This window comes from Manihot esculenta, chromosome 9 (assembly GCF_001659605.2).
Source record: "Manihot esculenta cultivar AM560-2 chromosome 9, M.esculenta_v8, whole genome shotgun sequence".
NCBI classification, from domain to species: Eukaryota; Viridiplantae; Streptophyta; class Magnoliopsida; order Malpighiales; family Euphorbiaceae; genus Manihot; species Manihot esculenta.
The window spans coordinates 34426134-34565494 of NC_035169.2; the positions used below are offsets into that span (position 1 = coordinate 34426134).

General features: G+C 32.9%; 18 protein-coding genes, 1 long non-coding RNA gene and 1 other non-coding gene across 32 annotated transcripts in view; 11 read left to right on the plus strand and 9 right to left on the minus strand.

Moving 5' to 3' along the window:
* The first annotated feature begins 2192 nt into the window (after positions 1 to 2192).
* LOC110622235 lies at positions 2193 to 8398 on the plus strand. Of its 2 annotated transcripts, XM_021766681.2 has the most exons (7): positions 2194 to 2895; positions 2969 to 3055; positions 3238 to 3510; positions 4025 to 4192; positions 4420 to 4473; positions 5229 to 5375; positions 5493 to 8398. In XM_021766681.2, exons 1-7 carry the CDS (start codon positions 2698 to 2700, stop codon positions 5868 to 5870), a joined length of 1305 nt encoding a protein of 434 aa, XP_021622373.1. In that variant the 5' UTR covers positions 2194 to 2697; the 3' UTR covers positions 5871 to 8398. The 2 variants fall into 2 exon arrangements, with proteins under 2 accessions (XP_043816296.1, XP_021622373.1); XM_043960361.1 differs by lacking the exon at positions 4420 to 4473 and having other exon boundaries at positions 2193 to 2895.
* Positions 7011 to 8240, plus strand: LOC110623324 (G-type lectin S-receptor-like serine/threonine-protein kinase CES101). Its single transcript, XM_021768240.1, has one exon. It carries the CDS (start codon positions 7011 to 7013, stop codon positions 8238 to 8240), a length of 1230 nt encoding a protein of 409 aa, XP_021623932.1.
* Positions 8399 to 8979: 581 nt separating the features above from the next.
* LOC110622111 (DNA-directed RNA polymerase II subunit 4) lies at positions 8980 to 12113 on the minus strand. Of its 2 annotated transcripts, none has more exons than XM_021766502.2 (7): positions 12041 to 12113; positions 11362 to 11411; positions 10688 to 10796; positions 9965 to 10042; positions 9717 to 9750; positions 9561 to 9629; positions 8980 to 9229 (listed from the first exon to the last, which is right to left on the minus strand). In XM_021766502.2, exons 2-7 carry the CDS (start codon positions 11408 to 11410, stop codon positions 9152 to 9154), a joined length of 417 nt encoding a protein of 138 aa, XP_021622194.1. In that variant the 5' UTR covers position 11411; positions 12041 to 12113; the 3' UTR covers positions 8980 to 9151. The 2 variants fall into 2 exon arrangements, with proteins under 2 accessions (XP_021622194.1, XP_021622195.1); XM_021766503.2 differs by having other exon boundaries at positions 11963 to 12070.
* Positions 12114 to 12279: 166 nt separating this feature from the next.
* LOC110622219 lies at positions 12280 to 15204 on the plus strand. The gene is made up of 9 exons (XM_021766653.2): positions 12280 to 12572; positions 12665 to 12724; positions 12802 to 12849; positions 13362 to 13494; positions 13578 to 13654; positions 14318 to 14416; positions 14497 to 14567; positions 14666 to 14756; positions 14837 to 15204. Exons 1-9 carry the CDS (start codon positions 12318 to 12320, stop codon positions 14945 to 14947), a joined length of 945 nt encoding a protein of 314 aa, XP_021622345.1. The 5' UTR covers positions 12280 to 12317; the 3' UTR covers positions 14948 to 15204.
* A 1169-nt stretch (positions 15205 to 16373) lies between these two features.
* On the plus strand, positions 16374 to 17950 carry LOC110622622 (protein CANDIDATE G-PROTEIN COUPLED RECEPTOR 7). The gene has a single exon (XM_021767198.2). The coding sequence runs from the start codon at positions 16601 to 16603 to the stop codon at positions 17948 to 17950; it is 1350 nt and encodes a 449-aa protein (XP_021622890.2). The 5' UTR covers positions 16374 to 16600.
* A 349-nt stretch (positions 17951 to 18299) lies between these two features.
* On the minus strand, positions 18300 to 19548 carry LOC110623722 (putative B3 domain-containing protein At2g27410). The gene has a single exon (XM_021768741.2). The coding sequence runs from the start codon at positions 19510 to 19512 to the stop codon at positions 18796 to 18798; it is 717 nt and encodes a 238-aa protein (XP_021624433.1). The 5' UTR covers positions 19513 to 19548; the 3' UTR covers positions 18300 to 18795.
* A 3859-nt stretch (positions 19549 to 23407) lies between these two features.
* Positions 23408 to 29586, plus strand: LOC110622599 (bifunctional TH2 protein, mitochondrial). 2 transcript variants are annotated; one of them, XR_002489131.2, is made up of 7 exons: positions 23408 to 23761; positions 24906 to 25014; positions 26802 to 27092; positions 27258 to 27672; positions 27831 to 28094; positions 28566 to 29176; positions 29273 to 29586. XR_002489131.2 is itself a non-coding variant. In XM_021767161.2 (6 exons), the coding sequence occupies exons 1-6, from the start codon at positions 23529 to 23531 to the stop codon at positions 28976 to 28978; spliced, it is 1725 nt and encodes a 574-aa protein (XP_021622853.1). In that variant the 5' UTR covers positions 23408 to 23528; the 3' UTR covers positions 28979 to 29586. The 2 variants fall into 2 exon arrangements, 1 of the variants encoding a protein (XP_021622853.1); XM_021767161.2 differs by having other exon boundaries at positions 28566 to 29586.
* A 3023-nt stretch (positions 29587 to 32609) lies between these two features.
* Positions 32610 to 48652, plus strand: LOC110623551 (protein CHROMATIN REMODELING 20). 3 transcript variants are annotated; one of them, XM_021768538.2, is made up of 27 exons: positions 32625 to 32746; positions 33733 to 33812; positions 34506 to 34659; positions 35107 to 35169; positions 35260 to 35355; positions 35438 to 35530; positions 36386 to 36576; positions 36644 to 36890; positions 37292 to 37405; positions 37804 to 37887; positions 38255 to 38770; positions 40187 to 40476; positions 40657 to 40765; positions 40834 to 41049; positions 41601 to 41720; positions 42398 to 42564; positions 42652 to 42793; positions 44205 to 44354; positions 44441 to 44496; positions 44578 to 44878; positions 45511 to 45643; positions 46160 to 46221; positions 46471 to 46697; positions 46824 to 47027; positions 47111 to 47189; positions 47269 to 47534; positions 47853 to 48652. In XM_021768538.2, the coding sequence occupies exons 3-27, from the start codon at positions 34540 to 34542 to the stop codon at positions 48289 to 48291; spliced, it is 4485 nt and encodes a 1494-aa protein (XP_021624230.1). In that variant the 5' UTR covers positions 32625 to 32746; positions 33733 to 33812; positions 34506 to 34539; the 3' UTR covers positions 48292 to 48652. The 3 variants fall into 3 exon arrangements, with proteins under 3 accessions (XP_021624231.1, XP_021624230.1, XP_021624232.1); XM_021768539.2 differs by lacking the exon at positions 33733 to 33812 and having other exon boundaries at positions 32610 to 32746; XM_021768540.2 differs by lacking the exons at positions 32625 to 32746; positions 33733 to 33812 and having other exon boundaries at positions 34592 to 34659; positions 35267 to 35355.
* A 914-nt stretch (positions 48653 to 49566) lies between these two features.
* On the minus strand, positions 49567 to 53068 carry LOC110623362. The gene is made up of 2 exons (XM_021768278.2): positions 52760 to 53068; positions 49567 to 51635 (listed from the first exon to the last, which is right to left on the minus strand). The coding sequence occupies exons 1-2, from the start codon at positions 52863 to 52865 to the stop codon at positions 50038 to 50040; spliced, it is 1704 nt and encodes a 567-aa protein (XP_021623970.1). The 5' UTR covers positions 52866 to 53068; the 3' UTR covers positions 49567 to 50037.
* A 2896-nt stretch (positions 53069 to 55964) lies between these two features.
* LOC110622381 (F-box/FBD/LRR-repeat protein At1g13570) lies at positions 55965 to 59342 on the plus strand. The gene is made up of 4 exons (XM_021766867.2): positions 55965 to 56438; positions 57550 to 58395; positions 58478 to 58636; positions 58736 to 59342. Exons 2-4 carry the CDS (start codon positions 57604 to 57606, stop codon positions 59099 to 59101), a joined length of 1317 nt encoding a protein of 438 aa, XP_021622559.1. The 5' UTR covers positions 55965 to 56438; positions 57550 to 57603; the 3' UTR covers positions 59102 to 59342.
* A 330-nt stretch (positions 59343 to 59672) lies between these two features.
* Positions 59673 to 61327, minus strand: LOC110623692. The gene has a single exon (XM_021768707.2). The coding sequence runs from the start codon at positions 60881 to 60883 to the stop codon at positions 59765 to 59767; it is 1119 nt and encodes a 372-aa protein (XP_021624399.1). The 5' UTR covers positions 60884 to 61327; the 3' UTR covers positions 59673 to 59764.
* Positions 61328 to 61754: 427 nt separating this feature from the next.
* Positions 61755 to 61827, plus strand: TRNAA-UGC. Its single transcript has one exon. It is a non-coding gene; the product is annotated as a tRNA-Ala (tRNA).
* Positions 61828 to 63717: 1890 nt separating this feature from the next.
* Positions 63718 to 71108, plus strand: LOC110622976 (protein PHR1-LIKE 1). 3 transcript variants are annotated; one of them, XM_021767756.2, is made up of 8 exons: positions 63718 to 63936; positions 65082 to 65726; positions 66055 to 66247; positions 66338 to 66414; positions 66531 to 66570; positions 66831 to 66888; positions 68091 to 68160; positions 70410 to 71108. In XM_021767756.2, exons 2-8 carry the CDS (start codon positions 65145 to 65147, stop codon positions 70779 to 70781), a joined length of 1392 nt encoding a protein of 463 aa, XP_021623448.1. In that variant the 5' UTR covers positions 63718 to 63936; positions 65082 to 65144; the 3' UTR covers positions 70782 to 71108. The 3 variants fall into 3 exon arrangements, with proteins under 3 accessions (XP_021623448.1, XP_021623450.1, XP_021623447.1); XM_021767758.2 differs by having other exon boundaries at positions 63719 to 63936; positions 65164 to 65726; XM_021767755.2 differs by having other exon boundaries at positions 63720 to 63936; positions 65117 to 65726.
* A 379-nt stretch (positions 71109 to 71487) lies between these two features.
* LOC110623720 (probable linoleate 9S-lipoxygenase 5) lies at positions 71488 to 75370 on the minus strand. The gene is made up of 9 exons (XM_021768739.2): positions 74944 to 75370; positions 74546 to 74841; positions 74155 to 74383; positions 73778 to 74080; positions 73407 to 73492; positions 73216 to 73323; positions 72823 to 73127; positions 72469 to 72732; positions 71488 to 72340 (listed from the first exon to the last, which is right to left on the minus strand). The coding sequence occupies exons 1-9, from the start codon at positions 75146 to 75148 to the stop codon at positions 71590 to 71592; spliced, it is 2547 nt and encodes an 848-aa protein (XP_021624431.1). The 5' UTR covers positions 75149 to 75370; the 3' UTR covers positions 71488 to 71589.
* Positions 75371 to 77977: 2607 nt separating this feature from the next.
* LOC110623326 lies at positions 77978 to 84441 on the minus strand. Its single transcript, XM_043959798.1, has 3 exons — positions 84060 to 84441; positions 81724 to 83686; positions 77978 to 78721 (listed from the first exon to the last, which is right to left on the minus strand). Exons 2-3 carry the CDS (start codon positions 83314 to 83316, stop codon positions 78335 to 78337), a joined length of 1980 nt encoding a protein of 659 aa, XP_043815733.1. The 5' UTR covers positions 83317 to 83686; positions 84060 to 84441; the 3' UTR covers positions 77978 to 78334.
* Positions 84442 to 90392: 5951 nt separating this feature from the next.
* LOC110622700 (serine/threonine protein phosphatase 2A regulatory subunit B''beta) lies at positions 90393 to 101556 on the minus strand. Of its 2 annotated transcripts, none has more exons than XR_006352009.1 (13): positions 101000 to 101556; positions 98515 to 98757; positions 98251 to 98356; positions 98071 to 98170; positions 97445 to 97550; positions 97196 to 97286; positions 96587 to 96728; positions 96230 to 96377; positions 95930 to 96039; positions 92895 to 93051; positions 91707 to 91832; positions 91371 to 91594; positions 90393 to 90968 (listed from the first exon to the last, which is right to left on the minus strand). XR_006352009.1 is itself a non-coding variant. In XM_021767299.2 (13 exons), exons 1-12 carry the CDS (start codon positions 101153 to 101155, stop codon positions 91454 to 91456), a joined length of 1626 nt encoding a protein of 541 aa, XP_021622991.1. In that variant the 5' UTR covers positions 101156 to 101555; the 3' UTR covers positions 90393 to 90968; positions 91444 to 91453. The 2 variants fall into 2 exon arrangements, 1 of the variants encoding a protein (XP_021622991.1); XM_021767299.2 differs by having other exon boundaries at positions 91444 to 91594; positions 101000 to 101555.
* Positions 101557 to 103830: 2274 nt separating this feature from the next.
* On the minus strand, positions 103831 to 110067 carry LOC110622946 (casein kinase 1-like protein 10). Of its 2 annotated transcripts, none has more exons than XM_021767708.2 (14): positions 109378 to 110067; positions 109232 to 109272; positions 108222 to 108291; positions 107955 to 108103; positions 107763 to 107858; positions 106847 to 106917; positions 106443 to 106504; positions 106269 to 106332; positions 106070 to 106154; positions 105757 to 105883; positions 105401 to 105474; positions 105225 to 105288; positions 104681 to 104817; positions 103831 to 104575 (listed from the first exon to the last, which is right to left on the minus strand). In XM_021767708.2, the coding sequence occupies exons 1-14, from the start codon at positions 109451 to 109453 to the stop codon at positions 104303 to 104305; spliced, it is 1389 nt and encodes a 462-aa protein (XP_021623400.1). In that variant the 5' UTR covers positions 109454 to 110067; the 3' UTR covers positions 103831 to 104302. The 2 variants fall into 2 exon arrangements, with proteins under 2 accessions (XP_021623400.1, XP_021623401.1); XM_021767709.2 differs by having other exon boundaries at positions 104681 to 104811; positions 109378 to 110062.
* A 22-nt stretch (positions 110068 to 110089) lies between these two features.
* On the plus strand, positions 110090 to 113192 carry LOC110622947. The gene is made up of 2 exons (XR_002489207.2): positions 110090 to 110877; positions 111272 to 113192. It is a non-coding gene; the product is annotated as an uncharacterized LOC110622947 (long non-coding RNA).
* Positions 113193 to 117223: 4031 nt separating this feature from the next.
* LOC110623680 (exportin-4) lies at positions 117224 to 135084 on the plus strand. The gene is given in 33 exon segments (XM_043960408.1): positions 117224 to 117566; positions 117697 to 117784; positions 117931 to 118039; positions 118205 to 118303; positions 119127 to 119152; positions 119155 to 119169; positions 120755 to 120840; positions 120937 to 121032; positions 121162 to 121398; positions 121723 to 121906; positions 122675 to 122786; positions 122869 to 122955; positions 123105 to 123243; positions 123576 to 123672; positions 123769 to 123831; positions 123964 to 124073; positions 124870 to 124974; positions 125605 to 125678; positions 126913 to 126988; positions 127525 to 127758; positions 128716 to 128787; positions 129109 to 129180; positions 129287 to 129351; positions 129445 to 129547; positions 129649 to 129780; positions 130231 to 130374; positions 132643 to 132750; positions 132859 to 132909; positions 133029 to 133106; positions 133182 to 133295; positions 133552 to 133748; positions 133929 to 133998; positions 134616 to 135084. Coding segments are annotated over 33 exon segments (3519 nt in total). The 5' UTR covers positions 117224 to 117479; the 3' UTR covers positions 134805 to 135084.
* A 30-nt stretch (positions 135085 to 135114) lies between these two features.
* LOC110623681 (RNA-binding protein 42) overlaps positions 135115 to 139361 on the minus strand; it is a 4529-nt gene continuing 282 nt past the window's right edge. The window contains exons 1-7 of one of the 4 annotated variants that reach the window (XR_006352125.1): positions 139268 to 139361; positions 138469 to 138646; positions 138235 to 138332; positions 138102 to 138151; positions 137750 to 137853; positions 136906 to 137002; positions 135624 to 135682 (exon numbers count right to left, since the gene is read on the minus strand). The exon at positions 139268 to 139361 is cut by the window's right edge and continues 282 nt beyond it. Coding sequence is in view for 2 of the 4 variants with exons in the window: in XM_021768694.2 (XP_021624386.1) it covers positions 135262 to 135516; positions 135597 to 135682; positions 136906 to 137002; positions 138235 to 138332; positions 138469 to 138646; positions 139268 to 139361 (808 nt within the window). In the remaining 2 variants the exon portion in view is untranslated. Of the gene's footprint in view, positions 135517 to 135596; positions 135683 to 136905; positions 137003 to 137749; positions 138152 to 138234; positions 138333 to 138468; positions 138647 to 139267 lie in introns of those variants that run through there. The other 3 variants (XM_021768695.2, XM_021768694.2, XR_006352124.1) reach the window with 3 other exon arrangements.

Sequence of the window (139361 nt, forward strand, 5' to 3'; positions counted from 1 at the left end):
ATGTTGTGAATAAGATCAATATGACATGAATGAATGAACATGGTATAAATTAATCGGCTCTGCAACTTATTAGCGGATTGCTCACAATTAATGAGCTGGCTAACACATTTATTAAAAGACGTTCCAGTTCAATTTAGTGGAAAGTGGCGCAGGAACTGTCAAGACAATCAGGTTGTATATACTGAAATCAAAACACACAGGTTGTATGTCAACATTCTTTAACTAACTTAGAGAACTTTACACTTTTTCTAGCTCTATAACTTTAACATATTGGAATCAAAACATTCAGATATATTAACTCTTTAACGACTAATCTTGATTCATTAATTTTCCCATTTAATAGAATCTTATTCAGATATGTCCATTTGTAAAGTATTCAAATCTATTAACTCTTCAACAACCAATTCATTAATTTTTCTATTTGATCGAACCTCATTGAAGCATATGCCTACCGTAAATCCTCATAATCTCAGTCATGGATACTTAATCTTTTGACAATAATATTATCCGTGAAGTTTTGTTTCTCACTGAATTCATCATTAAAAGTATATGTTTTTTATTTTCTTTTTATTTTTTTGTACTCCTTTCCCAACCATAAACCCAGATGAATTAAGAAGGCAAATGAGGATCAAGCGACCTCCACGGCAAGCTCTGCTTACGAAACATATCGTAACTCTAGATATGGATGTCGTTGATTTCACATGATCATTTAAAGAAAGAAACTCAGAAATAGACAGAAGAAAGACATTGAAAGATCCCCAAGCTTCCTTTTCAATACTGGCACCATCGTCTCTGGAAAAACAAGTTGATTTTTTTTTATATAATTAATTAATTATTTATTTATTTATATGGTTTATGACTTGATAGTTATAAAGAGATAAGAGTAGGGAGAGAGAGAAAGAGAAGCAAAATGAAATTAACAAAGAGATGGAAGGTAATTTTATAAATTTAGAATTATATTGATAAGTTTAATAATATTATTTTAAATGTTTTCAACGATTACTTTGAAAAAAATAAATTATTGAAGTTGAAAGTTATAATACGTGTTTCTTGTTCATCAAAGTTTATACTAAAATGAAAAAATTAAAAAATATTAATTTTATCCCTTACTTCTAAATTAAGAAAATATATTTTATATTTTATCCTAAATTAGGAATAAATTATATTATGACAAAGAATAATCTGAAAACTTGAATTTGGCATTAAAAAGTAGATATGCTTTTATAGAGAGATGAATTTATAAGAAAAAGTGAGTTACTCATTTTATGTGGTAGTTGATCATATGCTTTTATTTATTTTTTGCCTTTTTCTGGAGAAACCCATGACCTTTCTAATTAAGAAATCCTACAAACTAAAATTAAATAATATTAAAAAAATACATGCATCAAATTCAAATGAGTAAAATTTAGAAATGGAGAGTCAAATTGCAGAAATAAAGAAAGATTTGAGAATATACTATTATAGAAGCTTAAAGGCTCTTAATTTTTTTATTTATTAATTTTAGTCCTTTATTTTTTCTTAATTTATTATTTTCAACATATTATAAAAAAAAAAAAAAAAAAAACTAAGTGTCAACACACCAAAACACAGAAAAAACACCAATTGAGTGCTTCTTCAAGTTTACAAAAGGTGACACAAGGGAATGGAGAGTGTGAAGGAAAGAAAGCTATAGCTCTATAATAATAATAAGATTGGTAAAAAGATAATAAGATGAAAAATTTACAATTAATTAGTTTTTTTAATTTTAATAGATATATTAAAATATTTTAAAAAAATTTTAAAAATTTATTAATTAATTATGAATTATTTTAACTATTTGTGCTAAAAGCAATTTTGCTAAAATCAACTTGGTAATTTTTGTAATAAAAACAGTTTTATCATAATAAACAGGAGTGGTAATATGCATGAATTATTTTAGCTATTAGATATTTTACGTGTTATAAAAAAAAATATTATATAAACTCTTAATTTTGTAAAATGTTTTATTTTTAAATTTTTTTATAATATTTAACCGTTAAAATTAATATAAAAATTAATTATTTGATTTTTAAAATTTTTAATCACCTTTTAATATAATTTTTTAAGATAAATTAACGAGTTTTACTGTAACAAATAAATTAAATAATAATTTTTCTAATTATTATTATTAGTATTAATGGGAAAGCTGTAAGGTGGCAGATGCAACATTGAAGGAGTGCAATAAAAGGGGAGCTGTATAGTTGGGTAGGTTAAGTGCTTTCAAGTCTTTATTTTGTTTCTTTTCTCTAAAATTTGGCCTTGGGTGCAATTCCAAAGCAGCAAAATTCTCATCTTCACTGCAATAATATGAGACCCAAGTACAAGCAAAACAATCATGGCCTTGGCCTTGGGTGCTGAATCCATAAGAGAGGGGACCTTCTCTTTGCAGCAGTTTTAATTAACCACCTTCTTCAATCTTCACCCACCTTCCTTCCCACCATTAATACACACAGAAAGAGAGAGAGAAGAAGAAAGATAAGTCTCTTTCTTTTTACCTTTTCTTGTGTGTATGAGTGTTTGGAGCAAGTGATTTCAAGGGACAAAAAAAACTCAGATTTGCTCTTGTGCTCTTTTGTTTTCCTTCCTTTTGCCAGAAAATTTATCGTGTGTTGCTTTTCTGAGATTCTTTCTTCCCTTTTTTTTTTTTTTTTTTTCTTGAGAGTTGAGACTGAATGAGAAATGGGTTTTTTGGAAAGGAAGATAAATTTTCCTGGTCTTCCTCTTCTTCCTCTTGTTCTTGCCCTTGTCTTCCTGGAAAATTTTACTCTCATTTCTGCTCTAAATTACACAAACTATAGGCAAGTCAGTAGCTTAAGACTTAAAAGGATTCAGAGGCACTTGAACAACATTAACAAGCCTGCTGTGATGACCATTGAGGTATATATATATCTTTAATCATCATATATATTTTCAATATATATATATTTTCTTATATTTGATATTTGTACAGAGCCCAGATGGAGATATCATAGATTGTGTTCATAAAAGAAAACAACCAGCTTTGGATCACCCTCTTTTAAAAAATCACAAGATTCAGGTATCAACCCTTGAGGATGCAGGTTTTCTTTCTTTATTCTGATAATTTATAACACAATTATATATTATATTCCTTAAGCTTAAGAGTAAACAATACTATCTCCCTCTCTTTCCATCTTAATTAAGTTTGGTGTTAATGATTAATTAGTAATTATGATATATGGGTTGATGGTGTAATTACAGAGAATGCCATCAGAAATGCCAAAAGTGAAAAAGAAGAAGGAAGGAGAAATTGAGAGAGAGATGAAGAGTAATGAAACAGTGGAACAAGGTGCATGGCAAATGTGGCATACAAATGGAACCAGGTGCCCTAAAGGAACTGTTCCAATACGGCGGAGCTCAGTTTATGATGTTTTGAGAGCCAAGTCTTTGTTTGACTTTGGGAAAAAGCGCCGCTCTATCTATCTTTCTCGACGCACTGATGCACCCGATGTAATTAGTAGCAATGGACACGAGGTATGCTATCTTTTCTTTTTTTATTTTACACATTTTCCCGTTAATTGTTTAAGAAAATTGATAAGACCGATTATTAATAATTTATAATATTTTTACAATAACTCTCATTTTAAAAAATTTATTTTATTCTAAATTATATGACGCTTTAAAAATTATAAAATAATATTAATTTTTATTTCCATATATACTCTTACTAGTTTTAAGATATAAATATAAATATATAATTAATTCATGAGGAAAACCGCAAAGAAATGAATTCATTCACACGCATTAATTCTCATCATTTTCCTCTCTTTGCAAATTGCAACCGTAGGATTCCGTTTTATTAATTGCCTTTGCATTCAATTTCATTATAAAGTCAGATTCCCCCCACCTCAAACTAAATCCTAGCCACACGATCTTTAGTTTCCCAACAAGGGACCCACTTTTATTCTCGGAACTCGTGTTTCATTTATTTTCTACCTTGGACCGTTGATTGTATTTTTTTCTTAATAGTTGATCTTCATATTCACAGCATGCGATCGCCTACACCGGATCACAGGAGGTGTACGGAGCAAAGGCAACTATTAACGTGTGGGACCCATCGATACAAGTTGTCAACGAGTTCAGCCTATCACAGATTTGGGTTCTTTCGGGATCATTCGACGGCTCAGATCTCAACAGCATAGAAGCTGGATGGCAGGTACTCCTTCCATTTCCTGTCTTCGCATGCACGTAATCCAACAAAAATTACATCATACTTTATAAAAAAATAAAATTATGTATGCTAGCGTAACAGTAGAGCTTTGAAACTAATGGATTCTTCCAATTTACGAGATATTAATTGGATTGATATGAATAAATAAATATTTTTATGATTAATAAATTTAATTGGGATTTTTCTGAAGTTGTGATTATTCTACTAGTCAGGTCAGTCCGGAGCTTTATGGTGACAACAACCCCAGATTGTTTACATACTGGACAGTAAGATCTCTCTTAAACTAATTAATTACATGTAGTATTTGCTATTGAATTAGTGCAAATATAATTAATAGAGTTAAAATTTAATTTTATTTATACTTTTAATTTTTTTTTCTAAAAAAAAATCCTATTATTGAATTGTTCTTATAACTATTTACATAAAAATGAGTAGTCTTTATATTAAATATTTATATATAATGGAAGAAGACAGGCACCCACATTTCATCATGGTTGCTGATTCTTAACCCTTAGGGCTTAGGTTGACAGTTGAGAGGACAATCTCCTAACCACTTGCTTGCCCTACAATAATTCACTTAAAAATTTAAGATCTTTTCATATGATTAATTATTTAACCTTTGTGATTTTTAATTCGAATATGTAATTTTAAAATATAATTATTTAATCATTTTGTTTTAAGAATTTAGAGAGAATTAATTGTAATTTTACATATATATCCTTACTTGATTAACTTTTGTTATATTTGTGTTGCTTGGATAAAGATTTGGGATTCCCAAAAACAGTCCTTTTGAGAGTAATGTGAATTAATATGATGATTAATGTAGTGGGTGTTGTGGGGACAATCTCATAATTCCCTTGCTTGCTAATTGCTGCAGTTTTAATTTACCTTCATTCATAATATTCTCTTCGTTGCAGGCCCTTAAATGACAATTTATTCATTAATATGTTTTCTAATTCCTTCGAAATTATCATAAACCCTAAGGCTCCAAATTCAATTTTTTGTTGTTATAATTTTGCAGAGTGATTCATACCAGGCTACAGGATGCTACAATCTTCTCTGTGCAGGGTTTGTGCAAACCAATAGCAGAATAGCCATTGGAGCTGCCATTTCTCCTGTATCATCTTATGCAGGCAACCAGTATGACATTACAATCCTCATTTGGAAGGTAAAATTATTTTTTAAAAATGCTTTTTTTTTAAAATTAAAATACATAAAACCAATAACTTTATTTAATACCATCATGATTTTTTAAAAAAAATTCATTTTTCCCTTCATAAATTAGGATCCAAAAGTAGGTAACTGGTGGATGGGATTTGGTGACAATACCCTAGTAGGGTATTGGCCAGCAGAGCTATTTACACATCTAGCAGACCATGCCACTATGGTGGAGTGGGGTGGTGAAGTGGTCAACTCTAGAGCCAACGGTCAGCACACTTCAACCCACATGGGCTCCGGCCGCTTTGCAGAAGATGGGTTCGGAAAAGCTAGCTATTTTCGAAACTTACAGATTGTCGACTCCGACAACAGTCTCAACACACCACAAACTATCTCTGTATTATCTGAGAACATAAATTGCTACAACATCGAAAGCTCTTACAATAATGAATGGGGCACATATTTTTACTATGGAGGTCCTGGATACAACCCGCAGTGTGCATGATCACATTCGTCTTACAACTATTATCATCCGAATATTTGAGAAAAAGGGTAAAAAAAAAAAAAAAAATTCTTAGGAATGTAAGGTAAATTCTGTATTGTCAAATTCTTTGATCATGTAATTATATTTTTGCTTGTTTCTGTCAACTCTTCAAATATGAGAGGAAGGAATTAGCAATAGCCGTCTCTTATTTTGATTGCTAGTTGTTTGTAATTGTAGCTTCATTTGCCAAAGAAATAGCTGTCTCTTATGTTAATAACTCTTATGATTGAGTGTGAGTAGACAGAATTTTCTGTCCATGAAAAATGTAAATCACTAACATTTAAGCATAAAACAAACTATAAGATGAAAATTCTAGCTAACCAAATTAAGCAGATCAAAGACTTTTCTAACGAAAGCGAAAAGATAAAATCATCCATTAGTCAAACGTAGAAACCCCGCCCAAAAGACTCATTCCAACCTATTGGACACGGGTCCACGAAGAGCTGTCTAATCAACACGGCATGTGAGTGTAGACTCCGACTATAAACGCATCACATCTAACTCCACAGCAAAATAATTGATTGATGGTTACAAGGCCAAGACTGAGTAACTAAGTGGAAGCTTCAGATGATTATTTATTTCTGTCAAAACAGATTTCTCATGTAACTTTTAGCATTAGAATTTTAGCACCCAATTAGAGATTCTATCTGATAAGAGTTATTATTTGAAATTCAAATAATTAAGTTGATTTTATGAAGCAAAATTAAGTAAAATTCAGTGACCACATGTAAAATTACCTCTGAGTTCCGCTAAGTTCCTTCTCAAGAGTAAAACCTCTCAGTAAATGAACAGTAGAGAAGATTAATTAAGTTCAAGGTGCATGGTCCTTTCCAACTCTCCTTTTCAAACTTGTTTCAGCATCTGCAATACTTTACTTTTCAAAGAAAATGAATAGAATTTTCTGCTCTAAATAAATGATCAAGGAAAAATCGTCCAAGTTGTAGGACCACTATATCCAACATCAATGAATGTATACGTCAAGGTTGTCACCTTTGCATACGTTGGGAAACTTAAGGAGATCATTTTCTTGGGTATAAATACAATCCAAAAATACCCAAGTTCTCACATTACCAAGTAACCATTTTCTTACACATTGCACTCATGGCCTCTGCAAGTTTCATTCTGTTTATCACCGTTTCCTGTCTTTTTAGTCTAAACTGCATTTCCCATGCAGAAACTGATACACTCAAACAAGGGCAGATGCTGCGGGATTGGGAGCAGCTGGTTTCTGCTTCAGGAGTATTCAGGTTGGGATTCTTCAGTCCCAACCGAGCACAATTAGGTATGCTCGGCCCTTCAGGTCCACGCCATTTGGGAATATGGTTTAATTATCTACCATATTTTTCAGTTTGGGTGGCCAACCGAGTAGATCCTGTTCCTGATTCCTCCGGTGCTCTAACCATTGATGGTGATGGAAAACTGAAGATCTTATATCAAGGAGGCCTGCCAATAGTTATAAATCCCAATATGGCTGTAAAAGCTTCAGGTGCCAATAATATTACTGCCACTCTACTAGATTCAGGAAACCTTGTGATTCAACAAGTTGATTCCAGTGGAAATGCAGGACGTGTTTTATGGCAGAGTTTTGATTATCCCCACAACGTCTTGCTGCCTGGAATGAAAATAGGCATGAATCTCAAGACTGGCCAAAACTGGTCGCTCACTTCATGGTTAAGTGAGAAAGTTCCAGCTCCAGGGGCTTTCAGGCTTGACCTGGATCCAAGTGGAGTTAACCAGCTACTTGTTCGGCGGCGAGACGACGTTTACTGGTCAAGTGGGGTATGGAAGAATGGGAGCTTTGAATCAGCACCCGAGCTGACAAAAAGAAACGATATATATGAATTCAGCTTTGTGGCAAATGATGAGGAGAAGTACTTCTCATATTCTGTGAAAAACAAGTCTGTATTATCCAAGTGGGACTTGGACACACTTGGCCAAATTACAACGTTGACTCTGGAGATGAGTGTTAATTCTACTACATATACATTTGAATCTACAAGTCCATGCCAGTACAGTTCCAAGAATTCAACCGCAGTTTGCCTGAGCGAGCCCCCCATCAAATGCAGGAATGGTTCAGAGATTTTCGTGCCAAAGAGGGGCTACATCGATTACAATGATTATTATTGGTATTATGATTCTGATATGAACACTGGTCTTAGTGATTGTCACGCCAAATGCTGGAAAAATTGCACTTGTGTTGCCTACAAGTCTCTATCTAGTGATGAAACTGGATGCCGGTTTTGGAGCAAAGGAGCGAAGTTCAACCCAGATGATTACTCTGAATTTGTTTACCTTCTTACTCGTGAAAATAGCAAAGGTAATTTAGTGTAAGGAGGTGGCTGTGTGGACAGATTAAAGAAATAATAATAAAATGCACTTGAAATGAAGGCATAGTTAGCCTCTTGTGAACCCTGTAAGGTTGGCTTGATTGTGTGATTTTATTTTATCAACTATCATCAAGAGGTCGAAAGCACCTATATTATCAGAAATATCTCTCAATGGATAAAGAACAGCTCCAAGCCACTTGTTTTACAACAGTTTGATTATTGGTTGCAATTAAGATGAGCCAAGACCAAACACTCGAATGAAATCTTAAATCCGATTATGACACTGTCACCAGAATGCTTGATTTTGATAAGGATTTCTAGATCACAACATGTTTTAGAAATAAAATTATATAGATAACCAGATAACCCATATATACATATAGTATCACAAAAATATTGGCAAAATACATATTTACATACTTATACTTTAATATTTTTACCTATCAAACACCCCAACTTTAATGGTGATCTAATAAATACTTTAACTTTAAAAAAAAATTATTTTTAAACACTTATACTTTAAAAAAATATTATTTTAAATCCCTAAACTTTTAAAAAATTTACTTTTAAACACAACTTTAAAATCATGAATTTAAACATAAATTTGAAAATTTACTTTCAAATTTTAAAATCATGAATTTAACAAAATTAAGTTTAAAAGTAATATTTTTTTAAAATTTAGGTATTTATTAAGTCACAATTAAAATAAGCATATATTTGTAAGTATGCATTTAGCCCAAAAATGTTGGAAAAAGTCTAAATCTAGCATGTAATAATATTCTCATGTTGACATTTGTCAAAGCAGCACTACAAAATAAGAAGATTCCAAAGTCACACAAGTGAAATCTATTAATTGGTATGATCAGATCAAGAAATCCCATTTAAAACAGGTATCAACAGAAGAGGTGGCTTCCACTATTCAAATTTCTTGATCAACGACAAGTCGTTCAACATTTTCTCAATTGCCTCATCATCATGAGCTCTTCCTTTTGTCTGCACAACAAACGCATTCACTATTCAGACCAAAACAAAGATAGATACTGCCACATTAATAAGGATTCTAAAACTGGTTGCCTCATCATCAAAGAAGCTCCTACGGATCACCTAAAGTGATTATTTATTATTGTTATTTTTAAATCTCAAACACAGATGATCGCGGGTGATCTTTGCCTATTGTTCTAGCAACTGAAAAGGCTCAGATGCATCTTAGAGCTTATATTTTATTTGTTTCCATAAATGTCTTTTTTCTATAAAAACAATAGATCAATTTAAGCACCAGTAATCAAAAGCAAGAAGGCCAGGATTTTGAACAAATTAGTTATACCTTGATAGAAGGAACCATGGCAATAGCTTCCTCCACAGTTTCAGGGCAAAGGTTGCCAAGAACACACAGCTGGACAGAAAAGGTGGAAAAAGGTCAGCTGCTTCACTTTTAACATTCAAACCAAGCTTCTTAATTTCAGTTCAATGGGTTACCTACCTCGAATTCAGCCAACTGGTATCGACTAAGAATTCTGAGAATTGGTTAAGTGATTCAAGAGGCAAGAAAGTTTTATTTTTGACCCTCAATTAAGTGAAAAACTTTGACGACTGAAACTGATGCAAAATTCACTTTAAATTGTTAGATAAAAACATGTGATTTGGAGAAAAGGTCATGTATACCAAATGTTCAAAATATATAATATATTTTTAGGGCACTATTATCAATTCAACTATGTTCATGGATACTCTCGAACTTGTTTGACAGCATCAGGATTTTTATAACGGCTAAAGCGCTTCACATACTGTAATGATTTCTCAAATACCCTGCAAAATAAAAACAACAAAAATTTCACCTACTTTAGATATACAATTTTGAGGCATCCAAATTTTGTGAATCCCGAGTCTTTCTGCACCATCTATCTTCACTAACTTTCTTATTTTCATATTCTGAACATAATGTTAGGATATATCATATAGCTGAAAGAAAATAACGCCCAAAGTCCTTCCCTCGATAGACTCATCATGGTTCACAAAGTGGAACAAAATATAGCCAGTGGCAGATGACTACAAACCTCCAAAAATTGCACAGATCATAGATTCATAGTAACTGCAATAATGGAGTTTTGAAGGCACTTTGTTTTTTTTCCTGTTAGGCAACAGAAATAATAAAGTTTACAGGGTAACTTATTATTTTCCATTTTAAATCTTATAGCTAGGTCACTGAATTAGCCATCCAACTTTAACAGAGACTGAAAAGTCAGCCTGCCAAGTGCCAGTAAAGGTTAACCCAAAATCAGATGTACTATAAAACTTTGGCATCATAAACCAAAATACAACCCAACATCTGTTTACTAGCAAACCAAATCCAAATAGCTAAACTTCAGCCAATACTCTAAATGCACTGTATGTAATACAGAGAACAATGAAAACTTATACCAGCAAATAAGCAATGTATGTTCCATTACTTACTGAGAAACTTGATTCATTGGATCATCAGACATCTGCTGAAGCTGCTCATATTTATGTTCAAGAATTAATGCTACTTCACAATTCATTAAGCACTTCGCCTTCAAAAATTCTGGTATAAGGAGGAAAAAACCACAACTGTCATATGGCAACTCAACTAAGAACACTTTCACATACCAAGAAAAGCCAAGCTTCCACCATAAACTCAATACTCAAAGAGCAAACATGACTATTCCCCATATTGAAAAAAAATTGCCATAATTTGCACTGCTCCATTATGCAACATTATGATGATTAGTACAAAGTGAAAAAATAGCAATAAAAATAAAATTTGCTTTATTTAATTTAGCTTGAAGCAACATATTTAAACACTTCTGACAAATTTAATTTAACTACCTTTGAAAGTTTAATCAGTTCTCACACAAGCATAGTTGGTTCAATTGCAACCCTTGTGTGACTTTGTTATAGGATTAAGGAGGGTTATTATTACTTGTTAGAGATAAACGCACATCATTCAAAAACTTAAAAATGTAATCATTACTCCTTTGATCATTATCAACAAGTACTCCAGTAACTCATGGACCCCGGAGTGATAAATCCAAACTGCCCAATTCCTATCTCCCTTTCATATTGTTTCTTTGAAAATATAATTCATTATCATGTGGGTGTATCCTTACCATCTCCAATTTTGAGCTCAGCAGCATTTTCTTCCTCTTCTCCAGACATGCTGGAAAACAAAAGATAGATTAAAAATGAAGAAGAAAATCAGCATCTTACATTAGACAGCGGAGGATTCTAATAAAGTAAACTAACTTATATTTTGATTTGAAATATACGACTTTGAAATAGCAAAAAAAGTTCAGCTGACATTTTGCAAATGATGAAAATACATGCTTGCAGCCTAACTAGATTTCAAGGCACATAAATTACCAAAGAGGGAGAGAAACGAAGACGTGCAATTTGGTTTTTGTGTTTAGGTCAGAAATTGAAAACATGAAAGCGTATAAATACCTAGTAATTCGTCTTTAAACTTAGCACAAAACTAAACAAGACATACATAGAGCTGAAAAATCAGAATAACGAAGCAAACAAACACAGATTCTACCTGGCTAAAGATTACAGAAATAACAAAAATTGGAGTTAGAAAATCCGCAGAAAGCAACAAATTTCAATTCAGTAGTTCCCTTCCCTTCCCTTCCCATACAATTATAAAAAAGGATTGAAACGATAGAACATAAAACTGAAGATGAACAAAGCAAGAACTAATACAAAACCCACATCTGAATTGCCAAACCGTTCTTGAATAAGATGGAATTGCAGGAAAAATAAAGAGAGAGATTCGTTGCGCTATAGTACCTGTATTTTTATTCACAAATCAAAAGAGCTTCCAAAACCCTTTCCTTTTTTTTTCCGGGCTTTTTGCCAATCAAGTTGAAAAAAATAAATTTATACTCATAACAGAGTTTGACCTGTTGCAAATATTTTAAGCCCAAACAAAATTGGCCCAACCCATTCATTGTTCGAATCACAAAAAGTGTTCATAATTATAAAATATAAAAAATTAAAAGATATTTACATGAAAATTGTGATTAATAAAATATATTGAAAAATAAATTTAATTTCTTTGTAAACTATGAAATGCCTAGCAATTTACCATATCCGGTATCCAGATAATCGTCTCGCAGATATGAATTCTCTTCTTCTTCTTCAACCTCTTCCCGCGCTCTCTTCCTCTGTTTTCCTCCAAAATTCCGGCTATGTCCCTTCTCTGACCTCTGTAAAAACCAATAGAATTCTTCAATCAAAGCCCCTCACTGCTACATTACTTGCCCTTACTGAATCGCCCGATTCTACCCAATCCCCTCAACCCCTCCTTATCCAGCTCTCTGTAATTATTACTTGTCCATTTATTTGGATAACGTGGTCATACGTACATTTCATAGTTGCATTGTAACTTTAACTCCTTTTTTCTGGGTGCAGGATTGCTTTGATCTTCCGTCGGAGTATTTGGAACAATTGCCTCGTGATCTTCGATTGGACGTAAGGGAATCTGTAATTTTTTCAAAATTCTATGGAAATTGAGAGATTTTTTGATTTGGTTGTATTTTTGTGTGTAGTTAAATGATGCAGCTTTCGATCTTTCAAATGGGCCGGTTATTGATGAGGTTAATTCTTATTACTGTGCTGCTAGTTGTAATGTGGAAACGTTAACCAAGTGTTGTTAGATTTTAATGAATGATTCTTTTTATTTTGTGTTGAGAATTTAATAATTTGAATATTCCAACATTCTCAAGAAATGGGTCTGCTTGATTGAAGCTCATTTATTTTATTTTGAGCACTTCATCATTTGAGTGCATCTTTCGTAAGAAGCTTTGAAAACCCAATATATACTGATCGTCATAATCATATTCAGACTGGTTTGGGTGTTGACACCAGGATATCAACATTAAGAATATTAAGTGTGCTTTATATAATCTCAATTGACTTGCTCACTGCTTACCGTGCTTTTAGAATTGTTTGTCTAAGCCATAGTCAATTTATTGTTTGCTAAACAGGGTATAAACTTTCAGTTGAAAAACCTTTTTTTTTTCTTTTCCTTTGGTGGAGGGAACTGCTGATTGGTATTCTTTTTTTTATTTTTTTTATTTTTTTTATTTTTTTATTTTTTTACTTTCAGTGTGGCCAAGAGCTGGGAGAACTCCTGTTAAATCTCGCACGAGCATGGGAATTAGCCGATACATCAACTTCCCGTGCTTTAGCTAACAAGCTTCCTACTCTGGAGGGTACTCTAACAAATAATGCCAAAGCAGGCAAGACTTTTAAGCGTAAACAATTGATGTGGATGCATGTAAAGAGCTTGGTTTGAAGCTTTCTTCATGTTTTTGCTGTTTAGCATTTGGCAAGCGGTTGGTATCTGCTGGAAGGAGGTTCCAATCAATGGGACAGTATGGCCAGGGTGAGATGCAAAAGGTAACTTATATGACGTAAAAGCTGATTCAGTGCTTTGAGAGTTGTTTCTCTATTCCTATATTTAGCAATAAATATAATAAAACTTCAGACAAAAGAAAACTCTAATTCAAAAATAAGATGCACATGTTGATGCACGATAAGTTGATAACTAAAACTTATTTTAGTGTTGCTTTATTGCTTTATATGATTATTTTGGATTTTATTGTTTGCTGGAGTCTATTAGAAATGCAAACATTTATATTTTCTGTGTTCTCGGTAAATCTGTTATCGAGATGAAAATTTCATACCTCGTTATAAAGGGTCATTAGCTCAGTGATTCTTTTAATTAGATATTTTTTAATAAGGAACACTTATTTAAGTTTGACAATGTCTTACTTTGTGCAATTGAATCTGTACACAATTTGTTTTATCTCTTGCAAGTTGCAAGTTAATACTTAATAGTGTGATAAATCCCATTTGCTTCTCTACAGCTTTTCTGGTCAAAAGCAAAATAATTATCTTGCAGTTGCTGTTGGATGCTTTGTGCGAAGACTTAGGGATGAATTTGTACTTTCTGGCATGCTATGCTCAATTCATAATCCGTAGTGTTGGATTAGGAGTTAATAAATAATTGTTCTCTTATAAGCAGTCAATGTGTTCTTTACTTCTGTTAAACCTTTATAGATTGCACAAGCAATGATTACAACTGGGAAACTTCTGTCTGCAAGTTCAACACCAACAACTAGAGATGACGAACCAAAGAACGAAACCAGAGTCTTCAAGGTAGAGGGTAAACCATCGTTGAGGTGTTGTCTAAAAGACACTGAATAGTATATGCATAACAAAGTCAATCATATCTGCAGTTTGGAGAACTTCAGGTTGCAGTAACACCAGAGAAAGCCAACATTGGAGCTGTAATTGGAATTGCTTTCGGGTAAATATTCTATTTTAATTTTGAGTCCTTTTTTAATTTTATTTTATGACAAAAATGGACTGAAATATGTTCAAACATATTTTACCATTGAAATTTAGGATTCTTTCATGGGAACTAGCCCAGGGCATTCAGAGCATACCAGAGAGCTCATTGCAATATGCAAATGATAACGCTTTACTGCTGGCGAAGGTTCTTGGAAAATTTTGTCTTAGATTTTTATTTATTAACTCCTAACTAATTATTGCATGCTAAAAATTTTCTTGATGCAGTCTCTAAGAGGAGCTCTACTTGTGGTTTTTTACTCATCTGCCATTTTGTCTGCCTTTACATCCGTGGGACTTTTCTTACTTGGAAGACAACTCAAGTCAAAAGAAAAGTGAGCTTCTGTGATGACAACTTTCAGTTCATCAGATTCTCTAATATTGATGTGAGAAGCGTTGGGTATTATTGTCTGAAATGTTCATAACTGTTTAATCTCATTGGTTAGTTTTGATGCCTTAGAGAAATGTACTATAGACGGTAATCTGAGTTTAAATTTTATTGTGTATATGTAGCTTATTTTGTTGTATAAAGTGGACAAAACCATTTATGTATAATTTTGAATTATAATTGTATAGTCATTTAGTGTGCAAAGATACATTAACTGTCCATGATTTTAAACTAGTTAATGCAAATCAAACCAAGGAAATGTCAAAATCACAAATTAATGCAAATCAAATCAAGCAAATCAAAGTGGGGATCTAACTCATTTAGCACAATGGTTAACTGAAAAAACTAAAACAATTAATTAATTCAAGTGCAGTCCCATTTGAACAAGGATTTACCATCCACAACTGCCTTGTTAAACTACGTTGTATTTAGATTAACTAGACACTTATAGATATAAATCAATCAATAGATATCCTAAGGGACTTCAACTGTATCTCCTTAAATTGATTATTAATTTACATCTAGCCTTTAATAACATATAAAATATAATATTCTTTAATAACATATAAAATATAATATTCTTGATAATGTTCATATTTACGATTTTATTTACGATTTGATTAGCTCTGTCGATCAAAGAAAATTGATCTCAATAAAAATCTGTAGATTGAGATGGTCGACTTTACGGATCATTACTAAAATTATAAATGTACGTAATGTGAATTAGGACGATGCGAAGTGAATGATAAATAAAATATAAATTAACTGTTTTCGCATTTATTAGTCGACTGTTCATCATTAATGAGCCACTAGATATATATATTAAAAAATATTTATAGACTTTTATGTCTGATCTGATAGGACACGACGCAAAAACTATCACGACAACTATAATTTACAAACCTCTGAACCAATTTAAATTGAATATTTCTAACTCTCTCAGAAAATCGTACACCTTTTATACTTTAAGAATTTTAACCTACTCAAATCAAAACAGATAGATATATTAACTCTCAAACACCCGATCTCCGTCCATTAATTTTTTCACTTGATCAAATTCTTGTCCAAGTGTTTAGATTTAGCAAATCCACCAAATCTCGGTTCATCGGCCCCTATCAAAAATATTAGTTATTAGTTGTTTTAACACTGAATAATTATTCTAATAGATAGCCAAACGTATAAAAATGAGATGTTTACTAAGAAGTCTAGTTTTATAAAATTTCTATAGTTAAATATCTATATGATCTCATTGATATGCCGAACGTGTATATATGTTAGAAAATTATATTTTTAATTCTTAGAATATATGGATAAAATTGAGTTTTTTAATTTAATATTTTAATTAACATCCTTCTTTTATGATCAAACATCTAGTTGTATCAAACATGATGCAAAATCAACACATGTCCTAAGATTGTTCTTGCACTCTCCCAAATCTTTGGCACACAAATCGTTCCTCTTTTGCTTTTACCACCATTAATTATTAACCATCTAAATCCAGCAATTATTCTATAGACAAACTCACACCAAGCTCTTTCATTTCTTTATCAAAGATCTTCATTAACACTTGCATTTTGGTTCACCTTCAAGCCTAGCTGTCTCACATGATGAAGCTTTTCAATAATTTTTTCAAGATTCTTCACCATCACCCATTACACCAACTTCTGTATGCATTGTTCTTGATCTCAACCATTCCTTTCACTTTTTCTGAGATTAAGAAAACACACATTATCGACGATGCTCGCCCCATGATCTTGTTCGAGCGATTTGGTTTTTCAGAAGGTGGCCATGTAGCCATCTCCATAAGAAACGTCTCATGGAAAACAAAACATCGAAAAGCAGAATATAGCCCATCTTTAATGGGATTTTTCCTAGCTAGAGACCTTTCCTTTGCAAGAATCATAAACGAATCACAGTACACGCAACCCTTCTGTGTTTTATTAAGCCGGTATGTGAAACTCATCTTCAAATTTGATGAACTCACCACTAATTCCACGTACAATGGTTCAATAGTTATCACTGATCCTGACGAATATAGTCTTGTTTTTGGCAACTGCGAACCAGAATTTGAAGTGTCAATGTACGTGCATACTGAGATGTACAATTTGCAATATGGGGTTAAAGATTATCTTTCTGCAGGTCAAATATTATTGCCTAAACTCTACTTTATGTTTTTTCTCATATATACCTGGTTCTTCGGTGTCTGGTTTTATGTCTGTCTGAAACAAAGGCCAACAGTTGACAAGATTCATGTAATAATGGGAGCATTGCTTATTGTTAAGGCACTGAAGATGATATGTGCTTCTGAGGACAAAATGTACGTGGGAAAAACAGGAACTCCTCATGGCTGGGATGTGGCGTTCTACATATTTGGATTCTTCAAAGGAATAATGTTGTTCACAGTGATAGTTCTGATAGGCACTGGTTGGTCTTTCTTGAAACCATATCTTCAAGAAAGAGAAAAAAATGTTCTGATGATAGTGATCCCATTGCAGGTTCTTGAAAATATAGCATATGTTGTGATTAGTGAGACAGGTCCTGCAACTAAAGATTGGATGACATGGAATCAAATGTTCTTGCTGATAGATGTGATCTGCTGCTGTGCAGTGTTTTTTCCGATCATTTGGTCAATTCGAAGCCTGCGAGAGGCGTCAAAAACAGATGGAAAAGCAGCCAGGAACCTTCAGAAGCTGACACTTTTCAAGCAGTTCTATATATTTGTTGTGGGGTACTTGTATTTCACAAGAGTTGTGGTTTCATCTATAGGAGCTCTTCTTGATTACAAATATGAATGGATTATGAATGCTCTTGCTGAAGGTGCAAGCTTGATTTTCTATGTGTTTATATTCTACAATTTTCAGCCAATTGAAAGGAATCCATACTTGGTGATTGATGATGAAGAAGAAAGTGTTGCTAGCCAAATATTGCAAGAAGATGGCTCCTTTGAACTTTAGAAAAAAATTATTTTTGAGTGATAATTTTTTTCAGTATTTTTGTGAAAATTGATAATTGTTGTATCACTAGATATACCTAGAGCTTCACGGGCAATAAGGATTTCATGATTTTTTATATTGATTTCTTGCTAGATCCTCTAGTTTGTTGTGATGATTTGTCAACTTAATAAATTATTAGTTTTTTAATTATTATCATGTGATTATTCTCTGAGATATATTTATGTTTTATAAAATATCACACTTAAAATATTTATATTTTTATATAAATAAATAGGATTAAATGCCTAAAATAAAAGGGGCGTGAACTAGGTTTGTGTAAAGGTCAGCCAAAAAACTATGTCGTTTTAGTCCTTTCAAGGCACATACAAAACTGATTCTTTAAACTAACACCACCACCACCACCACCACCATCTCTGACGCTCACAATTCACAAACCCCTGAGAATTTCTGATCTACTTCATCATCAACTCGCCGAGCGTCAAAATTAATCAACAAGCTGGGCATTGCACCGACGCTGATGATGGTAATGATGACTTTGGGTTCACTGGAGGCGCGAAACACAGAGTATTGTGGACTAACGATGGCGATGAGGACGAGTTCTGGAATTTGTGGACTAACGAAACAGAAGTTTCCCTTACTTCTGGATTATTTCAATGGCTTGAACATGCAGAGTTTAGAAATGCTGGGTTCCTTAAAACTATACTTCTTAGTTCTTAGTAAACTAAACTTCTTTGTAGAAATTTTATAAAACTAGACTTCTTAGTGAACATACGCAATTTAAACACAGATAAAACCCTAAATTACACACTATATATTCCTTAAAATGCATCTGAAATTAAAAATCTCTAATTAACTAATTCGCTTGCGCTTGCACTTACATCGGTACTGGCACTGGCACTGGCACTGGCACTGGCATATGGGACCTTAATGAGCGCGAGCTGGAGTTCTCCTTGGACCCGAAACGACCAAAGCTGAATTATGTCGTTTTGCTTGAATTCCTTGATTACTTGTTTCCAACGAGTCGTCAACGCGTAGCAACTGGTATTTTTCAAATTCCACTGCCTTAGATACAACTCAGACTCAGAACCACAAGGTTCCATGAGTTTAACAGTTATGGACTTTTGCTCGATTAACTTTGTCTTCTCATCCTCTGTAAGAAACTCATTTCTTATCTGCCTGAAAGGGATTGAGAGACGATCATGGTGAGGGTTTAAATCAGTAGGAAACATCTGCTTCATTATCACCAATTTCACATCAACGCCTCCCTTTTTTTCTATTTTATTCATCCATTCGCTAGGCAACTCTGGTGGTGGGTCTAAACCCAATTCTTCAAAATTGAGTCTCTTCAGCAATTTCTTTTTCTTGTGTTGATGATCTTCAGCAGTATTATTGACACTTTCAAAACATTGCTCACTCTTCTTTTCCTCCACCATGCTCTCAGCGAACCTTCCACAGGAATGTAAAAAGTAAGGAAAAAGGGGAAGTTCCTTGATGACTCTGCACTCTTTATTTGAGCCCCTTCTTTTCTTGGGCACAGAAGCAGCAAGTAGGTCCTTTCTCATGGCTTCCAATTTCTTTCTCTCTTCTCAAGCAGAAAATTGTCAATACATTTCAACGAGTAAATGTAACACAAAACATAAATATTTATAGTTTAGGGAAGCTTTTCCTTGTTGGAGAAGGAGTTTGATTCAGAGTAGGGACCAATTAATCCTTATTGTAATATGTTTGATTTTACAGCTGTATTATTATTGAAAGTGGGTCACGATGTTTTAGTTAGTGAATGACTCCAACAGTAAATTATAATCAATTTAAGGAGATACAGTTGAAGTGGGATTAACAAGGACAGTTAGTTAATCCTTGTTCAAATGGGACTCCACTTACATTAATTTATTGTCTTAGCTGTTTTTCAGTTAACAGTTTTACTAAATGAGTCAATCCCACCTTGATTTGCTTTTTATTAATTTGTGATTTTATAGGAAATCAAAACTTGGTTGGGATCTGTGCCTCTGAGAATAAATTGTACGTGGGAAAAACTTTTGGATTCTTCAAACGACAGTTCTTGATTATAGATATGAGTGGATTATGAATGCTCTTGCTGAAGGTGCAAGCTATTTCGTGCTATTTCGTACTAAAATTGTTGAAGCACCCTAAAAGTTTGTAAATCTTTAGCTCCAAATTTATGGAAAGGCGGAAATTAAAATGGCGTCGATTGAACTGAAAAAAAAAAAAAAGCTGAAATCGAATTATTATTACAAGCCTGACAGAAAATCTTCAAAAGATCGAATAGTCATATGTACAACTATTTCAACTGAATTAAATTCCTTACGAAAAATAAAATTGTTCTCGTCCTTCCATATTTGCCATAGATTAAAAGACAAACAAGGAAACAAATCCATGAGCATTGAAAAGTGCCCAGTTTCCTTTTAACTTCTTTTAACTTGTTAATTGATATTGATATGATAAATAAAACGGTGCACTTTAGGAAGACAGTGATACGGTGCGCAAGGGTTATTAAAACGTTGCGTATTAAACCAAATCGCCCTTTAAAAAAATGTAATGAATGAAAATTTTCGCAAAATAATTTACATGTTAAAAAAAATATATCTTCTAAGGTTATAACTTTAAAAAAAAATTTATATTTATTCATTCTAATACTAAAATATAAAAAAAATTAATGGATTTTTTATATATAAATTTAATAATATTAATATAAATAATTTCTTTTAAAAAATACTATTTTTCTTAACATTTATTTTTCTTTAAAAAGTTTCATTTTACGAAAATTACTTAATTTTTTTAACAAAAACGTATTAATCGAATAATTTATTTTAGTGTTAAATATCAAAAAAATGTGAAAATATAATTTTATAATTTTACGATTAAATTATAAAGAGTAAAGAGACAGAAGATAAATTGTGATTTGTGTTGCTTAACTCAATTTGATTCTGCGGAATTCTAAATTCATTGAGATAAAACTTTAATGCAAAACTTTACTTACTAAAAAAAGGTATTATAAATGCTTTTTAAATTTAATATCTCACGTTTTAAATAAATTATTATAAAGAAATTTATATTCAATTATTATAAATTATCTAGTTATTTAACTAACAAAAACATTAATAAAATAATTAAGTAGTTAGGCTTTTTGCTAAATTAGAGGGGTTAAAGAAGAATTATTTGTGTATTTAGAATTTGAGAAAAAATATTTGTTAATTTAGAGTTGGACTGCCGATTCACGGTCGAAAAGAGAGTTTAGCGCCTATTTGATAAGCGCGCCATTTAGAAATTCTATTTTTTTAAGATTGGGCCGACAATAATTTGTAAAATTACAAAATAATATTATTATGTGATTAAAAAATTACTAATATTATTTAATAAGAGTATTATGTATTAATTTATTAAAATAATAAAAAAATTTATTATTAAATAAATATATAATATTATTAAATTATTTTTATATATCTAATTACAACCGAATTATTTTTATATATTTAATCGCACTGTAATATTAATTTTATAATTATAAAATTATATATTACAGTGATTTTTTATTTAAAAATTAATAATAAAATTTATTAAATATTAATATATTAAAATTATAAAAAACATTTATTATTATAAAAATATAATATAAATAATATTATTAAATTAATATAATATAAATATTTTATTATAATATATTAATAATCAAAAAAATAAAGACAAAGCTCAGCTCTAAACAATGTCCGCCATTATTTATTTTTTTATTATTTATTATTTATTTGTAAATGGTGAGATTATAATTTAATTTTTTTAATTATTAAAATATTATAATTATATTAATTAATTAATGTATTATTTTTATATAATATTAATTTAATAATTTTATTTATATTATATTTTTTATTATAGTAAATTTTTTATATTATATTTTAATTAATTAATATAATAATACTATAATTAAATACTACTATTAATCTTTTATATATTTAATTATGATATTTTAAAATTCAGAATAACGAGATTTATATTAGTTATGTAAATTTAGATGGAGAGAAACGTGATTCCTCTCTTTATTCTTTTTCTTTTATCGCTAATGACGTCTAACGGCCTCTTTGCTGTAGTGCCACTTATGGTTTGTATGCACGAAAGCGTACCCCTCTTCACGTCAGGCGATTATTTAATTCATCCACTGCGCATGCGGATAGAGCTGCGAATTGACTGGACTTGCTGTCCTTCTTCAAGTCACATCACCGAGCTAGACTCCTCGTGCTAGACCCGGACTCTCGGGCGGTCCGATCTGCTCTCGTGTCTGTCTGGATCAGGACCGAAGATACTGGACCGGCTAAATGAAGTGGATTTCTGAGACCTTAGGCCTATTTCACTTTTTCGAGTTTAGTATTCCCTGAGTGAAATCCGGCGGTTATCAAATCATATAATAATATATTTTATAACTCTTCAAAATATTAGGATATTAACATTATTCTGTGATTATGTACGACTGCATAATAAGTCGTGTAATAAAAATAAATTTAATTTTTATAATTTTAAATATTTATACATTTATATATTAATTAATTAATATAATTATAATATTTTAATAAATAAAAAATAAAAAAATAATAATCTGGGGCCGCTTAGAGCGGTGCCGGACCATTCTAAAAAAATAATAATAATAATGGCTGGCGCCTATCAAATAAGTGTCAGACTCTCTCTTCAGCCGCCACTGCAGTCCAATCCAAATCAACAAATAAATTTTTTACAACCCTAAATCCATAAATAATTATTCTCCCACCCCTAATTTAACAAAAAAATCTAAGTAGTTGCACTTTAAAATGAAAATAAACTTGTAATTAAAATTAAAAATTATAAAATTGAACCAGGTATACTTTATTTAATGTCTATAAGAAAATTTAATACACATTTATAACATTGAATTAATCAAAATAAAACCCTTTTAATATTAATCTTTATTTACATATAACAAATTTTATAATTTCTTAAAATATATTCTATATATATTTTTGTTTTAATTGTCTCAAATTTCCAATATAAGTTAATTGAAGGAGAATTATTAAAATTAAAATAATTACAAAAATAAAAAAGTTATTTTGAATTTGAAATTATTATTACAGATGTAAAACAAAAGAATTCAATTAACCCATCTACTTAAAAAAATAAGAAAAATCAATTAACACATAATGGGTGTGTGTGTTTGTGATTAATGAAAAATAAAATAATAAATATTAATTTTCGTTAAAAATATAATTTGAAAATATAAATAAATTATATTTTAATTTGATTTAAAAAAAAAAAAAATTCCTTCCCTCCCATTTTCACACTCATCTCCCAACCGGCTAAGCCAAAGCCCACAACTGCCAAATCACGCGCCCACATTTTCCTCGCACGCAGTCTCTCTCTTATTCTTTGAATCTTTGTATGCTTATAAATAAGCTCATTCTTCTTATTCTTCTTCATGTTTTCTGTTGATGCGCATATCCTCTCTTCTCATCACAATCAAAACCCCACTGTTACATCTCTTCTCTCTCCGATCCAACTAGCTCCACTCTTCTCAACTCAGAGATCGTTACTTCCTCCAATGGCGATCCCTCCTAAGCTTACTTCGTTTTCCTCTTCCTCCTCCACCATGGCCGCTGCTCGAAGCTTGGAGGAAGGTCTCGCTAGTAGATACTGGCTCAAGTTTCGACGAGAAACGATTTTCGTTATGTACACTCCTTTTGTTGTCTCTTTGGCTGCTGGAAACCTTAAGATTGAGTCTTTTAGGCACTTTTTGGCCCAAGATTCTTACTTCCTCAAAGCCTTTGCCCATGCGTGAGTGCTTCTTGTTTATTTCTCCGTTCATTTATTTGACTTGGATTTTGTTAGGCATAGTTTGGTAGTATCCATTGTGCAAGAAAAGAGTTCATTGAATTCTTGCAAATAATTACTAGTGGTTTCAAGATTTCAATTTCTTTTAAAACGAAATTTTCTTAAGTTAAAAAAGAATTGAATTCTTTCATTCTAAATAAGAGAATGGATAGAAAATACATTAAATGAGTTGAAATATCTTGAATATTCTTGATTTCAAGGTTTTAATTTCTTTTTAAATGATTTTTTTTTTTAAAGTTTAAGAAGAGTTGAACTCATTCATTCTTTCATTCTGAACAAGAGATTGATAGAAAAGAAATTAATAGAGTTGAATTCTTGTAAAATTCTTGATTTCAAATAGGACTTTGGGTTTACTTTTAATTGCGACATTAGCGTTCTTGAGTTTTTCTTTTCCGCATTATGTTCACGTGTGATCTTTGTTAGATTATGTTTATTAGATTGGCGCAGACGTCTTCTTTTTTTCTTTTTAGGTACAGAATCACTTCCACGTTTGACTTGTAACAATTTCTAGCATCTCTGTTCGAGATTTTGTATATGTTTATTAGTTTGCCTATTTGGTTTCTTATAACATGGAGGAGCAAACAAAATGAAAATTTTAAAGGATTTTTGTCCCGAATGGGGGTTCAGAATAGTTCTAAGCTTCTAGTCAAACAACATATAGTAGAAAGGTTAATCTTCTTTCGGTTGCTGAGAATGGTTTGGTTAAGAAACAAGGAACGTGAGACCTACGTTTCGCGTTCCCGATTAACCAAGCATGGATAGTTGGCGTTTTATTGAATTATTTACTTTTCCGATAGAGAAACCAATATAAAAGGTATGATTTTAAAATTTTACCTTCTTGTCTTTTTGTCAGAACTCAGTAACCTATTGGAGGATTAGATTATTATTATTTGGGAAAAAAGTAATTACATTACCTGAGGTGAGTCAAAATTTGGAACTTCCATGTATGATAAATCATGGATGCATATAAAAGCTTCTTTTTTCTGTCTCTTATATGGTCTTATCTACACTAGTATTATGATTTCGGTGTTTCTTTTTGGTGTTCAATGTGCTCTATTTTTGTTTTCGTTGTTTGTTGCAATTTTAGATGTGAATTGGCAGAAGAATGTGCTGATGATGATGATGCAAAGCTAGCCATCACTAAGTTGAGGAAGGGGGTCTTACAGGGGCTAAAGAGGCACAATTCATTTGTACAGGTTAGACACGTCGTCGTTTCTTATTTTTTCAACCCTTTAAGTTAGAAGGCCCCCTCTCCCTTTTCTTCTCCATTGCTTCTCTTAATCTTCCCCCTTGGCCCCATCTAGGACTTCAAGTACTGAAATCTGACATTTTTAAAGTTCAAAAATCTTTGCCATTTAGATCTTTTATTGGAAATCACATGAATTATTAGTTTGTTGTCTTGTATATTCTTGAAGAAAATAGCTTTCTAGAGCAGATTGCTTGCATATATTATGATGTTAGGAGTTCAATGTAGAAATATTATATAATATTCAAAATTATTTGCCAATGGAACCTGATTTTGTTTTAGGGATTCATTTCATATTGACCTTTATTTTTCTTTTGTGGTATTGGTTTGTTATAAGAATATTGCATGTCATTATCATATTGTTTAGGTGAAAGATAGTGGTTGCAGTGAATGTATTCTAATAGGCATGTTAATTTATTAGTTAATAGGAAAAATATTATGGTTGCAAGGGCTTTATTTATCAAGTTTGTACAGTAGCAACATGGTAAAACCTGCTTTGGCAAAACACGTCCGGTAATAATGATGAAGGCATGACATATTGTTGTGATATGTTGGTTGGCATCAGGGGTCTAACACTTTTTTCTAGAGCATACATTCTCTGGGCCTGAACAAAAAAAAAAGTGCAAATAGAAATCATAACTCGTAAGAAGGATGGGATTCTAAATTTATCTGAGATTATGAATTCAACACTCCTGATAATTGATTATTCACTGTTCATTACCATCCATCTGTTGTTGGAATCACAGGAAAGAAAATTTTGATATATAAGTAGTGAACATGATATTGATGTTGAAATATAATCTTATGGTGAGTGTTTCCATTGTGAGGCAATTAATAACTTTTGCCTCCATTTACACCGTCAAAGCAGTTTCTTTTTTTCTTAAATATAGTGGTTTTTCAACAGTGGGTCTCCAGGAACAGCGTTCTTCTATAACCTATGTTATGACATCTTTACATGTTAAATAGCTACTGATTGTTATTAGTTGCTATTGCTTTCACCTATTATATGCTTGTCTTCCCTAATTAATTTGGCTATAAAAGAACTTAACCAAGATGAGGGAGGAGCAAGCAGCAGCTTTATTTTCAGTTTTGTAAATTTTGTTTATTTGGTGGGGGTAGGATAAATGGGAAAGAGTAAGTAAATCAGGATCATAATGATAATCTTGATGTTGACATACTAGTTATATGTCTTATTGATATATAAAAGGAAGAAGAAAAACATTATGTCCAACTAATTATCAGGCAGTTGATATCTTTATAACTTTTTGCTGTGGCCTTTAGCAAAAAGGTCATTGAATGAAAATTAAATTCTGCCTTTAGGACAAGTAAAATAAAATGCAGTTGAATTGCATTTTCATCTATACCTTCTGCATGATGGCTCCAGAATTTTGTCCCATGCTTATAAGTTCATTTTGTTTGCACTGAATAGATGATTAAATAGTTTGTAAAATGGTAGTTAAGCGCTGAGAAGCAATTGGAAAACTTCTTTTTTTAGCAATTGCTATTTGCTCCCAATAGAATGACAATTTTTATTCAAGCATCAATTCACCTTCATCATTTCGTTTGTGTTGGAGATTCATTCCTCCACATTTCCTGAGCTTCTATTCTGATGTGTAAAAATGTCAGTTTGTAATGCAGTGGTAGAAAGTTGCATAATAATTTAACTTTCAGTTATTCACATGAACTTTTCCTTTTACATTTGGGGAATTTTTTCAGTCATCAATTCACTTCATGCAGGAATGGGGTATTGACCCTTCTAAAGATGGGACTATCAATTCTGCAACTGTGAAATACACGGATTTCTTGTTGGCTACAGCCTCTGGGAAGATTGAAGGAGTTACAGATCCTGGGAAGCTTGTAACTCCTTTTGAAAGAACAAAACTACCAGCTTATACTCTTGGTGCCCTGACACCTTGCGTGCGGCTGTATGCCTTTCTAGCTAAGGAGTTGCTAACGCATGCTAATTCAGGTGATGGTAGTCATCCTTACAAGAAGTGGTTTGCCAGTTACTCGTCTGAGGGTTTTCAGGTAAGCATATTTTGAGCAGCAGTAGCATTAAGTTTTTCCCCCTCTCCTAAGAGTCAATCATTATCAGAGTACCTTTTGATGGTAGCTGTCTGAGAGGAAAATACATTAAGTGGCCTTCTGTACCATTACCCAACATCTCAATAATTGTATTCCTATGAAATATAGGCAGCAGCTCTGCAAACCGAAGACTTGCTGGATAAACTTAGTGTCCCTTTGACAGGCGAGGAGCTTGACATCATTGAAAAGCTTTATCACCAAGCCATGAAACTTGAAATAGAATTCTTCAATTTGCAGCCACTTGCTCAGCCCACTGTGGTTCCTCTCATAAAAGAGCATAACCCTGTAGAAGATCGCCTTGTGATATTCTCTGATTTTGATTTGACATGCACCATTGTTGACTCCTCTGCCATTTTGGCAGAGATTGCAATTGTAACAGTACCAAAGGCTGATCAGGCTCAATCTGAGACTCAAATTGCTAGGATGTCATCAGCCGAGCTGAGGAACAGTTGGAATGGTATCTCTACACAGTATACGGAAGAGTATGAACAATGCATTGAAAGCATTCTGCCCTCTGCAAAAGGTATAATTATTAAGCAGTCACCTTGTATAATGCTCAGAAGCACTAGTCTTTCTTTCTTTTTTTCTTTTTCTTTTTCTTTTTTCTTTTCTGGAAACAGGTTATTAAGAATTTGGTTGATATTACTTCATCAGGTTGGTTTTGAATTTTATGTTTTTTAGGGGAATTCAACTATGAAGTTTTGTGTAAAGCAATTGAGCAGATTTCAGACTTCGAGCGAAGGGCAAATGCTAGAGTGATTGAATCTGGACTTCTTAAGGGTCTGAATCTTGAAGACATCAAAAGAGCTGGTGAACTATTGGTTCTTCAAAATGGATGCGCTAGTTTTTTCCAGAAAATTGTGAAGAATGAAAATTTAAATGCTAATATACACATTATCTCATATTGTTGGTGTGCTGATCTCATCAGATCTTCTTTCTCATCAGGTATGTTCCTTCTTTTACTGAATTTATAGTTTCTGCTTTCTGAGACGCAAATTCTTGTTTGCATTGTGATTAATATTTGTATTTTACACAATGAAGTTTACCTGTGGTATCTGACTTAGAATACATCTGTAAATATTCAGAAGAAAAAGCTTTGCTAAATCTTAAGTATGTACTAACTTATAGATTTTGACACACATGGTAAGATGCATTACCCTTGAGTGGAAACAATTACTTGTACCTTGCCTTTTTGAGAAAATTGAAGTACTATGGATTTGGCAATGCTCCCAAGAGGACTTGGATTATTTTAATAATTAGCAGTATAAATTGAATTAAAATAACTTTTTGGCATTATTGCATCTTGGTTTGCTGAAACATCACTCTCTCTCTTTGTCCCTCCTGATAATAAATAATGTTGTGCCTTTCTAAGCATATGAGATGTATCTAGTTATTAACTACTTTCTGATTCAGCAGGGGGTTTGGATGTTCTGAATATACATGCAAATGAGCTCTCTTTTGAAGGTTCAATTTGTACAGGCGAGATTATTAGGAAGGTGGAATCTCCTGTAGACAAAGTTGAAGCTTTCCACAATATTTTAAAGAGCTACAACACTGATAAAAAGAACTTGACCGTTTATATTGGAGACACAATTGGTGATCTGCTTTGTCTGCTTCAGGCAGATGTAGGCATTGTGATTGGGTCTAGCCCAAGCCTAAGGCGGGTGGGAGGTCATTTTGGTGTGTCATTTTTACCCTTGTTCCCTAGCTTGATTAAAAAACAGAAACAGTATACAGACGAAAGCTCTTCTAAATGGAAGGGGCAATCTGGCACCCTATACACAGTTACTACCTGGGCTGAAATTCAAGCCTTCATTTCGGGATGGTAGCCTTTAGAATCATTCTTTTTTCCTTCTTCTTCACGCTCTCTTCTGCAAGTAGGAACAAATGAAGGAATCATTCATATATGATGAACACATACAAATCAGTGGCAAATTTTATCAAGGGCCACAGAATTTCTTCCTTTTCGCTTTTGTTTCTCTTTACAGGGTCATCCATTTTGCTGGCTGGATAATTCTTTGAACTGGGTATTCACAATCCCTTTTATTTGAACTTGTGATTTTGTTGCCATCTCCTTTTCACTTGCAATATTTTTGTACATTTTCATGCGTGTTTTTTTGCAGGCTGTAGGAACCATGGCAGACATTATAAGAAGAGTTGCTATGAATTAGTCCATATGGTAGTGCTATATATACTTTTGATATTCAGATGCTATATAGCAATTTGGATATGATAATATGTGAATTTTTGTGAGGTCAGTACTAAAAGAATTCGGAATCTTCTGGCAAATTGCTTGTATCCTGCGGCTCTCTTTTGGGTATTAAGAAAAATAAGAAATTGATTCATTGATGAAGCTTTTTCCGTCTGTATAGAAAGATAGTTTCTGAAAAATTTTGCTGATATGATCTACATAAATACCATTTTTACACTGCTTGGATGTTGGCCTGTGTATGTACATTGTGATTTTACTTTTTCTTTTTAAATTTGACTCTTGAAATCTAAAACATTTGTGAAAAGTAATATATAATTGAAAAATGTTTTGGATATTGTGAATATGGATGTAAACGGAGTACCCAACAAAATTAAACCGGAACCCGAACTTGATTTATGGTAGTATATCGGAATCCATTCCGAACTCGATTCTTTTTACTTGAATAAATCTGAACCGTTTAGTTTTATATATTTTAATTAATAATTTATATAAAAAAATATTTGTTATTAATAATTTTATTTAAAAAAACTAATATTTTTAAAAAATATTTTAATTTTAATTTTTAAATAAAAATATATAAAAAAATTATAAATATTATTATAAAATATATATTTTTATATTAAATTAATTATTTATATAAACAAGTTCTAATAGTTAGTACTTATATATAAAATTCGAACTCGATTTAGACCCGCGATTTGTATTATTTTTTTAATAAAATAATTTATTTTTATTTATTAATTTTTATTAATAAATTTAAATGCAGTAGTATAAATGATATTTTAAAGTCTAGAAAATAACTTTTTATTTTAAAGTTATGATGCATTAATTACTGAACATTATTAAGGGATAATAACAGCTGAAATTCTTGGATGATCTGAATAAATAGATTAGTTTCATTGACAAACCCTTACTTCCTAATTTGAAATAAAAAAAAAAACAAAAGTTTAATTTAAATGATTTTTTTATCAATTCATTTTTAGTTTTTTTTTTTAAAGGATCATCTTGAAAGGAATTGAATATTGTGTGTAGTTTTATAAGAATTCTATTTATATTTTCTTGAAAAAACAATCAATCCAAAAGAAAGATTAAGAAGTTAGTACCTTTTGATGATCCTTTAAAAAAATAAAGTCATCCCAAATGAAGAACTTCATTTGGGATGACTTTATTTTCTAATATATTTTATTTTTTTAAAATAATATTTTCTAAAAAATTAAATTCTTTCATTGTGAAAAAAAAAAAATAAATTGAGTTGAAAAAACATTAAAAGCACATAAACCAAGCTTAGAGGAAATCCTCATTGCAAATCATCCAAATATACAATGGCTTAACAAGACAATAAATATCAGTAGTGTTTTTAAAATACATTATCTTTATAAAAATAGTAAAAATAAAAATAGAACCATTAAACATTGAAAAAAGATCTTAATGATGGTTGAGAATATATAAATAAGTAAATTTAAAGAGAAATTCTCACACTGAATGCTAATGACAACGAGAGAATTAATCCATACTCAATGGTTGAAAAAAGGTCTTAAAGATTTGTAATTGATATATCAATTAATAAAGCAAAATATTCAAATTTAAATTTTAAAATTAATCCATATTACTTTTTAAAAGTAATTCTTTATAGGTATTAATAAATCTTATGTGATTCTTTAGAGATGATCATTAAGTTGATCGAATACAAATTTTATTTAACCAAAATTTTATGGACTTTAAAATATTAATTCAACTGAATAAAAATTAAAATAAAATAAAATTTAATTGAAATTAAAATATTTAATAGGTATAATTATAATTGAATAATTAAAATAAATAAAAATTATTTTAAATTATTAATCCATACTCAATGGTTGAAAAAAGGTCTTAAAGATTTGTAATTGATATATCAATTAATAAAGCAAAATATTCAAATTTAAATTTTAAAATTAATCCATATTACTTTTTAAAAGTAATTCTTTATAGGTATTAATAAATCTTATGTGATTCTTTAGAGATGATCATTAAGTTGATCGAATACAAATTTTATTTAACCAAAATTTTATGGACTTTAAAATATTAATTCAACTGAATAAAAATTAAAATAAAATAAAATTTAATTGAAATTAAAATATTTAATAGGTATAATTATAATTGAATAATTAAAATAAATAAAAATTATTTTAAATTATTAATCCATACTCAATGGTTGAAAAAAGGTCTTAAAGATTTGTAATTGATATATCAATTAATAAAGCAAAATATTCAAATTTAAATTTTAAAATTAATCCATATTACTTTTTAAAAGTAATTCTTTATAGGTATTAATAAATCTTATGTGATTCTTTAGAGATGATCATTAAGTTGATCGAATACAAATTTTATTTAACCAAAATTTTATGGACTTTAAAATATTAATTCAACTGAATAAAAATTAAAATAAAATAAAATTTAATTGAAATTAAAATATTTAATAGGTATAATTATAATTGAATAATTAAAATAAATAAAAATTATTTTAAATTATTAATTAATTAAATATATAAATAAATATATAACAATAATTTTTTATTCATAAAAATAATAAATAATTTATTTAATAAAATTATGACAACCATTATAATTAATGTATTATTAATAAAATAATCATTAAATATATTATTTAATAAAAATTTAACTATTTTAGTTTATATTAAACCGATAATAGAATATCGATAATATTTGAATTAAATTAAATTTATATATATTAAAATAATCAAACTTCATTAGCTTGACTATTTGGCTATAATCGAATAACGCTTTATTTAGTTAAATTTATTGTTTTAGCAATTAATTTAATATTTTTTTCAGATTTAAATTTATATATATTAAAATATTTGAAAAATATTTTTTAGTTAAATTTATTGTTTTAACAATTAATTTAATATTTTTTTCAGATTTAAATTTATATATATTAAAATATTTGAAAAATATTTTTTTCAGATTTAAATCAAAATAATTTTCCAATGATAGAAATAATATTATATTTTTTGTGCAAAAAAAAATTTTAAATTGAATTTTGAATTTTAAACATATTTTACATTGCCCATACAGAGAAGGTATAATTTGCCGCGAAAACTGTTACTTGGGATGGAACATGACCCACTTTGCCACGTAGCGGGTCCCATCCAGAACATTTGGCACCCACTGCCTCATAAATATAGAATTTCAAAAAACCACACAGAAAAATTTAAATATTACCAAAAAACCCCCCATCTAATGAATAACCAAAAGCAGTGCCTTGCCCAATCAACGTCCATCCCTGAAATTTTTTATTTGATAAAAAAAATCCCAAAATATCAAAAAAATTTTACTTCTCCCCCTAAAACCCAAAGTCGATTCATTACTGCCCTAGCTTTCTCAGGTGAGTCATCAACTCCAACTCCCCCTCCATTGCTGTTTCATCATCGATTTTCATGTCATCTGAGATTTGAAGTGTTCGGTTGCTCCTTTATTTTTCCTTAATTTTTTGTTGGGCGCTGACCTGCCCGAGTCTTACCGAGTCCAAATTTAGGAACATTGAATCGCTTGATTTGTTCTGCTGGTTTCGACTTTGTGCTGTATGATAGATGACGTTAGATTGATTTTGTTGGTTTTGCTTGCTTTTTTTAGCTAGAGATGGAAAGTTAGGAAAGCTGGATTCGGTTTTTTGTGTTATTGCTTTCACAGTTTGCGAGTGTAGAAACAAAATGCTCTTGGAAATGTGAACTGTAATGTTCAATTTAATTTTGTTTACTTTTTGAATGGGTAATTAAATGTCTGATATACTGATTTGTGCTCTCCATATTTTTTTTGCATACATTAATCAAATAGTTTGTTTATAAACTTATAAGCAAGTTCGCAGATTGGTATTCAGTTTTTTTTTTTTTTCCTTCTCTATTTTTGCTTTGCTGAACTTAACTTTTACTGTGAGAAAGAATATGTAACAAGTGTTTTCCGTTGCATTTCAATTTGATTTCTGTTATCGTATCTCCGGCGCAGTCTTTATTCTCTTGTTTCAATATGGTGTATTTTTTTATGCTTATTGGGATGAGGAACATGATTAAATTTAGACAGTTTGCATGTGAACAAGATTAGAGGCCTTAGAATGAACTGTTTGATGATACGTGTTAAATCTACTTCCATATTTAAATTTTATTTATTTATTTATTTTGGTAAAGCTGTGGTTAATTGTATAGATTAATAAGAAATGAAAGTGATTTGGTCCTTTCAATTAACTAGAATCAGGGACAGTGAAGTAGCACCGATCTCTTATATAGCCACTTGTAGTTTCTAATATGCTAGTGAAAGTGATGGAATAAACACCCCCTTTTGTTTTTTAATTTTATCTTCCATTTTTATCAATAACAGATTGCCAATGCCAAATGCCAAAATCCCAGGGAGTGGAAATGAAGGCTTGATTAGTGGTTAATTTGTATCCTAGTCTCCAAGTAAGGCTTTAATTCTTTGTTGACTTCTACCCAAGGGTTCTAACCTCTAAGAATCGAGTCCATGAGAGGTCGTGATTGCAACTTTACTTTTATTTTATAAGTACTATGAGAAAGTGATGTCATTTTGAAAATCCAAATGGATCTCTCACACATTGGCATAATTTCTAGGGTGCTGTGGGAAAGCGGCAATGGCTGTGCATAAGTGTTTCTGGGGCATGACTAATGTGTTTTGGATTAACTATTAGTTGTGATCATAACTTTACTTGCATTATTGCTTTGATCTCTAAAATTTAATCTCTGATGGCATAGTTTTCCAGTTTCATTTGTCACGTGTTTGCTAAGTGATGCAGTATTTGTTCCGCCCCATAGGCACAGCCCTAGCCCTCCTAGTCATGTTCCCTATGCATCTTGGAAAAAAGGGCATAATAATGACTGTGCTCTCTTATGTAGTAAAAAATTTAATAAATAACGTCCGGAAGTTTTATATTTTAGGACTAATTTAGCTCATTATTTTTTTATTTATCTAGACAAGGTTGTAGCCTCTTAAGGAATAGTAGTTTTGGAATTAAACTAGTATTTTGGGTGTGAGAACTTTCTACTTTGATAAATGTTGGTTAAATATCTTAGTTAGTTGACACAAGATTATCTTTGTTTGAGAAACTAACTCGGTTAATTCTATCTTGTTTGATTTAGAGTTCTACTCTCCATCTAACGTGCCTTGGAGAAGATGGAAGAAAAACAAGAGCAGGTTGAAGATGTTGAGAGTGCTTCTAGTGATTCTTATATTGCTGATTCAGATGTTGATGAACCATCTACATCGGGACAAGATGATGGAATGCATCTTGATGTAAGACATTGGAGATGTTTTCCTATTCTTATTCTTTCTTTTCTACTTCCTCCTTCTCACATGGAATCAAACATTTTTTATCATCTCACTCATTTAATTCTCACTTGGAGAGCTTCCAATTCACATTCCGAAAGTTTAAACTGGTTGATGGAGGTGCCAACGACTATATTGGGACATAAACAGTATGGAATTGCTGAATGATCCTATTGTGCTGGTACAGTGGAATTGTAATTAACATAGAAAATGGGTTAGCCCAGCAGGTGGGCCTAGCCCATGGGAAAGATCAACAACAAGAACAATAATGACACTAGCGTAATCATAAGCTCAAGTTAGCTATATACATCGTATAAAGCCATTATCAATCAATACAAATTACCAAGTACCCATGCATGCCTAAAATTATGGACCTTCCAGGCAAGTTCATTTTGTTTTGCTTCCATTTTGCAGGAACCTTTGACTGAGCTGGAAATAGAAGATCTAGTTGCTGAGTTCTTGGAAGTTGAGAGCAAGGTATCGCCAAATGTTTTTTTCTTGAGTAATTAAGCTCCAACGTAACCATTTTGATTATATATTAGAAGGTTAGCTGATACTCATTTTTAGGCTGCAGAGGCTCAAGAAGCACTTGAAAAGGAGTCTCTTTTAAAAGTGGAGAGTGATGTGAGAGAGGAGTTGGCACAAACTCTTCATGGTGATGATGTTAGTTCTTTCTGCTGTTTTCTTTCTTTTATTCTATCAAATTTGCCCATCACTTATCCACTTTTATTATCCATAACATTAGCTGGAGACAGCTGTTGAAAATGAGATGTCTACTTTCAAGGAGGAGTGGGAAGCTGTGCTTGATGAACTAGAGACTGAAAGTGCCCACTTGTTGGTCTGCTTCTTCCTTCAATTTGAGTAAAATCTTTGGTTCTTATGATAAATTTCAATGCCTGCCTGTATCTTGATTCTTGAGGCTGCATTTCCTGTTAAATCAGTTGAAACATCTCCTTGTAATGTTAAGCAAGAATGCTTTTCCTTTGGAGACTGATATGGTCCCGGGTCATGGATCATGTCACGGGATGATTCATAGGAAAGGAGTTCATCAAAGGGAGCTCTTAACACCTTAGGCTTATTAAAGGAAGGGAGTTTTAAATATCAAATTTGTTTGTAATTAATATGCTTGCTTTATTACTCATGAACCCCATATATATAATGAATGTTATACAATAGCATAAAAATTCCTAACAAATTAAAAGTCCTGCAGTACTTTATAATAACTAGAAAGTTTATCCTAATCTAAACAATAATAAAGATTGATAATAATTAAAAAGTCTATCCTAAATCCTAATCTAAACAATAACTAAGGTTTATTGATTTTGAAAAAAAAACTTCCCCAATATTTGGACTCTAATGGATTTGGTCTATCCATTATCCTTAATAGAGACATATTAGAATCATGGTTATTTTGTCCAACCTTATCCATGAACCCTTGTCCAACCTTATTCTGAACACTGAACGACAATTATCTTCATCCACTTCCTTATAGAATTAAATTGTTGGGTCAACATAATGGCTTAGGATGTGGATAAATTGATTGCTTATGGTGCCATAAATTGCAATTATTAGTGAAATTATGTGATTGCTTCTTGTGTCATGTGCAGGTAACTCCCACTGTCTGATTGTTGTTGTTGTTGTTTTTATGTTCCTTTTCATTTGATATCTTCCATTTGCAATCTTCTCTTAACAGGAACAACTTGATGGTGCCGGTATTGAGTTACCAAGCTTGTATAAGTGGGTTGAAAGTCAGGCTCCAAATGGTTGCCAGACTGAAGCTTGGAAAAGAAGGGCACACTGGGTAGGATCTCAAGTGACCAGTGAAATCACAGATGTAGTAGCTGATGCTGAGAAGTATCTTCAGAGTCACAGGCCTGTGAGAAGGTATGTTTTGCCCATTTTATATTGTTGAAGAAAAGGTTAATTAAATGTATCCATGATGTTTGTTCAGACGGCATGGGAAACTATTGGAGGAGGGTGCTAGTGGATTTCTAGAGAAAAAACTTTCTACAGATGGAACGAAGGGTGATGTGGCAGAAAATGGAGATGTAGATTGGGACTCTCTCAAGAAACTATTTTCGGGTGGCCTTTCTAAGGACATTGCTTCATTTGGTAGCAAGCATTGGGCTGCTGTCTACCTGGCCAACACTCCTCAGGAAGCTGCAGAGATGGGACTCAGATTTCCTGGAGTTGATGAGGTCACATATTTAAGGCTGATGCTTAATTTGCTAAGTCCTGACATTTCTGCACATCTAGATGATAGTTGGGTTTTAAGCCATCTTGCTATTTGATTAAAGAACCCTATTTGAGGATGTATCTTAAAAGGATATTAGTGTGCTTAGTGGATTTGATTACTCCATGGAAATGCAAGCCCCTTTTACTCTATTCACTTTGTTGTCAACAGATTGACTGAGAAACATTCAACAGTTGTCATGATGTGCTTTATATGCATTGTGGTTTAATTCTGCTTTCATTTTTTTTTCCCTTATCGCCCTAAAACGGCCGTAAAAATGAAAACAAAAAATTTTCTTTGTCAGGAACTTGCCGCAATTTGTGTTCTTGTTCTTTTGCTAGTGTTTTGAGGTGTGATGTTTTCCAGGTTGAGGAGATTGAAGACATTGATGGCAGTTCTAGTGATCCATTCATTGCTGATGCCATAGAAAATGAAAAGGAGCTAATTCTTTCCGAGGAGCAGAGAAAAAATTATAGAAAGGTTTGTCCATATTGTTTTGCACCATGTTTGTATTTATTGTTTCCTGTAGTTTCAGATAAATGTTTGGATATGGAATCAATCATTTTTTTCTAGTATCTGAACCTTTCTCAAGTTAATTAAATTTATTAGACTTCTCATCTCATCCAAAAAAAGGAAAAGCGGTTGCTGATTTTGTAAGGGATGCATTTAGTTTAGTGTTTGGGTACTGTGCAAGCACTTGATATGGATTGCTACGGACCTTTTATCTTGATCTTCATGGTAGTTGGTAATGTAGTGTATTAGCAATTATATTGAGCTGCTAGTCTCTCTTCTTCTTTTTTTCTTTTAAAAAAAATTGTTCTGATCATATGAACAGACAATATATGAATTTTTGTGGTTCTTATCTTTGTATATTCAAGGTCAAAGAGGAAGATGATGCAAGAATTGATCAGAAACTTCAACATCATTTGAAGCAAAGGAGACGTCGCAAGAGATCTAAACAGGTGTTCATTTTGTGCACTTCAATTTTTGTTTGATTTGGTTTACATTTCCATTTTAATTTTTAAATTGTGGATTCTGGTTGTTTTCTACTTGTTATTCTATTAAGCAAAGAATTTTGATGTTCTGTTATGAAGTGGAATTGTAATGATGTGGAATGATTTTATATCCAACTTTTGCAGTTCCAAAATAAGCGACTCTGATTCAGTTCCTTTTATGTTTAATATTTAATCTCTTTTTCAAAGCTTATATTAGGAAGTGTAAACTCTCAAGGTCCCCTTCCCTTCCCAAAGAAAAATAAGAACTGTATATTGTTGTGGTGGTTTAAGTGATTGTCTGAGCTTTGATTCCTTAATTAACTCTATCAATCAGGTAATGGAAGGCAAAGCATATGGTCTGTCATCTCCACGTGATATTTCAGATGAGAAAACTCATGAACATGGGGAAGATTTGCCAAGTGAAAACTCAAAGAAAGATTTTTGTGAAATTTCTAAGAACTTGGATCCAGAACAAGCAATGAGTAATGGTGATTCAGTGTTTTCTGAGCCTGATATCATTGAAGCCAGAAGGTCCAAGCGTGTGAATGAAAGTGAGGAGCCAAAAATTGATGCCAAAAAGATACGGCCTGTCATCATAGACAGTGATGATGAAGCTGATGCTGTGATGGATCAATCAGTTTGCAATGCCGGTAAAGTGGAGGATCAATCCACTTTGCAAGAAAACAATGGGGACTCTAGTGATGATAGCCATCTTATGCATGGGGTGAATGGAGAGTTTCGGTGTACTGCATGCGATAGAATTGCTGTGGAAGTGCACTCACATCCACTTATGAAAGTAATTGTTTGTGAGGATTGCAAAAGCTTAATAGAGGAGAAGATGCACATGAAGGTTTGGATTTTGATAATACCTATTCTTTTAACTAAGTTGATTTAAATAGGTCATAATGCTTTGTGATTGATATGGTTAAGAGTGGCAATTACCCAATCTCTGATTTTATTGGAGTTTCTTTTTCATACGTTTTTTTTCTTTTTCAAAATTATGCTCCAGATTAAGTTTATATTACAAAAAAGCCAATGACAATATTTATGTGCTTGTTGTGAATGAAATATTCTTGTTTTCTGATAGACAAAGATACAAAGCTACAAAGATTTGGTGGATGAATCTTTAGCTCAATACAAAGAACAGAATAAGGAAAATAAGAACCAGGAGAATACTCCCGTTTAGCACCAGCTAGCCAGCTTAAGCTGAAAAGGTTTTTCTAAGAAAGAACAGAAGTGTCCCTCCTATTTAGCAAAACTTTGTTTATATAACAGGATGGAATAACAGCTCAATATACCTTCATGATTGAACCAGGGAATCTTCTCAATGGCATAACCTCCTCATTTGTCTTTTTCTACAGCTTTCCAACTCTGAATCCTTCCATTCCTTTTCCCTTGACATTTTTTCTGTAGAAAACTCTCAAAGGTTTTGTGAGTGGACCCAATTTGCCTGATGCCTTTCTTGTGCTGCTTCTATCATGGAATGACTGCAGTCTGAGGTTACAATGTGGCAGCTACACTCTGTGTGTTAAAACCATTAGACACCAAGCGGAGGAAACAAGCAATTTTATTTGGTGTTTCAACTCATGACACATAGCAGGAGGTTCTAAACAATAGGTTTCATATGTTTAAAATTTCATAGAGTAATATCCTAAAATGTTACTTTGGCATTATGGTCGTGCAACAATCATCACTATTGGCTACAATCTCAAGTAGTTGAAAACTGAGTCTTATGATAACCATATCACTTTTTGTGCATGCCAAAAATTTATGTGATATGCAATCAAGTCATTTGCACCAAAATTGGTTTCCACTAAGAATAGGGAAACATTCCTGAGAAACAAAACCTACTGTATTTTTTTTGTGAAATATGTTGTTAAAGTCCTCATGCTGCTTCAGAATGTCTTCCAAAGATGTTGAATTGCGGTTATCATTTTCCCCACAGTAATCTGAATCTTTCATTGTATAAGTGTTGAGCATCAATGGGGATGATGAGATCTGACTTTTCTTCACTTAGTTTATCCGTGCAAAATTTTGTGAAAATTATTGAAAATTTTCCAAGTAAATGCTAGACTAGATTGCCTGGTGCTATTTAATTGCAAAGGGGAAGATCACTAGTTCATTGTTGTTCTTTCTGCTATTGTAATCACTTACCTGTCTAAGCATTATACAAAATTCATTGCTATGGATTACCTGGTGACATGCTGTTTTTCATAGAAGTTCTTTTTAAGTTTTGGAGTTTTGTTGAGGTAATTACTTGGTGCAGGATCCTGATTGTTCTGAATGCTATTGTGGATGGTGTGGACAAAGCAATGACTTGGTAAGTTGCAAGTCATGCAAAACATTATTCTGTGCCACTTGTATAAAGAGGAATATTGGTGAAGATTGCTTGTCCAAGGTACAAGCTTCTGGGTGGCAATGTTGTTGTTGCTTGCCAAGTCAACTACAAAGATTGACGTCAGAATTGGAGAAAGCCATGGAATCCGAGGATCTGATGGTTTCAAGCTCTGATAGTGAATCAGAAAACTCAGATGCAGATACCGGTGTTGCAATCAGGTTCTTATTGCTGATACCAGTTGTTAATTATTTTCTTCTTTTGTCTAGATTTATGAGAATATTCATATTCCATTTGATAAAGTGTGCTATTTCAATAAACATTTTTCCTTACTGATCAAAGTTTGTTATCAACTGTATCTCTTGGACATAGTTCTTAAATCATTTTATTTTTGTATACAGTAAGAGAAAGAAGAAGAAGAAGAAGAAGAAGAAGAAGAAGAAGATACGAAGGATCCTTGACGACGCTGAATTAGGAGAAGAGACCCAAAGGAAAATTGCAATCGAAAAGGTACCTTATGTTTGTAATTTATTCAGACAAATCTAGTATGTTGCCACTAAAATTGCCATCTTATGTAGGAACGTCAAGAACGTCTCAAGTCGCTGAAAGTAGAGTTTACTGACAAAACCAAGATGATGAGCTTTGCAAGCTGCAATGGCGACTTACCTGAAGGTGCAACTGTTGAAGTACTTGGTGATGCTGCGACAGGTTATATAGTGAATGTTGTGCGGGAAAAAGGTGAAGAGGCTGTGAGGATTCCCCCAAGCATTTCAGCCAAATTGAAAGCCCATCAGGTTTCTTTTCTTTTTTCTTTGTGTTATTATTACTTTTTTTTGTGTTTTAATGTTAATGGAGTTCTTGACATGGCTTTGTTGCTGTTGTTCAGCGAAGTAGTTTCATACTTTCTTTCATTATAGTGTTTTTCCCCTTCCTAAGCCTGAAATATAACAATACTGCTTTGATTACTTGGCTTCCTCTCTTGAAGTATAATGACATTGCTCGATTATTCAGCTTCCTCTCTTGAAGTATAATGACATTGCTTGATTACTCAGTTTCCTCTCTCAAACTATAATGACATTGCTTGATAACTCAGCTTCCTCTCACATTTAAGTTTAACTTTTGGTCCCTGTTCCTCGTTTGTCTATGACTTCAGAAATAAGCCATGCATTACATTTGGTATTGGAATGTGAAATTGTTAATAGTCCAAATGTTGGAATTGAGTCCCTCAATGGAGGTCCCTATTTGCTAACTCCATTAGTGGCATTTAAAGCTCTTTTTACTTATGATAGTCTTTTATCATGAAGGTGTTGTTATGTTGTTTCCCTGAAGATGATTTGAATTGCAGGTGGCAGGGATAAGATTCATGTGGGAGAATATAGTTCAGTCAATTGGGAAAGTGAAATCTGGAGATAGAGGTCTTGGTTGCATTTTGGCTCATACAATGGGTCTGGGTAAAACTTTTCAGGTATTAACTCAGCTTCTATATCTGTCATTTTTTTTTATTCATTAAATTAGATCAACAGTTTCTGAATTTATAGGGAAGAAAAAGGCCACTTAAAATGAAATAAGAGCATACAGAAAAAGAGAGCACGGCTCATTGCATCTACACCACCTGAAAAAAAAATCTACACCACCAAAAACAAAAAGTCAGACTCAAATGACTAACAAAGCAAATTGACTGTTATTGTAACTTTCAGTATATCTTTTACATGAATTGGTGACTAATTCAATCACTAGAGTAGTTCCAGCTCCAGCTTCGCCACAAAACTTGTGTAAATAAAAAAAGTAGAAGAAAGAAGTACAAAGGACATAATGAACATGTAATTAGAAAATGGAGAGGCAAGTAAAAGCACTGGAAGATGCTCAAGAAAATAGCAAAGCATCATCATCCAGCTCTCCCGGCCTCTCGTCTCTATTCCCTCTGTGGCTTTGGTTTTTTTTTTTTTTTTGGGAGAACGGGGGTTTGGGGTTTGGTGGAATAGTACCTGAGGTTTCATAATACAAGCCACTACTAATTATTGTTCTGGTTGTTTTATTGGTAAATGGTAATACTAATAAAAGAGTGCAGTTAGCTATGGTGCTGGCAATTCTATGGATTAAAAAGAACATACAGTTTGCCTGATTGTCAAATTCTGTCTGCAGGTTATAGCGTTCCTGTACATTGCCATGAGAAGTGTTGATTTGGGATTAAGAACTGCACTTATTGTTACTCCTGTGAATGTACTTCATAACTGGCGGCATGAATTCTTGAAATGGAAGCCCTCAGAAGTAAAGCCCCTTCGTGTTTTCATGCTGGAAGATGTTTCAAGGTTTAATTATATACTTCTTGTCCCCTTCTTCCATTTGATTTTATGATGAAGAAATCGTTTTTACTCTGTTCTGTTTGCTGGCATTAGGGACAGAAGAGCAGAATTGTTTGCAAAATGGAGAACTAAGGGTGGGGTTTTTCTTATTGGCTACACTGCTTTTCGAAACTTATCTTTTGGAAAGCATGTAAAGGATCGTAATATGGCTAGGGAAATTTGTTATGCTTTACAGGTTTGTCATAGTCCTGAAATCATCTGTTATTGCATTAGTTAGCCTTGGGATTCCTGTGGATTATTTGGATTCAGAATTATTAAGGAACCTCTGTTTACCAAACTTCTATGAAGAAATTAATTTTTTCAGCTTGGTGTGTATTTTTGCTCAAAAAGAAAAAAGTAAGTTTTTCTTTGATGATATTTACACACTTACTGCATTATCTTTGCTAGTTATGTGTAAAATCATAGGGTCTCAAATTATCTTTCATTTTTCCTCCCTTGTTTCTTTCTTATGCATTATTGCATTAGAGCTAGTGGTAGATTAACTTAAGTTAGGAGGCAATAAGGCTTTCTGATGGCCTCTGTTCAGTAAAGAATTTGTTGTTTCCATGGTGTCATTACTAGTCAAATTTTAGTATTTTTAAATTTGTAGCCAGACATGATTTTGTGCATTATCTGTTGGACAAAAGGACATGTATTTAAATTGAACTTTGAATGTGCCTTGAAATATGGAACTTTTATTGATACAAGCATTGAGGAATCTTTGTAAATGAGATTGCTGGAGAAATTGTTGTGTGTCGATAATGTTGAAGTCCATCTGAATTCTGAATTTTGATTCATCTTGTTTTACTCACTGTTGCTGACTGTATTTTTCCCATTTTTGTTTAAGCCACTTGTATTGTGATGATAGAGAATTTTATTTTGGAGAGAAGTACACAAATACTGTGGGAAGGATAAAGGATCATCATATTCTAATCAAGGTTATAAAGAAAAGGGGAAAACTAGAATAGTGGAGTCTTTATGTAATCCTGAATACACATAAGTGGTAGTTGACTTTGTTAAAGAATATAAATATTATAAAACTGAACTCAAAAGTAGATTAACAAAGTATTGCCAAGTGGCATTCCTTTTTTTGCCAAAGGGCAGGTTTTTTATGCTTTCTACTTATATAATATCTCTTAATCACCCCTTCAATTCCTATTCCATTCAATTTCTCTTTATTTATAGCGGATTTCCTTTCTACTTCCACCTTGTTTTCTATAGTTCTCAGTCTTATGAGATCCTCAAAAGACTAAAAAAGTTGTGAAATGTTTTTTGTTTAAAATTGAATCATTATACCTACTTGATGAGTTGGAGAGACAGATATTATCTTATGGATGAATTAAACTCTCAACGAAACCTGATAACACCCACAACTGAATCCACATGATGCAGGTTTAGTCATTTTTAGGGACATATCAGCAAGTTACCTTCTCCATGCTTTTCCTAAGTTTGTTATGGCACTTTCCTTGTTAACATACCACTTTCAGAAATCTTAGATATCAGCAATTTGATATGGGCTGATACTTTGTATCACCAAGAATAATGATGAATCATTGCATGAAATTAAGTGTTAGATGTGTTAATGAAAACTTCTTTTCAATTATCAGGATGGACCCGATATACTTGTTTGTGATGAAGCCCATATGATTAAGAACACCAGGGCAGATACAACCCAAGCATTGAAACAAGTGAAATGCCAGAGAAGGATTGCATTAACTGGATCACCTCTTCAAAACAATCTAATGGAGTATTACTGCGTATGTCTGTGAACAGACTAGTGCCACAAGTTGTTCATACATTATATTAGCTGTTCTGATTCTGATCAGTTTTATATCTGAAACAGATGGTTGATTTTGTAAGAGAAGGTTTTCTTGGCAGCAGCCATGAGTTTAGAAACCGGCAAGACTTCTCCCCCTACTCTCTTCTGGTTGCTATCGCCCTTTTACTTGCTTATCTTAACTGCGTTTTGCTTGGTTGCAGGTTCCAGAATCCCATAGAGAATGGGCAGCATACTAATTCAACAACCAATGATGTGAAAATTATGAATCAGAGGTCCCATATCCTTTATGAACAATTGAAAGGATTTGTCCAAAGAATGGACATGAGTGTCGTGAAGAAGGACTTGCCACCTAAAACTGTTTTTGTAATAGCCGTAAAGCTCTCCCCATTGCAGAGGAAATTATACAAGAGGTTCCTTGTCGTGCATGGATTCACAAATGATAAGGTTTCCAATGAAAAGATTAGGAAGAGCTTTTTTGCTGGATACCAGGCATTGGCTCAGGTGTGTTCTCAATTATGCTTTTTGTGTTTACTTATCTCTCTTATGCACCATAAGTAGAATATTCGCCCAAGAACTTAAGTGTCAAGAGTTTCTATGCTATCCATTTACATTCAAAGAAGCTAGCTGGAAGTTGAAAAAGAGTTGCTACATGCTAGCAGTAGGGTGTATACAGCAAAGATGTAACAATTTGTTTCATGTCATCCATGATTCCCCCATCCCCATCACTTTCTGAAACTGCATGTAAAGCAACAGTAGGTCAAAAAGCCAATACATAATGGTTGTTATTTGAACAGTGCTTGGGCTTCAGTGAAGTGGTGAAGGAATGAAGCTGTCTGATGCATCAGTATATCTACAATATTTTACTTAAAAAATTTACCATTTGATAAAATCTGGATCAGTATGCAACATTTTTCTTGGGTGTATGAGAAGTGCATGTTTGTGGGAATAATCGAGTTATCACAAATGAAGGAGAAGAGTTGGATTAGTCCTTGATACATATACTGATGGATTATATTTTTTTCTCTAAATTGATACATATACTGATGGATTATATTATTTTCTCTAAATTAATTGCTTTTTTTTTTCCCGCTATGTTTGCTTCCTTTAACAAAAACGCTTACTGTGCTTGCTAGATATGGAATCATCCTGGGATTCTGCAACTGAGGAAAGATAGAGATTACGTTAGTCGTGAGGAAGCTGTTGAGAATTTTATTGGAGATGAAAGTTCTAGTGATGAAAATGTAGATTACAACAATATTCTTGGAGGTATACCTCGAATTTGTTATCATTTGTTACTGTTTCTTGCTTACTTCATGCGTTGATAGCTGACATATTGGACATGCTGGCAACATATTTGTTTGTAGGTTGAATTATTTTTTACTGTTGCAAAATATTGCTATTATTCTTGAATTAATCTACCGTTGGCTAATCGTTATGTATTTGTATATATATTTTGTGATTTGATGGAAGTTTTAATTTTGAAATATTTTTAAACTGAAAAATGAAAATCCATCTAGAAGAAAAAGGAACTAAACAAAACTAATATATCAAAGGTTTGTTTTGGATTCAATTTGGACTAAACTATTTAATTGGACATGAGCCTCATTTGAAAGCATAAATCTGAGTTATATGAAATCTCAATAGCTTACATTAAGAATTGTTTCAATAACCTTATTTTGTGGTATATATTACTCGTTGGCTGTTATTTAGAACTTTTCTCTTTCCTCCTTCCTCCATATTTCTATTTGCATGTGTTTTATGGTTATTTTTATTGCTCAACAGAGAAGCCAAGGAGTGCAAATAATTTTGTGCATGGGAGACGCGATGGTGGATTTTTTCTTAAGGTATGAATGCAGCAAATTATGCATGTAGTATTAATATCTGCTCCTATGATTTGCAAAAAATATTTTAAATTTGCTAAGAGATGCATCCACGTTGGGTGCACTTTAATCATCATCTGATTTTATACCTTCACTCTTATTTGAGAATTCTAAATTTGTTTTGGATCTCATCGTGATCTGTTCCCTTTTCTTTGTGTAGGTTCCTTTTTTTTTTCTTTGGTAATATGATAACTGTTGTTTTTGGTCTTCTAGGATTGGTGGAATGATCTTCTTCATGAAAATAATTATAAAGAGCTTGATTACAGTGGCAAAATGGTATTGCTGCTTGACATTTTAACCGTATGTTCTCATGTGGGTGATAAGGCATTGGTTTTTAGCCAGAGCATTCCCACTTTAGACCTCATAGAATTTTATCTTTCAAGATTGCCACGGCATGGAAAAAGGGGAAAGTTCTGGAGGAAAGGAAAGGATTGGTACAGGTGGGTATATATTGCCATTAAATTGTCATCACTCATCACGCAGGGTTTCTTGGTATTAGGTCAAAGTTATTGATATGGACATGATGTTGTTTGTAATTGTAAAGTTCATTTTGATATACCCAACAGGCTAGATGGAAGAACAGAGAGTTCTGAAAGGCAAAAATTAGTTGAGAACTTCAATGATCCCGTGAACAAAAGAGTCAAATGTGCTCTGATTTCAACAAGAGCTGGATCTCTGGGGATTAATCTTCATGCTGCAAACCGTGTAGTTATTGTTGATGGTTCATGGAATCCAACATATGACCTTCAGGCCATTTATAGAGCTTGGAGGTTAGCTTTTGACTGATGTCTTTTTTTATTGCGTAGATTCAAATATCAACAAAAGCTAATAGAACTGTTTTCCGATTCTTCAGGTATGGCCAGAAAAAGCCAGTGTTTGCTTATAGATTGATGGCACATGGAACTATGGAAGAAAAAATCTACAAGCGTCAGGTAATGGAATAGCAAATTGCATCCTCAAATTAGTTGTATTTTCTGGAAGGAATTTTGACGATACCAGTGGTCTAAACAGGTGACAAAGGAGGGACTTGCTGCAAGGGTAGTTGATAGACAACAAGTACACAGGACCATTTCTAGAGAAGAAATGTTGCATCTTTTTGAATTTGGTGATGATGAGAATTCTGACCCTCTAACTGACATTGGGCAAGAGGATGGACAAGCAGATGACTGCAGCATGAGCGGAGTGGGAAATTCACTGAAACAGAGGGTTCCCCTTTCTCATGGCAGCTGCTCTTCTGACAAGTTAATGGAGAGCTTACTTAGCAGGCATCATCCAAGGTTTTTTTTCCTTTATTTAGCTTTTTGTTAAATCTTTTCTCAACTTGGATCATCTTAGACTTGCACTTTTGCAGACATTGCTGAAAGTGGAATTGGGTAGTATTGTATTAGCAAGAATATATTTCTTGAATTTATAATAGTGCCCTTATGAATTTATCCCGAGTATTAAAATAAATGCCATTTTTTTAATTGTGGCTTTCATTCTTCATTTGAGATATTTTAGTTTCTTATCAAGTCACTTAGTAAAGCACCACAATCTGCTGGACTAGAAAATGGATTTGACTACAGACAATACCTAATTCTTTTACTCCCTTTTAGGTGGATTGCCAATTACCATGAGCATGAGACACTCCTGCAAGAGAATGAAGAGGAAAAACTTACCAAGGAAGAGCAAGACATGGCTTGGGAAGTATATAGGAGAACGTTAGAATGGGAAGAAGTGCAGCGAGTTTCTCTTGATGAATCCACATTCGAGCGAAAGCCTCCCGTGCCAAGTGTTGCTCCTTCTGCACCAGATACAAGCAGCTTACCTACATCAAGCATGACGCCTCCTGCACCTGAGGCTTCCAATTCCAACGTTACACCTTACAAGAGCAATTTTAGGAATCGCATGTTGCAGAGAAAATGTACTAACCTTTCCCACTTGCTTACCCTCAGAAGTCAGGGCACAAAAGTTGGTTGCACTACTGTATGTGGGGAATGCGCCCAGGAGATAAGCTGGGAGGATCTGAACAGGGATGGCAGAATGGCACGATGAGGAATGTCATCCTCTGTCTTCCTTCACTCACACTAATTCTAATGTAATTTGTTGTGATTATAAGGGGTAGTAGCTGTAGTACCCATTTTATTCATTTTGGTAGTTACTTATCTAATCCCTTTTTATATATATTTTTATTGTAGAGGGGTACAAAAGAGGGAATTTTTGGGTGGGTGATTGTAAATTTACACAACAGGGAATTAGGCCTTTGTAAATTTGGGGTCATATTTTCCTTAAACGTGTAATTTCTCGGGAAAGCCAAATGTTGTTTCTGCTTTGGAAGTGTTGCACACATCTACAGAGCTAACCCTGCTTACTATTTTCAGCATTCATGCAAATGCATCCATTTTTGTTTCATTTATTTTGCTAGAATTAGGTTAATCCTGATTTCTTCCGACAATGGGGGAACCACTTTGGTGACGGTCCAACAAGATGTATATAATTGAGGAAGAAAAATATAATTGGGTTAATGGCATAGAAAAAAAAAATCCAACTTATGTTCAATTATGATCCGTCTAATTTGGTGGGCATATGCCAAAAAATAATATATATTATTTCCGGGCTAAAGTTTCACAAAAGCATATTTAAATGGAAAGAGACGGTATAAAAGAGAATATGGTTAAAAAATTCAGATTTTTTTTTTTCTTTTATAGAAATGTAGCTCCAAAGGTACATTATAAATTTTAATTAATTTATACGGTATATATATACATGTTATTATGTTTATATAATTTTTATCAAATAAATAATTTGATTAACTAAATTAAATTTTAATTAATATCCTAAATCTTTAATTATATGAAAATTTTGAATTATATAATTAAAATAATAATTTTATGATTTTTATCATATAAATATGAACAATTGAAAACTTAATTAATAAATAATATTTATAAATTTTTACAATATAATTAATAATTGTTATGGATTATTTCCTCTCAAATAAATTTTAATATGTATGTCAAATACCTTTACAAATTTTACTAAAATTTATCAATTTAGAAAGTGATGTGCATAATTAAGAAAATAATAATGATTTGTTGTAACTTCAACTAAAAGAGAATTTGCCTTTTTTTTTTTTAATCTCCAAGAACCAAACACCTCTATATTTAACTTTCTACATACAACAAAATAACTAAACAGTATCACCATGATCGCCTTTGAGTTACTTGCCAGTGATTGATTATTTGTCTTATAATGCTTTTGCTCATTATTCAATCCAAACAGTCACTGTTCCTTTTAAGCATTCCCACGATTTCAAGGAAAAAAACAGAAGCATCAAATTGCAGAATACATAAATTCAGGGCAAAATAACCCTTTGACAAGTTCCATTTTAACAGCTTTCATTACTCTACAATCCCACACCATAGTCCAGCATCAATCTACTTGGCAATTGGCGTCCCCCATCAAACCCTTCCTCTGATTACAATTGCAAATGCTCCACTACACATTTCAAATGATGCAACCAACAAAAGAAAAACATCAGCAAATGTTGACAATCAATGCTGTTGATCTCAGTCATGTCGACTGCAGTATGAACATCTCCTCTGCTAACTCTGTAGCCTTCCTGCTTGCTTATATGAACACAAAAAGCAAATCATGCTCTTAAGTGCACTCTCCATGGCAACCAAGGAAAGAAGAACAAGCTATAGGTGACGATCCAACTGCAGAATCCACAACCTTGCCAAACCCTCTATCAACGTGCCCGGACAGTGATAAATAGGGTAATATGCGAATGCTGCGAAACTAGCATCTTTCATCTCCCAACCAGTTATCTTTCACCTTTGGTCCGGTTGGTCCCTCCTCGCCATAAAGTTCAGTTGGGAACAGGTCAAAGATGTTCTCCACTGAGAATCTAACAAAGAATGGGAGGTGATTTATAATCTTATCTAGCTCAGATCTTGAGTCATATACAATGGTTGGACCCCATTCTCGCATAAATTGCAGCCAGCACGGCTCTGTGACTACTCCGTCTCCAAGATACTCGGCTGCAATTAGCTGATACTTTGTGCTTGAATCTATATAATATTTGCTTTGGGCAGCATCATTTCTCACCCCGACTCCAAGCTTTGTTGATCCTTGAAGGTAAGTACCAGGGTGAGGAAAACTAGCATGACCATGTTTTGATGAATAAACAATTGGCCTATTACCTTCAATAAATTCCAAATCAGAAGCGTGCACCCATTCGCCACCACTATGCTGTGAAAAGTAGACTTGCCATAGTTCCCCTGTGAAGTTACTTACACGAAGGGTGAAGTGCTCCCAATCACCCACATGTTGCCCAATCTTGGTCATTGGTATGCTCATTAACCCAATTTTAAGGGTGGCTGGTCCATTGAAGGGACAAAATACCCAAAATGCAATATCAGTAAAAGTTCCTCCAAGCGCTGGTTTCACATGAACGTAAAGCTCAGCGCTCTCTAGATCTCCTCTTTTGATGTTATTTCTAGCATCATCATCATTCGGCAAATCAATCCAATATTCCCTATCATTTTGACCTTCACAAGGCAAGTTTGAACCCCTATAGTCAATATGTTGACCCTCATCCTTGCCTTCTTGATACAGAAGTGCTCCATTTTTGAAGAACCACTGTACTGATGATGGCAAGCAATCTTCATCAGGATGGAAGAACACAGTAGGGCCAAAGTGCTTAATGAGCGCATGAATCTGGTCTAGATTTGGCATTGCGTGTAGGGTACAGTCAAGATTCTTCAAGCATGCAACATCTAGCAAATCATCTTCAGAACTCAAGTAGGTGCTGCAGTAAAACGTCCCCACGGAAACACCTTTAGAATGCATTCCCCTTTTGCAGGGTCTTGTGTTCCAGACCTGAAATTGATTATTGAAAGTTTTTGAAACTTTGGAAATGATCAAATCACAAGTTTCACATTTTTCTGTAAGATCTGCACGAATGCATCTAACTTCTTCAACGCTAGGCTCCTCTGGCTTGTTAGTGACCACAACACCCATTGCCTTGTAACCTGCTGGAGGGTTTGGAAGCCAAAAGTAACCACAACCATCGTCGTGTGAAACGGTACTCCAAATCAATGAGTAGTTAAGTGGCCGTTTCAGAGCTGGAGAGCCTGGTTTCGAGTCACAGAGCTGACGAACTTCAGGTTTCTGCAAGTTGGCATCACTGGCCACAAGAACGTACCCTTGCAATGGTTGGTCATTGGACTGACAGTAGTGGCCAAGGCAATAAAAACCATCAGCGATCCCAACAGGTCTATAAAATGTGACTCCTTTTCCATGCAACAGGTTGGAGCTCCAAACACTCTCAAACTGGGTAATTTTGATGATTTCTAGTTCTCCCAGGTTTATTCTCTCAGTAGCAAATCCCTGACCTGGGGATACAAGAGCACATAATCTGTAAGCAACGCATAATTCAAAGATCTAATGATGCAGACATCAAAAGTATAGTTGTCCCATTCAGGTTTCAATTCATGGTCTGATCAAACGATTGACTAAATAAATCAGAAAACACTGTTTTCCATAAGAAAGCCATCCAACAAATGTAAATATTTAATAAGATAATGAGAATGGATGATATAAAGTTGTATGCTTTCCATTTAAAAATGGATGGACCCATATGCGACAGACAACATCAAATTTCTTATCCTTAAAGTATAAAAAACGAAGAGATGGCTTAAACCACAACAAAAAGCACAAAATTTGAAAACACGAAAATAGAAAATTTTAAAAAAGAAAAAGAAAGAAAGATTCCACTCTTTCAAAAAGAGAAAGAGGAGATATGGATGGTGCCGTAAGCAGCATAGGCTTTATGATTTTTTTTATATTTTCAACGTTTCAAATGCCGTGCAAGCCTCAAGGTATGCCAGATTGTCTAAGACTTGACTCCTGAATGTGTTCAACAAACTTCTCTAAAGTCTAAACCCTGGGAAAGGCAAATTTTTAATTTTAAAAAAAAAAAACTCTTATATAAAAAAATTAAAAAGGAAGAAGAAGAAGATGGCAATCTTTGGATGCCAGGAAGCAAGCCAAGTTAATGGAAAAGATCCTTACAGCATTCCATTAAGTTTAAATCTTTAAAAAAGAATCCTCTTTTATCATCTTACTTCTTCCCCCAAAAAATTTTAGCAAAGCCATCCAATATTGACCAAGAATGTAATAAAAGATCGAAGCTAATCAACTCCTAGAAGCCATTGCAGGTTGAATTTTTATCTTTCAGATAACAGAGAGACCTTTCTCATCTATTTTGAGAGAGAGAGAGAGTGGGAATTGATAAAATGTTAATCCACCTAGTTGATACACAGAGAGATTGAGAGGGGATGCAGCTATAGCATATATGAGTTGTTGATACTAAAGATCATAAACAATATTTGAAACAATCAACTCCTGATCATTTACTATAAAGAACTCCCCCAAAGACAAACTTTGTCCTAAAAATGAAGGGGAAAATATACTCTAACTGCAGAACTTTTCTTGTTGGGAGTTTAGGAGACCATACCTTGAGGCCACTGGGGAATTGGAGCAGGCAAAGAGAAAGGCTGAGGCTCAACAGAGTAGAACTCATCATTAACTTGGCTCCAGTAAAAACAATCACAACCAATCATCCTGTACAAGTCTCTCTAACTTAAAAGAATCAAAAACCCACCAAAACCCAAGAATTTGTTCTTCCAAATTCTTGATCTTTAGGCTCTTTTAAATGCCTGTTGCAATTTCAAAGAAAACAGAGACGCACAAGCAGAGAGAAAAAGCTCTCTCAATCTTGCATTTATTTAGGAAACCCGTGGGTCCCCGAGGCTTTAATCAAAAGGCGCAGAAGGGAGAGGGTGAAATGGATAATGACGTTTTTAATTAGTTATTAGGAAGTTTGGTGAAGTTTGGTTTTGGGGTAAAGGCATTGTTTCTCTGGTTGTTATGTATTTCACTGAAGGAAGGCTTGACTTGAGTTCTCACCCTTTGATGCAAAATATCATCCTACTCTGTCTTTCTTCTTCCAACACAACTATGTGGTTTATTTATTTATATATTATAAGTAATAGTTTTTTAAGATTTATTGGATAATAAAATTCAAAAATTTATATTTTAAATTTAAAAACTTAGATAATAAAGAAAATTTTTTATATTATTTCAATTAATTTTGATAAAAATTGTTTTGGATTTTTTAGATAAAAGAATAAAAATGTTTAGGTTGTTTCATATTTATATTTTAAATTTTAAATTTTAAATTTTAGATAATAAATTTAAATATTTTTTAGTTTATCATAATTATAATTATAAAATTATGAAAAAATTAATTACAAATTATAATATAACCTTTAAAATTTTATTTAATATTATTGATATATAATTTATAATGTTAAGTGTAAATATTGAATGAGAAAAGGGATTTTGTTATTTGAAAACAATAATTATCTTATTGGAAAAAAATAATTATTTTATTTGAAAACGTTAGTTCCAAGGAAAGCAAATGCACACTTCCACAGTTCCACTCCATGATTGCCTACTAAATTGACATTTTCTGATTGCTTCATATGCGAAACGTCATCATCCATTTCCGATTTATTAATTAGGTATCCACTTCTAATAAGCAGAATTTAACCAACGAATTTAATTAATTTAAAATTTTGATTTAATTTTAATTTATTTTAATTTAATTTAATTTTTTATTTTAAAAATTTTAATTATTTCAATTCGATTCGATTTTAATTAAAAAAATTGAAAAAATTGAATCGAATAGATTTAGTAATAATAATATATTATTTTTAATAATATTAAAAAATTAAATCATATTAAAATTAAAATATTTTAATTAAATTTTAAAATATTAAAAATAAAAGATAAAAAATACAAAATTTATTAAAAATTAAAATCCATCAAACTAAATCAAATCGAATCGAATCAGACTGGTTTGGTTCAATTTGATTTCTGATTAAAATTAGTTCAGTTTAATTTTCATAAATATTAAAATTTTAATTTTCAATTTATTCGGTTCGATTCTATTTTAAATTAAATCGACCGAATATTCATCCAACCGATAACTATAAAAAAAATGAAATAATTTATTAATAAACAATTAGTGATTAATTCGATAAAGAAAAAAAAAGAAAGAAAAAGAGATAAATGAGAATTTTACTCATTTTTTTTTCTTATAAGTTAAAGAGGTTAATAAAAATGAAAGTTGGGTGATATTATTAATAAAAATTAAAATTGAGAAATGAAAAAAAAATGAGATAACTTTCTTTATTGTCTGACCTTGTGAAAATAATTAATAAGAAAAAAAATAAGAAGAACAAGAAATGGCTCTAATATAAATAATTAAAATTTTAACCTTACAAAGAGAGTTTTTTATTTTATATTAAACAAAATTCATTTATAACACTAAATAATCATGAGTTACATGAAATTTTCCCTTTTTTTTAAGAAAATGTTTACGTGTATTGCCAACTTGCAATTATCACTTAGACCTATTTAATTATATATTATTTTTAATTATATTAATAAAATAATTATAGAAATTAAAATTATATTTTAATTTCATTATATAAAATAAAATACATAAAAATTATAAAGGGTATCAACATATGGAGACTGCTAAAATGGCAAGCACATTTATGTAATTGGCAAATGACCAATGTCATTTGGGCAGGTGTCTTTGTGCAATATGCAAAATGTCTGCCCAGACATTTTAACTATGCATGCAAGTCCTTAAAATTTTATAAAATTATAATTTATCTTTATTTTAAATCACCCAATTAAAAATAACTTTATAAAATTTAAAATTTTAATTATTTTATGAAAAAACATGAGAATTTTTTTCATTGCAAATATGAGAATTTTAAAAAATAAAATTAATTTAATTGAAATTTTTACAAAATTTGTAATTTCACACGAATCCATCTTTATTTCTGATTGTCATAATTATTTTTTAGCATTATATATAACATTTCCTCGTTGTGAGGCTGGTGATGGGTCTTGTTTGGTGGGAACATGGAGGATTGTACTAATTTGCATGGTTTTAAACACCATGAACCAAACAAGCCCAAAAGTGCCTGTCAAATTCTAATCACGATTGTTATATTCTCAAATTAAAACTGGGGTTTGAAGCTTGAGTTCATTAACATTTTAAGATTAGAAACATTGGCCCATGAGAATTTAGGTCGGACAAAAAAAAATTAAATTACAGTGTAGTCCTTAATATTTAGTAAACCCACAATTTAATCTTTATTTTTTTAATAAAAAAAGATTATTATAAAAATAATTTTATTGTCTCATATAAAAAATTTATTAACTAATATTTTTATATCAAAAGTATTTTAATTTTTTAAAATATTTAATAATTAAAATTAATTAATAAATTTTTAAAAATATTAAATATTTTAATATATTTTTTAAAATTAAAAAATCAATTAATAATTTTTTAATAAATTTACCATTAACTTGCTCTCTATGCATCCGTTCGGTCCCATTCCCAGAAATTGGCAAACCACTTCACACCCTTTTCCATCTTCACTACATTTTCACTTCCATGAACACAAAGGAAGCTTAGCCACCACAGGAGTAAGAGGAAGAGGAGGCCATAGTTAAACCATCTATTTCATTCTATTTGAAAAAAAAAAAAAAAAGCCTCTAACCTTGTTGTTTGAAGTGAAAATTTATTATTTAATATTTATATTATAAAAAAAAATATCTACTCTTTTATTCACTGAACTTCATTTGTCAAAGAAAATGCCTTCTGTTTGGGTTTGTGGGGTTCTCTGGTTCTAAAGTGAAAAAGACTGAATTGTAATTATGAACAAGTTTAATATTCATTAACCATGCTGATTGATTGTTATCTTGTAGCCTTGCACCAATCACATAAATTTGTGTTCTTTACGCGTGTGTGAAGTACCAAACAATTGTGTGTGAGTGTGTTGATTGATTGGGTTTGATACTTAGTGATGAGGGTATTGGTTCATTTCTGCAAAATCAGCAGTTGCAGAATTGAAAAAGATTTTTGTTTATAAAGACTTCTGGAAATTGCAATCACAATGTGGTGTGGGCATCCAGAAAGTTCCTTGCTTTGATCCCCTTTATAAATAGCTCACCATTTCCCTCTTTCTCTTGATCTGGGTATAGAAGTATCAAGTCATGTAACCTTGCTGGGGGCACTTAAAGCGGAGAAGTTTCAGAACATAGTCCAGGTACTCTTGTGACCTTATTTTATTTTAGTTATTTAGTTTTTATTAGGTTCGTGCTTGTTTTCCATGGAAATCTTGGAGAAAGAAACCCAATTTGGAATCCTAAGATGCAAGTTTCTGTTGCTTTTCTTTTCTTCGGTTTCATTCTGTAAAAGATCAGACCATAACAGACTTTGATTTCTAGTGTTCTTATCTCTTTTCCCTTCTTTAGAATCAAAGATTTTACAAAGAATTTCAATTCAATTCATTTCTTTTCTATCAATTTTTCTTGTTTGAAATGAAAGAATTCTTTTTTTTTTTTTTTTAAACTTACAATCATTTTTAAAAGAAATGAAATCATTCATTATTTTGCAAGAATTCATTTCTTGCAAAATGAATCATGCCCAAACCGGAGGGTTTAGGCTTTAGCTTTTCAATTGCTTGAAATTAAAACATCTGTATTGTATTTTTTGTATGGATATCTATTAGAGGATTATTTCTGGGGAAGTATTTTCGCATAATGAGATGCAGTTTGCCTCGTACACGCACTTGTTTCATGGAAAATTGACCTAAAATCTTCCCTGGAAAACTAATGAAAAGAAATTGGGTTCTGGAAGAAAATCTATTTACTATTTGGTGCCTTAATGCATGGTCTAATTATTATCTTGATGAATATTATTAGTATTTGTAAGGCCTGATTAAATTGGAAACTGGATGCTACTTTTTGTTCAAACATATGATAAATTGTTTTATTTTTGTTCCAATTCTGATAATGAGAAAGAAGTCAAATCGTATCAATGAGCTAAGCTATTATGATTGCAGCTGCAATCTTCTTCTGTTCATGAATGTTTCAATTAATATCGTTGATAGATTTACCTAATATTAATCACCACGAATCAAGTTGAATATGCATTTGACTTGTAACAAAGAAAAATGAAATGTTCTTAGGTCAATCTATTTTATTTATTTTCCTTTGAGAAGAGAATCCTATTATGTTAATGCAGAAGGACCAGACAAGTAAGTTGTGTTTATGTTGTGGACAACCTGGGAATTATCACCATCTCCTTTTCTTTTTTGCTTTTAAGATCTAATTCCTAAAGTGCTAATCTGCAATTCCATTTTTTTTTTCCAACAGATAATTGATTTGGTCCATTCAATTGCAAGCTTGGGCTATTGTACGTAAACTACTATGGAGAGAAATTGGCTTCTTCCTGGTGTAGACAGAATCAGTGATCTTCCAAGCAATGTGATAGACCACATCCTAGCACGTTTGCCATTGAAAGACGCTGTGAGAACCAGTACCTTGTCAAAGAACTGGAGGGAAAAATGGCATACATTGCCACATATTATAGTTGATGAGAACTTTTTTCATCAACGGTCACGACAGAATCTTGAGGGCATAATCAATTACATCCTTACTAGAAATGAAGGAAACATTGAGAAATTTTTTGTGTCTGTTGATGAAGTGAAGGAATGTTACAATTTGAAGTTGTGGATATGGAGGCTGTCTCAGAAGTCAATTCAAGAGCTATCTCTCGTGATGTATAGAGGTCAGCGTAATGAAGTACCATCTAGTTTGTTTTCTTGTCAGCAGTTGAGGAAGTTAAACCTCTGTCATTTGGAGATTAAATGGGCACATTCATTTGAAGGTTTTCCTAATCTTATTTTCCTTCAGTTGAGCAACGTTAACATTGAAACTTCTGTTTTTGAAAGGCTTATTTCTAGCTGCCCACTCCTTGAACAACTGTTTGTCAGAAATTTGAGCTGTACAGATCATCTTCACATCAATGGCCTCTGTCTCAAGTATTTTTGCTTTGATGGAGATTGCAAATCTATGAGTTTCAACACTCCACTTCTTGAGGCTTTGAATATCAAATTATATCGAATGGGTCCTGAAAATAACCCGTTTGATCTCAGATTCAAATTGCATGGTCTGCCACGTGCAATTACGGGGCTTTATGTGCACTGTCCATTTCAGAGGGTGAGAAAACTTCTTAGATTGTATTGGCCGCAGTTTTGGAAATGATGGTGTTGATTTTTTTAGTCTCTGCTTTTGCTTCTAGTTCTTGGCTGCAGGTGATACATTTACTGAAGTTTCAACGTATTATAGGCATCTAAGGACCCTTGTAATCTGTGCATTTTGTTTCGAGAGGGTGGATGAAGTCTCACTTCTCCTCTCTTTGATTGGAAGTGCCTTAAGCTTGCAAATTCTTGATATAAAAGTAAGTGTATAGTGGCTAGATGACAACCCTTTTTCTTTTGTAGAACACTCATCGTCTAGACCATTGTAGATCAGTTGGTGATCTCATTTTATTGTGTAGGCATGCAGCTGCCAAAACGAAGGTGCCTCTGAACCTATTCTACAATTTTGGGAAGAGCAAAATCATTCTCTTTTCTCCTTCAATCTATTACAGAGAGTGGCGGTGAGATCTTTCCATGGTAAAGATTACGAGACAAGGTTTATCCAATTTTTGCTGGCAAATTCGCCTATCCTCGAGCAGATTACTGTTGAATGCATGACTAATCCCAACTTCAACCAGGATGAAGTACAGGCGGCATTGTTGTCATTTTGTGGAGATCCAACAAAATTGAATTTTATTAAAGGAATCTATAATCCTCCTAGGGTCGATTCATCAGATTCCAATGACAACTCGAACAGTTCTCTCTCTTCTTCTGATGGTGATTAGCTCTAAGGTCAGGGGGACAACACTGAAAAGGAGAGGTGTTTGATCTCGAACTTATGCGCATAAACGTTTAGGCAGATTGACTTTTTGTTTTGAACAGAGAATATGCTATATGAGACAGTGAATTGAATTAGAGAGGGAGAAAGTTGCATGACTAGTTTCTACTCGGAGTTTATACGAATGAATTGAAAGAACGCCTCTGCTTACACATATATAGTATACACTTGTTTTCTTTGTTCTTTCATATATGCTGTGATCGTCTTCAACCCACTGCCAATGGCTAGAAGTCTGTGATTGTCACAGAAATTTTCCAACGTGTATGTGAGGTTTCCAAAGTAAAATGGATTCATAGTTTATAAGACAATGTAGCCGATGCAATTCAAGGATCATAATTACATGTTTTCTTGGAAAGGATACACAAAATGAGAAGAAATATTTATATAAATAATAACAATAATAAAAAAATCTTTGATAATCTTCCTATCATTTCTCACCAGTGCACATCCTCTGATTCTACACATCCTTGGCCTATGCAGAATGATATATCCCCCCCCCCCCCCCCCCCCCAAGTAAATCCAAGAAACATCCTTGCAATGGATACCCATGTCATCTTCATCATTTGCCATTTGTTTCAACTTGTGTTGTCATCTTCAATTTCTTCCTTTCTCACAAATATGATTCACTGTCCACAGAGCTTAAGTGACAAACCTTCCCCTTTCCATATTTCTTCTTGTTGCTGCCTCCACAAGTGATTGAAATCTCCAGTCCGAACAGATTGCCAAAACATGTGAATAAACCTGGATTATCTGATCTTCTCCTGTGATGATGCTTCCGTCTGCTTTTCGACATCATTTTCTTTGTGTCGTTGTCGTAAATTGGTGGAAGCTCTGTTCTCCACCTTTCCAGCTTTGTTCTTAGGCCTTCAACACTATCGTTGTCTGTCCAATCTTCGATAATGGAGCTGCCTCCTCTGGTTTTATTCTGACCACCTGTATTTCCTGGTGTTTTGATTAATCCTTTTGCAATTGCTGCTGCCACTACCGAGGCGGAAGGGCCCACGTCGGAGCAAAGTGATCCGTTCACCATGCTTCCGTTTCCGCCGGTCCCAGCATCTTTATCTTTGCGGCTGTTCTTTAATGTGGAAAAGTTCACCAATGAACCACCATTAACCACCGATGACTTGGCTTTGAGACTTTCTTTCACGCCAAATTCATCGGTGGTGATGGTGAAATCAGTATGATCACTCTGGGTTCTGCGCAATTTCGATGTCTTCTCTTCAATGCTTTGCTTATTGGTCTTGGCGTCTATGAGTTCGCTGAACCCAACAGCTGAAGCGCTGAGCTCAGTATACAAAGGCATACTTCGCATTGTATTGTCCAGGAGCTGCACACCCATGTTCAGGATTCCCTGAGGTCGCCCTGACGGGCGGCGAATCTGAAGCGCGACGAATCGCATTTTCGAGTTATTATTATTGGAAGGAAACAAATTGCTAATCAGAACTCTAACAGATCCAATCTGAACGTCACGGAGCCAAGCAGCAGCATAGATTTCAATCATAATAGCAGAGGTTTCAGCATTCAAGAACGTTTCATCGACCCGGAACACAAATTTCTCATTCCATTGAGGGTTGATATGGCCGTTCTGATCGATCCTGGTGGTCAATTTTCTTTCAGGATGAACCCACGCAACTGCATAGGTACGCATGGATTTGGAGACAGGAGCCAAATCCTGAGCAGATATGACATTGATCTCCAAAAGGTGAAAAGGGTGTGCATTGTAAGTCATGATGGTTAATTATCGTGTTCCTACAACAATGTTACTTTATTGTAGGAACGTTCTTTTTTTGGGGCAGCGGCGGTAGCGGTGGCGGTGGGGCCCGTGGAAGAATTGGGGAAAAAAAAAAAAAGAAGAATGAAACAAAGAGGAGGAAGAATCTCCACTCGCCGCCCGAGCTGAAAGGGTAGGCAAAGTGCATATGTATGTAGGAGTAAAGAGTGATAATTTGAGGAGAAGAATTGGGGTTGAGAATGGAGAAGACAGCGAAATTCAAGGATGTTAATGATCGTGTTTCCATTTTCTACTTATAGACAAAGGTTTTTTTAAGGTTGAAGACTACACAGGACTTGTCTCTGCGGCTTTGCCTCCTCGCCATAGATTTCAAATACATATCCAACCTGTGATTTGATTAATTTTGTTATAGGTTCCATATTTCCAAGTTAACACTTCTTTTTTTCCTGTTAAATCTAACCCTTTCATTAATTTTATCTTAGTATTTTTACTCAGATTTTTGGTTTGGTTTTATTGTTACAACCAACTATAATTAAAATTGGAGTAAAAACATTTTAAATTTATTGTTACAAAAATTATGAAAATAATGGCCGTACTAATTTATTGAGACAACCAATCATGACTTGCAAGCACCATGAATATAAAAGTGAGAATCTTTAACTAGAAAATTTATGATTCAAATTTTGTGAAGTGACAAAGTGGGTATGCTCCTTTTCTTCCATACCCAAAAGTAAGGCATCCATAAAAGTAGACAAAAGAACAAACATTCCCTGGACACATGTTTGATACTCCACTAGAACAAGTTCGCAGGATAACATGTCATTATTGAAACGAGATAAAAAAAATTGGCTTAATACGGATAACAAATGGGGATGTAGCTCAAATGGTAGAGCGCTCGCTTTGCATGCGAGAGGTACAGGGTTCGATCCCCTGCATCTCCACTTCTGATTTTTTGCAATCTTTTTGTTTTGTGAACATCCTTAGTACCCACTTTGGTAGCAAACATTTTTCCATGGAAATTATCCAATTCCAATCCTTGGAACTTGCAACAGACAGTCGTATGTATGGCAAATGGAAAGTGATTCTTGTGATTTTTAATGTATCCATGTTTGGCATAGAAGGGAAAGAATGCTAATTCCTGTACCCTTTAAAAAAGCCTTTGTGATAATCTAATTTAATGTAATACCAGATAATTGAAGCAAAATTCAGTTTCGGGTCAACCAAGTTTCATGAATTTTGCAAGTTTAATGAATCTATTTTTAATTCTTGTACCTTTTTAAAAAGCCTTGTGATAATCTAATTAAATGTAATAATATAAAATTGAAGTAAAATTTTATTTTTTTTATTGAAGAGGTAATATAAATAATAAAAAAGTATTTTATGTAATTATTGTATAGGTAAATGATAGACATGTTTTTTTCCTTCTTTTCACGACACTCTTCGACCATCGATGAAAAAGATTGTTACTCCTCATAAAAAAGACTGATGAATGCTTCTCACTACGGAACACTTCTCTAATGACAAATATTGATCGGTTCTCCCCTCAACAAAAATTCACCATAAAAAAGTATTTCTATATTTATAGGTCATTACTAAAGAACTATACTTACCACTTTAAAATGAGCTGTGTGATTTTTGTTTAAAGACGTCATTGGTAGATTTTTATATTTGTGGTTCATATGATGATAACTCTAGATCGGATATAGTTTTAACTCTTTTTGCTTACTTATATATTTGATATACTTATTTTTATTGATTACAATTTTGAGGTTACTAATCTAAATTTATGGTATAATGCTAAGAGTTTTTTTATATATTCTTTGATTATTGAATAGTTTTTTTTTAATTTTAATAGTTTATATAAAATTTGAAATTTGGGATTGATTTTATTGATGAAATTGTTTAGGTGAATTTGGAAGGAATGCATTAAAGACTTAAAAATTGAAAATTGAAACTGTCATTTGGTGAGTAAATATTTCAATTTTGCAATTGTGAAATTAATTAGACACTGCAAAGGCTAGCAGCTTGTGCTGGGTCTTATTGTTGCCTCCAAATAGAGATATCGGTGAAGAATGAAAAAATGTTCGTGTTGAAAAATGAGGTGCCGATGATTTGTGAGAGAGGAGTGGAGGTGAACTTTGGTTTGGCTTGAAATCTCTGGATTTTTTGTTTCGATGTTTATATTCCATCTCAATTTCGTATTTTTAATTTTATTTTAAATTAAAATAAATAAAAAATTTATTTTTTATGGTTAAGTATTAGAGTTTAATAAAAATATTAAATTGTGTAAATAAAAAAGAAGAAGAGAGAATGGATATTTTTATTATTAAAAATTTAACGAAATAATAGATAAAGATTGTTTTGGGTTGAAAAATTTAAAATTCAAGTATTTAATTTTAAAAGTTAGAAAAATTAATTTATTAATTATATCAATAATTTAATACTTAAGAATTAAAGTATAAATTTTTTTTTTTAAAAAAAAAACATATATTTATGAGAAGTAATTATGATAAACGAGGTAACAAAAAAACAACAAAAGTTGACCAAGTTTAATAAAAACGAAATAGCCTAGTGGATTTGGAAAAATGCTATTGCCCAGTATCAAAAGAAACCACTACTTTTATTGGGTCCCACTATTCCTATGGCAGCCTTTAACAATCACCCACATCAACACCTATACTTTGTTCACTTCCTAATCCAATCATTACCATTAAAATAGATGACCAAAAATTTCCATCCCACCGTCTGAACCATATCAACGGCTAATAGTTAATCATACAAAATTATCAAGCACAAAGACATACGTTTCATTTCAATGATACCATTACTAAGACGCATAAAGCCAAATACGTATTCGTTTTGGCCCTTGGGTGGCACACAAGGATAGAGACTGAGAATTCGGGGGAGATTTGCTGAATTCAACAAGAAAAGCCCATATCGTGTGTCGATATTCTTCCTCTGCTTGCGTTTTAACCTCCAAAACATTGGGTTCTTACTTCTTATCCAATAACCGGCTTGTCGTTACTCAATTCTCAATTTCGCTGTTTTTGGTATGTCTTTTTTTTCCACACCCAATTCTCGGTTTTCTGAGTTCCAGATATTCAAGTTTATGTATTGTTCATATTTTTTTTATTGATAATAGCTGTTTAGGTTTCTACCCAGAATAAAAAATAAAAAAAGCATCTTTCCGTTTCCTGTAGTGTATTTCAGTGTGTTCTTTTGTGAGGCCTTGATTCCTGATAGAGAATGATCTATTTTATCTTGTGGGGCTTCTTTTTTATTTATATTTTTCATAGATTGGGTGAGTATGTCATGGTTGGAGTTGGCGTGGGGGTGGAGGATGCAAAAATTGTAGTTTTGATGAGTTAACACGATGGTTTCATCTACTGCGTTTTTATTTTTCACTTCTTTGACTTTAGTGGTGATAAATATAGATTTCAGTTTCTAATGGTGATCTAGAAGTTCAATTTTGGCTTGCTTCAGCATAAATTTGTCAGTTTTGGTGATCGTATTGAGCACTTTAGACTGCCTGATAGTTAGGATTCGCAGTGCCGTTTAGTTCTGTAAATTTTAGAACTGGTTGGATACGATTTTGTATTCTTATTTCTTATTGATTTTATTGTGAAAATGTTTTTGTTTGTTTGTAAGCTGTATGGCATTCATCATTTCGGTTGTGCAGTTCATTCTTTTATAAGTTGTATTTCTTCTTAAGTTTGGTTCATTTAATTCTCATTCAGTAGAAAATTCTCTCAAACATATGTAATACAAAATTACCAATTCCTAGAAAATACTTTCCTTGGGCTCATGGTGTTTGATATGTATGTATCACCTGCTGATTGCACTAAAATGTTGAGATATATGAGTTCACTGTTTCATATTTACTTTGGTCTACTTTGACAGTCAATATGTGTGTCATTCTTATCAAATTTGCCTCTCCATGTGTAGCTAATAGAGGATACCAATCATGGTAATAAAGTAGGCTTGTTAATTTTCGAGTGTTGCGAGAAAATTTTCCAATTTGCTGCATCTTTGAGATTTTCTTTTTGCATATTCCAAAATTCCAATTTTGAGTGGTGTTGTCTGCTATTAATGCAATACTACACACAACAAATTGTTTTTTGTATTGAGTTGTTGACGTTTAGGTTTGCAGCAAGTGGTTGTGTTGTTGACACTGTTTTCGATTCTATGCATACAGCCATAATGAATGTGTGCTGTGCTTTATATGCTCAGGGATCAGGGACTAAGAAATTGACTAGCCATGTCTTCCTCTTTTCCAGTTCTTCCAACTCCTCTAGAAGATAAGTACCCCAAATTGCCTGATTCTTTTCAGATTGCTTCAGAAAGGGAACTGATGCGAGATCCGGTAAACCAACAGTCATCTCCATTGGGTCCAAATAGTGGAACAATTAAACACTTGCTTTCATCATCTTCAACATTTCCTAATGAATTAAATGATTCTTTGGTTTCACCACGAGGTGGGCAGTCTCAAAATTCTCCCTTTATTTATCTGTCATCAAGGAATCGTGGAACCTTGCCAGTAGCACGAAGCCATTCTTCCCATCCTGAAGAGCTATCCATAGCACTGATTAATCACTCAGAAGAACATAAAGATATGTCCTGGTCTATGGATCCACTTCATGACTTGCTTGATTTTCCTGAAAATGTCACTGTTGAGAATGGTCAAGTGGAAAGCAATATTGGTGTCATTACATCTGAGGATCTTTCTAAGAGAACAGATTGGCATGAGTGGGCAGATCAGTTGATCTCTGTTGATGATAATCTTGAACCAAATTGGAGTGATCTTCTCAATGATTCTAATGCAACAGATGTCAAACAAAAGGTTGGTCCTCTGTATAATATGGTTTAGTATATATATGCATGCAGTAAATTTAATGTTATATTGAGGCATACATCTCATTTGATGTTGCAAAGTAAAACTATTCTATCTCAAAAATAAATGGAAAATTCAATGCTTGGGTAGCTGTATAGAACTTCAGCTGTGAAATAGTAAAGGCTACCGCTAGAGTTTCTGGTCTGGCAAAGTTTGTTTGACAAATGATTAATTTAATTTCTAAGATTATTACCTTCATTTTGTATTATAGTATTGGTTTATAACTATCTGAACCAGCTGTTGAGCTGCCAAATATCCTTTTCTTTTGTCTTATCAGGTGCTGAAATTATCTTCTGAGATCCCAGTGCATCAACCCCAAATACATCAGCATCAGCATTTAAATAATGGAGAACCATATACTGTTGCTAACCCAACTTGTACTGCACCCCCAACAAAACCGCGAATGCGTTGGACACCAGAACTTCATGAGACTTTTGTAGAAGCTGTCAATAAGCTTGGTGGAAGTGAACGTTCGTAGTTCTCTTGGTTATAGTGTGCTATTTATAAATCTTAGCTCCTGAAAAATTGTTATCATGTTTACTAAGAGCTTTAAATTACAGGAGCAACTCCGAAGGGTGTTCTAAAGCTCATGAATGTTGAAGGCTTGACCATTTACCATGTTAAAAGCCACCTGCAGGTATGTGAATTTTTGTTCATCTTGAACATTTGACCATCTCTTTTTTCTTTCTTAGTCTCCTTTCAGAAGCTAGTTATAAGGTTGTTGATTTAGGTAGTACATTTTTTAAATTTCAGAAATACAGAACGGCCAGATATAAACCAGAGGCATCTGAAGGTAACTCTGACTAGCTCCTTTTTCTTCATTCTGATGTGTCATTTGCTTGCCTCTCAATATGTGTACTTTAGCTGAAATTTAATCTTATTTGCATTTATTTGTTATGTTCGTTTACCATATTTTTCATATTCAATATTATAGAAGAATGCAATGCACTATTCTCATGGAATCCCTCTCTCCTACTTCTTCTACATAGTTTCTGAATGAGTTTTATTCTTCATTTCAATTGTTTCAAGATGGTAGTTCTCTCCATTTTTCAGGAACTTCAGAGAACAAGTTGAGTTCCATTGATGAAATGAAATCTTTAGACTTGAAAACGTAAGTTCTTTCCTTCACCAATAGACCCGCAATGAATTATCTCCTGTTTTTGGTTGAAGAGCTTACTAACATTATATTTGAGAAATTGTGATACTGTAAGTTCAGCTATATGCCTAAAATTTATATCTATAGATTATTAGTGATGATTCAAGGCCCTTTCATTTTTTTTTTTTTGCAACACTTTGCCTTTAAGTGGAACAATTTCCATGTGGCTGTACCTCTATGTACAATTACTAGACTTCCTCAAAGAGGCTAGCAGAAACATTGATATTAGTTTACTAGATCATCATTATAGTTTTTTTTTTTCAAATTATATTCTTTACATTTTATGGTGAAGAAAAATAAAAGGAAATCTGAGCGCCTTTCTTTCTACGCTTTATATGGTTGGGGGAAGTATTGAGGATAGATAGAAATTAAGGAAGAGTGAGCTAGAAGGATTTTTGTTTTCCCTTTTCTTTGTTAGATGATGTGCGGAACAATGATTTTCTAGTCATTTTGCTTATAGAGAAACTTGTGTAAAATGGGTCATGGGTCCATTTGATTTTGCAAGTACAATGGATTAACCTGCTTTCTGGTCTTTTTTGACTCCAATATTTTAACCTTTGATTGGATGAGTTTTAGCCAAGAAGGAGGTTAAAGTTGATATCCTTCTTCCTCATGCGCATGTCTACCTAAACCCAGAATGGAGTAGTACCGTTTCCTCCCGTTTCTTTTTCTTTCCTTCCAATCATCCCAACCCAATGTGCTAGTCTAAATGATATACTTGATTTTGTATCAGAGATAAGCGAAAAAAATCTGTATGCTCTCGTTCAATTAATTACTTCATTCTTCCGGAGCATGTTGCATTCTCTCTTCTATTTTCATTTCTCCCAGTCAGTTTCATTTCAAGTAACTTGTGTGCGAATGATCTATAATAATTTCTTTTCACGAGCATCTCTCATGATCTTTTCAAATGGATGTCTGCTTCTATTTGTATTGAGAATGTTTGCGTGGAGGTTTAAAGTAATTTCAATCCTCATGCGTTAATAGCTACTCCTAGTATGTGGACTGGCTCTTTTATGCTGAACGTAGGTTACACAGGGCAGTATGTGTTATAACTCCTTATGTCATATTAGCTACTCTTGCAATTATTATTTTTTGTTTCATTCGTTAGACAAACAGAACATTGAGCGAATTTTATGCTGATCTTTGGTTCAAAACAGGAGCATAGGGATCACTGAAGCATTGCGATTGCAAATGGAAGTTCAGAAGCAACTCCATGAACAGCTTGAGGTATGCTATTGGTATTCGAACTCGGATTTCTGTCTCTTGCGTTTTGGTGGTATCCTAAATAGTAATTAACTTTAATTAAGGCTATACTCAAAGACTGTTTTTTCTTACTCATAACATTTTGGCATTGATTCACTTCTTTTTGAAAACCTGTATAATATCAAATTTGGGTACCTTGTCTTCTTGTAAAGCCTGTTAGCTTTCAAGTACAGCTAAGCATGAAATTTTTAATTAACTTCACTTCATGTTCAAGTTAAGCTTTGCTATAGCTCTCATGTGATTCACTCGTCCTCTTGCTTCCTTTTCTAGGAATCGTCAATGAAAACTTAAATTTGTAGTGCTTCGTTTCATTTCTCTGCTAACTTTTAGTAAGAACTGATCTATATATATATATCTACATATAAAGCTGGGGGAGAAGTTGACAAGTGACATACTTAACTTCATCAATTTATGCCAAGCGGCATATCTAAATTTCCTTTCGTTATTATTAGAATGTGATTTTTTAATTTTCTACAACTTTAAAATAGGTCCATGAGAGTTTGACAGATGACACAATTAATCCTAAATATTTATGCGCAAATATATTTATAATTTTTTATACATTTTTAATTTTATTTCTATATAAAATAATAATTAATGTATATGTAGTAAATGCAATTTATTATTTTTTTAATCACCCTTCAGTGTATGACTTTTTGATTTTCTACTACTTTTTAATATAATAAATATAATTTTATTATATTTATTGTAATAAATATAATTTATTATTTTTTAATCACTAATAATATGATGTTTTGATTTTCTACTACTTTATAATATAATAAATACAAATTTTATTATATTTATTATCACTATTATATAACCTTTTTAATGTCCTACTATTTTTAATATATTATATTATTAATATATTGTATAAAACCCATTAGCTCAATCTCTATTTCATATATTTCTTCACACATCTCTCTCCTGTCTTGTTTTGAAAATTTTCTTTTTTATAATTTTCTTAGTATTTAGCATGAGATACATAGTTGTACTATTCTCGACAGCAACTCAACCCTCTTGACTATATTGAAGTTGGATGACAGAGTGATGTAGATATTTTGGAGAGATCATCCTATTCATTTTAGTCTTTTTTAATAGTAAAATATATTTATACATAATTGTTGTGAAGTCGTACTTAATATTACAAATATTACAAAGTAGTGTTCGTCCAACATCATTAATATACTTAGATTTTGAAATTGACATAGATAAGGATAGTTGGAGGATATTGTAATAAAGCATATGATTCTTCTACCGCTGCCGCCATTGTCATGTCATAGTTTAATAAATTTTGTTTTTTTAAAAATATAGTTTATTAAATAGAATTTATTATTATATATAATAATAAGTACTAAAATTTTTAATTTTCTTTATTGCAATCGGATTTGATAGTGCATGAATTTGTGTTTAATTATTATTTTGAATTTAAAATTTTAGAGAAAATGTTTTATTTTTTTAGTAGTGGAATGGATTTATATAAAAGGAAATATTATTTTATAAAATAATGTTATATAATAATAATATAAAAAAGTTTTAAGTGAACAAACGATCGTTTAAGTTAGCAAATTATACCCAAGATATTAAGAAATGGATTACTATTCAAAATTGAGGTTCTCAATACAATGGGTCAGGGAGGAGCTTAATGATAAATGAGCCTAGATATGTTTCAGAATATCTATATGTCTATATCAAAGGTTAATACAATATTGCCAAGTGGAAACCCATCTATTTGCCAAGTGGTGACATCTTATTGGATCATATTTCTACTATTTACTAGTACATGACTTTTTGATTTCTTAGTCTTTAACAAAATAAATTAATAATAGTATAGGAAATGGAGGGTTTAATACGTCATTAATGTACATGCCTATTCATTTTTCCCTATGCATTTCACCAGACATTAAAAAGACTATGTATTGGCTCATTTTGTTTATGCATATTATGGGCAACAATGAAATTATTTAGATAAATTTTTACCATTTGATTATAATTTTTCTTTTATCTCTTGTTGAATCAATAAATTTAAACCATAAAAATATAATTAAAAAACTAAACTTACATTGTAATTTTATATAATTATAATTTAAAATATTTAATAGCCCGTGGGCAAATGACTAGTTTAAATATATGCACAAAAGCAACATATGCATGCACGGAGACTAGTTTACAGATTTGTGATATATACTGTTATTTTGTTATTTTATCCTCAGATCCAGAGAAATTTACAGTTGAGAATCGAGCAACAGGGAAGATATCTTCAAATGATGTTTGAGAAACAAAGAAAGATGGAGGATGAGAAGTCCAACCCTTCTTCCTCCTCCATGGATGATGATCCTTTGGTCCCACAGTCAAATGCAGTGCAGCCATCTGATAATAATAAAATACAAGTATCAGAGCCGGATCATGCCAAACTTGTGGGTGATAGAAGCGAAAGCCGTGTTGCACTGGAAGAGAGCTCCCCAAGTGTAAGCAGAAAGCACAAGTCTTTAGCAAACACAACTGATAAGAGTCTTGACCCAAAAGATGATGAATCTAGTCCAGCATCAGCAAAGCGACCAAGAGCTGATGAAACTGCATTATGAACAACATTACTCTGCATTCTGTTGATCTCTTATGCAAATGACAGTTTAGTTACCCTAGATGTCATTTATTAAGCCTGGAAACAAGGAAATTTTGGAACTTTAAGGTCTTGATTGATTTTTCCATCTTGCCAGAATGGGAAGATGGAATGAGTTTCCTGACTGTTGACGTTTCCAATCTAGGTTTAAATTGAATTAGGGAGTGTTGCTAGGTTTAAATTGAATTAGGGATTGTTGCTAGAAGATGGAGGCTGTATATATGTTTGTGCATTGTTGACTGTTAAAAGAATTTGTAATTTCCAATTGAATAATGCATTTTCTGAACTTTAACTTCGTGCGCTCAGGAATTTCAGATAGAATTGGACTGCAACATCTCAGGAGTAATTATAAATTATATAAACTAAAAACTACCTTTTCATTGTTTACTGTGATTATAAGATCATGTACTTAATTTCTTATAATAAAATAAAATTATAACAATAGTTATAATTAACTAATACTAAAAAAACTAATAACCACAGTTATTAAATATATGACTAATATCACACATCAAAATCAAACTATCCACCTCCTGATGCCTCTAATCAAGATTTTCCCATAAACCAGCCAAATAATATTTTAGTAACTAAGTTATTAGAAGAAGATGAAGAATAATTTACATAAATATCATTAAATTAAGCTTAATAACCCATAAGCAAATCGATCAAAATAAGAAAAAAGACGACTAATTGATTCGTTCTCATTATTCATCGGCATAGTGAAGAACATCTAAACGAGCAAAAATACAAACAAGAATCCTTGCAGAGTAATTTTAAATAGAGATACTGTTGGGGATGCCTTTCCCTGTAAGTCCTTCTTCGCTTGCTGGAAAGAGCAGGGTGTATGGCACATTGACAGGTCCACTACGGTTCTTTAATCTTGTATCTCTGTTCCTGTCCAAGATTCTGTCCCCAATTCCTTCCAGCGTCTCCTGAAATTTCTTAAAAGCTTGCAGTGGTTCTGCATCTGAAGTCCATCCTGGTGTTCTCTGCCCAAGATATTCCTCATCTGCTGAATGCATTGACAGAATTTCTACCAGAGAAATGCCAAGAAGTGCCAGTGGCTTGGCAGTGACAGTTTTGAAGAAAGCCTCTTCAAAATTGGACTCAAGCTCCTTGAAATCAGCAGAACCTTTTTCAGGCATCAACCTGCGACTTATGGTGGGCCGGTTAGGGAGGTAACCGCCGTAAGGATATTGTCCGAAGTTGATAGCTGCATGAAGAGCAGAAGCTATCCATATGATGATAGTGCATATCTCTATTAGTTCTTCACAAGTTTGCATCCTGGGCCACCATAGTTCATCTTTCTTGTCACCATGACCCTTCTCTTGGATTTCTTTCCACCAGGATTGGAGTTCAGAATCCTGTCTAACCATGTCATTTGTCTTGTAATAAAAGGAAGAATATTGTTTAACCCATTTCTTGATTGCTGACCATATCTCAAGCCCATCAACAGCAAACGGGTAGTCTTCTATCATCAGGCGAAGACCATTTGGTGAATTCTCATCCTCAACCGCCATTCCTCTAGATGAATTAAAACAAGACAATGAGTGACATGTTATCAAACAAATCAAACTATTAGGTTGTCTCGGTTGCATGCAAGTTCATGTATTAGTCCTTTGTCGGTGTGGATTAGACTAGGATTTAGTTACCTCTTCTTCAGATCTTCAGGCAGTGCTTGATCGGTGAAAATCCAGTCTTTGTAAACTGCAGAAGACATCTCCATGGAATATTTTCCAGGAAAAACAGTAGCCTCCAACACTCCTTCAGCATTAATGAGTACCTGCCTAGCTAGTGCATTTATATACAGCGTGTCGCGGAAATGAGGATGCAAAAGCTTATAAACTGGATGCAGCACACTTAGCTGCCTATTTGTTGCAATCACAAATGGTTCAATCACTGCATGTGTTCTCAACCTATGACACAAGTTATAAACGCAATTAATTAGGAAACTGAATTTGCATACATGTTACAGGTCAGCTTTATTCCAAATCTGAAACTCGTACCAGTGACTAATCAGCTGATGAAATCCTGAGTCATTTATAGCCACATAAGCTTTAGCCAGTTTCCAGATGGAGCCTTCAATTCCATGTTCAGCAGGGGTGTATACATTGCTTACTGCTCCAAATTGATCTCCCCCAGGATGAGGCAAACTTAATTCAATTGCAAGTGGCTTCAGGGTTCCATCTTCTTTCAAGAAAAGGAGTGTTCTTGTTGCATAAACCTTTGTGGAAGTTTCATTAATCAGCCTCAAAAATGGCATCAGCACATCATGGTAATCCAATATGAATAACTTGTTCTTCTCTATTGCCTGTTCCACCAAAATACTTTGTTTATGACATATTATCAAACATAAACAGACTAATAAATTGAATTGTGATGTGAAAAGGAAAAGTTACCTCTTCTATAATCATTCCATGTAATTTATTCTCTATATGCTCTTTTGTTATTGAACTGTTCTGATCACCAAATCGTTCATGGTTTAGCTTGCTTTTTGGAGGAAATTCCTGCAAACCAAATTTCTCTTTTATTGTTTTTTGTACGTTCTTAATAGCAGAAGGAAAATTTTTCCAAGGGAGCTTCTGCTAACCTCAAGACGGCAAATGCTAACAGGATTTACACCAGCTAGCAGTTCTCTGGCAAATTCCTCATCAGAACTCCATGCAGACTCATCAGCTGTTCCAAATATTAGAACATCAAAATTGAGCGGTATAGGAAAGAATACCAAATAAAGGGGCAAGTATTAAACTGTTGTAACAGGCACACAAAACGCAATCACACAAGCACAATATAAGATAACGAAAGAGGTTTAACCGTAAGGTGAACGTCTAGGTTGGATGTACTGGACTTTGAGTCCATTTATAACTCGACCCATGAAAAATATATCCAAAATTCAACCAACACAAAAGACATAACTCCCAACATCTTTGCACAATTTGAATGCCAAATAAAACACAATACCTTGAATCACTTGAGGCGAAGGAAATTTCCTGCCACTTCCAAATATCATGTTAATCATCTCCAGGCTAGCGTGCAAAGGGCCATCAGGTAGCTTGATTCCTTCTGTATAAAGAGTTAACACATCTTTGAAGGAGTAAAACTCTTTATCAAATAGAGATTTTAGCTCAGGTCCACTCAATTGAGTTAAAGCTTTGAATGAGTTAAGAAGGAAGTCTTCATTCTTGGAGAGACTAAATCGCTCATCCCTTGGCACATAAATGCTTAAGCTCTTAAGAAGAGGCAGCCTGCTCTCATTACGAGGATCTGCACAAGAAAATGTCACAATTTTAATGATACACTAATCTCAGCTTTCTCAAAGGATTATTACAAGCTCTAACCTGAATCCACAGGTCCCCGGCCTGTTCTCACTCTGCGAGGATAAGGGCGATCGAGACACCCTCCAAGAACTGGACGGACATGTTTGTGATCTCCAAGGTCATTGTAATAAGCATAGTCATAAATCCTGTCAGCTTCGTGGAGCTCTCCTTTTCCATCTCCTCTTAAATTCTCCAGCTCTTCTTCTCTGTACTTTCGCAGTGGCACTGGAGTATTATAAGGAAGGTATGTCTGCACCATTAATATAAACTTGAGCATTATTAACATAACATGTTGCTACTATAAATGGAGTCGTCTCTTGACAGAGAGGTACAAGAAACAGATCTCCCACAAATATGCTGCTGTTTCAGTAGATACTATTTGACATGAACAGAAATTACAAGATTTTCTTGCCTTGTTAGAGAAGAAGACACGATCTTTCTGGTAAAATTTGGCAGGATAAACCCATGAGTGGCAATCAAAGTGGATGGAACCATGACCAGGAACATGTTCAAGTGTGAGAGACTTAAGGAAGAATTCACCATGATGATCATTTCTTATAGTAAATGCTCCTGGAACTCCAATTTCCTCTTCCCAATCAAAGCTAATCTGGAATTGGACTTCGCCTTCTTGAAGTGGAGCCGCAGGTAGAGTAGTATTGCACTTCTCCAAGTATGCAGGACGCCCTGTTTTCCCTCTAAGCCCATCTTCTGCAAGACATCGGCACAGTAACTTGATGAAAGTTTCCCAGAAAATTAAAGAAACTAGGAGTTGTTGAAATACATAAATGAAAGGTAAAAGCAAAATCTCACCAGGATGGCCATTAAAGGCACTAATGAGCTGCAGGAAAACTTTTTTACCCGTCAGTTTATCAAAGAGTTCATGAAGAGAGTTCAAAACATTCTTCTTGGTCTGAAGAATAGCAGTGCCTTGAATTTTGCTGCTGTGGCTAATCTCACATTTCAATTTCTTTCTGCCATTTTCTCCTGTAATCACTGGAATGATGTTTTCAGACATTTCTTTTTTTGCTTCAGAAACAAGGGTTTGATTTGTTACAGAGATTGGAATCAGATTTATGCTTCTTGTAGGAGTGAAGATGCATCTCCATGGAAAGTTCTACTCACATGCAGTTGTTTGTCTTCCAGGAAAATCATTAATCAATTTTATAAATCTAAACAGAAAGACTTCGCCTAAAGTCTTTGTCCTTATTGATTTAGTTATATTTGAAAGCTAATGTCTCCATTCAACTTATCATAAAATTATTATATGATTCCATTTTTAAATATATAATTTAAAAAAAAAAAATCAAGGAAGGAAGAAAATAGCAAGTAGCTGGTTTCCTTAGATTTAGAAGAGCCTGTAGATTTGATCTTGGAAGCCATTTGCAAGGAGGAAGCATGGACCCACCTGACACGGAGGCTACAGAGTCACGTGTTAGGTGGCATACGTGTTTTTATTTTTTTAATTTTATTGTAGCAATATTTTATTATTGTTTGTCTAGTAAAAAAAAAAAATCAAAATTTCATTTTTTGATTAAAAAAGAAATTCAAAATGTTCAATTTAATATCTGTTTTTATTGATTAATTTCAATATACATCGCTGATTATAGTTTAATAAGTAAACTCAGTAGATAAAAATTTTAGTATTTCATTATAAAAATGATAAATTTATTTAATTTGGAATAATATATTCAAATATTATTTTTAATGATTAAAAATTAAATTAAGTTGGATATGTCAAAAGTAATCCTTAATCCCAAGAAACATTAAACCACCGACAACTTGGGATCTCCGATTCTTGCCTCACTTGCAAGTAGGTTTTCTTACTTAACAGTATTTATTGTTTTCTACCATAATTAATTATTTTTAATTGAATGTATAACACTATTTAGCTTAGGAAAAAATATATATATAAAAAAAAACTCAATGATTTTATCAATTTTTAGATACATGTGATTTATTTTAAAATTTGAGATTTAATTTTATGTGAAAATAATATATTATAATATAATTTTCATATCAGTATAGAATTTAAAAATTATCATTATTTATCAAGATACTAATTAAAAATAAAATTAAGCTAAATATTTTTAATTAAATTAAATATATGTATTTCAATTCGTAATTTGTTATACATAAATATTATTCTGTTTACCAAGTTGTGAGATATAAATTAAAATATTAAACTAAAAACTTTTTTAACTTTGTAGATAGAAAATTTATAAAAGATCGAAGATGGTTCAAATAACAGAGATAACTAAATATCATAATTTAATTTAATTTTATTCATAGAACAATATGATTCTGATTCAAATCATACAAATAAATAAATAATATATTTATTGTGCACTTTTTAATCTTGCATTTCTCCTGCTGACTTTTTAATTTACAAGCAATTTTTAATTTAATTTTGAAATCAACGTCTAAAATTCAATTTTTGACACATGAATTTCAATATTCAGTAGAAATATTAAATATATTTTCATTCAATGATTGGATTTCATGTATGCAAAAAAAAAAATGAATTTCAAATGTTGATTTCAAAATTATGATAAAATTGCACTCTAAAATTAATATGTCTGAATTAAAATAATAATAATAAGATTTTTTTAAAGAGTAAAATTTAAATATTTTACCTAATAGTAAACTTTTTAAAATAAAAGCATAAATAAAAATGTAAATAAAAATTATTTATTAAAATATATAAAATCAAATGGATTTGAATATTACTTAAATAATAATAATTAAATTTAAAATGGCTTGTGTATTTAAAAAATTAATCTTGATAAGTTAATTTCCATGGATTACCTACTCAACTCCATTTCATCAAAAAAATTTTCAAGTAATGAAAATTGAACTTTTGAGGTCTCACCATAATCTAGTTAAAGTGATTTTGTTTTGTGTCGTAAAATTTAGTATTTATTCCTTTTATTCTAGTAAAGTTAATTATATACTTTTTTTTATTAAAAAATATATTAATTGGTCATTGCATATTTGTTCTGATTACTATATAATATTTGCGTTAGTTTAAATTTTATTCAGTGTTTATAATTTAAAAAATATAATTACATAATTTTTCTATTTTTAAATTTTAAACTATTTAATTTGGTATTACTTTTATATATATTGGTTAATAAAAAATTTTATTTAAACTAAACGGACTAAAAGGTTTGTACAACAAAATACAAAATCAAATTTTTTAAAATAAAAAGATTAAATAAAATTTTACAGTAAATTGAAACTGAAATATTTTAAATATTAAAACTGAAGTGCATATGGAATTGAATTGAACTTTCAAACTACATAAAAAAATAAAAAATAAAAAATTATAAATTACTCAATTTGACAAAAGTAAGTAATAGAAAGGCTGAAGGCTCTTAGTTAAGTTCTTGGAAGTATTCTCTAATAGTCAATTTGGTACTTCAGCAAAATTTGCGGTTAGTTGGAGCGTCATGGTATTTTAATTTGGACCCAATAAACCCTGTTAGTCTTGGTCGACTCAATGATTTAAATTCTTTTGGCATTTGAGTTTTAACTAATCACCACTTGTTTCTTTTGAATATCACAACTAATTTGATACTCTTTAGGGTTTGAAATTTTTTAGCCAGTAAAAATTTGACCCTGATGGTTTATCTGTAATATTTCTTTATGTATGTAAGAAAATTATATTGCAAGACTGCAAAATATAGCAAAATTTACAATAGAGTTAGAACTTTCTTTAGGTATTTTGTGCATTCTCTTAAAATTTTACCTTCTTTCTTCGAACGCAAAGCATAGTGATAAAAATAAATAAAAGGAAAAAGAAAAAGAAATTCCACCATTTCTCCAATTCAAAACAAACAATGCATGTCAAAATGATCAAGGGAAAATAATATCAATCACAGAAGTGTAAGCTTGATAATCAACTGATTATGATACAATGATTAAAGTCCTTTAAAAAAAGGGAATGAGAAAAAGATATTAAAGGTGGGAAAAAGGCGGGGAGACATTGCTCCTCTTCAATTTCATCACATAACAGTACAATAACACTAGAAGACGGCAGTCTTCATAATCAACGAGAAGTGATTCCTAGCAGATTTCTGTAAAATCATCCAGTGTGTGACTCGGAACAAGAATAAAGGTCAGATGTGCAAGCAGAGTCGTGTCTTCTCTTTTCCCTTGAAAGGATTTTGAAGTGGCAAAGGCCCTTGGATAGTTTATCCAATTATTCTTCCACATCTTCACTCAATTGAAGCGCTCCGCCATCCCCACCTCTGGCTGCTGCCTGTTTCCTATGTTTCTTACTCTTGGATTTCTTGGCCTTCATGCGGCGCTTTTTTTCATTGGCATCAACCCAAGTATAGTCTGACGGTATATCGAATGGGTCAATCTCATCCTTGTATCTATGACTATCACTATCACTTGATTGCCCACCACGACTCCCTCTCATCCATGAAATCCAGGACGTCGACCCTTCTGCTTCCTTGGATTTGGCATCCTGGAAGTGTGCTGGGCTGGAGAGGGGGGTTGAGAACTCCTCTACTGGCTGAAGCTCCTCAAATTTTGTGAAAGTAACAAGCACCCGAATAGTTGGGACAATGGGGATGGCAACCTGCATTGAAGGAAATAAGAAATTATTATGCTCTTCATAGCCCAGTACTTGAATGCAGCGTATACTGTATACCTTTGTACCACAAGGAAATCCTCTTCCAGAGTATGTTAATGACCAGAATCTGGATGTATATCATACCAGTTTTTCAGGTTGATAAAACTATTCATACCATTAATATAAAAAAAAAAATCAAAATGCAGTTCAATTTGCACTAAAATTAGGCAAGAATTTTGCAACAAGGACATGCATGATAAAAAAAACGGCTCATTTAGCACCTATGTTACTGCATAAAGTAACTTCACATTTGAAGTGTGATAGGAACAGAAATGACCGAATACATAAATTACTCCTTACAATTTTATCATAAGATCTCATAACACCTGAACTTTTCTTTGACACATTAAACATCTTACCTCTATTATTGTATCTATGAAACCTGGATTTTACATGCGTGCATAAGAACAAGAGAAATTGCTATAATGATATTGATATGGCATTTTAACAATTTTGTCTAATTATAGGTAAGAACCATCTTGAGAGAGAGAGAGAGAGAGAGAGAGAGGAGAGATATTGTGGCGAATGAGTGAAAAATGAAAAAGAAAATAAAAGAAACTGGTGTTAGTATCTTTAACACTAATGAAGCAAACTCATCAATAATGGGTTTGAACAAGAATTTATTGGCCACACAAATAAAACTATACTAGACTTCTGAAGTAAAGTTTGCGTTGATTTATAGAGAATTTATTTAATGCAACCATTGTATGTACAAAAAATACATTATGATTGTTGATTATGATAGGACCCATATGGAAACCACCATAATCAATTGGCATAATAAAACCAATGTACCTGCAACAGTTGTACTCTAAATTTCTCCAATTTATGCATTCAGCTTACTGGAAATTGTATAAATTTTTCCAAAAATGAGATTAAGGATATTATCTGCTAAAACGCCAGGATGCACATAAAGCACAAGTCAGGGTCAGGTTGGACTTGCAACGTAACTAACATGTCATATGAAACCTGGGTTAGACTTAAGCTTGCACCTCATTCTAAGCAAATAATTCTGCACGCCTTCATGATACAATAAATGCAATAAACTTCATTATAATTGTTTTGATTAATTTTTGCAACTTAGGAGTTTTAGATTTCTATTAATTAGGAATTCTAATATTATTTGGTTAATTAAGCAAGTTGGTTTTGGTACCTGATTACAATTTGCTTAGTATTTTCTTGTTTGGGATTTCAAATCCGAGCACTAGTAGAATCAGTGAATCACAATTACTACTATAAATAGCTATTTTTCTAGGTATTCTCATAGAGATTAATATGATTTTCAACTGATTTGTGAATAAATTTGAGAATTTGTTTTCCATCCCCTTTCTTCTACTGATTCCACAATCCACATCAATTTGGTATCAGAGCAAGATATGCAATTGTCTTTGGAAATTGCCCTTGCTTTCTTGAATTTTCTTGCTACATTTTTTTTTTTTTTTTTTGGGGGGGGGGGGGGGGGGGCAACATCACCTAATAACTCATCCTCTTTGTTCCCTTTGTTCTGTGGTTCTACATAATTAAATACCTCCAATAGAAGTCCATAATAATGCACGTGGCGAAACAGGAATATGGTTTGGACACGACACATATAAGCCCAAAATACATTCCAAGTAGAGGCCCAAATCTCTAGCAATATGCCACCTAGATGTAAGTGCATATTTCACTTTCAAGTCCTGCTATTTATCAAAGTGTTGAAATTTTAGTACTGAAGTGCAACACACCTCCAAATTCGAAGACAAGGTTTGAAGCAACAAAATACCATGCCAGTAGTGAGTAGGTCAAAACCAGTTCAGACAGAAAAACAGCACAATTATTATTGTGACTAATATAATTGAACTTAAAACAGTTTTCAACATATGGAAATTACACAACAAGGACAGCAAATGCGTGATACCCCATCAGTTTGCCATGAGAGGTAAGACATGTCTGTAGGCAAGGTTAGGTGCTACTCCATATGTTACTATAGATAATTAGATTACCGTGCCAGTAGCCAGTGTATCAAAACTGATTTGGACAGAGAAACACCACAATTATTATTATGACTAATGTTGTACAACTTTAAACAGTTTTCAACACATGAAAATTACAGAACAAGGACAGCTAATGTGTGATAACCTGTCAGTTTGCCATGAGAGATAAGACACGTCTGTAGGCAATGTTGGGTACTACTCCGTATGTTACTATAGATGATTAGATTGCTTCCAATAATAAAACCAACAACAAATTAATTAGCATAAGCAAATATTTATTCTAGATCAGGGAGACAGAAAGTTGTGTTAGACCACATTCTCTATTTTTTCTTAAACATGACTGCACACTTTCCTCAGAGTATGAAAAAGTGTAGTAATTCAAAATATATTTATACTGCTAAAAACAAGCCTGCATAAAAAGTACTAAGCAGTAATCATATTTTGATAAGCTAAAGATGTTACGAATTCATGATGATGTAGAGCTTATTAAGGACACAAGGGCCATTTGCTCCAAGATTTAGATTATTATATTCAAGTAAGATGGTTGGTTATGATAAGTTTCCAATCATAGGAAACAGCACTTCTCACCGTCTTTCACTACACTGAGATCCTCCCAGGAAATTGCTTGAACTCAAAAGCATACATAATCTACAGATCACTCCAGCCCAAGTGACAACATCACTGTTTGTGACTGTTCCAAAACATTCCCCCCCTCCCCCCCCTTTCCAGCATGTGCAAACCAAACAAAGGGGAAAGGAAAAAGGAAGAGAATGCACCAACAGAAATAGGAGGAAAAAAAAAGTCCATGAAATATTAAAAAAAAAAAAAAAAGACACATGCTTATTACCATAATAAGAGCAGAATATAAATATAAACATAAATCTCAGAAAATAAATGGAAATTCCCCACTGATGAAACAAATGCTAACAGTGCAGGCATTGCAGGAAAGAACAATAAAATAAACAGATGGATTACCTTGACAGGAAATGTCCCCTGAGGTAATTTAGTAGTCAAAAGCTCCCTAAGCCTCCTAACAGCTTTGACCTTGTTGGCTAATATATCAAGTAAAGGCAGGAGTTCCTCAGTTTTCAAAGGAAAATCTGGTGTCAGCCACAAGACAGGTCTTAAACCCTTCTTATATTCACTCTCATGCTTAGACTCACTACTGACCCCCTTCTTCTTTTTCTTCTTGCTGCCTTTATCCTTTCCCTTCTTGGAATCCCCCAAATCCTCCCTAGAAAATTCAGATGATTTTCGATTATCAACAGATTTCTGGTTCCCACCTTCAGGCGCCAACTTTGAGAACTTCTTCAAGATTTTTGAGTCTTCAGGATCATCATTATTGTTCTTTGAACCTTTGTTCTTCCAACCAAACCAACTCTTCTTCTCTTTACTGGAACCATTAGCTTCCCCATTTTCATAAGAACCTCCAGATCCATTTTCTTGGTACTCGACGACCCCAGATTCCTCATCCTCACCAAGACCATCTGCATTCCCCATACGAAGTGCAGTATCCAACTGTTTCCTCTCCTCGGCTGTCAATACATCATCAAACTCATCATTGTCAGCACCATTTGCTACCCTTTCTTCATCATCCGCAGCAAAAAGCTCCTCATCAGTCATTGCACCTGGAACCCGCCTTGACTTCACACTCACCATTACATGAAACATGTCATAAACTTTGGCCTTCCAATTTCCAACCATCTCTGTCCTCTCTTGCCTCCTCCAATTCAAATGAGGAACAAGCTCTGCCTGAGTGACATCAATGCCTGGCCTATACATATTAGTTTGAGACATTAAAGCCACTTCATGGGCAACTTCTGCTTCTGTTGGTTGAGCACCAGCACCCTCCAAAGCATTAGTAACTTCTTTTTCCTTGTGAGCCAGAACAATCAGCGAACCTGGTGGCAAAGATATATTACCATCCTCTGAAGAATACCCCTCTCCCAAGAAGAGGAATGTCTGATCTGACCTTTGAATGCGAAAACCATCAAACCCAGCAAGGGTCATATCCGCACGGAGGTTGGAGCCCCGCTTCCAAATGCGATAAGTATCTGAAGGGGCAATTCTGCCGATAAATGGGATAACTGAACTCTCAAAGTGAAATGCTATCTCCATGTAAAAGTCACGTATACGAGCAGCAGAAGCAACAATTCGTGGAAGCCTACGACACCATTTTGCCCAAGCAAGAGGCTGGTAATGCCGAGCAATGATCAAAGCAATTTGCTCCTCTCTTGTGCAAACTGCTTCTTGAAGAGCACTCCAACCATTTTCATTCTGCAGGCTCCAATCTGCACCAGCTGCCATCAAAATCTCTGCAGAGACTGGATCTCTCAATTTAACAGCAAGGTGCAAAGGAGTCTCACGGCCAGGAACATCTCGACGATCAATGACAGCAGAAACAGCATCAGCTCTTTCCTCAGCAGCAAGAGACTCTGCTTCAGTATTAACTTCACCAGCCTTGGCAAGAGATGGAAGGGTCGAGATAATGCGTTTGAGGGCTGCATAATCACGGCGTGCAACTGCAAAGTGGGCAGGACTGTGGGAGTACTTGAATATATCTTCCATTTGGTTCTATATATTTCTTCTTCTCTTTCAATTTCTAAACTATGAAGTATGTTCCATTTTCCGGCGAGTAGAGTTCACAAAATTTAAAGGGCTTTACTTAGTAGATTAACACCCAGTAGATTAGGGCTTCTACTATTCAGCCCTATACTGGCACAAATCAACTTTAGGGGTCTCTGAGAATCCAAACAACACTCAAGCGAAAGAGATCAATTATCATAAAATTTCCACTATAAACAGCTACATAAGATAAGTATTGTTTATTTCCCTCAATATTACCCTAACTTCTTCAATTTTTCTCAGCTTCCAAACACAAAATCGCACATTAATCAAGTAAGCTTGAGCTCCATTCAAGCTTCCACGAAGTCTAAGTCTGAAATGATAAAGACACAAGAAAAATATTTCAAGAAAAATAACGATTAAACTCAAAAGAGTGTCAAGCTTACCCACTCAACCACGAGTATATCTTAGTTCAGTTATTCTATAAACAGAATTGAAAACAAATTTTCACTCAAAAAATATATATGAGAAAAAAAAAATCCGCTCACCTTTTAACCAAAATTAAACAAGCAAACCGATGCTAAGCTGAATCCCGACACGAGTAACTAACTTTAACTAACTCAATTTCCATTCCCTCCCAAAGGAAAATAACCAAAAATATACGATCCAGAATTTCTATTTTCCCTATCCCTCGATTTTCTCAGTAACCAAACTACAAAAATTTAGGTATGTCCGTAAGCAATTACCTGAAACATCACCCAGTCGTACGAGAAAAACAACCACCCGAAACCCGACCTGATCGTTCAGTTTCTTAATTGCAGCTTTTTAGTGTTTCCCTTTGAATTGTTTGGCTTGTTAGCTTCAAATTCTTAGATGCAGCGTGAACGAGAGAGAGAGAGAGAAGAATCAGATGGTTGACACGAATGAGATCTAACGGTCAGGATCTTCACTGCTTATTAATGCTGCAAAGACGATGGCGTGACGTGACCTAACTCGGGCTTCACTCGGTCTCCAACTCAGATCTCTCCGTCTCTCTTACTCTTTTCTCTGAGTTCTTTTGTTTCGGATGTTTTTTGCAGTTTTTAGTCCCTTGCTCGCTCTAAGCGCTCTCTGCTATCTTCTTTTATTTTTTCCTTTTTTTTTTTTTTTTTCTTTTCTTTTCCAGGTTATGTCCCATCGCTTTTGCGCTTTTTTTTTTTTTGCCCTGCCGTTTAATAGCTTCAATGTTCAAAGGCCCTTCAATCCATTTAAAATTACAACCATGCCATCCTAAGTTATTAATCCTTTTACATAATTTGTCCACGAAGTCATTTTACCTTTCAATTTGATTTGTATTATATTTAATCTTTTTAATTTTTATAAAGTAATATATATTTTTTAATTTTTAATTATTAAATAATTTAATTCTTATACATGAATATCATATATAGAGATTAAATTATTTTATTATTTAAAAAATAAAGGGATAAATATAAATTTAGATAAAATTTTCATTTAGAGAAATGGTGAGCGAAAAGAAGAAGAAATTGGTGGATGTGATGTTTATAGTGTTAATGATGGATTCAGATTTTGTCCAAATTATATGCATATATACAAGACAATTCTGGAGAACCCTATCTCTATTTTTTTATTTTTTTTCATTATAATTAACAATTTACTGTTTTTTTTTAGCAAGTCTGCAACTTTTTCTCAGATTTCTTTCAGTGGGGTTCCTCATAATGCTTTATGTAATAACTTTATAAAGGATTAATTATTAGTGTTTCTCAAAACTTTTAAGATTTGAAGTTATTGATTTTTATTAAAAATAGTTGATAAATGAATAATCAAACCCCATAACTTTTATTTTAAATAATTAATAAATTTTGTTTTTTTTTAATATAAATAATAAAAGATATTGGTGTTATCATTATCACTTACAAAATCACATTGAAGGTGAGCAAACCATTTAAATGAGCATTATCTTCGTTTTTAGGATTTTTATAATTTACAATAAATTTATTGTTTTTGAGGCTTTTCATTTTATAAAACACCCAATTTAAAGAAAAACGTGATTACTTAATCTTTAAACTTGATATGGATAATATTAAAATTTTTCTTAATAATAACCTAAACAAGCAACAACTATAAAGAACCAAAGAAGTATTAAACAGTTTGATGATCTGAAATTCAGAAAATAGAGTTTTTACAATGGGCTCTATAAAACTTAGAAAAAGCTTAAACCTAGAGGAGAGTATTTCTCCTTTTATAGGTTTCCTTTTGTCTGCTAGTGACGTGCAAACAGAACGAGTATCATTAGGCCACCTATCCCTGCTACGCTGATATGGACGTACGAAGGAATCAGATCTCTGCCCCATGCGCAACGGCCTCTGATTCTCTCTGTGCACGGGTAGGCGGGTCTGCAAGACGGATGGATGAATCCTCTTTCGGGTTCCGGGCTGGGCCGGAAGATAGGAACAAAGTTGGGCCCAAATGGGATCGGCCCGAGGTGCAGTGAAAACGAGGCCGACCTGGTGGAGAAGGCCGGATGAGGCCCGGTTGTGAGGCTGAGCGGACTGAACCCAGTTGGCGTGAGTGGCTTGAGGATCTCTAAGTAATGGGCTATTCTCTTGGGTCTAACCATAAACTGGGATGAGGTAAATTCAAAAGTCATCACAGTTAAAAAAATAACTGTTTTTAACTTTTTTTTTATAAATACAGTTTAAATAAGAAAATTTGTATTTATATATATAAAAATAGTCTTTTTTTTTTTTTCTTGAACTTCCCAAATAACAACAACACTAATGTTACATGAGGTGGTGAATATTGCCCAACCTCCACATGCTCTGCTCTTAAAACGCTGTCGGATGGTCCCCTCATACCCATGTGGCCATGGCTAAGTAAAGTCAGAACCTTTCGGGCAGTGAAAGCCCCACAAATGGGCATGGGTGCAAATAAAACATTGGCAATTTGTATTGTGAAATGGTTTGGTGGTTGTGGGTTCAAAATCTTTTTAAAAATCTTTAGCTCTAGCAGGTCGCTATCATAGATTAGTGACCAAATACAAACTGTGGGTGGGGTGAGCTAGTGAGTACATTGGCACCATTTCATCATTCATGAGTTTGGAAGTTGTGTGTTTCATAGAAATCTAGCCTTGTACGCAAGGCAACAAGTTAAATTTTTTTTTTTTGGGTATGGTTGGTTTTGGTAATAATGTAAATGATTATCCTTTCTTCAAGGTAAAAAGAAATACAATAATTATTAAAATAAAATAAAATTAAATAATTTTATTTTTTTTAAACGAAAATAAGAAATTAAGAGAGTAAAATTTTAAATATTTTAAATTTATTCAAATATACTTATTATCAAACTAAATCTGTGAGTGTAAAATTAAATAATATTATAATAGTCTATTTATATATTTTTATAATATAAAAAAATTAAATAATAATTTGAAAATAATTAAAAAAATAAAAGGTGCACAAAAGGAAAGGAGAAAGTGAAAAAACTTACCATCAAAATGGTCCCAATTTCTTGAACTTAGAAGTGCAGCCAAGCTCGAGTATGGCTGAGAATGGAGCTTTGGGCCTAGGCCTAATTCCAAAATGGCAGGCTGAACTGAACCAAACAACAATTTTGCCCTTGTACAGAGCATAGGAAAAGTAGCAAACTAGATGTTAGATATTCGAACCTAAGACCTTGTTTGCTATTTCTATTGAAAAAAGGAAAATGATAATACAAGATTCATGAACCAACAAATTTCAGGATTTCTGAACCTTCACATGAGCCTGGAGAAACTGTAACATGACAAAGATGATCAGGCACAGGGATCACCTCGTTGCTAGATCACTAGCAGGCATAGAGATTAGTTCAAACATTCTCATCTACTTACCAAAAAAAAAGTTGTGATTTGAATTAGTTTTTGGGAATAAAGTTAAATTTCATCTATTTTATTAATATGATATTAGAACTTTATTTTAGGAGTATTTCATGTATGTAACAGGAAGCACGTACAGTTATAAATGCTAATGAAATGATAAGTTTGATGAAATATAAAGCATACGATAATTATTTTTTTATCGTTAAAACTAATTTTATATTTAAAATGGATAATTTTGAAAAAATTTAATTTAATTAATTTATTTTTAAATAATTATTTTATTTAAAATATAAAAATTTAATTTTTACAAAAGAAATTGTACTAAATAGAGGTTAAATAATCCTAAATTTCTCACCACAGACTTTGGTCATATGAAAATAAAATTAAAGGACCCTGCAGGCTATACTCTGTAGATACAAAGACATTAGTTTTTGCTTTGGTCATTTGCCAGTAGAACTTAAGCGTACGCTCTTCCCAAGCCCTTTTGCAAGAAGGCAGTTCTACTTAGTTTAATTAAATCTATGATCCCACTGGTTGACAAACCTGCATAAAAAATTCACTGTAATGAAAAAAATGTAATACAGTTTCAAAAGCTCTCAAAATGAAAATGTAAATCGTGTATTTCTCAAATTCTCACATATATTACAAGGCAGGAACAAGATACAATCCCTCCCAACATATTTTTATTTTTATTTTTATTTTTTTTATAATTTGAATCACTATTTTTAATTTGTTACCGTACAATTTATTAAAAAAAAAAAGAAGATTTACATTTTAATCTCTAAATATTACCATTATTAACAAGTCAGTCCTTACATTTTCAGAAATCTATTAAAACGTTCTTAACTTTTCTCTCCGTCAACGAAATAGTCCTTCTGTTATTTTTTTCATTAAAAATAGATAAAGGATAAGAGAGAAAAAATTTAAAATTCAATTTTGCCCTCAAATAAAACCACTTATTTAGTATTTGGATATTGTTATTATTAACAAGTCAGTCCCCACATTTTCAAAAATCTATTAAAACGTTCTTATTGTTTCTTTCCGTCAACGAAATAGTCCCTCATCATCATTATTTATTTAGTCCTTGGATATTATAATTATTAACAAGTCAGTCTCCACGTTTCCAAAGATCTATTAAAACGTTTTTATCTTTACTCATATATATTAAAACGTTCTTATTGTTTCTTTCCGTCAACGAAATAGTTCCTCATCATCCTCCTCCTCCAAGAGGATGATGATGGACTATTTCGTTGACGGAAAAGAGGATGAGGAAAAGAATGGGATAGTTTGGTCTTTTGCTATATTTTTAACTGCAGAAATAGGCGGAAAGACTATTTTATGGACGGAGAGAAAAGTTAAGGACGTTTTAATAGATTTCTGAAAATGCAGGGACTGACGTATTAATAATGACAATACCTAAGGACTAAATTGTAAATCTTTCAAAAATATATATATATCTAAAATTTAAATAACATCAATAATATATATATATATTGTCACCCACAAAAAGTAGTATATCAAATCTCAACGTTTTATTATTTTTCCCTTTGTATGCACGCAATTTAGAAAGAAGATTTGACGAGCTCATTGAAAAGATCTTGCAATCCTAAACATTTCATATGGAAATTAATAACTTTTAAGATAATAACATAATTTTGCTTTCAAAAAAAATAATAACATCATTTAAAAAAAAATTGAAGCAACCAATTATTTAATTTTATATTTTCAAAATCAAATAAATTAATCCCTCATTTTTCAAATTTTATATTAGTTCTTTTAAGACCATTAAGGTATATTATAGACTTAATATGATTTTATAAATCATCATAAAGTGAGATTTTTTATAAACTGATACTAGTTTTGTAAATTACTTAATTACAAAAAAAAATATTAATTTAATATAGAAATGGAAGTTTCTTCATTAAAAAAACATATTTTTTTATTAATTATAAATAGCATCAAATAATTTATACTCAAATTTCATATTTAAAATTTGTTATTTTTAATTTATTATAGGATTTTATAAAAGGTTAAGATATTACAGAATACATGATAATTAATATAATTTTACCACTTGAAAATATTTCAGTAACATGATACTCTTTTCTATAAATTTAATTATGAAAAATTTCCATATTAATAAAAAAAAAGCTTAAAAAAAGTGTGTTTTAGTAATTTTACTAAATAAAATATTAGTTAAATTATAATTTAATAGGATATAACATATTACAATCAAATCTATAATTTTATTCCAAATTATAAAATTTTATAGAAAATTGAAGATATTTATACTATTTTAATATTTTCTATATTAATGAGCAATCTTCTACACTTAATAGAATAACTTATTAGGGTAGGAATTTAAAATTTTACTTCTATAGTTTTTTCAGATAAAATTTACTACATATAATTTATCCATTAAATTTTCAAAAACTATTACATGCTTTCTCCTTAAATTAAGGTTTTTACTTTTTGTTAAGTTAAAAACATTCAATTATTAATTATACGAAGAAAGTACGTATCATATTATAAAAATCACAGATAAAATGTGAAGTATGTTATCTCATTTTTGTAACAAAGTAATTGTAGCTTTGTAAAGAACTAACTATAGAAAACACCCATTGACGTAAATTACCCAAATTTATGTGTAATATACACGTCATTTCAAAAATATATAAATCTATCTTATGTGCATCATTTCCTAAATTTTTAGGTATAATTTATGGGCTTGGGAATTTCAGACGATCAGGGAAAAATCTGATCATCATGCAACCATAGACATCACACGACAATCAAATCCCCATCCATCTAAAAGTCCAACAGAACCGGACAATAACCATAAAAAAAAATGCTTAAAAATAATTTACGGAATAGTAATAAATAAATATGCATGTCATCTACCACTTGAAAAATAAAATAAATTATACTTATTTGCGTCAAACTATAATTACCTTGGAAATTTCATTCATTTAGTGTGCTAACGTGAAACCTCAAGAGGTAGCATATGATTACTCCATAGATAGCCCCACTCCAATGTTTACAAACAAGCACCGGATTGTAGATTGAAAATGAGCAAATCTAATTAGAGTTTTTTCACCATAACCATAATGTGTCATGTTTCTACACACAAATACTTTTAAACTCCAAGCCCAATGATAATGACTTCATGTACAAATACTTTCCGAACTCCGTGCATTTGCTAATAGCCAACTCTTCTTTGAAATTTTTGAAATAGAAATTTCCTTAGATGTTTTCCATTGACAACAAAATGGTAAATATTTTGTATACATCAAATGGGGAAGGAGACCCTAAGAAACTAGTAATAGATATATGGCGATCCAAAAAATTGATAACAACGCCTAACCAACACCCAAGATGCTACCTAATAGGCAAAAAGTATCAAAAGAACCAACTGCTAAATCAAAAGGGGGTAAAGCCCTTGACAATAAATTATATCTTACAAATTGATAAATAAAAAATGCACATGTTATGAGCTACTTCAGCCTGGACAATCAAAATCTCACCTCTGGATAAATTACCTCTTCTTTCCAGTAACTTTAGCATCATGAACCAGCATTTCCATTGTAATGTTCCTCATTGTTTTATCAATACTCACACAACAAACGCTTAATAATTTCTCTGCTGGCAATCGGAAAGATACATTCCCAAATCCCACCCTACCAAGCTTGGACCTCCCCTTAAAAAGTTCACAGCAGCCACATGCCATTGAAAGAATGATCCTTTGCGTTTAGTGTTCCCTTGCCTCAGATCTCCATAGAAGATTTTGTGGATGCAGAAGCTTCAGCAAAAAAGCAAACTAATAAATAAAGTAGAAATATATCACAGAAAACAAGATCCAATGTAAAAGGAAAATTTTGAACAAAGAAAAACGTTTCATTTGATGGAGGCAAATGCAGCACCATAACAAACAAGATATGAAGATAAGCATCGCGGTCTTCATTAAGGCAGAACGCATTTGAAAAGTGAAGGGTACAGACTTAAAGAAAAAATTGCCATCCTTTCCAACATTATACGGCAACAATCAGCAAAAACAACACATTTCAGCGACAAGCCCTGATCACATATAAGCCACTACTCTAAGAAAGGAACACGCCATATACAATCTGTAAGGCAGTAAAATAACTGGCTCAATACACAAAACATCCCCACCCCATAAGGTAAGTGCCAAATTGTAACTTACAAACAGAGGGCAGCAGAAACTCGTGAAATATCATGCCACCAATGAAACCGCTGTATGAATCACAGTGACTTACCTAAATAACCTCAAAATGGAGCCTCAAGAGATTCATCCCAGACTTCTGCACTTCCATTAGAGGCATCTTCAACATCTTCCTCCATTGAAAGCCTAATATATTCCCTATGCGCAAAGCGATCCCACTCTGTCAGTGTTGGATTCTCACGCTCCTGTTTGTTACAATGTCACCAAGCACAATTACCAAGTCTTCAAATCACTAAACTGCTACAGTACTTCCTTAAATTAAATTTTAGGGAAAAATACATATTAAGCTGCAAATACCTGACGAATCAGAAATGGATCACGACTTTCGAAGGCCATAAACTTATTAAGGTTGAAAAGGATATTAAAAACACTTCCTGAAAGTTTACAACCTTTCAGGTCATGTAATGTGATGTAGCTCTCATTCTGCATGCAAGAAAGAGCCAAGGGTAAAGACCAGAATTACTCCCAAAATGACGCATTTTGAACAACAATAGTACAATACTGGAAATCAGATCCTAATGGCTAACGTATAAGTACTCCGTCCCATAATTTTTGCCCATCTTTCATTTTTTGGTTGTTTCAAAATTATTGTCCACTTTTCTTTTTTTACACTATAGTAATATATAAATTGACTATTATAACCCTAATTAATTTTGTCTTATTTCCAAGAAATCTCCCAAAATATCTCTTAGTATTTAATAAATTTTAATGTATTTAAGATGGGTATAATTAAAAAGTTAATAAAAAGAAATGTATTTCTTAATGTGTAAAAAAGCAAAGTGGACAAAAATGATGGGACAAAAAGAGTATTTGCTATCTTATTGGAAATCAAGGAACAGTTGGCAATTGAGTTTGCTTAGTGCCTGAGCCTCTTAAATGACACTTTGAAATTTATGCCAGATGTTGCAAGAAAACTCATTTCTATATGATGCGTTCCAGTAGCAAAAAAGCCAACCATATTTACAATCACCATTGTTTAAGCTTTTGCTTCAACAGGCTCTTACAAGTATCTGTAATTAGGGGTGAGCAGTATTCGGTTCAAACCGAAAAAACCGACCGAACCGAATTAATTTGAAATTTTGGTTCGGGTTATTTCGGTTTGGTTCGGTTTTGATCAGAAAAAATCAAAAAAATCGAACCGAACCGATTTAGTGATAATAATATGTTATTTTCAATAATATAGAGAAATTAAATCATATTAGCATTAAAATATTTTAATTAAAATTTAAAATATTAAAAACAAAGTGTAAAAAATAAAAAATTTATTAAAAATCAAAACCGATCAAACCGAACCGAATCGAACCGAATCAGACCGGTTCGGTTCGGTTTCTGACCAAAATCGGTTCGGTTCGGTTTTGATAAATACTAAAATTTCGGTTTCCAGTTTATTCGGTTCGGTTTTGAACCGAACCCACCGAATGCTCACCCCTATCTGAAATGCATTAAACAAGAGTAACAACCAAAAAACTAGAGAATAAGGCAAACCTCCGGTCCAATCATGTCAATTATCTGGCACAATATATCTTCAAACAGCACAGGCTCTTGGGCCATGCACTCCATTCGATGCAACTGCTCTTCATAAAAGAATTGCATTTCATTTCTTGTCAAAATTCCATTTCCATCCAAATCTATGCACTTGAACCTAAGAATGTAAATTGATATTAAAAAATTCATGCAATCGATAACACAAACTCTCCTTAACTATTTAAAAACAAAATAGTCATGCACACAATTTTATGCAAACATAACTTCCTCAGTGAGCAATATAAATTAGTTATGCTCTACAGCATGATAATGGAACAACAAAAATAATACTTATGAACCGTGTTTAGCGAGTAGGACAAACTGGAAACAGTGACCAGAGGAACTTATTTAAGGTATATTTTGGCATTGTTGTAGAAGCTGTGGATTTGAGAAAAACACCCTTTTCATATATTAGTTTATAGACACTAAAAATTGATTTAGTATTAAATTTGACAAGTTTTAATTATAAGAATGGAATTATTAAGATTTTGTACTCCAACTTAAGGGGGAATGTTATGGAAAGCTATGAAAAGCTATTCCTATTTACTGTAGGATTCATAGTCCTAAATAGGTAGAGTAACTTATGTTTACATATTTGTATTTAGTTGGGAAATCCTTTAATTTATGGTATCATGTGATACATGTCTTGAATCTTTCATTATAAACAAAAGGAGGCTTTTGTATTATGAGATTTAGAATGCAACTAAATAAAAATGTAGCCCTTTGATATTTTGTCTCCATGGATTTAGGCTCTCATTGCCAAACTACGTAAGTCTCCTTGTACTATTTTCTTCTTAATTACTCTAACTTTAACAAGGTATCAAAGCATTCAATTCATTAGGGCTTCACTACTATTCACAAATACTGATCATTGATAACGTTCACAGGTACTATTCATGTGTAGCTCCATATTTTTTTGGCTCTTTCCTTTAGTGGTTTCCAGGTCCAATATTGAGTCCCCATCTCTACTCCACTATCCTCAGTGACTAGAATTTATTTTCTAATTTTTCCTTACTGCTAGAAATTTAATTTGAGACACCATGAGCTATTTAGGTAGAGGTCCACCTACTATTTTGTCTTTTTTCCTCATTGGCATTGCCTTTGGAGAGGAATATGCAATTATTGAGTTGTTTTCTGTTGGTATTTCCTTGATGATGTCACCTTGGGGAGTGTTGAGTTGCTTTGTGTAGTTGTTTCTAAACCTAGTACAGTACTTTTGAGGCTATTGTGCATTCTTGTGGGTGCTTTGCAACTTAGTGTGCTACAACCGTCTAGTTCAGTGTACTTTTACGTTTGCTTTTGTATTAAGGACTGCTAGATCTACTGTAGTGTTATAATAGAAGTACTTTAACAAGTTGGATATCAAAGTTCTTTTGTTCAGTCGTGACTTGTGATGCAGTTTTGGCATTTTGTATAAAATTTCATCTACAGGAATATTGGAATTAGTAACGATTATATATTACAATTTAAGTGGGAGTCTTGTGAAAAGTTATTTCTATTTAGTACAGAATTTGAATTCCTAAATAAGTGGAATATTTCATGTTCATATAATAATACTTAGTTGGAAAATCCCTTGAATATATGGTATCATGCCATATGCATCTTGGATATTCCATTATGCATAGGGAGGCTTTCGTATTATGAGAAATAAAATACAATTAAATAAAGCTATGGTCCTATGCTGAAACCGATGAGATTCTATGCTCCAAATAGGGGGGGTGTTAGCTCCAATTAAAGGTGAGTGTTATGGAAATATTCCTATTAGTGTTGGATTTGTGTTCCTAAATAGTGGAATTATTTATGTTTACTTATTCCTATTTAGGGGGATTGATATATATTCCTATCTAGTTGGAGAATCCCAAAATTTATGATATCATACCATATATGTCTTCGGTCTTCTATTATAAAAAAGCAAGTTTTTGTCTTATGAGATACATAATACAATTAAATAAAAAAGTAGCCCATTATTTTCTTCTTTATTATCCTAACTTTAACATGGTATTAGAGCCTTCCACTCTTAGGACTTAGGTATTGTTCACGGGTACTGTTTTATTGATATTGTTCATCGGTACTGTTCATAGATACAGTTCATTGACACTATTCACACTAAGTTTCTGCTTTAAATTCTGTGTGTTTTGTGCAAACCTGAATTGTTTTGTATTGATATACCTTGCCGGCATTGCCTTTGGAGAGGGATTTTGTGATAATATTTTGCTGCCAGCATTGCCTTTTGGAAAGGACTTTGTGTTGATATTTCCTTGCTAGTATTGTCATTGAAGAGAGATGGTCATTGTGCCTAGGAGAGGGAAATGCAATGGGTTTGTTTCTTCTTCTCTTTTTTCTTTTTGGCTTTTTGATGCTTTGTGTAAGCACCTCTGTATAAGTGGCTTTAAATTTGCTTATGAGATGCTAGTTGGGAGCTGCTGTGAAGAAGTTTTTGGCTTCAACGTAGATACTCTTCAAGGGAAGCATTGGAATTGATGAGATTCCATGCTCCAAATAAGGGAAGTGTTACCTCGATTAAGGGGGAGCATTATTGAATATTATTCCTATTTAGAGAAGGATTTGTAGTCCTAAAAAGGTATAACTACTTATATACATATTTCTATTTAGGGGGATTTGATAGATTCTTATTAGTTGGAGAACCTCTTAATTTATGTTTATTTATGTCTTGGATCTTCCATTATTAATAAGCAAGCCTTTGTATTATGAGTTACAGAATCCAATTAAATAAAAATGTAGCTCTTTGAGGTTTTGTGTCCTTAGATATAGGCTCTCGTAGCCAAACCACTTAAATCTTCCTATGTTATTTTCTTCTTTCTTCTTTCTTCTTTATTATTCTAACTTTAACATCCTGCATCATTAGATCACCTCAGAAAGTTATATAATGAATGAAACACATATAAGATGAAAATATTCCTACATTTCATAGGTGCATGAAACAGTTGTTAAATTTTACTACGCATAACTCTAGACAATATGAGATGTCAATATACCAGTACTCAAGACTAGGTTCAGCCGACTTATCCTCCTCTGATAGTATGAAGTAGACAAAATCTTCATATCCCATCTTCCCTTCAACCTTACTAATAAACTTTCTAGGAACCTGGAATGAAAACTAAAGGCAATCAGATATTTGACCTTTAACTAACAGTGATGAAGCTATGATCAAATACAAAATATCAAGATAAGGGCATGACTGAGATAAGCACTGCTGAATAGAAGGATTTTTTTTTCCCTACAGATAGCAAGTGACCAGACTTGAAGTGTATAAGCATAATCTCCCTGACACAAACCTGGGAAAATATTCTATCAACAATCCGGTAGGTAAGTGCATGGTTACCATATCTGATCAGGTTCTCTTTGTCGATCAGAAAATCATGGTCCGTGTCCAGTTCCCAAAACTTGCAGTAAATCACATAAAAATGTTCATAAGAGAAGTACCTGTACAGAGGATGCATTACAAAAAGTATTATCACTGAGAAATTAATCATGTTTCTAGGCATACGTTTCAGGAAATGTTATAAACTATTGCTAGTTTACAATCTTATGTCTTAAAAACCAGAAAATTTCCTTACAACTCAACTCAACCTAAACTCATTCTAGTTGTTTGTTAAAGAGAAGCTATGACAAATCTTCAAAAGCATACCAACCTCAAAACTTTATTTATGTCCTCTTCTTCGTCTGCATGCTGCATTGCATCAATCAAGTTTCCACGTTTAAGCTCCCTAAGGGTAAGATGACCATTCCCAGATCTATTTATGTAGTAAAATATTCTGTATATTACAGTTTCAGCTGGGAAATTGCAGAAATGAAAATTTAAGTAAATGAACTGTATCATATAAAAAGCATAGTATTCATAATAAAGCTACATCTATTGATAAGTTGGGAATGCCTATTAATTACAAAAATGAAATTGAAGAGCATAAGAGATCAAATTTTTTTTTTTTTTATGAAAAAACAAGGGTGCAAGAGAGTTTTCTCAATTGCTTTAGGAACAAATTTAGAATTTGGCTTTCATTCAATGTCCATGGAATAACCAAAAGTACTGTGAACACAGATCAGTATGCACCTATATTAAGGTGCTTTACCATGGTAGTTCCCCAGAACCATGACGCAGAACGCCTAAGATAAAGCTTTAAGTAGCACTTCATTCATTTGAATATATTTGTGTCAGTGTGCAAATAAAACCAAGAAGCAACCAAAATCAAATATGTCCATAATATTAAATGGGACAATCAAAAGCTGATCAGAGCACAAACCATATCTTTCCTGAAACTCTGGTGTGCTCTGTAGGAACTCTAACCCTGGATGAGTTGCCAGTAGTTCTCGAAGCACAGGTTTGAAGTCTTCCTATTATCAATTTCAGAACATTTGAAACATTAAATAAAACAGAAAATATGACAATAACATCCAAAACTGGCAATTAGATATGAAAAGGAGGCATCCATGACAATTTATACTGTGCATATGCATATATGTAAACTTATATACAAAAAAAAGACACACACCTGAGTGAGGTAATTAAGATCTGGTTGCTTTAGAATTTTAAAAATTTGAGTTGCCATATCCATTGTCAGCATGTTACCATTTAGCCAATAATTAACAAAGGCATCCCTACAACACAGTTTGGTGAAAACAAACTTCAGTAGATCAATCAAATATACTGCTTGTGGAGACTGACACAAAAAGAAAGCAAATATGGAAAATTACATCAGTCAATGATCAACTTATTATGTTCATTTATTTATACTTGGTGAAGAAGTTCTCAAAAGTATGTAACCATAAAATTCCTAAATTGCTCAATATGGTGACAAATTTTTCATCCACTATAGGCACAACACAATTTCCATAACACTCACCCACCACCTCTAGCTATTAAAAAATATGGCTACTGAAGTAAACAACATCCTAGTTCTAAATGGGAACTTGTCAATAACCTTCCATTTCCAAAGGCAGAGGGGTTACTCCGGGTATCAAATATAAATTGACTCCAATATGATGACAACTGAACTGGGCAAGAGATTCTCAAGAATTTACAGCATGAAATATCAGGAGAATCATCAAAGATCAGTTGAGTTACAACATGAGTTGTTCCTCCACAGATTCATGTCCCACTAACAAGTGAAGCATATACCTTGTCACAAAACCGGTGCCATTAACATCAATCTTTCTGAAAAGGGCTGTGGAGAAGAATGAAGGCAACTTGCAGATTTCCTTGGTGACGGATTTGAATTCTGGACATGCAAAAGAGTGCAACAAAAGAAGATATCAGCTCAAGATAATAACAGGTGGACAAGTTTCATGCATATCTCACCATGCAACTGCAGCCCATCTAAGCGACCATAGAAAAAGTGACTGATCCGAAGCAAACATTGCTCCTTAAGTTCATTTGGAGGTGGACGGCCATTTTTAAAGTAAAACTGCAAGAATTTGCAAGTTTTTATGTTAAAATATATCAGCTAAGTCAAGCAGGAAAAAAAAATTAGCATACAAAGTATAGGACAGCAAATCAATGAAGAATATAGAGGACACCATAATTGTATTACTTTAAAAAATAATAACAATAATTTTTACAAACCTGAGGTATCAACTCCTTCACAGGCTCACTAAGCACTTTTAGAGGAGAACCCAAATTAGAAGGGCCAGCTCTCTGTTTCATTATACGGGGGGAACCAGACGAACTCCTGGGAGAAAGAGGCGGAGTGCTTCCTCCAGGAAACATGGAAGGTAAAGAGCTGCTTGGGGTAGCAGTTGCACTAGAAGAGTTTCCCGAGACATTCAAGGGAGCACCTGCCTTTGCATCATTAAGCAATGATGTCACCTAGTCAAAAAGGATACAAATAAGATAAACAATCACTATAAGAAATTTCCCATAACTGCTTCAAAACAAGGGGGAAGAAATAAAAGAGTGATATAGCCTCCCCCTAAAAAGGAAAAAGGACTAGGGTGACAGAACCAGGGAGTTAATGCTTCTAGCAATGCTACTGGAATAAGCTCTCAATTGTTTCCAGAAATATCGTCATAGATTGCATTGCCATCTAGAACTTATATGTCCACAGCCAACCCATGACAAAACACATTTTTATCCATGTCAAAAATATAGAGGATATAAATTTAATTTAATCTACATTCCTCATATTTGTAGCCATTAAAATTAAGTAAACATCAAAACAAGGAGCAAAAAGAGTGAAAAAAAAAAAGCCAAGGGGGGCCAGTTAAGGCGTCATCCTCCTCCTCAAATGTAAAGTCACATTTTTCTGCTAGATTCCTCTTCTATGCTTCTGTTAAACTCTAGACTAGAAACAAAAACCATAACGAAGTATCTTCACAGAAAATACATCAAGCAAGCAATTTCAAGCATAGTTGAACTTTTTCCTTGAGTCTCGAGATAGCAAAATCGATATTTCCTAACTTTTCTTGCTAAATTTAGTTCATGTAAACCTATCAGTATATACACATACATGCATATAGACAAATATAAAATTGAGTACAATAACATGAGCATGAAATAGTGCCAACTTGATGCATTTACATTTTACATGCATTTCCATAATTCATACAAGATTCAACCTAGAAGAACCACTCATGATGATTATTACTTCCAAAATTTGAAGAATCATCTGGGTTATAAGTTATAACTGCTAAACTGGAAAAGGAAGAAGAGATGGGTACTTAAGCCACGTTGCTGCAATGCATCGCATCACGATACAGGACAAGGACAGGCACAGGTGTTTCAACATAGTTAGCAGTACATAGTAACATATCAAAGTGGCAAGGTAATTCCGAACAGGGACAAACTATGTTCTTCCTGTTATTGTTCCTTCCTAAATATATTGTGATCATTGTTTCACTGTTTGAAAAATACTAAAATATCGAAATAATGATTATATAACCCTTACTAATTCCTTAATCATTGCATAACCAATTTAAAACTAGCCTGATCATTACAAAAACCTCATGCAGAAATTCGGAAATATCCACCACGCTAACAATGCCAGCCATAGTAAGTCGTTATTGTTAAAGAATAAAGAGGAGGAAAGAATAAGAAGAAGAATTCTCATTATAATGAACAGAGAGGTATCAGCAAGGTGAACATGACAAGCCTTTAACCATTGTCTAACTAATCTGACACAAACCCTGATTACCATTATGAAATCTCTGTCCTGAAACTCAGAAATACCCCCACATCAACATCTTCTAAAATGTCATTGCCACCATGCCAACAACTCTAGCCACAGTAAGTAACTATGTTAAAAGAATAAAGAGGAAGCTCAAGCAAGGCAAATATGCCAGCCCCTGGCAACCCATTGTAGTAACAATCCGAATACTATATCACACCATTTGATGCTGACCATCAGCATCAACAGAATTCATGACTACCTCGTATCTCTGAACCAAAAGCAGCCTATTAAAAATTTATAATTCATTGATAACCAAATCAAGGGAAGGCTACCACATGTTCTCAATCTTCGACACTTTGACGTCAAACCTGATAAAAGTTTGATGAACATGTTTATTAGAAATAAGAGGTCTGGTATGGGATGACGAGTTAGAAGATCCATATGCAAATAACTTCTTTTTTTTTTTCACTGACTTCCTTCATTGTGAAAAGAAAAATCCCATTGCTGATGAACCTCAACTGCTGCACAGGCTAACTATAAGAGATAATAACAGTATTGCATTTGAAGAAAATTTTCAATAACAATTGATTATTTCCACTCCAACTCCAAAGCCTAAATACCTCATTATAAAACTCCTTTACCAAGTTAAATATCCATTGCTATAAGATCTCTTTCCCACAGCCAAAGGTCATTCCTATGTCTCCAGTCCTTTCATGATATTAACCTTACTTATTCAATTCCTCCTTACTTAGTCTACACCATAGACTACCTAATTAACTACCAGATTAGGAATTAAAAAAAACAAAAAAAGAATTACACTTTCTACCAAGCATTAAAGTAATGAAATGGCAAGTGCAATTAGGAATCGATGACTCTACACCAGGGCAAACCATGTTATCAATGTGTGGAAAAGATTATCTATTCATAACAAAAAAAAGGTACCAGCCGGTTAGCGTCAGGGAGCGCAAGCCACTGCTCGAAGAGCTTCTGCGCAAAGTCTGGGTACGATTTGAATGCCAAGGGAGCCACCTCCGGCAGCTGCAACAACTCTGCGTCCAACATCGCTACATCGCCAACAGCAACAGGACTCGTATCCATAATTTATATCAAATCGAATCAGGGGAAAATTAAAGATTGCTGAACCTAGATTCAAAACTACGAGCTCTAAATTTCCGCTTTTCAATAGAACTATGGTGCTTAAATTAATATACGCATGTAGAATATTGGATTAAGACAAATCAGATTTGGAGGTCCAGAAGGCTAAGCAACCCTAGATCTTTAAAAAATAAAACATCCTATTCCCTTGTTTCCTTCTCTTTAGAGAAGAGGAGGCGATTGGAGGAAGAGAAAATAGAGGAAAATGAGGGAAAGTGAGGGAAAATTTGTTATGCAACTGATGATGGATGCGATTCAATGGGCAGAGTAGCTATGAAAATGCAGAGATACGAGAGAGAGAGAGAGAGAGAGAGAGAGAGAGAGGGTTGTATGCGTGAGAGGGTGTTTCTGTAAAATAACACCTGAATAGTTGTTGAAATTAAATATGAGGGACACGTGGCCTATTGATCACGTGATGGAACATGTATCTGTAAGCTCGACATGTAAACGTTAGTATTAGAAATTAAAAAATATTCAAAATTAGTTTAAACTAAATTTAACATTTTAATAAATTATTATTTGAAACTAATTGATTTTTAATGACATAATAATAGTTTTTTTTTATCAACCTTATTAATTTTATTTACTTTTTACTAGTTGTCGAACGATGATACAGCGGTAATGTTATTTGACATTTATAAATAAATTTAGTTATCACAATGAATTCCAAAATTTGTCACAGTATTCGATTTTGAATTCTTTTTAAAGAAAAAAACAATTTAGAGTTCTGGACTTTGACCATTAAGCTTTTTAGTCAAATAATTGAAAGAAAGAAACAACTTATTAGTCATTACATCACCATTTTAATGGTAATTTAGGTAATTGCTTCTTTTTTTTTTTAAATGGATTTAGGTAATTGCTTTAAAAACGTAATTTTGAGGTAGTTCATATTAAATTTTAAAAAAATTAAATTTTTTTTAAACTGCATTAAATTATTGCATTATGAAATGAACTACTTATTGTAATATTTATTAGTATTGATATTGTTTTTAATATTAAAATTAAGTGAAAAAAAATATATACAATTAAAAAACACTCTTGAGTAGTAGATAGAGAATTAAAAGTAAAAACATCTAATTAGATAATTATATAATTATTATTTACACTCACTCTATCCTATAAATCCTATAAATATATCTTTTTTCGTATGTCTCGAATGGTATATATTTTTTTATATATTAATTAATTTTATAGTAAATAAACTATGTTTAATGTAGATTAAAATATTAAGATTTATTAATTTTAAAAATAATTTAATGCTAAAATAATATGTATTACGAATATATTACAAAATATAATATTAAATTTTATATCAATTTAAAATAAAAATAATATGTCTCCGATTTTAAACACTTTTCTTTTAATTAATATGATCTAAATTTAATATAATATTAAATTTTTTTATAAATATATCACACGTCAGTTGTAAATTTTATTTTTTCTCTAAAGGATATGGTTTAGTGGCATTTTTTTTTCCAAATTTCATTATGTTCCATGGTTGAATTAACCAATTCTAAATTAAAAGTTTACTTTGTTAACATTTTAATTTTAAAAAATAAAATAAAATATTCAAAAAAACACGAAATTATTTATGTAGTTTAATTAACCTCAATAATATTTTATATAAATATTCATAAGTCCTCGTGATAATTATAGGTTTGCAAAAGTTGTTGGATTCTAAAGCATAGATTACATTGCAAATAATAGGTAAAGCGCGTCAACCACACGTATGGACAGGGTTGTTATTGGAACTACAATCAAGAAAAATATCAATTTGAAAATAGCTTTGACTTAATTACATCATATAAATTCCAAAATAACTTAATCACAACCTCAAATTACTCTTTTACATGTATGGCAATCAGGGGTAATATGATTATTACTTCTATGTCTTAAATAGGTAAAAAAAAAATTATAGATAATTTACGTTCATATTGAAAAGAAGAGAAAGCTACTACCGTTTAAAATCGATCATTATGCTTCATGCATATTAAAAAAAAAATCTACCATATAAATATTTAAAAGGACCTTTTTTTTCTGAAAATTTTAATTTTCAATATAATCTAAACGTTTGATTACGTGGGGCTAGATGGCAATAATGATGGTGATGGGAAATAATAATATTGATAAATGAACAAAAAAAATGCTTATAAAAATGAGATTCAAATGGGATTTTACAGGTTTAAGTATTCAAAATGGATTTAAGGCTTTTGTTTATTAGTTTAGGTTTATTTTTCTAAAATCCCAGCTGAAAATTTGACTCAATTTTAGTCAAAATAAAAAATAAAGAAAAAAGATCTCTCACTTAAATTGACTTTAATTAACACCCAAATTCAAGACTTTCTAATTATTTGGTATTAAGGTCAAATTTGATTATTCAGCATAGGAAATGAATACTCAAAAAATAAAATTCCATACATTCAGTTTGAAATTAAGAGTTTTCAATAATTCGATTTAATTAATTTATTTTTTAGTAATTTTTTTATTTAAAATGAAAGAATTTAATTTTTATTATTATTTTAGAAGGAATTAAAATTTTATATGATTTTACAAAAATTTATTATTTATTTATTTAAATAAATCAAACCAAACTAAGGGATGACAAAATAAATCAGATTGAACTGTAGGCATCCATTTCTTACCCAAATCTAATAATTTGGAGGCCCATTTTGCATCACTTGAGGCAGCTCTTCTTTAATACATAGGAAAAAATATCCCATAGGGGTAAATATGATATAATATTATTACTACTTACAACAGATAAAGATCATAAGTCAAAATTTCCCACTGTTTAATATGATAGCTGCAACAGAAATGCTATATGCAGATTTTATCTTCTGCCTATAATTGCAATCCTATACAAGACTAAGCCTCAATGTCCTGTAGTTTCAGGGTAAAAGTAGCTTCTTCTTCAGGATGAATTTACACTATCAGAATAATCCAAGAGGAACGGTGAGAAATATTGCGTCTATTCTTTGATATGCAAATTGCATTGTAATGTGGCTATATAAACTTTATTAGTGATTACGTAATGAACACTTGCCCTGGACAAAGCAGCACCATTTTAAGCCAAATTCAGTGCACTCATGTTCATTGCTTGCTCTTATCCGTCCCAATGTTGAGGTGGTCGAAGCTCCGAAGCTGATCTTCATTAGTGTCCTTTGTGGCAGTGCCATGGGAGACTTTAGCCTCAGCTCCACAATGGATTCTGTGGGTGGTAGACGGACGACTATTGTTTGTGAACAACCAACTTGATCGACTCTCACTGCCTGCAACAATGGAGCCTATCCTGCTGCTGGAAGCGACAGCCTTCTTTGAGACATTGCCATTACGAGAAGTTCGGCCTCTTTCTGAATGAGTTCGCTGAAACGGGTGAATGAACATTCAAAGCTGAATTTAGCATCATAGGAGTAATCCAGGAGAAACATAAGCACAAAAGCTAACCAGTTTTTGGTTTGCATTACTTACAGCATCCTTGGATGTTGATGCATCCTCTGAAGTCCTGTGCTTGAAGCGGTCACTCTGCTGGCCAGCACCAGGTGCAAGTCTTCTGCTGAATGTTTGAGGTCCACCTGATGATCTATCACGCGTGTCTTGTCCTAGAGCTCAAAACACAAAAAGAAACAGAAGGCATTTAATATTCTGCAACGAGGAAACAGAGTAGCTTACCAAATTACCAGATATTTACACAGGCATAGTTTGACTTTTCACATAACCCTTAAGTACGTGGCAAATTAGGACACTTGCACATGGGTATGTCACTCTTTGACACTTCTAATTAAGTGGAAAATATTTGCAACTGACCCTTGAGCACCCAAGTCAGTATTCATACTCAAGCCTAAGCAACATAGAATTGAAGGGAAAAAGCCTAAATGGCCATTACCACAAATTTTGCTCTAGCATCTGATATTTAGGAAGTTAGCTGAAGAAAAAAAGTTGACATTAACAGAGATGTACGTGTATGTATGGTTTGAACATATGAACAAAAACTCCTAATTGAGAAGAAACACACCCGGAGCCTTTTCTGTTTGTTCGACAGATTGTTGTGGTTTTGTACCAGGTTTCCCACTAGCCGGCTGAAAAAGAATGAAGAAACGAATAATATAAACTATAGAATGATATAAAACTGTTGAAAAGAAACTACAACTTAAAGAAGAAATCCACAACACAGAAGCAACAAGAGCTGACCCGTTGTCTGGAACTGGAGCCAATCTGAGGATACTTTAGTATAGTCCAGTCAAAGATATAGTCAAAATGATAGCCTGCATGCATAATTCATGTTACAAACTAGTCTAGGCCATTCAATTCGTTATAGCCTAGGCAACCTTTTTCAACTCAGACAATGGGCTAGTGAAGAAAAGTGACATTTTGCTCTCAACTAGACATCAAGAATACAACAACAGTCCTAAATGCACAAGCTTGCAGTAGTTGCTAGCAAAAAGAGGCAGGAGCAGGACTAATAAAAAGCAAATAATTCTTCCAGTGAAAAGATTATTTGCTTGTGACACACTGCATTTACATAAACAAAACTCAAATGCATTTACCTTCTCGAACAAATAAGTCACGGAAAAGCCTTTTCAAATAGGAATAATCTGGCTTGTCTTCAAAACGCAATGATTGACAATAGTGGAAGTATGATATGAACTCTGATGGATATGATTTGCAAAGAACCTATGAGAGAATTTTCAGTAATTATGTCTTCAGAAGAATACCAACAATATAAACTATATATAAGATCAACAAAAACAACAGCATTAAGGGACTAGCCTAGAGTTAAGTATTGAAACAAATGCAATATGGACAACAACTAAAGTTACACAATTCTACATGTAGTTGTCGGGCTGAAATTTTCAATACCTCAACAGGAGTTAACATCTTCTTTTCACTGATTTTATCATATTTTTGTTTCTTTGTCCCTCCTTTAAGGCCCTGCCAGGGAAGGCTGAAACCAATGGTGCAAAAATTTAGAAGATAAAGGGAAAAAAAACCTCTCACTGTTCAATAAAAAAAGGAACTTCAGAAGAAAAATAAGATAACAGCCAGTATATTTCTCTACCTTCCCCTTAGGAAATACATGAGCACATAACCAAGAGATTCCAAGTCATCTCTTCTACTTTGTTCTGCAGACAAAGCCAAAAAGAGATGATTGTAACTTGATACATAGAAAAATTTATCTGAAATACTTATTCCAGTAATTAACATTTAATAACTAATTCAATAGTTTACACACCAACTCCAAGGTGAGTGTTCACACTAGCATATCGTGCTGTGCCGGTGAGGTTCTTATTTTCCCTATTAAGATACAGAAGATCCAAAGGAACATAAGTAACCCATAACATGTCCATAACTGTTTGAATACAAGGTGACAGGAGAATGTAAACCAGAATTTTGGTAAACGATATAAATACTTGTATAAAAAGAATTCAGGTAAATGCCATTCGTCATAAATTTATAGCCTGCTTCAATTAAATAGCTAACTGCCTATGCACTAAAAACATATTAAACGAAAAATTTGAATGCATTTGCATTTAAAATAGACACCCTTCCTAACTAGTTCTTTGGCTGATGTAGATTCTGACAGTTCCATAGAGAAGAGAGAACAGACATAGGAAAACAGAAAGCCACAGGGAATACCTGTAAGGTATATGCTTGTGTGTTTGAAGATCCCTATACTTTTTTGCGAGCCCATAGTCAATGACGTAAACCTTCAGCATAGTCAACCAGCAATAGATGGTAACTTAAAAGAAAAAGAATAAAAATGTCCTCACTTCAATATAATCAAAGATTACAATGGGAAACAAAGTGCCTTAATTAGGCTTATTATAAGTGCAGGTAATATAAGGCCTCTCTAAAAACAAAGGCAACCATAATCACTTTGCAGGAGATGACAATTAATACCTTTAATCAAGTAATAAACTTGTGGCTGACATATTTTCTGGAACATAATAGAATATTAACAATATTTTTGTTTCATGTCTGGTTTAATAACTGCATCATGATCCAACTATTAGGGCAATCCTATGTCCTGTGCTCTGGGTTACCTAATACCTATTGCAAATCATCTCTATTAATTTTAACTACTGGTAACATATTTTTACTATTATATTATATCTATGTAATGAGGCTTACACATCCATCACATGGTCACATTTGTTACATTTACAGGCATGTAAAGGATGGAATTAAATGAAGTCTCATAACACTGCAAAAAGTGACTGATTATTTCATCCTATGTATCCTACAAAAAACACAACAGGCAGGAAAAAAAGAGAGGCTGAATTGTTATTTCATATCAGAAAAGGTCTATCAGAATTTGAACAACAATAACAAGTTAACCAACAATATCATTTCTACACTGTGATTTATTAAGAAGAAGAAGAAAAATAAATAAATAAATAAAACAAACCAGGAATCAAACCGTTCTCCACTACGTAGGCCATTTCAGAAAACATTTGGTATGCATAACAAACAAGGCATGAAAATTAATATCATAAGATGGACTTCACAAGGCACAGGTACTGCAGTCAACTAAACCTGTGTGAGTATATACCTGATTGGCTTTGCGTCCTAAACCCATTAGAAAGTTGTCAGGCTTTATATCACGATGAAGAAAACCCTTTGAGTGCATATACTCGATTCTGTTAATCTAAGCAGTAGTCAAAAGATTAGTGAAAGAACTTCTAACAGCAGATATTTATCTAGTCAGGCAAACAACATTCTAGAAGGAGAAGTAAAAACAAACCAACTGATCTGCAAGCATCAACACTGTTTTCAAAGAGAACTTCCTGTTGCAGTAGTTGAATAAGTCCTCAAGACTTGGCCCTAGAAGGTCAATGACCATGACGTTGTACTCACCCTCAACACCATACCACTTAAGTTGAGGAATTCCCGCTTCGTTGAACAACAACTCAGTCAGTTGTAGTGCAAATGCCAGTTATAGTGAACTAATTATAGATTATTGTGCTAAAACCTAATTTTATTCTCAACAAGTCATGAGACAAGAACTTACTTCCTCCTTGAAGAAGCATGTAAATTTTAGATTCATAGTGAAGCTGAGGGTGCTTGGTCCTTGCAGGTTCCTGAAAAATGAGTAGAAGAAAATATGTTGAGAGCCTGAAAAATATTAAATATGTTCCAAATAGTAGGCTGACTTTGTGTTTCAGTGCTGCACAATTTGCAGTATGTAAGCATCAGTGCATACAATTTCAGAGGAATAACAGACAATTTGTTTCATAAGAAATGACAAAGAGCAGTACTAAATAAAGCATCATGTACACATGCCCTTCCGGAGAAGTTTTTCAACCTTAAAATAACAGGTAAGAACGGGAGTATCCACAGTCTCCACTATGCAATGCGATCACAGGTCAACACTGTACAAAATGAAGTCCTCCCAAACCATTTGATATATGCATATGCATACATATGCATGAACATGACACTACTTTAGCTACCAAGGAAGATGCCATGGAACTTAAGATGTTTCAACTTCATAAACAACTTTAGCAATACTCATCCAAGTTCTGCTTGTAAGGTCAATGCGCCTAGCCACATTATAAGTTATCTACCTCACTTAATTCTTGACTTGCGCCTCTTGCACTAGACTCTTTTAAAATAAATCATGCCCAGCATTTATTATTTCTAGCCGAGAGCTCTTTGGCTGCTAAAATATGGTAAAATTTTCTTAACAACATTATAGGTACAAACATTTATTCTCTGAAAGAATAAGAGCTTAAACCACTCAAGTTGCAGCAATGAGGTAACGATGAAGCGGATAAAACAACTAACAAACATAAGAAAATTTAATGCCAACTCAAAGCACAATGCATAAGACAAAACTACTTAAAAGCCACAAAGCATTGAACTCTCTCTCTCTCTCTCTATCTATCTTTTTTTTTCTTTTCTTATCACTAATTACTTTTTTCTTTCCCTTCAATGGCCAATATATTCCAAAAAAAAAGGAATTAACAGTAAAAAAAAAATAATGTGGCATGTCAACTATAATTAAGACTGGTTTCATACCAGCTTTATGCCAACTTCCTCTCCATTCTGAACGTTAACCCCTGGACCAATTAAGCCACAAACCAAAATTACTTTCTATCAAAGGAAATCGCAATCATCTGCAAGCACATGTATGCTGTTAATACATGAAGAGAAAAAGAGCTAACCAAGAAATAGCTCGCCAAAGGATCCACCACCGATCTTCCGACCCATTTTGAATTTGCTCCCAATTATTTGATCCATGAGTCAACTTGCTTTGTAAACCCAATTGTGGATTAGAAAAGGAAATTAAGAGAACTTATTATTTCAACACTCAAAATCCAAAATCCCTTTGAGTGGGAAAAGTTTTGCAAGAGAATTATCACACAGCTTTAATTGTTTCAAAAACAATAAACCAAAAAAACAAAATCATAATGCAGTATATTCAAACCCAACTTGGTGAATATACAAACAAATTAATAAAAAAAAAATTCAAAAAGCAAAAAAGGATTTGCCCCACAGATGAAATGAATGGAGATCAAAACCCCGAGAAATTATAAAGAAGAACATGGAAGCACATTCCATAAAAACCAGAAAATAGAAATTCAAGAAATTTCGCTAAATTCCATAGAACTTTCAGGAAATTAAATCAAATCTAAAGAAAATTTTGAATAAAGAGGACTGTTCATAATAGATATGAGAAAAAGGAGTTCTGCAGAAATGTTTTCTCATTCGATGCTTTTGATTTCAAAAGAAAAGAGGGGAAGAAAAAAAAGACTAAAAAAATGTTCTGTTAAAACAACAAAAACAGTTTCATGGTTTTTTTTCTCTCTCCCTTCAATTTTCCTCCTTTTTAGTCCTTTGTTCTGTCCATTTTGATTCTGTAATCTCTATCTGTCCCCCTCTCTCATATTCGCGGTTTCGGTGATGGCTCCAAGCGCACTTGTTTCGCACGTGCCCATTTGCTGCTCTCTCTTTGGTAGAAATAAGGGGAGAAAAAGAAGAGTTCATGGGTATTTTTAGCTATTCCTAATAACCACAGGGATCAAAGTGTAAATAGAAAATGCCTGTTATTCCGCTTTACTGCATTTTCGTGCCAACCAAACAGAGATGGTAAAGCCGACGATCATCTTATAGGTGGCAGAGAGAACGGTAGCTAAGCGATGGTGTTTCGATTCGAAAGGAAATGTTTTTTTATTTGCTATATCAGTTCGATCTCATTTTAGAATCCGATCCTCGGATTATAAGCAAATATCATGCTTATTCTTTCCTTTCCATGGGTTTTTACTCGGATACAGCGATGAAGTATGGTTGATTCACCCCTCTGAATTCGCGGCTCTAAACAAAGAAGCGGGGAGTAGCGACCAACAATTAAAAAAAAAGGGATATTGAGTTCATAAATCCTGAGGGTTAACTGCTTGGAGCATGAAAGTGCAAAATTTTGGATCAGAGATCATAAGTTGGGAGTTTAAATGCATGAGCTTCTTCCACTGTAGAAAGCTGCGAAGGATGCGTTCGTAGATGTAATATAGAATACAAGTCTCAGAATTTTCCTGGTGCATCTGATGATGAGATTGATTTGCATAGGCCTTCACCTCTCGAAAGTCGAAAGTGAGGTCATGAAAGCATAGCAAAGCGCTTTTGTTGCTAATTTGTGATTTTGGCACCGCATGGAAATCCAGTTGCAGGTATTCTTCTTTATTACAAGTAACCATCTGGAAGTTAATGCCTCTAGCGTGGATATAAAAATAATGTTTTACTCGTCATTTGTATGCATCACCAGCAAGAGCTGTGTCTTTTATTGCTGTTAGAACTGCAGCTCCTTAAATTTGTTAATGGATGATATTAATAATTTATTTAAAACTAAATTTGACATATTTTAATTATGATAACTTTAACCTGAAAGTGAACATTAATCAATAATCAATATTGTTCTTATTTTGATGTTGTCGCTTTTATTGTTTCAGATTTTAGAGATTTTAGAGATGTCCCAGTGATTGACCTTTGTGAAAATTAGCAACTTTTCCTCCCATACTGTTTTAAATAGAAAACGTAATTCTGATGCACGTATCAAATTGACAGGCAGTGGCTGATCAAGATGATTACTGGAAAATGTCAGCTATGCAACAGATTGTAGGGAAAGAACCTGAGCCAGCGGAAAAATTAGCAGAGGTTTAAATTCAGTTCAGGAATTGAATACTGTTTAATTAGTGAAGGTTCATAACTTCTCGTAGTTTTAGTTTAATAAATCATTATATTCTTGTATTAGTTGCATTTTTACTCCATTTGACATTGCCCTTTAGTTTCATAACTATTTTGAAATTCAATATATCAGTTAACAAGCTTATGAAATTTGTACGTTATTTCCTATGTCCATCACAATTTGAATTCTTGCCATATTGCAGCTATCAAGAAGACAAATCTTCTGATCACGTTGTTGAAATTTATCAAATATGGAAGGTGTATTAATATTCCACATTATGTAATTATCATCATTTCTCTTCTTCTGAAAGCTATTCTGCCTATTTTTGTATGCCTTATGTGTGTTTGTGTGTGGCTATTTCTTGATACTTTTCTAGACAAAGCATCTGATAATCGTCATTTCTCTCTCACATTTCGCAGATATGAGCTCGCATATTTTTTGCCATATATAATATATACAAGAGCCCAAAATATGTACATATATGTGCATTTATATTGCTAGTTATTTCTCAAATTCTAGTTGACAGTTTTACATGAACAGATTTTGCCCTGTGTTTATTTTTATTTGTTCTGTTATTTGAATCTGTTTGTCCAGAAGATAGAGAAGGAATATTGTTTCTTGTATTTTCCTATGCTTTATAATTTTTTTAAAGGATATGACATCGTGGAGCAAGTTCAGTCTGTGAAAATCCTAGTGCAACCAATAAGAAATAATTTCAATTCCAGATTTGGACTTGGTTTTTTTGGACTTCTTTATAGCCTGGATACATGACATGAGGAGCTTCCCTGGTATGAAGATTAATTTAAACGTTGTATATGAAGGGATGTATTCTTGCTCTCGGACTCAGATTTCTCTCTCTCACTTCTTTCTTTTTTTTTTGGTGACGAGAAGTGTGTAGGATAACCATGATGTTCATGACTTATTCACAATATAGGCAAGAGCACACTTATGGTTAAGTCTTATTGGTCGTGGTATTGCCTAGTGATCCAAAAAGGATTACTGGCATTCTATCATTGGAATTCACAAGCAATAGCCCCTCATGCTGTGATAATACATTATTGAACATTGAAACAGTTGTTTTGGATATTTTCCCCCTCTAAATCTATTGGAGCATTGTTGCTTTCTCTATACTGGATAAGGCATTTTGCAAGTAGTCTTGTCTGAGGTCCCGCATAGTTGATGACATCAATATCTTTTGGATAATGAGTTGCATCATAAATTCTTGCACAACAACAGCTGACAACAAGTTTTATGATTTTCAATTCTAGCACAAGCAATATGGTTGGTACTTGCATGTTATTTCTGAGAAAGGTTTGAGTGTTTCTCTTCAATTATCCAATGTTGTTAAACGTTTCATTTCTTAAGTATTAGTTGAATGCTTACGCCAGTGCTTTTGTGCATCAGTAAAGTCTCCTCAGGATATTGAACTCAAGAAGCTAATTGCTGGAAGCTTGAAGACATGCTGAATAAAGCTTGTCCTGAAAGATCCTCACCCTGGGGCAGCTGCCTACCTGTAAGCATCTAACCAGTGGTTGAACGAAAATAGATAATAACTTTGATAGATATCAGCGTCCTAAAGTTTTTGGTTGAGTTTCTTGTTGTCACTCGCTGGTTGAGGTTCTTGTTGTCGAGCGTGTGATTTACGAGTACTTCGATTTGGTATAGGGAAGGGCCATGAACATATGAAATGTCCATGTCAATTTCTTGCAACAGGCAATGTCTTCCTTGTTGAATTAGCATATCTGTGAATTAGAGTGGATAGCGAAGAGCATAAATGAAAGATTGCAAGTTTAATGCTTTTGTGATTCTAGTTGATATAACTGCATTATACACATTCAGTGAAATAAATGCCGACGGTTGTGATCAAGTATCTTCGTTCACAGTAAAATATACAATACCAATAAATAATATGGGATTTTTTTTTAATATTGCAATATAAAAATTATATAAACTTAAAAATATAAATTTTAACGATTTGAACCTAATTTAAAATATTTTTAATAAATATATATAAAGCAATATCAATATTTTATTTTTAAAATTTTTATATTTTTTATCACATTAAATATATTTATATAATTTTTTTAATGTATATTCACATAAATTTAAAATATTAATTTATTAATTTTTTTATCTATTTTTATATCTATAAATTAATTTATTAAGTAAAATATATAATATTTTTTAAAAAAATACTTTTACAATATCAATCTAATTATAAATAATTAAAAATAAATAATTAAAGTGTATGATAACAATTAATACCATATAATTTTTTTCTAATATTACAATAAAAAAATTATATAAACTTATAAATCTAAATTATTTAAAATACTTTCGATTAGTATATATAAAAATTTCAGTATTTTATTTTTAAAATTTTTATATTTTTTATCATATTAAATATTTTTATATAATTTTTTTAACGTACATTCATATAAATTTAAGGCACTAATTTTTTTTTTTTATACCTATAAATTAATTTATCAAGCAAAATATATAATACTTTTTAAAAAAATATTTTTTTATAATATTAATCTAATTATAAACAATTAAAATGTACAATAATATATGATATTTTTTAATATTGTAATAAAAAATTATATAAATTTAAAAATTTAAATTTTAACACTTTCAGCCCGATTTAAAATATTTTCAATCAGTATATATAAAAAATTTTCAGCATTTTATTTTTAAAATTTTCATATTTTTTTATCATATTAAATATTTTTTTTTTGAAGTCAATATTAAATGTCTCTATATAATTTTTTTTAACATACATACATATAAATTTAAAACACTAATTTATTAAATTTTTTTTACCCAATTTTATACCTATAAATTAATTTATCAAGCAAAATATATAATACTTTCTTTTTAAAAAAAATTAACAATACCGGTCTAATTATAAATAATTAAAATATATTATAAAAATTATTAATATATGATAATTTTTTAATATTATAATAAAAAAATTATAAAAACTTAACCATCTAAATCGTAGGCCAATTTACTTTGGATGCACGTAGACCAATTTACTTTCGATGCAAATTTTTCTTTGTGGTTTTTTTTACTCGATTCTCTCGCCTTTTATTATTTCTTAAACTTAATTTTTTCGTTTCCCTTCACTCTCTCGAAGAGCCAGCAAGATCGGGGTCTAGACATGCGCTAGGCCACACGTGGGCATCGGTATAACCTGCAAATAAGCTTATCACCCCCTCTCCACCTCTACCTCTCGATTTGACGTTAAATCGAACCGGTCCGATTTGGTTCAGACATAAATCAATTTCAATCGAACCGATCTGATTGGTTGGGTTTTAATGGATTTTTAAATTTTTTATATCTTATTTTTAATATTCTAAAATTTAATTGAAATATTTCGACTTTGATTATAGTTTAATCTTTCTGTATTATTAAAAATAATAATATACTATTATTAATAATTGGTTCGATTCGATTTTTTTTTAATTTTATCTAATTGAATCGGAGTAAGTAATATCCCAAATACCAGTGTACTGCTCCTCGCCCATGGGCCTGTGGCGTCTTTCTGCTGCACGGATGTGCTTAGGAAGGCGCAATGGAAGACGATTTGCGTCAATTGACTATCGATGAAAAAAAAATATATTATTGTCCCTATTAAGAGTTCTAGAGATATTCCAATCGTCACTTATGATTTATGTATGGTAGGATATTTCTCACATACAATCCAATCAATTTTTAGAATATGGAGACTTTTTAGCGGATTTATGACATCCTTTAGAAGGGGATATTGTTGTGATGAGAAGATTGCAGTCCAAATAAATAATGATGCTAAAAAAAGGCCAAGAAACAATAAACATAATGTTGTTACATGTTTTCTTTTCTCTCAACATGATGCCTCTAACAATAACCCTGCAAGAATTAATTTGACGGGCAACAGTGAAGCGGCTCATCCCGTTAAAAGTCGAGAGAGTCGAAAGCACTCGGCAATCCTCGGACAATTAATGCATTAAAAGATTTGGTTACTAGTTACAAACCGGACATTTTATTTTTAATGGAAACAAAAACTCTTAGTTTTCGTATAGAATTTTTTCGTAATTTTTTACATTTTGATGGTTACTTCTTAGTTAATAGACAATGATTGGAATGAGACAGTTGGTCAATGTGGACGAGTCGTATGTCTATTTTTGTGGTTGACTTTTCTTCAAATTTTATTAATTCTATTGTTTCAGAAGGTATTATTCAATGGAGGTTTACTAGTTATTATGGATTTCCAGAATCGCAACGACGACGTTAGTCTTAAAATCTTATTTGAGCTTTATCTCGTAGAAGATTTCTTCCGTGGTTTTGTTCGGGAGATTTTAATGATTTATGCTCGAGAGATGAGAAAAAAGGATAGTATTTTGCCAAATTATCTTATGGAGAGGTTTAGACCGGCACTTAAGGAGTATTTTTGCTAAATTATATTGTATATAAAAGATTTGATTTTGAATGTTTATAAATCTTTGTTAGACTCTATAACTATAACTGATATTTCTGTTAGATGAGTTCACAGTAATACTACTCTAACTGCTCATACTTTGGCTAGATAATCTATTACACATAATTGTCTCTATTTTGGATGATATTCTTATTTTTCGGATGAAATTTTATTAATACAAATAGTAGTTTTATTTTAAAAAAAATCTAAATTATAGCAATTTTAACTCCAAATTAAAATATTTTCAATCAATATATATAAAAAAATTTAGTATTTTATTTTTAAAATTTTTATATTTTTTACCATATTAAATATTTTTATATTTTTTTTTAATATACATTCATATAAATTTAAAGTAGTAATTTGTTAAATTTTTTTAATCATTTTTATTCCAATAAATTAATTTTTCAAGTAAAATTTATAATATTTTTTAAAATTTTTTTTTAACAATACTCATCTAATTACAAATCATTAAAATATACTATAATAATTAATAATATGTGACATTTTTTAATATTATAATAAAAAATTATACAAATTTAAATTTTAACAATTTCAATTGACTTAAAATATTTTCAAAATTTCAGCATTTTATTTTTAAAATTTTCATATTTTTTATCACATTAAATACCTCTATATAATTAATTTAACATACATTTATATAAATTTTAAAAATTAATTTATTAAATTTTCTTTATCCATTTCAATCCCTATAAATTAATTTATCCAATAAAATATATAATAGTTTTTTAAATTGAATTATAAAAAAAATACATTATAATATTTTTATTTTCATTTACCATCAAAATTCATTATAATACTTTACATACAAACTATCATTTTTCGAAATACAAATTTACTAACCGATTGCTATTAACAAAATAATATTACATAAATTTATAAAAAAATTGTAATTACTTATTTATATAAAGATGATCATAACTTTACACACTTTTATTAATAAATTATCACATCCAATTAAATAGATAAAATTATAAAAATAATTCATTATTATTATTTTATTTATATTAATTTAATCAAATATAAAATTATTAAAAAATATATATATCTATTTGATTAGAAATCTTTCTCCACTTATCAAATATTGAAGGTAAAAGTATAGAATAATAATTTTAAAAAAATATATGAAAAAAGAAAAATTACGAGAGAGTGATAATACGAAAGAAATATGAAAAAAAAAATTTATGGGAGAGTATTTTTAGAGAAATATAAGAGAAGGAGAAAAAAGAAAGATTTATGAGCGTTCGCTTCATAATCATGGTTCAACGACTTGACGTTACTATCTAGGGAGCAAGTTGATGTAAATTACAAAGAGGTCCTTCGCTTTATACAATTGATTTTCCTGTAGACTGTAAAAACCCCGTTGGTGAAAGCTCCTCTTTTTTGAGGATCGCCACTCTCCTTTCTGCCTCAGTTGGGGCCTTTTCTATTCTTCTTACTCATGCTCTGTTTACAGTTCCTCTCTTGCTTTCTCCAGCCCTCTTTTCATTACCCTTAGCGCTAAGGAAACCATCAATCTAGTCGAACTCCGACGCATTGATTTCATAAATAACCCATCTCCTTTTTCTATCTAGATTGTGGATTCATCAACTAACCAGGAGCCAAAGATGATGCAACAGCAAGGCAGTTCCGCCGATTTAGCGCAACTACAGTCCACCATGCAGGCCATCGAGCTCGCTTGCTCTTCTATTCAGGTCTCCTTTTTTTTTTTTCTCTCTCTTTTTTATTCTTTTATTTTTTCTGATTGATTACTTCAAGGACGATGTTTTTACTGAACGGGATTTAATTTTATGTGACTCAAATGAGTTGCTGATTATGTGGCAGATGCATATGAATCCGGCAGCCGCAGAAGCAACTATCCTGTCGCTAAATCAGTCGCCCCAGCCATACAAGGCATGCCAATTCATTCTTGGTACGTCAGTTGATTGCAATTGGAAGTTCTTACTGCATGGAAGTATTCAATGAGTTGCTGATTTTGAAAGCATAAGATTATTCTATTTTGGTTTAGGAAGTGAGTAAAACTATTAATTCATGCTAAAACTGATTGTCGTCTATCAGAGAATTCTCAAGTGGCAAATGCGAGGTTTCAAGCGGCTGCAGCTATTCGAGATGCTGCTATCAGGGAGTGGGGTTTCCTCACTAGTGATGACAAGAAAAGCTTGATAAGGTACTTAAGCACTCTAAAAGTTTGCATGGGCATTAATACTTCTATTGGTATTAATCGTAAAAGAATCAAGGCTAAGTTCACTAATACATAAGTTGATGATCAGTCCGCTGGTGGGTGTCACATTCTACTATTACTGTGCCATGATATAATGTATTTTGCTTGCAGTTTTTGTCTGTTCTATGTTATGCAACACGCAAGTTCGCCTGAGGGATATGTCCAAGCCAAGGTTTCTTCTGTAGCTGCGCAATTGATCAAGAGGGGCTGGTAAGTTGCAGATGACATTTTTGTTATTAATGTCTTAAATAAATAGGCAAGCCTAAACCACCTCCAAAGCTAGCTCAAAGGGAGGGGTGTGAAAGCTTTATAAGAGACATATTAACCTAATCCCAAACCAATCCGGGAATTTAACACATCCTAAGCACATGTGCATGGAGTACTTGTGGGAGGTCTAATAGTGAATGAGGAGCTCTGTTCTCATCTTAAGAAAATGAACTGAGCCTAACTCACCCTATCTGAAGAGGGGGCCAATGCTAAGATTTTATGAGGTGCAAAATGCCCCTAATGGGGATTTAACACACTCCTCATGCCCATCTTAAGAAAAAGGGTTGGGTCTAACTCACTCCCAAAGCTAGTTCAAGGGAGTAGAAGTGTCCAAGGGGCACATTACCCTATTCAAAACTAGCGTGGGAATTTATCAATATGTATGTATGTAACATATGCATGTGTAGCTCTCACTGTGGCAACTGCTCTTACTTGTGGCGATGATGCTTCAACTTTCATACATGTGACATGACATGGAATCATTTGCTGTGTGCAATATTTATATATTATGGTTTCTATGCCATTAACTGTAACTTGCTTGTGATATTGCATTCTGAGCTTTGCCCAATGAGATGCTCATTAAGGGTGTATCATGTCTGAAATTTTTGCCACTCCATGTAGCATTTCATAAAATTTCAAGAGACTTTGAGGTCACAATTACATAGAATTTCAATGTTACATCTGGAGACTTGATGAATTCTAGTTTTACTTTGCTTTGGATAAACTGATAACTTGGTAGTTATATTTGAATATGTTTTGAATGTAGGCTTGATTTTACAGCTGTTGAAAAGGAGACTTTTTTTTATCAGGTATAAATGTTGTATTTGGCCCCCTTCTGGCTTGTCCTTTCTCAACTTTTTCTTTTGTTCCTTTGTGTGTATAAATATTACATGCATGCAAAGAAACATGTTTTAGTAATTTTCAGTAAAGCATTAAAGTCACACTAAGGTCGATCGTCATTTGGGGCTTTGTTCTCCCTTCCAACTTTATTGATGAGAATAATTTTTTTAAGGGGAATTGGAACTCTTAATTACTGTGATCTCAAATCTTCTTCTAAATGTCCATACTGTGGATGAGAGATTTCATTTTACAAGGGCATGTGCTCCTCTTTTAGATTAGTGGCTTATAAAATTGTCAGATTTCCTCTGCTGATGATTAAAAATGCAAGCTGTATTTAGTTTTATTGACAATTGGAGGAGTAAGATTACATATGGGGGCGTTGAATCATTTCTTGATATTATCTATGATAATGCTGCATTCCCGCAGATGAAATGTGAAATTGCAGTCTAACAAATTTGTAGCTCTTGAAGTCTGAGGTGGTTATGCCAAATTGACTATGGAAGAAAGAAATGAAATGCTTGGTGTTTTGACCAATGAAATCTATTACTTTTTCACTTTTTGGAAAATTGGACTAAGAGGAGTATATTTGTGACTGCATATATATATGATTATCTAGGTGCTTAAAACATTATTATTTACATCAATTTAACCTAGGTGTAAACCCATCAACAGGCTAAATTGCTGTCTTTCCCTTCTTTCAAAAAGGCCCAAAAGGAAATATCCAGCCGAAAGCCTTGGCCACACTGCCTCTCTTAGATTTAAAAGAAGCACCTCCTCTACACTGTCTGCAGGATCATCATTGAGAAAAAAAAAGCAAAGCTGGTTTTCTGATCTGTGAAGAAATTGGCTTCTCTAAACACATGCTTTTCTTCTGCCAGCCAGCCCTTAATAAGCAGCCTCCTAACCACATACTTTTAATGGTTTATGAGGATTATCCTTGTCTAGTTGTTTTTGAATCATCTAAACAACTACTTGGGAATTATAACTTTCCTGAATCTCAACATCCATGTGATTTCTGGTTGAAGTATGTGGCCCAAAGTTCATATTAGATGGCTTAATGTATGCCTACATCATAAACAAACCTTGTGGTCATTGGCTCATTGCCCCTGATCATTGCATGAAAGACCCATTTGTGCGAGCTGTCTATCCTTGTAGATGCTCCATCAGAGTTTAGTTCAACTAACTCTCTTTTTGTACTTCCCCAGCCAATTAATCTTTTTGCTTTTTACTCCTGCTGCTATTCAAAGCTATGTAATACTTCAGTTATATATCAAACAATTTTTCTACATCATAAGATGCTTCTTTTCCCTCTTTATTTCATGGATTCATTTCAATCTGAAATGCACAATGATCCATCCATTTCCAACAAGCCAAGTTGTAATCCATACAAAGATTCACAGCTCTGGCCCTGCCATTCCCAAAAGGCCAAATTGTTTTCCATTTTGATTTCTAGTTGCTCCGTTGTCTTTTTTTTTGGCGGGGGTAATCTTATCTGCTCAAAGCCATGCATATGTATGTGGATGCATATTGAAATATATTTGGCTTGTCTGACAGATTCCTGGGTACAGGTGAACCAGGCTATTCTTGGCATTCATGGCGTGGATGTGCAGTTCTCTGGAATTAATTTCCTAGAATCTCTGGTACATGTTTCTTTATTATTGCACCATTTGTCTGACAACATTTTGCTTTATTTTCTTATCTGTACCAGAAAATAGAACTTGGAATTCCTTTTGTAGGTCTCTGAGTTCTCACCTTCTACTTCAAGTGCCATGGGCCTTCCTAGGGAATTTCATCAACAATGCCGGATGTCCTTAGAGCTAGACTATCTTAAGGTTCTTTGTCCTGTTATATGTTTCTATTCATTAATTTTGGTGGTTGGCATGCTAGATATTCTTTATGAATATATTGCCTTTTCTGCTGTGATCTTTGTTTTATAATTATTGCTTCTATTTGAAATATAGACATTCTACTGCTGGGCACGAGATGCTGCTATAGGTGTCACGAAGAGCATAACTGAATCTGATACTGAGGTACCTGAGGTGAAGGTTTGTACTGCAGCACTGCGTCTCATGCTACAAATTCTGAACTGGGATTTCCATTACAATACTGCTGGAACAAGAACTGGTATAGATGTTTTTTCTGCTGGAGCTAGAACAGACAGTTCTTCATCAAAGAGGTCTGAGTGTACATTAGTGCAGGTAATGGATATCCCTTTTTAAGATTGTATATATAGAGAGAATCAAGATGACAATAAACATCAAGTGATTCATAAGGAGTGATAACTGATAAGTGTGTGTTTATGTCTTCATAATGGGTTATACTAATCGATTTTTGCTTCCCTTCCCTCAAAAACTCTCATCTTTAGTAGAATTCCAAAACAATATTTGAACAGGATTAGCCTGTTTTATTCATATTTTTTTTTTACTGATGCTGGAATGAGTGGATGGTTGTAGTTTGGATTTTGATCACCACATTTTTTTGTGATGCATGGTATGTTTATTGACTAACTATACTACTTGTAGCCCGGTCCTGCATGGCATGATGTTTTAATTTCAAGTGGCCATGTTGTATGGCTCCTGGGCTTATATGCAGCTCTGAGGGGGAAGTTTTCTTGTGGAGGTTACTGGCTTGATTGTCCTATTGCAGTCTCTGCTCGGAAACTTATTGTGCAGTTCTGCTCCTTGACAGGAACCATATTTGTTTCTGGTAAGTTTTTTCCCCCCATGTTTACTTTGTGTATCAAATACTTTATCATCTGATGATGGCAATTTGTTCAATCAATGCTGATTTGGTTTTCTTGGTAAACTAGATTTTGCTAATGCAAGTATGCAAAAAATAGGGTGGATTTGGGAGTGATTGAACTACCTGTATCTCTTTGATTAATTACTGTTCTTATAAAATAAATTGTTGCTGTAGTTCTATGGATAAAAGTTCGAAGCATGAGTAAAAAATATGGTTCTCCAAACCTGTTGAGCACAGGAACAAAGGCATGGTAACCTTAAGCTTAAAAAATAGCTTCTTTTTCATGAGTACCATACATTATGCATATTCAATATATTTTCTACCTCGGTTGACTCAGAAATGTATTTCCATGTATGTTTGCATTTTGCAACTAAAAGTTGAATTGATCTACGAAAGAAGTTTTAATATTTTTTTTAGGTCTTGAAAATAAAATAATGGAATTGCATAACCATCAAATTTCAGGATGTCATGATGAGTGGAATTGTGTTTCAGTATCAGTTGGCAGCAAATTGTGATTACCAACTTACTTCGAAGTAACATTGAGAAAATTTGTTATTCATTGTCTGATTATCTCCCACCTCTTCCTCTAATCACCACTAAAAATAAGAAGTATTTATCAGTTCCATGTGTTTCCAATACATTGAAACTTGATAATCTTAGTAAATGAAATTGGCTTATGCATTCAAAACTATCCTTGTTTAATTTTTAGTTACTATCTGTTCAATTATTTAGATAATCGACAAATGCAAGAAGGCCATTTGCTACAACTGCTTTCTGGGATAATACAGTGGATTGATCCTCCTGATGTTGTTTCGCAAGCAATTGAATGTGGGAAGAGTGAAAGGTTGACCCTATATATTACCCTCTTCTTGCATTTAGATGTTATAACACCTGTAAAGCCTTAAAATTATTCTTATTGTATTCAGTGAGATGCTTGATGGTTGCCGTGCATTATTATCAATGGCAACTGTAACTACTCCCTTTGTGTTTGACCAACTCTTGAAATCTATAAGGTCAGTCAAAGTCTCTATATTCTTCTTTTTTCACCTTCAAGTTTTTGTTCATTCCTTCCTAATTGTACATAATTGTTGCAGCATATTTAGCAAGTCTATAGTATGGCATGTATATTTTTAATATGGAGACCTTTTGTCTCATTGTTCAGGCCCTTTGGCACTCTTGCCCTATTATCCACGTTGATGTGTGAAGTTATCAAAGTTCTTATGACTAATAACACTGATGAGGAGACATGGAGCTGGGAGGCACGTGATATCTTATTAGATACCTGGACCACTCTGCTCATGGTATGTGCTATGAAGAGAGTATTAGTTAATTGTTAACTTAACGGAGATTTTCAACTAGCAGGTAAAAAGAAATTAAGATCTTGACTAATTGAATTAATTCATTTACCAGTATCTTTCTGCAGAAGTGCTGGTTGCATTATTCCTAACATTGTTACTGTTGAAACTTGAAACCATCATTTCTGGGTTTGATCTTTGATGTGGTTCAAAATCATATTTTATCACTATTGCTTGTTTGACAATCAATTTGAAATTGTTGTTTTAAGATGCACATTTGTCTTCATAAGATTAGTTGCTTATATCCGATACATTAAAGTTTTCTTGCTCTTCTTTAGCCAATGGATGGTACTGGCGGGAATTCATTGCTTCCGCCTGAAGGGATAAATGCGGCAGCCAATCTTTTTTCGTTAATTGCGGAGTCTGAGCTAAGAGGTAACAACATTGCTTTATATATTTCTGAATTTGTTGCCTTTATAATGTTGTCATTCTTTTGTAATACCTTTCCAAATTCTTTGGCTTGTGTGTTAGTGGCTTCTGCATCAGCAATGGATGATAATGATGAAGCTGACTACCTTCAGGCTTCCATCTCTGGTACAATAAAAAGTTCCATGTCTTACATGTAATTTGATATATATTTTCTTCAATTGTGGTCAACATTGAAGTCGATATTTGTATGAATATTTATAGATCTTATCATTTATGAATGTCACTTATGCCTTGCAGCCATGGATGAAAGGTTAAGTTCTTATGCTCTTATAGCAAGAGCAGCAGTTGATGCGACAATTCCATTATTAACAAGACTCTTCTCTGAGCTTGTTGCACGGCTTCATCAGGTGCTCTTGATTATCATCTTTCTACTGTAGATTTGCGGGAAATGATTGTGCTAATTGATCATTATGAGTTAAATTTTAGTTGGACACATTTTGAAAAACTGTAGGTATTATCATTTATTCTTGATATATCTAATGCACATTATGGAATATAATTTTATTATTTATGTCAGTTATCACTTATGTGATAGTTTGTGCTTCACTAGTCTCCTTATAATTTAAATTTTGTGATAGAACATTAGAGCTTGAAGCTACAAAATTTAATCTAGTCTGATATTGGTATGCTATGGTTTTGTTTTTAGTTCTTCTTTTTTTCCTTAAGAAATGTAAACAAAAATTAGCTACTCATTTAATTTGCAGAATTACACAAAATGAAATAGCATAGTAAATTTTCCGTTTCCCCAGCGCCCCAGTTCCATTTCTTCAATGACAAAGTACTACTTATCCCATTAAAAGCATTGTCCGAAGTCTTTCTTCATTTTTGGATACCATTTGCTATTCCAACTTATAATATCCTTGAAGTAGCCACCTTTTTTATTTGTTTGATCATGTTGACGCCTGTACTTACTTTTTCTTGTTGAATCAGTTACCATCTTTTCTTCTGCATGCAGTGTCACGACTTTTTTGTTTAAAAGTTTACACACCTCAGAATATGATTCTGTGGAAAAAGTTTATCAATATATATTAGTCTATTCTTTTGTTTATAGTTCTTCAGATGATAATGATGGTTTTTCTCTATGTATGTGAGATCTACAGTCAGACATTTGCTTATGTCTCATGTTGTTTACTTTCTTTGTAGGGCAGGGGCATCACTGATCCAACTCCGACTTTGGAGGAACTTTACTCATTACTATTGATAACTGGGCATGTACTTGCAGATGAAGGGGAGGGAGAAACACCCTTGGTACTTAGTTACTTCTTATGCTTTACTATGTTAATGTTTTACTTTACTGTTTAAGATTTTTATTCTTGATTATAGAGGTGCATATGGTACTGCTCACCATGTTTCTTGTTTGGCTAGCTAGATTCACCAGTCATTTTAATATATGGTATACTCTCTTTTGCCAAGTGATGACCATCTTTGGGAAAAGTAAACTTCAGATAAAATGTCTAGCTTGTGAATGATCACCAGGCTTTTCATTTTCTCTGATTTCATTTTTTTATCCACCATTTTCATTTTAATGTCCACTAATTAATGCTTGTTTGGGTTGTAGATGATGGAGTATTAGTTGCTTATTTAAGAGAAAAGTCTCATGGGATCTCTTTATATTATTTTTGATGTGCTTATTTTATGAGGTTGGTTTGGATATATGACAAGTTTTTTTTTTTTAATGAATGGATATTTAAATTTGATATTGTGCTGAATTTTTATAAATGTTTACTTGAAATGCAAATCTAAAATTCAATTGAAAAAAAACAGAAATGTAAACCCAGTCATTTCAAATTTATGCCTATATGATGTAGAACAAGAAGATGCTTGTAATGTAAATTATTATGCGACTTGAACTCCCTAATGGTCCACTGCACGGTTCAGGTTCCAAATACCATACAAACTCATTTTGTGGACATACTGGAGGCAGACAAACATCCAGTTGTTGTGCTTTCAACGTAAGCTTCTTTCTTTTTATTCATAGATAAAAATAATGATGGTCAAAATAGGGCTAATTACGAAGAAATTGCGCTATGTTTTCTATAATATACACTTTAATCGTTGTTTTAAAATTAGCAATTTTGTCTCTGCAGTTTGTTAATGACTCAACACTTCAGTTGATGGTACTATGAATTGTTTGCTTATCTGAATTTTAAAGTTTAATCGCTGTTCAATCCTTGCATTATTATTTGTGAAACACTTTAATCCCTCAAAATCTTGTACCCTTTTGGTAGTATAGGGACTAAAATTGCTAATTTTGAAACTGTAAGGACCATATTTAAGATGCTTTTTTTAAAAAAATTTATCTACCAATTCTTCAAACACTTCTTCCTAATTCTGCAACTTGTGCTAGATGACAAATGATGAAGAATTGTAAAAGAAATGCTTTTTTTTTTTTTTTTCCTTTAGTCTTGATATCACTTTGGCAGACGAATGTGGCACTCCCATTGTTTCAGCATATTAGTTAACATTGTTTCAGCATCAGTCAGTTTGGTTAGGAAAATCAAAGTATCAAATAAACTGAAATTGTTTTAGCAGGCCTACCTGAACTGAACTAGGGAGAAAAACATAATTAACAAACTGAAAATTTTTTAGCAGACCAAACAAAAAATAAACGGTTTGGTCGATTTGAATTTCATATTGAGCTTTTTGGCCTTGTTTTGGACTCTTAACAGACTTGATTTTAGTTTTTTTTTCCCCTATTTTTAACTCTAGTTTGAGGCTTAATAGTAATTAATTGTTCAGTTTGGCTTGGTTCAACCAATCTTGTTCTCAAAAAAACCAAACCAAAGAAACCAATTTTCTTAAAATAAAAAAAAGGTTTTCCGAAGTATATCAAGTTTCATTAGTTTTTTGCTTTGAAATGAATTTTGTTCACCCTAATTATACAGTTGGATAATGTTCAAATTTTATATTTCTATGGTTTTGGTTATTGTTTTGGGAGTGACTGCCGGTACCATACTGTAACAATCTTACTTGTACATGTTTACTACTTTTCTTTTTGTTTTTTTTTAATTTTTAGAAGAAGTGGCATTATATGGCTTCATTGTAGTGTTCTGGTTATTTCTTGTTCATTCCAATCATACCCATTAATATAACGACAAAAAATTTGTCAAAATTTTTCTTCTTTTCAATTTACGGTATTAAAATATGAAAATATTAAAAATGAGTTGCCTTTTTCATTTGCTGCAGCTCAATTATAAAGTTTGCAGAGCAGAGTTTGGATCCAGAAATGAGAGCATCAGTTTTCAGTCCTCGTCTCATGGAGGTAGCTAACTGTTTTAAGTCTCCTTTGCCCTTTTATGGCCCCTACCTTACTGTTTGTGACTTCTCTCCTGAGCATTTTTATTATTGGTGGGAATCTAACATATATAATGTCTGCAAAAGCATATTATAGTAATGATTGAAATATAATAAAACATGTATACATTGACAATTAATTTGAGATGTATAAATTAGATGCTTGAAAATCACCAATGTATTTGAGTGAATATGCTTTTGCTCCAAAATTTTGATTTTGGTTGATCTAGTCACGTTCTAGCATTTGTAAGTTAGCATGACTTGCAATGCCTGAGTAACATATCTTTTCATTAGCACATTCCTTCCTTTGCCTATTCAAGCATACAGCACCTTTTTTTATGCAGATCAGCAGGCAGTGACTGACAGGATGAAATTTTCGTCCTTTATTGTTCTAATTTTTCTGATTATATTCAACCATTTTTATTAATGAGACATGAGTGCTTTTTTATTTTTTTGGAACTTTTTTGTCTTGGTTTTAATTGCTTGATCTGATGCTCTATGCAGGCTGTTATATGGTTTCTTGCAAGATGGTCCCGTACATACCTAATGCCAGAAGAATTTAGGGACAGTAATTTTAATTCAGGTCATGATCATGAATATCAGTTTCGGCAATTGCACTCCCGTAAAGCCTTGCTCGGTTTTTTTGGAGAACATAATCAGGGCAAGATTGTGCTTGACATTATTGTTCGGATCTCAGTGACAACACTTTTGTCTTATCCTGGAGAGAAGGATTTGCAGGTACAAGTTATAAGACCTTTCCCTTGTAAACATGCTTCTATTTGATATTTTAACCTATATGCTCTGTGTTCCATCTTCCACGTCCTTGTTTGTAACTTAAATATGCTTTTCCCTTGCCTTGCATGTTAATGTCTTCATTACTTTGTATTTAGCGTTGTTTGAGTGGAGTTTTTTTGAGAGAATAACCATTTATTCACAAACTCAGTAATAAAAGTACCAAGTAGGAGTGAGATACTGAGAGTACTTGGTAGGGGTAACTACTGGATGACATTCAAAGAACTGGTTTCCATCCTTGGGAATCCTGGCTTGCATGTGCATGAAAGCTAGTATGGTGCAGCATCCAGGGGCCTTCTTAAAAAGTCTTTTGGGATTTTTATTATTGGTAATGGCACCATTTACATCAAAATCCAGTAAAAGGACTGAATTAATGTGTAGCGTGAAGAATGGTTGAATGCTTGGACCTGATTCTGTTTGCAAAGTGTTAAGCCACAAAATAGGAAAGGACATACAGATCCATGTAAGGTAGGGAATGAAAGGCTTTCTCAATATAATCTACTTTCATTAACATGAAAACATTCTGGTTCAAATTATACAATTTCAAGTAGAGTTCCTGTAATGTGTTCTCTAGTTCTTTCTACTAAAGATTTCTTGTATTTGTTGGGTTTATATAAACATTTCTGGTATGGGACGGGAATGGCCATAAACTTATATTGGCCGATTATTTTGCTACAATAACATTATTGACATGAACAACAATAAGAACACCACCTTACTTCCAAACTAGAATAACAGACACAGAAGTCATTCAGATGTTCTCCCAGACAATTCATCTCTTACATGACCTATTTGCCGTGCAAATTGATATCTTCATTCAAATTATTCAATCTAGTTGCTGCTCTTATTTTCCTGGAAGGGGAAATGTTTTAGATCTCATGCTCTTTTATTTTTATCTGACAGGCTATTACTTGCTACCAACTACTTCATGCTCTTGTTCGACGAAAAAATATTTGTGTTCACCTTGTCACATTGGTGAGTCATATTTCCTTGTAGCAAAATTTTCATTTCAAGATTGTCCATTACACTTAGATCCAAATGGAATTCAGCCTTTTAGTTCTAAGTTTTGCTATACCTCTATCTTGTTTTGTCTCTCTTCATTGTGATGATTAAAGATAAGGAATTTCAAATTTATTTATTTTTATCTTTTGTGAAAGCTTTAATTTTAGAAATATTTGATGTGAACCTTTGGATAATGTTGGTATTGATGGGATGTAGTAGATTATAGTCAGATTTTTCATTGTCGTTGCACTTAAGAGAATATTACTTTAGCCAGTGGATTTCAATGTTTCACAGGACTCGTGGCGTGAACTAGCAAATGCTTTTGCTCATGAAAAGGTTTTGTTCTTGTTAAACACTGCTAACCAAGTAAGAATTGAAACTGACTTTATCTATTCTGCTATTATGTTCTTCTCATTTTTATTTGTTTATTTTTTAGTAAGTAACTAACTACGATGTCATTATTCCATTTCAGCGCTCACTGGCTCAAACCCTTGTCCTTGGTGCTTCTGGAATGAGAAATTCAGAAGCATCTAATCAGTGAGTCTTCTGCAAGTTACAATATTGTCTACATTTTCTTCTTATTTATTAAAATATTGCTAGCTTCCTAATGTCTTCTTACTTTTTTTAAAGATATGTAAGGGATCTCATGGGTCATATGACAAATTATCTAGTGGAATTGTCTAACAAGAATGACCTCAAAAGTGTTGCTCAACAGCCAGATATCATCCTATCGGTAAGAACATGACTTTTCTAATTCAATAACATTTTACATTCAAATATTATTACTTTTTAGGAAGTGGATTGTTATTAAATAACATCATGGACATTTTCTAGGTCAGTTGCTTGTTGGAGAGGCTACGTGGAGCTGCTAGTGCCTCAGAACCTCGAACTCAAAGGTCTCTTTATGAGATGGGAGTCTCTGTAATGAACCCTGTGCTGGTTCTCCTCGAAGCATACAAACATGAGGTACTATGATGAAAAATTATAATTGCATATCCTCCTTCGTAATGGGTCAACTTGTATCTCTTTATTTTTTGATTTATTTCTAGCTTCACTTCTAAATTTCTTCAAAGTGTATATATATATATATATATATATATATTCAACGTACTTGGAGAAGCATCATTACTATGATGATTTGTTGCCCACTTAGCATATCATGCATTTGTGCTGAAAGTGTCTCTTTGATTGATATACTATCACCTCTATTTAGATCTCTAAATTTTTTGTTCCATGCTTTCTGGGTGTTTCTACAAGATGTTTAGTTTTCCTTGCAATGAATGTTCATTCACAGGCACTTAAATCTGCACTTATGAAATAATTCTGCTTATTATGGTGAAGGTTTGGCATAATTGGCATGTTCTTAACATTACTCTGGGGTTTAGCTACTGGTTCTAATCTTTGATTATTGCTTAGTCTGCAGTTGTTTATCTGCTACTTAAGTTCGTTGTTGATTGGGTTGATGGGCAAATCTCCTACCTGGAGGCTCAAGAAACTGCTGCAGTTATTGATTTCTGCATGTGTTTGCTTCAGCTCTACTCATCTCACAATATTGGCAAGGTGATTTCCCTGACTACTTTGGTGTTCGATAAACACAAAGATAAATTCTGAAAGAATCTCTTCACCTACCAGCTTCCATTAAATGATTTTCCCTCATATATTTGTAGTCATGTTTCACTTGCTTTTACCAATGGTGCTCTAAAATTTTTCTTTTACTTCTATCCTGTTATTCTTGCTTGCTAGCATGTTTATAACAAAAGCTTCCATATTTTAATCAAACCCCGTTAACCTTACTTTTCTTTTTGGTGGTTGGGGAGGGGATGTGAGGGAACCTCATGCTCAAAAAGATTGCCATGTTTCCAGAAAAAGATTTCTCCGACTGGGAAGGCCCTTTTTCAGACACAAAAATGAGATTAATAGATTGAGAACACAATACCAATACTGTTTCAAATCATCAGACCTTTCTAAAAGAGATGCTCTTGTATTTCTTTTCAGCGTGCAACCAGGATATGTAATTATATGTTGTACTTTAGGATTCATAATCCATCCCCTTAAAGAGCACTGGAAAACATGGTCCTATGAGCCAGAAATATCCAAAAACGATGTATTTTGTGCGCTAAATTCAGCCTGAGAAATAACATTTGTGAATATGGTTGACTGATTTGTGGCATAACTTTAGATGCACAGTTATAGTTGTCTGAGATGGAACATTGTATTCAATATTTTGTTTTCTGTTCCTTAAAATCTCAGACTCTGGTGGATGTAGCTAAAGAAACAAGAGGGTGAATTGGCCCCCTCTACATATTTAAGAAGTCTTTATGTATATCTATTTGTCTAAATTGAGCCCTTGTAGATTTAATTATCTTTTTTGCTAAAAACTAAAACTGATTAAGGGTATAATAGTATTTTTCAATTGATGTGAGACATTAAGTGTCAATCTCAATTGATAAATGATTGTTTAGTGACTTATATAAAGAGATGTATTTGATAGCATTAATAATTATGTAAGTTTTAATAGTTTTTATTTTAGGTTATTACTTGTTAGACCTGAATGAGTTCCAACAGTAAGATATTATTATTATATGTTGTCCCTCTTCTAATATTGTTTTGTGTGCTAAATTCAGCCTGAGAATTATGTTTTTGTACTTTTTTAATATATTGACCCCTGGAAAAAAATGGATTTACCACTGATCTCAAAAACACCATGTTTTTTAATTACTGTGCCACTCAGTTTTTATTAGCATTTCACAAAGTTAAATAATTATGTCAAAGGACTGTTGCTTAATGCTAAATAGCTTCCATGTTAAATAGTGAAAGAATATTTACTGTCCTAGTGTCATTCACCAATCTATAGTATCGTTGGTGTTTATCCTTCTACTTGTTTCTGTTCCTGGCACTTAGAACTTTTGCCAGTTCACCATCAAATTCTTTTTACAGTGTTGACTTCTTAGGTGCATTGATGTGGTCGTTTCTTGTATTGTTATGTTTAACACGTGACTGTCAAGTGCCAATCTCAATGGCCTTTGCATGGCACAATGTTTTCATCTGGTTCTGAATAACTCATGCTTGATGGACTGCAGTCCTGTTGACCATAAACATTCTTTCATTTGTAGATGCTTAAAAATCAACTTTACCATTCATCACATGGTTACTTGAGGTTAAATGTCATTCTCTAGGCTTCTCTTGTTCAGCACAATGTTTTTGTTGTGGTTCTGAATCACATGTCGCCTAATTAATTTCATATCTGGTAACCAAAGTATAAGGTCTATTTGAATAATTTGAAGGCAAGACAGGAATTTTGTTTATGGTTTAAAAAAAGAAGAAGAAGAAGAAGCTTCCCTTATAGGGCTCCTTATGAGTTTTTTGCGATATTTATCCAGTCATGGCTAAAATCTTTATGCCATGTACACACCCTATCGCCATCATGTCTGGTAATCAAATTTTAAGCTTTATTTGAATAATGAAAAGTAGGACAAGAATTCTGCTTGTATATGATTAGAAAGGGAAAAAAATCCCTTCACAAGCTCCTTTTAAATTTTTTGCTGTGTCCAGTGGTCGCTAAAATTTTTATACTATGTACCAATCCTATCTCAAATTGGAGTCATTCATAACCACTGAGGCAGTTGAAATACATTCTGATCTGACCTTGAAGTTCAGCTTCTCTTTAACAATAGGAAGGCACGTTTTATAGTCTATAATATAACATGTTCTGGATTTTTTTGCTATATCTTTTGCAATTTCAATACCGTGTTGAATTCTTGATGGATGATTTCTGATGTACTTTTGTGTTTGAAACTTTGACTTCTTTCACTTCCTCTGTTTTCCCAGATATCAGTGAGTCTTTCAAGCAGCTTACTTAGTGAGGCCAAGACTGAGAAGTACAAGGATTTACGGGCTCTTCTTCAGCTTCTTTCAAATCTCTGTTCAAAAGATTTGGTGCCTCTTTCCTTCTTTCAGATCTTCTATTTTATTTGTTTCTAATGAAGGGTCAGGAACTGTATCTTAAACATTTTTTTGAATACTATGTAATCATGAACATTGCAGGTTGACTTTTCTTCAGATTCTATTGAGGCGCAGGGGACAAATATATCTGAAGTAAGTTTCTATTGCAGGTCCCTTACAAAGATCACATTGTTGGTTTCTCATGGATTGCCTTGCAGGTTGTTTACTTTGGTCTTCACATAGTTACCCCATTAATTTGGATTGCCTTGCAGGTTGTTTACTTTGGTCTTCACATAGTTACCCCATTAATTTCTTTGGAGCTGCTGAAATACCCCAAGCTTTGTCATGATGTAAGAGTTCTATCGATCGTGAGAATAATTGTGTAGCTTTTGGTGAAAAACTGATAAGGGTCTATGATTGTGTAGTACTTCTCTCTGTTGTCGCATATGTTGGAAGTTTACCCAGAAACAGTTGCACGACTAAATAGTGAAGCTTTTGCTCATGTACTTGGAACCCTTGATTTTGGCCTTCACCACCAGGTAAATGGCTGTCCTCTTTGTCCTTTCAATGTCACTGGGGTAACTACAATGTTCAAGCACTGTCATTTTCTGTTGTGTTTTGGAAGTCCTTACTCCTATGCATCTGGTTCAAACTTGCTGCCTTGATCAGCTGGCTTGATCGGCTTATGAGAGAAAATTGACTTGAAATATGTGTACATGGGGTTGACTGCATCAGTAATGTTGCGTACAGCTTACCTGTAGCTAAATTATTATGATTTTGCTTTTGATGGAACAGGACACTGAAGTAGTAAATATGTGTCTGAGGGCTCTTAAAGCTCTTGCCTCCTACCATTACAAGGAGAAACATGCAGGCAAAATAGGCTTGGGCTCTCACGCCATGGGTATTAAAGATCAGCAAGGCAACTTGCAGGAAGGCATCTTAAGTCGCTTCCTTAAATTGTTACTGCAGTTGATCCTTTTTGAGGAGTACAGGTATTAGCCTACTTCGTTTGTGTTGTTGGGTGGAAGTTGAGATTGATCCTTCTTTTATATAACATAATCAATCAAGTTGGCCATAGTATATCCATTATTTGAGTGCAGATTTCAAGACTAGTTTTGCTTCCTTTTAGTATCTGTTACCTACTCTAAAAGTTCTGCTGGTTGTGTTTCCAGTCCTGATCTGGTCAGTCCTGCAGCAGACGCTCTCTTTCCATTGATTCTTTGTGAGCAAGACTTATACCAGGTATTTTCTTTTGTGTGCGTGTGCATTCATTTGAATTCACTCGGGACTTGAAAGTCAACATTCAACAATGATTTCTCTCTCTTTTTACTTGATTTACAATTGACAATGAGAAAACGGTTGGGTTTCTTTTCTGTCAAAAAATATTTTGGTCCATGGGGAAAGAGTTGTGTAAGAACCTCGCTACCTTCAGGTGTTTTTTTTTTAAAAGGTTTCAATTTGAAGAAAGGTTATGGTACAGTGCAGCATCACTAGGGAGGGGAAGGGGATTTCAAGTTTTGAATTCTCTCATCCAACTTCTATTAGTGGAATTGTATGGTGGAGTGGGTTCAGGGAAGGAAATGTGATATCCTTGTAATGTAGTCCTGCTTCTGCCCCATTTGGCCTTCCACTAGACCAAAAAATGGATTTTGAATTTTTAACACAATTGGTTAATAGAATTTGAATGATTTGTAACCCTCATGCAGCTGCTTTTGATTCTGTGCACGAGTTCATCTCCCCCCCCCTCCCCCCTCCTTGCTGTGTGCGAACACTCAAAGCACACGTGCATGTCTTCTACAAGTGATTGATTGCTTTTGAGAGGTTGATAATTGATATGAAGAATTCCCTTTTGGTTGCAGAAATTAGCTGCTGAATTGATAGAGAGGCAATTGAATCCAACACTCCGATCAAGGCTAGCAAATGCATTCCAATCCCTCACAAGCTCCAATCAACTTTCATCCACCCTAGACCGTATGAATTACCAAAGATTTAGAAAGAATGTAAACAACTTCCTTATTGAAGTTCGTGGGTTTTTGCGGACAATGTGATGTGGCGTGCGTAGTTTTTGCGTGTGATGTGATTATGAGATTTTTTTTTTTCCATTTTAAGCATAAGGTTTTGGAACCACTGAAACATTCCCACTTTTAATGGGCATACAGACAACTGCTTGTTCATATTCAACCAGCAAGATGAAAATGGGGAGTGCAGTTTCATCAAGGTCAGAATTTAAAGGATCCCGAAGTGAAGTAGTTTTTTTAAAGGATTTTCATTTTTCTTGTATGACACGATTTTTGGAAAATATGAGCTAAATTTATTACAATTCTCTTACGAAATGAGCTTGAAGAATGAGGCATCATATGATTTGAATATTCTCTCGTAAGAACGCAAAAAGTGCTCCACAACAAATAACAAAAACAAAGCTGTAGAAAGCTACAAAGGGTATAATGTACTCAAATTTTTTGAAAAAATAAAATTGTATCATACGATTCTACATCATCGCTTGGCTTAGTGTCCACGAAAGGGTTCGAGAATAAAAACTAAAATCACAACCATATGAAGATGCCATTTCTGTACGTCCCTTAGATGCCAGATGCCAGCATTACGCGGGTGTATTGTCTTACTTATGCAACACACTCTTTCTGGGAGGTTTTGGTTTCTTCTGATGATGGTTCTGTTTACATCAAGGAAAAAAGGGGTATCGGATAAGCATACAAAACTGCCCAACCTTCTAATCTCACATTTGTAGGCTACGAAAACAGCCTACAAAAACAGTAGGGGAGGAGAGTAGTGAATATATTCTAGAAGATTACTTAGAGTATCAACAGATAAGGAAACTTTACCTTTTGTCTTTCTAGTGCATCGTGATCTGTCCTTTCCTTCCAATTGCTCTTGCGTAATTTAATGGGCCGATTTCCAACATATTTACCTGAGTCGAGGTTTAAAAAATATCACCACAACCATTGCAAATATAAATATTCTCCATTTGCCCATTTTCATGATTGACAGAAACCCCCACAATGACCAAATTATATCAGCAATATAATAACGGAGATGCAGCTAGCAGATGGAAACATGCGTAATAAGGTTGGAGGTTTACAACATAGGACTCAAAACACCTATGCATTTTTCTCTCATAAGCACAATAGAAATTTAAAATTAATAAATTAATGAAAAAAAAAAAAGCAAAGAACGTTTCCTAAAATTCTAGACCCATTTTCAGTCTTTATTTTGCCAGTCCAAGAAAGGTAAAATGAGGAAATAAGGAAATAGAGAGAGAGAGAGAAGGCTTGGATAAACATAGTGAAAGAGAGAGGGAGAGTGTAAGCTTGAGGGGGGGAAGACCACAGGTCAAGAACAACCATCACAAGCCAAATTGTCTAGCCAGGAATACCCAAATTCCCTCCTTTGCTTCAATTAATCCTAGTTAATCTCCCTCAAAATTGAATTGGACGTGCGAATAAATATGTGGCTGCCAAATTTGTCCCCATTGTTTCTGGTGTTCCCAGCACTGATGAAGTGAGTCAATCCCTCCTCTGCTTCCAAGTGTCAATTTGCTAGTTTGAGACGACATACAATATAAGGTATGATTTATGAAACTGAATCAATCATAATGGGTTTTCTCCATAGCAGAAAGAGTGGATTCCACTTCGCAAAGCCACGGCATTTCCAATTCTCAATAAATTGTGAAATCTAGGTCGTAATTTAGGTTCAGCATGTATGAAAGGGTCATTAGTTCTTTAAGAAATGCATAGACAATTTTCAGGTGCGGTCCAAAAATAAGAAGATATATTAATGTATTATAGTTATTTGAGAGTTCATAGAAACTATAGGTATTCATATTGCATGTAAACATCACAATGATGTTTCAATTATAAAATTATAAGATGCTTAACGAGATAGCTGTTGTACTTTACCTAGTACTAAACAATTAATTGTCAATATAAAGCAAGTAATTTTCAATTTCTTGATCTATGAATTTGTTCCGAGTTGTGGCAGTTTAGCAGGTCTTCAAGTCAAGCCTATCTTTAACATAATGGAGATTGGTGTGAAATTTAATGATTTCTCACATTATTGAAGACGCTCAAAGCAAGCACAACTATTAAATACAAAAAAGCGGGGGAAAAGGAAAGGAAAATTGAATTCACTTACCATTCATCTCCTTCAGTGCTGCTGCAAGGTCGGAAGGGTTGGAAAAGCTAACAAATCCATAGCCCTTGGTTTTGCCAGTCCGCTTATCTCTAACAACCTGTCACGTAATAACGTTAAGGCATAAGCATATATATTTAGCATCAATATGATAAGAAATCCCATAATCCACCATTTGGCCTAGGTTAGGTGCTCAAGGGGAGAAGATTTGGATAATCATGAGAATAAGCCATATTTTTCTCCTCTTAAAACATAAGAGTTAGAGAGAACCAAATATCTCAAGATAGCAGAAGCGAAAGAAAAAAAACTTACCACAAAAACATGATACCAAGTGTATGTTGATGCCAATACAACAACACAAAAATACACAAGAGAAAGAGGAAATGCACTATCTAGCCCCAACCCCACTCCCTGCATTCTTACAAAATGGCAAATTTTTGCAGCATACTTCAAAATTAAATTTTAAATAGCACCTTCAATCTTTATTTAAATGATTACAACAAAAAAAAAACTTCAAATAAATCCTCTGCAAAATAAATAAATAAATAAATAGTTGCACTAACATCCTTCCAGTCTAAGGCTAGAAATAAGTATATATTAGATAAAATAGCCCCAAATTTCCACATTATCACCTTTAAAATATTTATATATTAGAACTAAAACTACTATCCGACCAACAAGGCAGATGAATTTAATTAAATCAACAGTATATGAGACCCTTTATCTCGAGAAAAGCTATGAAAGTTGTACCAGTAATGGAGTTGGAACAAGATATTCCGAAGACGTTGGGTTTCTATTTATATCAATAGAAGAGAGACCACTTGAAATTTTTTGATGGGTTACTAACCTGACTCCAACTTGCTCAAATCAACGGAATCAGCTAAATAACTCAATTAGTCCATGAGTTTATCATGTCAAATATAACCAACTCAAGCTCCAGAAACCTTCCAGCTGTCCATATCCATATTAAATGGTCAAACCAGACTTTGTCTATTTTGTAGCTTGCACATTAAATAAAAGTTAGGTCTTTAAATTGCTGGCATATGAAATCCCACTTTCTTGAAATTAGTGTCACAAGCAAATGAGCTTATATATTGACAGCCTTTGCAATTTTGAAAGGGAAATGCATAAGTTACATAAATTCTTCTATCAATTGGCAAGTTGCATTTAAACAATATGTAGATTGGAAACCATCCTACCTTAAAATACAACAAATCATATATGTTCTCTGGGTGCTTCAAAATATAATCTGAAGAGAGAATGTAAATGCTGAAACATGCACCCAAAAAAAATATTAAAAAAAAATTCAAGAAAGTTGAAGCATAGACTTACTCTAGCCATGTTAAATGAAGGAAACCGAGAAAATGCTTTTGAAAGAACATCATCATTCACCTCATTACCAAGATCACCACAAAAAAGGCGATAATCATCTGCAGAATATCAGAAGAAGTAAATTATATATTTTTGTAACATGAGAAATAGACATCAAAAGAAATAGGTTTAATGTCCAACAAGCAAATGAGAAGCAATAATGACTGAGAACAGATTGGGTTAGATGAGTAATACTTTCTGGCCAATCTGATAGTGTTGGATCCTCCCAAGCCTGGCCAGCAGCTTTCCGAGGAATTGCTTTCTTTTTGGTTTCTTGTTTGTGCTCAATCTCACTGCTAGCTAGGGCTGCTTTCACACCCTCAAGTGCTTCAGGCGTAATTGTTTGTGCATCCCTTTGAAATAATTGTTGTGCCTGTTCAAAAACACTTGTGATTTACGCACTTGGAAGTATAACAAATGTGCTAGCCATATACCACTATTCTGAATACATGCATGCTTAAATTAACAAATATTTACTGCAAGAGTGCGTTTATTGAGTAGATGCATGAAACATCTATGGTGCATTATGGCTGTTGATTGGACTACAACTGTAGTTACGGCGATATTCCAAACCTCAAAACAACCAATTTTCATAGATAAATTGGTCCCTAAACCCAAAACGATTCCTATTTCGTTCAAGAAATTTTACTTCATAAATATTGATGTTCTTCAGAAAAAAAAAGTTATCCATGAAATTAATTGTTCCGTTTCTTCTTGGTATCAATAAAGCACAAAATTTCGCAAAAAGCACAACAATCCAGCATACAACCATATTCATATCGCACTTGTGTAATTAAACAGTTCAAAAAATAAGAAAGAAAAACTGACGCATTAAGAAGTCAAAATTATGATTCACAAAACCCCAAACTTCATAACACAGCATCATTCTTTCTTAATAAAAAATTTAAAAAAATTAAAATTACAAATCATAACCACTAAAATACCGACTCAAATCGCAAAAATACAAATACTATGAACATATATTGAAGCTGACCTGCTGGAATTGGGGAAGAGAGTAGACGGGTCCAACTGGAGCAGTGTAAACAGATGCACCGACGGGTTGAACTGCGGGTGGAGCAACGTAGGGT

Bases quoted from the DNA above. Each gene is read 5' to 3' on its own strand.
- LOC110622235 (XM_021766681.2), top strand. From the start codon at position 2,698: ATGGGTTTTTTGGAAAGGAAGATAAATTTTCCTGGTCTTCCTCTTCTT. The intron at 4,193-4,419 runs GTACTCCTTCCA...TCTACTAGTCAG, and splicing joins GCATAGAAGCTGGATGGCAG to GTCAGTCCGGAGCTTTATGG. The intron at 4,474-5,228 runs GTAAGATCTCTC...ATAATTTTGCAG, and splicing joins GATTGTTTACATACTGGACA to AGTGATTCATACCAGGCTAC.
- LOC110623324 (XM_021768240.1), top strand. From the start codon at position 7,011: ATGGCCTCTGCAAGTTTCATTCTGTTTATCACCGTTTCCTGTCTTTTT.
- LOC110622111 (XM_021766502.2), bottom strand. From the start codon at position 11,410: ATGTCTGGAGAAGAGGAAGAAAATGCTGCTGAGCTCAAAATTGGAGAT. The intron at 10,797-11,361 runs GTAAGGATACAC...TCCTTATACCAG, and splicing joins TGAGCTCAAAATTGGAGATG to AATTTTTGAAGGCGAAGTGC. The intron at 9,230-9,560 runs GTATAACTAATT...TTTGTTGTGCAG, and splicing joins CCATGGTTCCTTCTATCAAG to ACAAAAGGAAGAGCTCATGA.
- LOC110622219 (XM_021766653.2), top strand. From the start codon at position 12,318: ATGAAATGCCTAGCAATTTACCATATCCGGTATCCAGATAATCGTCTC. The intron at 12,573-12,664 runs GTAATTATTACT...TTCTGGGTGCAG, and splicing joins CCCTCCTTATCCAGCTCTCT to GATTGCTTTGATCTTCCGTC. The intron at 14,417-14,496 runs GTAGAGGGTAAA...TCATATCTGCAG, and splicing joins ACGAAACCAGAGTCTTCAAG to TTTGGAGAACTTCAGGTTGC.
- LOC110622622 (XM_021767198.2), top strand. From the start codon at position 16,601: ATGATGAAGCTTTTCAATAATTTTTTCAAGATTCTTCACCATCACCCA.
- LOC110623722 (XM_021768741.2), bottom strand. From the start codon at position 19,512: ATGAGAAAGGACCTACTTGCTGCTTCTGTGCCCAAGAAAAGAAGGGGC.
- LOC110622599 (XM_021767161.2), top strand. From the start codon at position 23,529: ATGGCGATCCCTCCTAAGCTTACTTCGTTTTCCTCTTCCTCCTCCACC. The intron at 25,015-26,801 runs GTTAGACACGTC...CACTTCATGCAG, and splicing joins GGCACAATTCATTTGTACAG to GAATGGGGTATTGACCCTTC. The intron at 27,093-27,257 runs GTAAGCATATTT...TATGAAATATAG, and splicing joins ACTCGTCTGAGGGTTTTCAG to GCAGCAGCTCTGCAAACCGA.
- LOC110623551 (XM_021768539.2), top strand. From the start codon at position 34,540: ATGGAAGAAAAACAAGAGCAGGTTGAAGATGTTGAGAGTGCTTCTAGT. The intron at 38,771-40,186 runs GTTTGGATTTTG...TACTTGGTGCAG, and splicing joins AGGAGAAGATGCACATGAAG to GATCCTGATTGTTCTGAATG. The intron at 44,879-45,510 runs GTGTGTTCTCAA...TGTGCTTGCTAG, and splicing joins GATACCAGGCATTGGCTCAG to ATATGGAATCATCCTGGGAT.
- LOC110623362 (XM_021768278.2), bottom strand. From the start codon at position 52,865: ATGATTGGTTGTGATTGTTTTTACTGGAGCCAAGTTAATGATGAGTTC. The intron at 51,636-52,759 runs GTATGGTCTCCT...TTGTATCCCCAG, and splicing joins AATTCCCCAGTGGCCTCAAG to GTCAGGGATTTGCTACTGAG.
- LOC110622381 (XM_021766867.2), top strand. From the start codon at position 57,604: ATGGAGAGAAATTGGCTTCTTCCTGGTGTAGACAGAATCAGTGATCTT. The intron at 58,396-58,477 runs GTGAGAAAACTT...TTTTGCTTCTAG, and splicing joins TGCACTGTCCATTTCAGAGG to TTCTTGGCTGCAGGTGATAC. The intron at 58,637-58,735 runs GTAAGTGTATAG...TTTATTGTGTAG, and splicing joins TGCAAATTCTTGATATAAAA to GCATGCAGCTGCCAAAACGA.
- LOC110623692 (XM_021768707.2), bottom strand. From the start codon at position 60,883: ATGACTTACAATGCACACCCTTTTCACCTTTTGGAGATCAATGTCATA.
- LOC110622976 (XM_021767756.2), top strand. From the start codon at position 65,145: ATGTCTTCCTCTTTTCCAGTTCTTCCAACTCCTCTAGAAGATAAGTAC. The intron at 65,727-66,054 runs GTTGGTCCTCTG...TTGTCTTATCAG, and splicing joins CAACAGATGTCAAACAAAAG to GTGCTGAAATTATCTTCTGA. The intron at 68,161-70,409 runs GTATGCTATTGG...TTTTATCCTCAG, and splicing joins AACTCCATGAACAGCTTGAG to ATCCAGAGAAATTTACAGTT.
- LOC110623720 (XM_021768739.2), bottom strand. From the start codon at position 75,148: ATGTCTGAAAACATCATTCCAGTGATTACAGGAGAAAATGGCAGAAAG. The intron at 74,384-74,545 runs GCAAGAAAATCT...TTAATGGTGCAG, and splicing joins GTGTCTTCTTCTCTAACAAG to ACATACCTTCCTTATAATAC. The intron at 73,324-73,406 runs GTTAGCAGAAGC...TTTGGTTTGCAG, and splicing joins TTAGCATTTGCCGTCTTGAG to GAATTTCCTCCAAAAAGCAA.
- LOC110623326 (XM_043959798.1), bottom strand. From the start codon at position 83,316: ATGGAAGATATATTCAAGTACTCCCACAGTCCTGCCCACTTTGCAGTT. The intron at 78,722-81,723 runs GTAATCCATCTG...CCTTCAATGCAG, and splicing joins AGGGGACATTTCCTGTCAAG to GTTGCCATCCCCATTGTCCC.
- LOC110622700 (XM_021767299.2), bottom strand. From the start codon at position 101,155: ATGGATACGAGTCCTGTTGCTGTTGGCGATGTAGCGATGTTGGACGCA. The intron at 97,551-98,070 runs GTATATGCTTCA...ACTGTGTTGTAG, and splicing joins GGCACCGGTTTTGTGACAAG to GGATGCCTTTGTTAATTATT. The intron at 96,378-96,586 runs GTTGGTATGCTT...TCCTCTGTACAG, and splicing joins GACATAAATAAAGTTTTGAG to GTACTTCTCTTATGAACATT.
- LOC110622946 (XM_021767708.2), bottom strand. From the start codon at position 109,453: ATGGATCAAATAATTGGGAGCAAATTCAAAATGGGTCGGAAGATCGGT. The intron at 108,292-109,231 runs GTATGAAACCAG...CTCATTTTTCAG, and splicing joins AGGAAGTTGGCATAAAGCTG to GAACCTGCAAGGACCAAGCA. The intron at 105,884-106,069 runs GTATTGAAAATT...ATTCTCTCATAG, and splicing joins AGATGTTAACTCCTGTTGAG to GTTCTTTGCAAATCATATCC.